Genomic DNA, 121,766 nt, shown 5'->3' on the forward strand with positions numbered 1-121,766 from the left:
GACGTTATAATAATTTGTACAGTTGACCTATCATGTGAAAATCATTTTCTGACTCAAATAGGATTCCCTCAAGATTTTGTGATATACAACTTCTATGCCTTTATTTTTCCATGTGTGTCAATTTAAGGATTGTTCCATAAGGTTGTGTTTCTAGGGAGTGATATTTTCTTCCATATTATTATAGTGTTCTTAACTATGAAATTGTTCATGTTCTTGTCTTTTTCCTTTGAAAATAGACACGTGTAAAGATTCTGGGGATGAACATGCTCATCTTCAATATGTACCCATTGCTTCTCTTTACTGCATTTAGCTACAGCGCATTCGGAAAGTATTCAGACCCCTTCATTTCCCCCACATTTTGTTATGTTACAGTCTTATTCTAAAGTGGAATAAATTGTTTTTTTTTCTCTCATCAATCTACACACAATACCCCATAATGACAAAGAAAAAAAATATTTTTAGAAATTTTAGCAAATTTATTTTAAAAAAAACTAAACTATCACATTTGCATAAGTATTCAGACCCTTAACTCAGTACTTTGTTGAAAAACCTTTGGCAGTGATTACAGTCTTGAGTCTTCTTGGGTATGACGCTACAAGCTTGTTACACCTGTATTTGGGGAGTTTCTCCCATTCTTCTCTGCAGATCGGTTGGATGGGGAGCATCGCTGCACAGCTATTTTCTGGTCTCTCTAGAGATGTTTGATCGGGTTCAAGTCCGGACTCTGGCTGGCCCACTCAAGAACATTCAAGAACACTCCTGTGTTGTCTTGGCTGTGTGCTTAGGTTCGTTGTCCTGTTGGAAGGTGAACCTTTGCCCCAGTCTGAGGTCCTGAGCACTCCGGAGGTTTTCATCAAGGATCTCTCTGTACATTGCTCCGCTCATATTTCCCTCGATCCTGACTAGTATCCCAGTCCCTGCCCCTGAAAAACATCCCCACAGCGCTGCCACCACCATGCTTCACCATAGGGATGGTATTGGCCAGGTGATGAGCGGTGCCTGGTTTCCTCCAGACGTGACGCTTGGCATTCAAGACAAAGAGTTCAATCTGTGGTAAATATGCAGTGCAAAAGGGGCATTGAGTTTTCAATATTGGTCAGGTATATCAGGATATCATCTGCAAATAAAACAGGTTTGGGTCCTGTCCAATTCTTTCTGCAAGCGTTTCAATTGCCAATGCAAACAGGAGGGGGAGAGGGAACATTCCTGTCTTGTACCCCTTTTATAAAGGAATTTCATCAGATAATGTATTATTTGTGTATATTTTTGCTTTTGGACATATAAACAATATTTTTATTAAATGTATGATTTCAGCTGGATTTATTATTCAGCACTTGTGAACTCCATTCTCTGTGTGCCACAGTACTGCCGGGAATTGGAGATGAGACTTGATAGTTTCACAGCTTAAATATTACTTTGCGAGGGTACTTAGCTGGCTTCACACCAATCCTCAGGCAATGCTCCAGCTCCTCAGGCAACACATCCACAACAAGCTCCTCCGATATCAGGTTGATCACGTAGCTGGAAAAGTCCCCTTTTTCCTTGTCCTCCGGTAAGGACAATATTCTCACATTATTTTTGTGACCCTTTTCAGGAAGCGTGGTGTATGTAGCATGTCACTACTTCACAAGAGAGGCATTTTAATGTTATTTTTTAGATGATCAAAATGTTTTTTTTTGCAGAAATGCCTTCTGGAACAAGTGAACTTTCATGTTCCTTTATAACAAACTTGTATACCATCTGTAAATACGAATACAATTGTTCATTTACAAGCCTAGTTGGTTTAGCCACAGAAACCTACAGGAACCTTCCCGCTAGCTATGATTGGCTGAGATAATGTATGGGCTCGACAAGCCGACAGATGAGTTGGTATTGGTCTGCCATGTAGCATGCTTCTGTCTATAACATTAGCTGCTCAGTATGTGTAGATCATCCTTGAAACCACAACTTTTTTGAAAGATATAACGTTGCCATGGAGAACTGCAAAAGTTTTGCTACTACTCTCATCAACATTGCTGCCCTGAATTTAGCAGCCGCTATCACCAAAGATCAGTGGGAGTTGTGATGGACTACTTTCTGCACACGTTCAGTGTGAACTGGAGTGACTTGACACAACGCGGCCAAAAAGTTTTATTTACATTTATTTATTCAACCTTTATTTAACCAGGAAGGGCTCATTAAGATTTGAAATCTCTTTTTCAAGAGCGTCCTGGCCAAGATAGGCAACACCAAGTCATCACACAATTACAGACAGACAAAATGAAAAACTACAAGTAATCTTGTAAAAACCATAGAAATCACAGGAGTGTAACGAAATCATAGATCAGCAAATTAAAAACATTGACAGGTCAAGGAATCAGCCTCAAAATCCTCTATCAATTATTTGAAAACACCAATCGGGACAAGTTCTTCCAGTTTAAAATTATTTTGTAAAGAGTTCCAAGCCGATGGCGCAGAGTACATAAAAGCACTTAAACCAAATTCAGTTGTGACATTTGGAAGAGTTAGCAGGATAAAGTCCTGTGAACGAAGAGAGTACCCAAAACATTTCTGAAGAATAAAAAATCAAATGGTAGTAAACCCAAAATGGCTTTGGGAATAAAAGTATACTGAGCCTACGAGTGACTAGAGAAGGCCAGCCAATACTGGTATATAAAGTGCAGTAAGGGTTTTGCAGTTCAAAGAAATCTCAATGCTCTATGATAAAGGTTGTCAATTGATCTCAAACACTGAGCGGAAGCATTCCTATATAAAATATCACCATAGTCTAGTATAGGTATAAATGTAGCTGATACTAGCCTCCTTCTGGCTTCAAAATAAAAACAGGCCTTATTACTAAAATAAAAACATTTAATTTTACAAACAAAACTTAAGTGGCTCAGGACGTCTTACTTAGTTAGCTAAAGGGGTTCCAGTCTGCTGTCAAGAGTTCATCCATGTAAATGCGTAAGAGTCTAGCTATGTTTTCAGATATGTTTCTAATTTAGTCAGAAAGTCGTTTTCATTGCAAGTTAAAGCATACTGTTCGCTAGCTAGTGAACATTAGCTTGCTGGCTCATTAGCTAACGTTACTTGTATGATCTGTGTAGTAATATTATTTGTATCTCAGACAACCATTTGCATTGCTAGTCATAGCCTAATGTTAGCTAGCTAGCTAAAAATGGACCTATACTGGACAAAAATATAAACACAAAATGTAAAGTGTTGGTCCCATGTATCAGCTGAAATAAAAGATCTCAAGAATTGAACATACGCACAAAAAGTGTATTTCTCTCAAATTGTGTGTACAAATTCCACCTGACAGGTGTGGCATATCAAGAAGCTGATTAAACAGCATGATCATTGCACAGGTGCACCTTGTGCTTGGGACAATTAAAGGCCGCTCTAAAATGTGCAGCTTTGTCACACAACACAATGCCACAGATGTCTCAAGTTTTGAGGGAGTGTGCAATTGGCATGCTGACTGAAAGAATGTCCACCTGAGGTGTTGCCAGAGAATATAATGTTCATTTCTCTACCAACATCACTATGCTCATACCTGGAGGCGAAGGGCCTGAAGTATGAAAAAAGAAGCTGTCACGTATACTCCCTCTACGGCCTCTAGGTCACCAGGCTGCTGATTATTATGCACACCTGTCACCATCGTCACGCGCACCAGCGCTTCATGACACTCTCTTGGACTCCATCACCTCCTTGATTACCTTCCCTATATCTGTCACTCCCCTTGGTTCTTTCCTCAGGTGTTATTGAAGCAAAGGTTTTCTGAAACCTTTTTTTATGTTCTTGTGGATGTATACTTGCCTTCCCATCAGTACTTGCTTTAACTTCTTTGGGACTGGGGGGCAGTATTGAGTAGCTTGGATAATAAGGTGCCCAGAGTAAACTGCCTGCTACTCAGGCCCAAATATAATATGCATATAATTAGTAGATTTGGATAGAAAACACTCTGAAGTTTCTAAAACTGTTTGAATGATGTCTGTGAGTATAACATAACTCATATGGCAGGCAAAAACCTGAGAAAGAATCCAACCAGGAAGTGGGAAATCTGAGGTTTGTAGTTTTTCAAGTCATTGCCTATCAAATATACAGTGTCTATGTGGTCATATTGCACTTCCTTTGGCTTCCACTAGATGTCAACAGTCTTTAGAACCTTGTTTCAGGCTTCTACTGTGAAGGGGGAGAGAATAAGAGCTGTTTGAGTCAGGTGTCTGGCAGAATGCCATGAGCTCAGTCAGGCGCTCGCTCGTGAGAGGTAGCTTTTCCTTTTCCTTTCTAAAGACAAAGCAATTGTCCAGTTGAAACATTATTGAAGATTTATGATAAAAACATCCTAAAGATTGATTCTATATATCGTTTGACATGTTTCTACGAACTGTAATATAACTTTTTTGACTTTTCGTCTGAACTAAGCGATCGCGCATTGAGCATTTGGATTACTGGGCTAAACGCGCGAACAAAAAGGAGGTATTTGGACATAAATTATGGACTTTATCGAACAAAACAAACATTTATTGTGGAACTGGGATTGTGCATTCCGATGAAGATCATCAAAGGTAAGTGAATATTTATAACGCTATTTCTGACTTTTGTGACACCTCTCCTTCTTTCCAAAATGGCTGTATGTTTTTCTGTGGCTAGGTGCTGACCTAACATAATCTTAGGTGTGCTTTCGCCGTAAAGCCTTTTTGAAATCTGACACAGCGGTTGCAGTGTCAGAAGTTTATCTATAATTCCATGCATAACACTTGTATCTTTTATCAATGTTTATTATGAGTATTTCTGTAATTTGATGTGGCTCTCTGCACTTTCACCGGATGTTTGTTTGAGACAATGCATTTCTGAACATAACACACCAATTTCAAATGAGGTTTTTGGACATAAAGATTAACTTTATCGAACAAAACACAGTCCTGTGAGTGCCATCTGATGAAGATCATCAAAGATTAGTGATTAATTTAATCGCTATTTCTGACTTTTGTGAGCCCTCTCCTTGGCTGGAAAATGGCTGTATGGTTTTCTGTGACTAGGTGCTGACCTAACATAATCGTTTGGTGTGCTTTCGCCGTAAAGCCTATTTGAAATCGGACACTGTGGCTCGATTTACAAGAAGTTTATCTTTAAAATGGTGTATAATACTTGTATGTTTGAGGAATTTTAATTATGGGATTTCTGTTGTTTTGAATTTGGTGCCCTGGAATTTCACTGGCTGTTGTCGAGGTGGGATGCTCCCAGAGAGATTTTAACCAGTTTGTGATAATGTTATATTTTGGTTCTTTCTTTTGGTTTTGAGAAGATTTTTGAGAATTTGGCAGTACATCCAACTGCCCTCACAACCGCACGCCACGTGTAACCACGCCATCCCATGACCGCCACATCCGGATTCTTCACCTGCGAGATCGTCTGAGACAAGCCAACCAGACAGCTGATGAAACTGAGGAGTATTTCTGTCTGTAATAAAGCCTTTTTGTGGGATTTTTTTTTGATTGGTAGGGCCTGGCTCCCCAGTGGGTGGGCCTGGCTCCAAAATGGGTGGGCCTAATGTTTCGGGCCTAATGATTCGGGCGTAATGGGCCAAATTAATTTATTTCAATTCACAAATTTCCTTATATGAACTGTAACTCAGAAAATCATTGAAATTGCTGCATGTTGCGTTTTATATTTTTGATCAGTATAGTTGGTCAAGTTTAGCTACCTGCAGATTCCTACTACAGCATTTCATGCGTGGTGGCTAGCTATGACACTCCGTTTGTGCTGCTAGTAGTTTAAGTTGGGATTATGGTTTGTTGTTTAGCTAGCTAGCTACATATCTAAACAAAAGATTACAGCCATCTATTGTATTTCATGAACATGTGTACATGTCTAGACAATAATGACCCATCCACTTAGCGAGATGTGGCTGGGGGGGTTATAGGATTTCTTTCACATGACCCATCAATTTAGATATGTGTGTCTGGGTAAGCATCATCTAATATTTTTTCTATATTTTTTCTGGACACTTTCCATTTTCGATATTGCTACTATGCAAGTAACCATTTCACTCTACCGTTTACACCTTCTGTATCCTGTGCATGTGACAATAAAACATACATTTGATTTGATACAGTGTGTGTTTACCAGAGATGATCATTTGAAGAAGAACATGATCTGCACTAAAGTAGGCTAAGGACTAGATAGTGTATTTTTTACCTGGAGTTTTTCCTGATTGTTGTACGCTTCAAGTTTCACCACTTTTAGTCTTGAAATATTTGGTTGTTTACTACACTACCTTACTCACTCTGTTTAGCACATGGTTAGCTATCTAGTAGATGTACCAAAACATTCAAGGGCCATTTACATGTTTATCAACTTCCAAAGCAGACATACTTTCCCATTGTTCCTCAACTGCAGTGTATTATATACCATTTTGAAATTTTGCAACACAAGACAGAATCGAGGTTGTAGGTCACATTTTGTCTCGATCTGTTTTCTAGCTGATTCAGTTCATCTTCTAAAGTTTGTTTCCAGAAGGCCAATTTTGTTGTCTTGTTCGTCTTCAAGCCAACCCTGTAAATGCACATCTTACTCGATAGACTTTACTTTTTTTAAACAGATTTTAACAGTTTTCTTTTTTTGGTGAGCATTGAGAGCATTTTATCTAGATTTACCTGGATATCCTTATCCTCTCTCCTGGTTACTTGGTGATACAATTCTCATTTACACTGCGACCCGGCCAAGATAAAGCACAGCAGTTCGACACATACAACAACAGAGTTACACATGGAATAAACAAACATAGGGTCAGTAGAAAAAAGAAAAGTCTATATACAGTGAGTGCAAATGAGGTAAGATAAGGGAGGTAAGGCAATAAATAGGCCATGGTGGCAAAGTAATTACAATATAGCAATTAAACACTGGAATGGTAGATGTGCAGAAGATGAATGTGCAAGTAGAGATACTGTGGTGCAAAGGAGCAAGATAAATAAATAAATACAGTATGGGGATGAGGTAGTTGGATGGGCTGTTTACAGATGGGCTATGTACAGGTGCAGCGATCTGTGAGCTGCTCTGACAGCTGGTGCTTAAAGCTAGTGAGGGAGATAAGAGTCTCCAGCTTCAGTGATTTTTGCAGTTCGTTCCAGTCATTGGCAGCATAGAACTGGAAGGAAAGGCGGCCAAAGGAGGAATTGGCTTTGGGGTGACCAGTGAGATATACCTGCTGGAGTGCGTGTTACGGGTGGGTGCTGCTATGGTGACCAGTGAGCTGAGATAAGGCGGGGCTTTACCTAGCAGAGACTTGTAGATGACCTGGAGTCAGTGGGTTTGGCGACGAGTATGAAGCGATGGCCAGCCAACGAAAGCGTACAGGTCGCAGTGGTGGGTAATATATGGGGCTTTGGTGACAAAACGGATGGCACTGTGATAGACTGCATCCTATCGGTACGCAAATGCTCCTCCTCCGCCATTCTCTTGTTGCTGATGCCATCATATGCTGACAGCCAGCGGTGAGACACAAACCTTTGTGTGTCTCACTGCTGGCTGTCTGTTTTTTTTGCCTATCTTAATCTTTTATTTTTATTGGCCAGTCTGAGATATGGCTTTTTCTTTTCAACTCGGCCTAGAAGGCCAGCATCCCGGAGTTCACTGTTGACGTTGAGACTGGTGTTTTGCAGGTACTATTTAATGAAGCTGCCAGTTGAGGACTTGTGAGGCGTCTGTTTCTCAAACTAGACACTCTAATGTACTTGTCCTCTTGCTTAGTTGTGCACCGGGGCCTCCCACTCCTCTTTCTATTCTGGTTAGAGACAGTTTGCTCTGTTCTGTGAAGGGAGTAGTACACAGCGTTGTACGAGATCTTCAGTTTCTTGGCAATTTCTCGCATGGAATACCCTTCATTTCTCAGAACAAGAATAGACTGATGAGTTTCAGAAGAAAGTACTTTGTTTCTGGTCATTTTGAGCCTGTAAACGAACCCACAAATGCTGATGCTCCAGATACTCAACTAGTCTAAAGAAGGACAGTTTTATTGCTTCTTTAATCAGAACAACAGTTTTCAGCTGTGCTACCATAATTGCAAAAGGGTTTTCTAATGATCAATTAGCCTTTTAAAATAACAAACTTGGATTAGTTAACACAACGTGCCATTGGAACACAGGAGCGATGGTTGCTGATAATGGGCCTCTGTACGCCTATGTAGATATTCCATTATAAAAAATCTGCCGTTTCCAGCTACAATAGTCATTTACAACATTAACAATGTCTACACTGTATTTCTGGTCAATTTGATGTTATTTTAGATGGACACAAAACGTGCTTTTGAACAGTAGTGTATATAGTTAATTAGATAGTTTTTGTGGGAGCCCTCTGCCCAGACAAACTCAGACTGGTTGGGGGCTGTGCACCTATGGCCAGGCGGGGGTCCTCCCTGACTCAGCCATTGACCCCTAGCCCACCCTCGTTAGCCTCAGTTCACTCCGCAGGACACTGTCTGTTGGCACTGGCATGCTGTCGGTCGACATTGGCTGGCTGTCCTTTAACAATAGCCATAGGAGGATCTCAGCCCCTGATGAAGAAGGGTGCCAGCACAAAATCTAATATTTGGAAATTCCAAGGACTGTAATAGCAGGAGTGGGAATGGGAGAACCCAATGCCCATTTTACTGCTGAACGCTTTACGTGTGTTTGTGTGTGTTTGTGTGTGTGTGTGTGTGTGTGTGTGTGTGTGTGTGTGTGTGTGTGTGTGTGTGTGTGTGTGTGTGTGTGTGTGTGTGTGTGTGTGTGTGTGTGTGTGTGTGTGTGTGTGTGTGTGTGTGTGTGTGTGTGTGTGTGTGTGTGTGTGTGTGTGTGTGTGTGTTGTGCATGCATGTATTTTAACCCTTCTGTTCTTGTTGTGTTACAAGGGATGAAACAAATAAAGTATAACATTGCAGGTAGAGAAAATCACTCAAATCCCATAGGTCCTGTGGAGGGAAGGGGGAGGGAGATAGTTACATCCCACTGGACTTCTCTCTCTTGTCCTAGATGTATTGCATATGAATGATCTTCTTAAAATGTACCTTCACCTATAAATGCCACCCAGAATATTTGTCACATTGTTATTTTTTTTTAAATGTTGAATATGTTTTTTATTAATATTATTTTTAAATAAATAAATCGTTAATTCACAGGTTTTTTTTCATAAAAAATACAAAAAGGAAAGAAATGAGCTTTTCTTTGGAGAACGTCTGCTTAAACAACCAGGCTTCGTATGGCATTCACATCCGCAAAGGTACAAAGTAACTATTGTACTTTGTTGTGTCTATTTAGTACACATTGATTTACTGTTTGAGCTGCCTGATTTGTCAGGGACAAAATTAAAGATTACACAATTGGTAATTATGCATTTGCAACTTTTATTTAAAAGGTGTTTATGTTGAGATAGTGTAAACACTGTCAGTACCGTCCTGTTCGCAGAGTAGAAGACTGGTTTGAAATGTTGGTGTGCTTGTGTTATGTTCCATATGAAAAGTCTTTAAAATAATATAAAAAACGAATATAATTTTTCTGACAGTCTGACCAAACATACATAAAGCATACAATAGCTGGCACAAAGATGTAGATTTCATCAGAATGAGTGAACTCTAAATAATATGCCATTAATATGATGACTTATAGTTAATGAAATATTAGACAAATTCAATAAAATAGGAATTATTTTCATAGGCAATATAGTAGCATATACACTCTGTTAAAAACATTTGGCAAAAAAAGGGGAAATTATCCTTTACAAATGTTCATATTGTCTTTATACAGAGTTCCCTTTATAGATCCATAGACAGTCAGGTTGTATAAACTCTCATTTAGCTAGTCTGGCTAAAATTCTATAATACAAATACAACACTTAACACTATTCAATCTGTGTCGCTGAAGCGCTAGAAATGTTAAAAGTAATTTCAGATTGAGCCGACATGCGCAGTGTCTACCATAAATGTAGTCTCCGCTAATGTGGGAGCATTATCTTTAAATTTCAATCACGCTGTAATGCTGAACTTCTGCGATACGGATTGAATAGAGCCCTTAAACTGACTATTATATTAAACAGAGTGAGTAAAAACACATCCCTTTAAGTATCGTATGTAAAAACCTTTCTTCCTTTATGATCTTTACTGGTCTGAGACCCAGGGCTACCTCTGGAAAGTTACGGGTAACTGCCAAAAGAAAGGAAACACCAACATAGTGTCTTAATAGGATGTTGGGCCACCACCAGCCGCCAGAACAGCTTCAATGCACCGTGGCACAGGTTCTACAAGTGTCTGGAACTCTACTGGAGGGATGCAACACCATTCTTCCACGAGAAATTCCATCATTTGGTGTTTTGTTGATGGTGGTGGAAAACGCTGTCTCAGGCGCCGCTCCAGAATCTCTCATAAGTGTTCAATTGGGTTGAGATCTGGTGACTGAGATATATATATACATTTACATTTTAGTCATTGAGCAGACGCTCTTATCCAGAGCGACTTACACACACACACACACACACACACACACACACACACACACACACACACACACACACACACACACACACACACACACACACACACACACACACACACACACACACACACACACACACACACACACACACACACACACACACACACACACACACACACACACACCCTCTAAACCCCATATGCTTCTTTAATTTAGGCAGTTACCTGTATATTGGATAACTTCCCATCCTATCCATGTGAGTCCTATCCATGTGAGTTACAGAGATCTATACGTCTGAAAGGTACAGGGGAGGCAGGTAGCCTAGTGGTTAGAGCGTTGGACTAGTAACCGAAAGGTTGCAAGATCAAATCCCCGAGCTGACAAGGTAAAAATCTGTCGTTCTGAACAAGGCAGTTAACCCACTGTTCCTAGGCCGTCATTGAAAATAGGAATTTGTTCTTAACTGACTTGCATAGTTAAATAAAGGTAAAATAAACAAGGACTCAAAGAACAGCAGTAGTGGAGTACAGAGCTGCAGACAGAAATCTGGGAGCAGCAAGCCCATGGTCTCTCTCTCTCTCCTGGGTCATGTTCATTAGGCACCAAACGGAAGAAGAAGGACTGAAACATAGAGGAACTACTTGGACTTGTCCAAAAATAAACAAACATTTTTATTTTCTGTTGTAAATGGTTTAAAAAGGTTTTTCCAATACATGCCCTAACAAACACAACCCTGTTGTAAGGTCTGTCACCCGGAGAGCTCAGTCCCTCAGGTCATGAACTGTGTGTATCCCTCCGCCCCGGTTACTATTACGTCCATCCAGATCCTCATGGCCTCTGGAGATGGGGCCACCATAAAGTAGAGCCGGTCGTGAGTCTTCACACAGAAGGTCAGCGACGGGTTGGGGCTCTGGAGAGAGAGAGAAGGAGAGGGGAAGGAAAATAAAATAAAGTATTATCAAGGTGAAAAATACTTTGTGGAAAAGAGTACATTGTGAGCACTCACAGTCACTCTGTAAAAATGTATTGCACTATCAATTCAACTTTATTTGACAGTGTGTTAATTATCACAAAATTAATAAGAATATAATTGGTAACTTGTCTTTGAATATTAATACATTTTGTTGACAAATAAGTTAATTACTGCAGCTCTCTCTTTGCCGAGTGCTCTTACACTCACTGTTCTGTGATTTGAAAATGCACATATATCTCCAGTAAATAACATCTAGTAAGAGCATTCTTTGCAAAAATTCTACATTCTTGCTAATTACCTTTAAAGTATTTAGAATCAATTTCAAACAAAATATTAATATTGGAATTAAAACAAAACAAAATCTGTACATTAACTAGTAAAAAAAAGTAATCACAGTAAATACATTTGAAATCAATTCAGAACTATCTCAGGAAGATGACTGAAGAATGTAATGACAATGTACTGAGTATTGAGCTGTAGAGGATAGAGTGAAGGGTTCTGTACCTTAGTTGCACTGCGTAGGTGATCGTAGTACACTTCCTCTATAGCCTGAAAGTAGATCAGTCCTTTCAGCTTGGACTCATGCTTATCTGATAGAATAAGAGAAAAAAAACAGTGTTTTAAGTTGTCTCAGATGAGAGAAAGGAGAATCACAGTATTTTATAGTCTTATACTGATGCAATAACAGGCCTTTCGGTTTCAGTATGAATTCGGACAAAATAACACTGAATTTAATTGTGTCAAGCAAGAAATGCTGCTTCAAGGAACAAACAAACGTAAGAAATCGTGAAATTAAGATATTGTAGTCCGTCTACTTTGTGAATCTACCCTATTTTTCATTGTACTGTATTGAACTGAATTGGAATTCAACAAGAATTTCTCTAAATGTTCTGTTTTTGATTTGCCTATATACTTAATGGTCAAATGCAGTCCAAAATATAAACTGCAAATTAATTACTAAATATACTTCAAATAAGTCTTAGGATGGATCTGGGACTGTCTAAAAATGCCCTTAATTAAGATAACTGAGTTGAATAGAGACAAACTGATATTGGAGTTAATAATTAATTCTCCCTCCTGTGTGGCAAAATAAGGATTTTTATGTACAGTACCAGTCAAACATTTTACACACACCTACTCTTTATTTTAACTATGTTCTACATTATAGAATAATAGTGAAGACATCAAAACTATGAAATAACATATATGGAATCATGTAGTAACCAAAAAAGTGTTAAACAAATCAAAATATAATTTAATATAATCAAAGTAGCCACCCTTTGCCTTGATGACAGCTTTGTACACTCTTGGCATTCACTCAACCAGCTTCACCTGGAATGCTTTTCCAGCAGTCTTGAAGGAGTTCCCACATATGCTGAGCACTTGTTGGCTGCGTTTCCTTCACTCTGCAGTCCAACTCATCCCAAACCATCTCAATTGGGTTGAGGCTGGGTGATTGTGGAGGCCAGGTCATCTGATGCAGCACTCCATCACTCTCCTTCTTGGTCAAATAGCCCCTACACAACCTGGAGGTGTGTTGGGTCATTGTCCTGTTGAAAAACAAATGATAGTCCCACTCAGCGCAAACAAGATGGGATGGCGTATCGCTGCAGAATGCTGTGGTAGCCATGCTGGTTAAGTGTGCCTTGAATTCTAAATAAATCACTGACAGTGTCACCAGCAAAGCACCCCACACCATCACACCTCCTCCTCCATGCTTCCCGGTCAGAACCACACATGCGGAGATCATCCGTTCACCTTCTCTGCCTCTCACAAAGACACAGAGGTTGGAACCAAAAATCTCACATTTGGACTCATCAGACCAAAGGACAGATTTCCACCGGTCTAATGTCCATTGCTCATGTTTCTTGGCCCAAGCAAGTCTCTTCTTCTTATTGGTGCCCTTTAGTAGTTGTTACTTTGCAGCAATTCGACCATGAAGGCCTGATTCACGCAGTCTCCTCTGAACAGTTGATGTTGAGATGTGTCTGTTACTTGAACTCTGTGAAGCAATTATTTGAGCTGCAATTTCTGAGGCTGGTAACTCTAATGAACTTATCCTCTGCAGCAGAGGTAACTCTGGGTCTTCCTTTCCTGTGGCGGTCCTCATGAGAGCCAGTTTCTTCATAACGCTTGATGGTTTTGCGACTGCACTTGAAGAAACTTTCAAAGTTCTTGAAATTTTCAGGATTAACTGACCTTCATGTCTTAAAGTAATGATGGACTGTTTGCTTATTTGAGCTGTTCTTGCCACAATATGGACTTGGTCTTTTACCAAATAGGGCTATCTTCTGTGTACCACTCCTACCTTGTCACAACACACCTGATTGGCTCAAATGCATTAAGAAGGAAAGAAATTCCACAAATTAACAAGGCACACCTCATGAAGCTGGTTGAGATAATTCTAAAAGTGTGCAAAGCTGTCCTCAAGGCAAAGGGTGGCTACTTTGAAGAATCTCAAATATAAACTGTATATATTTGTTTAACACTTTTTTGGTTAATACATGATTCCATGTGTGTTATTTCATAGTTTTGATGCCTTCACTATTATTCTACAATGTAAAAAATAGTAAAAATAAAGAAAAACCCTTGAATTAGTAGGTGTGTCCAAACTTTTGACTGATACTGTGTATATATATATATATATATATATATATATATATATATGTATCCTTATTCAGCCAGCGAGGCGCTTTAGTGTACATGGAAAACAAAGAAAGCAGACCAATAGCCGACAACAATTAAAAAGCAAACCCTTTGAAACCCATCCCACTTTTTCTCTTTCACCATCTCGCCTTTTTTGATTAGCCAAATCTGCTTAGTAATGAGATAAATGTTTTTGAAGATGTTGCGAGTTTGGTTTTGTTAGTCACGACCAAGCCAGCCAGGAGCTAGCCTAGCCTCTTTGCCTCCCTTAGAGACGCACAGCACCAGAAAGTATTGCAGCTTATTTCATCACCATCATCATCGTCAGGAGTGAGGGGGGTGAAAAGGCTAGGCGGAAGTGATCCGAGAGAGAGAGAGAGGAGTGGAGATTCGGAGAATAGGGCAGAAGTGGGCAAACCGCACCATAGGGAATAGGGTGCCCTATCTCATCTTCGGGGCCACAGAACAGAAATCTGTCATTAACCCACTAATAGAGTGGTTAGGCCATTGCCTTTTTCCTATGTGGTTCATAGAAATACATGTTTTGATTACGAATTAAGGAACGGCTTCCTTCCTCACCAGCATAGTAGGAGAAGTTCCTCTTGAGGCGGTCGAAGACAAACCAGCGTTTCTTCCATGACTTGATCTTGCCGCCCATCTTGACCAGGTGTCCCTTGCACATCTTCTCGGAGAGGACGACGTAGGGACAGGTGTCCACGCTGTGGCCCGACGACTCCACGTGGGAACGCAAGTCAAACTCCTCTTTCCTGATGGGTAGGTAGCGCGTCATGGGGCGGGCCTGGGAAGAGGACCGACAGGGAGGTGAAGAACATGACTTTATTGTCATAGAGACACTTAACATTTGTCTGTTTCCTTTATCCACCCCCCCCCCCCCCCCCCCTCCAGACACACTAACACACACCCCACAAAAAGGCTTCACCATAAAAATAGAATGACTAGTATGGATATCCCGTTCAAATAAATGGTTTGTGATGGGTGGACCGACAGCCATGTTGAGTGTGCCCATGAGTATTTCTGTTTCGACTGTAGTGGTCTGAGGCTTGGCTATGTCCCTTTTAGTAATTCTATTTTTATGACTATCACCGTGTGAATGAAAGTTTCATCCATATACTACACAAGCTGAGGCAGCAGTGTAGTGGGGAGACTTAATATGTGTGATAATATAAGTATTACTTAACTAGGCACGCCAGGTGCACCTTTATCATCCCAGAGGATGTTTGTTTAGTTTAATTGTTCATGGCAGAAAATATAGACAATTAAACCCAATCAACTGAGATAAACGCACTCGTGATATATATCATACTTTAGCGTGAACCCTCTCTCTCTCTCTTCTCTCCCTCTGTCTTTCTCTCTCTCTTCTTCCTTCAAACTCTCCATTCCCCTCCCTCTCTTTTTGTTTTCTCTCTTCACTCACCGTTTGATCTTCCCACCCTCACTCCCCATTTCTTGCCTTTCCTCCTCTCCACCCCCCTCTTTCTCCATCCTCCCTCCCTCCATCCTGTCCTCCTCTCCTGCTGCGTTGTTACACTAACCTGAGAGAAGTGCTTCTCTCTCATCTTCACCTCCTCCTCCACCAGTCTCTGCCTGTGGGTCGTCTCGTCCTGCAACCTCCTCTCGGCCTCCTCGCGCCTCCTCCGCTCCTCCTCCAACATCTGCCTCCGCGCCTGCACCTCCCTCTCCTGGGGAAGGGCGGGAGGAAAAGAGAGGAGAACAGATGGAGGAAGGGAGAGTGGAGGAGTAAAGATGAGAGAGACAGGAAGTATAGACATGTTAGTAGAGTGCAGGATGTAAACAATACCAAGGTGATTGGTAGGGTCAGGGGAAATAAGGGTTAATGATTGAGAGTGAGACACATAGAAGAGAATAAGGGTGTTGAGACAACTAAAACTCAGTTGCACTGTAGTAGAAGGAATCTCCATTTGCCATAATTATCGGTAGGTTATATGCTCCATTGGTGTTGGTGGGAGACATGTTGTTTGTACTCACTCTGCTCTCCACCAGCCTGGCTTTCTCCTGCTGAGCCTCCTTCAACATCTTCTCCATCTCCTCGATCCTCAGGGCCTCAAGCCCACTGCCACTACACGGAGAGAGAGAGAGATGTTATGTTACTACTACACAGGGAAGGGGGGGGGTGAATCTCAAATTAGATGTTTACTACAGTACTGCACTGGGAATGAAAAGTAAATAAAAACATGACTCCAAATCCAACAGTCTACAAACAACAAAGCTCCAAAGCAGAACCAGTTACCAGAGTAGCACTCCTCTGTGGATAACATTCAAGAAGCTTTTGTACAACACTATGGAGCTGCTATTATATCTGCCTCAGTTATATATGAAACAGTTTCTACTGTAGTATCTTCCCCGGGGGAACTCCATAAACAACTCAAACAGGTGAGGTTCTCCTCGCCTACCGCTTGAGTGGGTTGGCATAGCAACAAGCTAGAGTGAAACTTGTTGTCAAGGGAACAGACGTGTAACAAAACATGTTGTCAGGGGAACAAAAGTGAACACAGTGACCCCTCATCGTCAGGGACACAGAGAGGGCAGATTTGAGTGTTCCCATGGAAACAGACTGAGTTGCCGTGGTATCCCCGTCTCTCCCTTTCTCGTCTCTCACCTTTCTGGAGAACAGGCAGAGTTGTTGCCGGTGGAGACGGAGGTCTCGACGCTGTCAGAGCTCTCCAGGCTGAGGGTGTCGTACTGCGGGTCCCCTGAGGGGGGTGTCTGGTGGTGCAGGATAGAGTGGTGGACCATGGGAGGAGGGCCTGTGGGAGGAGGTGAAAACAGGACAGTGAAATGGTTATCTAATGTCTGCAGCGCAAGCACCACCCAGTGGTACTGAGATGTCATAGCAGGCCATTGTTTAGACCTGACAGAGGCCAGGTTATTTGTAAAAATGTCAACAGTGAAGAGGCGACTCTAGGATGCTGGCCTTCTAGGCAGAGTTCCTCTGTCCAGTGTTTGTGTTCTTTTGCCCATCTTAAACTTTTCTTTTTATTGGCCAGTCTTCTTTGCAAATCTGCCTAGAAGGCCAGCATCCTGGAGTTGCCTCTTCACTGTTGACGTTGAGACTGGTGTTTTGCGGGTTCTATTTAATGAAGCTGCCAGTTGAGAACTTGTGAGGTGTCTGTTTCTCAAACTAGACACTCTAATGTACTTGCCCTCTTGCTCAGTTGTGCACCGGGGCCTCCCACTCCTCTTTCTATTCTGGTTAGAGACAGTTTGCGCTGTTCTGTGAAGGGAGTAGTACACAGCGTTGTACGAGAGCTTCAGTTTCTTGGCAATTTCTCGCATGGTATAGCCTTCATTTCTCAGAACTAGAATAGACTGATGAGTTTCAGGAGAAAGTTCTTTATTTCTGGCCATTTTGAGCCTGTAATCGAACCCACAAATGCTGATGCTCCAGATACTCAACTAGTCTAAAGAAGGACAGTTTTATTGCTTCTTTAATCAGAACAACAGTTTTCAGCTCTGGTAACATAATTCCAAAAGGGTTTTCTAATGATCAATTAGCCTTTTAAAATTATAAACTTGGATTAGCTAACACAACGTGCCATTGAAACACAGGAGTGATGGTTGCTGATAATGGACCTCTGTACGCCTATGTAGATATTCCATAACAAATCTGCCGTTTCCAGCTACAGTAGTCATTTACAACATTAACAATGTCTACACTGTATTTCTGATCAATTTGATGTTATTTTAATGGACAAATAATTAGCTTTTCTTTCAAAAACAAGGACATTTCTAAGTGAACCCACACCTTTGAACGGTAGTGTATATAAAATAATAATTTTAAAACTTTAATAATATATACTAGTAAAAACATTACATTTCATTTCACAACACATTAAGTGTGTGCCCTCAGACCACTACTCGATTACCACAAATCTACAACACAAAATCCATGTGGACGTGTTTGTATAATGCATATGTTATCGTGTGTGCATGCGTGTGTCTGTGACTGTCTCTTCACAGTCCCCGTTGTTCCATAAGGTATATTTTTACTTGTTTAAAAAAAATCTTATTCTACTGCTTGCATCAGTTACCTGATGTGGAATAGAGTTCCATGTAGTCTTGGCTCTATGTAGTACTGTGCGCCTCCCTGTTCTGGACTTAGGGACTGTGAATAGACCTTTGGTGGCATGTCTTGTGGGGTATGCATGGGTGTCTGAGCTGTGTGCTAGTGGTTTAAACAGACAGCTTGGTGCATTCAACATGTCAATACTTCTCACAGATACAAGTAGTGATGAAGTCAATCTCTCCTCTACTTTGAGCCAAGAGAGATTGACAATTGTAATTTTCCTAAATCCCTCTTTGTGGCACCTGACCACATGACTGGACAGTCGTCCAGGTGCGACAAAACTACGGTGTGTAGGACCTGCCTTGTTGATAGCGTTGTTAAGAAGGCAGAGCAGTCCTTTATTATGGACAAACTTCTCCCCATCGTAGCTACAGTTGCATCAATATGTTTTGACCATGACAATTTACAATCCAGGGTTACACCAAGCAGTTTAGTCTCCTCAACGTGCAAAATTTCCACATTATTAATTACAAGATTTAGTTGAGGCTAAACCTTTAGTGAATGATTTGTCCCAAATACAATGATTTTCGTTTTTTTTTTATATTTAAGAATAACTTATTTCTAGCCACCCATTCTGAAACTGACTGCAGCTCTTTGTTAAGTGTTGCAGTGATTTCACATGCCGTGGTAGCTGACGTGTATTGTGTTGAGTCGTGTATTGCGTTGAGTCGTGTATTGTGTTGAGTCGTGTATTGCGTTGAGTCGTGTATTGCGTTGAGTCGTGTATTGTGTTGAGTCGTGTATTGCGTTGAGTCGTGTATTGTGTTGAGTCGTGTATTGCGTTGAGTCGTGTATTGCGTTGAGTCGTGTATTGCGTTGAGTCGTGTATTGCGTTGAGTCGTGTATTGCGTTGAGTCGTGTATTGTGTTGAATCAGATGGAGTACAATAAATAATCTCCTTCTTTTTCACATTTGCAACAGTGCATCAAGCTATTACTTTGCTTTATTTTAACTAAGGAAAAGTCTGGAACATTGTCAAGAGCACCTACACATGCAATAGGCCAAACATCTGGGCAACTCTGAAACAACTATCTGTAAAGGACACATTAACAGCAGCATCAGCTGAGAAAGCATGAAATACTCATAGACAAATATTTAGCAGAGGAAATATTTACATCTATATCATTCCTCTATCTACAGTGCATTGGACGCAGCAGTTAGCTAGAATGCTAACGCTCAATGATATACAGTGCATTCGGAATGTATTCAGACCCCTTGACTTTTTCTAAATTCTTATTCTAAAATTGATTAAATTGTTGTTTTTCCTCATCAATCGACACACAATACCACATAATGACAAAGCAAAATGTGCCTTTTACTGAGGAGTGGCTTCCGTCTGGCCACTCTACCATAAAGGCCTGATTGGTGGAGTGCTGCAGAGATGGGAGAACCTTCCAGAAGGACAATCATCTCCACAGAGGAACTCTGGAGCCCTGTCAGAGTGATCATCAGGTTCTTGGTCACCTCCCTGACCAAGGGTCTTCTCCCCCGATTGTTCAGTTTGACCGGGTGGCCAGCTCTAGGAAGAGTATTGGTGGTTCCAAACTTCTTCAATTTAAGAATGATGGAGGCCACTCTGTTCTTGGGGACCTTCAATGCTGCAGAAATGTTTTGGTACCCTTCCCCAGACCTGTGCCTGGATGCACAATCCTGTCTCGGAGCTCTACGGACAATTCCTTCGACCTCATGGCTTGGTTTTTGTTCTGACATGCACTGTCAACTGTGGGACCTTATAGAGACAGATGTGTGCCTTTCCAAATCATGTCCAATCAATTGAATTTCCCCACAGGTGGACTCCAATCCAGTTGTAGAAACATTGCAAGGATGATCAATGGAAACAGGATGCACCTGAGCTCAATTTCGAGTCTCATAGCAAAGGGTCTGAATACTTGTGTAAATAAGCTATTTCTGTTTTTTATTGTTAATACATTTGCAAGAATTTCTAAAATCCTGTTTTCGCTTTGTCATTATGTGGTATTGTGAGTAGATTAATGAGGGAAAATATGTATTTAATCGATTTTATAATAAGTCTGTAACGCAACAAAATGTAGAAAAAGTAAAGTGGTCTGAATACTTTCTGATATGGCTCTGTTGATGCCATATCATTGATGCAGACATTTTGGAGGGCAATATTTTCGCATCATAGTCATAGCTGGTCTGAATTGTGTGTTATAGGCTCGAATACAAAAGAACCATAACATTTTTCCTGAGCAAGAAAATACCCACTACCTGTTGGACTGTCTACAACTGGGGGATGTTCAGAGTTAGGTGGGAGGGACTCTGAACTAGATGGGAGGGACTCTTTGAAACCACAATGTAAGTGAAGAACAACGACACCCTTTTAAGTGCAGAATTCTACTATATGAGGCATTGTATCTGGTTTTGCATTTATTTTACTTAAACTTTATTTCAACAGGGAGTCATTTTGAGACCCAGGTCTCTTACAAATGAATCCTGCAAGTATACATGCAATTAATCAAACAATTTCCCAACAGTTTCCCCCTACAGTTGATCTTTTCTCCAACAACATCATCGTTTTGGTTCTAGTCTCAGAGGTGCAGCAACGTCCATGGTCTTTTGGCTATGAGGGAATTATACTGTAGAAGTGGGAGAAGCAGTGATGTGTACTAGTAAACTCAGCAAAAAATGAAACGTCCTTTCACTGTCAACTGCGTTTATTTTCAGCAAACTTAACATGTGTAAATATTTGTATGAACATAACAAGATTCAACAACTGAGACATAAACTGAACAAGTTCCACAGACATGTGACTAACAGAAATGGAATAATGTGTCCCTGAACAAAAGGGGGGTCAAAATCAAAAGTAACAGTCAGTATCTGGTGTGGCCACCAGCTGCATTAAGTACTGCAGTGCATCTCTTCCTCATGGACTGCACCAGATTTGCCAGTTCTTGCTGTGAGATGTTACCCCACTCTTCCACCAAGGCACCTGCAAGTTTCCAGATATTTCTGGGGGAATGGCCCTAGCCCTCAACCTCCGATCCAACAGGTCCCAGACGTGCTCAATGGGATTGAGATCCGGGCTCTTCGCTGGACATGGCTGAACATTGACATTCCTGTCTTGCAGGAAATCACGCACAGAACGAGCAGTATGGCTGGTGGCATTGTCATGCTGGAGGGTCATGTTAGGATGAGCCTGCAGGAAGGGTACCACATCACGTTGAGATTGCCTGCAATGACAACAAGCTCAGTCCGATTATGCTGTGACACACCGCCCCAGACCATGGCGGACCCTCCACCTCCAAATCGATCCCGCTCCAGAGTACAGGCCTCGGTGTAACGCTCATTCCTTTAATGATAAACGGGAATCCAACCATCACCCCTGGTGAGACAAAACCGCGACTCGTCAGTGAAGAGCACTTTTTGCCAGTCCTGTCTGGTCCAGCGACGGTGGGTTTGTGCCCATAGGCAACGTTGCTGCCGGTGATGTCTGGTGAGGACCTGCCTTACAACAGGCCTATAAGCCCTCAGTCCAGCCTCTCTCAGCCTATTGCGGACAGTCTGAGCACTGATGGAGGGATTGTGCATTCCTGGTGAAACTAGGGCAGTTGTTGTTGCCATCCTGTACCTGTCCCGCAGGTGTGATGTTCGGATGTACCGATCTTGTGCAGGTATTGTTACACGTGGTCTGCCACTGCGAGGACGATCAGCTGTCCGTCCTGTCTCCCTATAGCACTGTCTTAGGCGTCTCACAGTACGGACATTGCAATTTATTAGCCTGACCACATCTGCAGTCCTCATGCCTCCTTGCAGCATGCCTAAGGCACGTTCACGCAAATGAGCAGGAACCCTGGGCATCTTTCTTTTGGTGTTTAATGAGTCAGTAGAAAGGCCTCTTCAGTGTCCTACGTTTTCACAACTGTGACCTTAATTGCCTACCGTCTGTAAGCTGTTAGTGTCTTAACGACCGTTCCACAGGTGCATGTTCATTAATTGTTTATGGTTCATTGAACAAGCATGGGAAACAGTGTTTAAACCCTTTACAATGAAGATCTGTGAAGTTATTTGGATTTTTACGAATTATCTTTAAAAGACAGGGTCCTGGAAAAAGGGACGCTTCTTTTTTTTGCTGAGTTTAGATGGAACCAGACAGGGGAAAGGGAGGGGAGGGGCTCTGTTACCTTTGCTCTGCAGTGACAGCTGTCTCCTGGTGTCCATCACCATGTCTGGAGGGCCTGATGCTGACAGCTCCCTGGACACCAGCTGGAGACCCTGGGAGGGGACAGAGAGAGTTGGGAGTTATGAAGAGGTATTGCGTATACATGTAGAATACAATAGAGAATATCAGAATATAATATGGAATAGAATATAATAAAGGGAAGGGAAGAGCATAGAGTAGAATAAAATAGTTCCTACCACCATGATCTATGGGTAGAGGATGTATAAGAGAGTCCCTTACCTTGGTGGGTGTGCTTCGGCCCAGTGTAACCCCATTGGACTGTGGAGGGCTGGCAGTACCACTGACACTACTAGAGCGTGATGCTGTCTGACCTACATCACCATCTGGTTTTGACCGGTACACCTGAAGACAAGATCAGAGGAGTCAAACAAGTCAGTCAGACAGGTGACCAGAAGAGGTCTCCATGACACATCCGGAGACCAAGATGACTGATGCCAACAATCACCGCCACTGGCCAGCAACCCAACCCTGATCAAAATGCCAAACATAATATCAGGAAGTGAAATAAAGAATAGAACAAATAGAAGAGCGTAGTAGATTAAAGCAAAGAGAGGCGAGAGGTTTACCTGGCTAGGTCTGCGTGAGGAGTGAGACTTAGCAGGGAGAGGGGGAGGGCATGACTGGTGGTGGGGCTCCCCTGCTGACATTATGTCCTGGTACCAGCGCTCTAAGTTAAGGGCCGGGTTGTGAGGTCTAATCCACTCAGGCTGGCTCTGAGGGGGGTGGTGGTGCAGAGAGTCCAGGCAGAGGAGAGCAAAGAAGGAGAGCAACAGAGACAGGATGAGAAGCATAAAAGAGGTAGGAGGCAGGACAAATAAGAAGTAATAGAATAGAAATTCCTTGATATGAGTAATATGAAGCTGATGTCGAATACTTTCTTTTACCCAGACAGTAATAGAAACCATTCATAACATAGTCCGAAAATCATTCATAATGGATAAAGTAATTCCAGAACATTCTATGCGCAGAAAGGTTGTTCCATTCACCAAAAACGAAATTCTAACCACACTATATGAAAAAGGAGAAAGTTCAGTTTATCCTTACCAAAGCCCAAGATAACTTTATCCACAATACATTTGATTCCATATCTCCATAAACCCATATAAACGTGGTCTACGTGTGACAGTCTGAAAGGTAAGAGGGGTCTAAAGCCAGGAGGGAGGCACCCACCTCAACTGAGATAGCGGGGGAGGTGTCACATGGAGTTGTGCGGCAGGAGAAGGCAGGGTCAGCAAGGGCAAGCTGGAATGACTGGATAGAAAGCGCGGGGGAGGGGCCAAGTTTCTGCATCCCCAACATCTGGCTCAACTGACTAACTGTGACGTATTCCTTCACAGAGATAATCAACACACAAATGCGCACGGACGCACACACACATACAAACACACACGGCACAGGTTGGAGATATTGGGAGAGAGCAGAGAGAGGGAGGAACGTTAACCGAAGGTATATGTCCAAGAAAGCCAACAGAAACCGAGGGAATAATAGAAAGTAGGGTGGTTTATTCTACCTCGCCGGGCAGAGCTGCTGGAGCGACAGTGAGAGAGAGGCAGTGAGGAGCAGGGGAGGTAGAGTAGGTCGGGAGAGGACCACCGCTCCCATACATCTTATAGACATCAGCGAGCCTGAGGTACTCCTGCATCAACACCAAACACCCACAAGTTGAAATAAGGGATAGATTGTATACCTAAAGACAAAATACCCCTACATTCCCATATATTTATTTTTTTACATTTTAGTTATTCAGCAGACGCTCTTATCCAGAGCGACTCACAGTAGGGAGTGCATACATGTTTGTAATTTTTCGTACACACACTTTTGTATTGCTATCCTTGTGGGGACCAAATAATTGATTCCCCCCAAAAATCCTATTTCCCTAACCCATAACCCTGAATCTAACCTTAACCTTAACCCAAACTGTAACCCCTAACCTTAATTCTAACCCTAACCCTAATTGTAACCCTAACCCCTAAGCCTAAAATTGCATTTTTCCCTTTGTGGGACTGGCAAAATGTCCACCCCGAATATTCCTTGTTTTACTATCCTTGTGAGGACTTCTGGTACCCACAAGGATAGTTAAACAAACACACACACACACAGATTCCCACACACATGCACTAAGTTCCTAAAATGTATTTTGTATTTGATCAATATCACACAAAAAAATTACTCACCTCAAACTACAGTACAGGTACTCATCACAAAGGGTAAAGGTAAGCCAACCAAGTCACAAAAAAAACAGACAGACACTTGGTCCAAACACACTGGATCCAACGTCACAAATTGAGACAACCCCAACACAAACGATACAAATGTAGATGCAGAAACATTCAGGCACAGGCCACCTTGTCATAAGACACACCTACAGACTAACACAAACAAGGGATTCTTTTTCAAGCTTCTCAAAAACACATATTGGGGCGGCAGGTAGCCTAGTGGTTAGAGCGTTGGACTAGTAACCGAAAGGTTGCAAGATCGAATCCCCAGGCTGACAAGGTAAACATCTGTCGTTCTGCCCCTGAACAAGGCAGTTAACCCACTGTTCCTAGGCCGTCATTGAAAATAAGAATTTGTTCTTAACTGACTTGCCTAGTTAAATAAAGGTAAAATATAAAAATAAAAAATAAAAATATTCCTCTCATGTCCATTTCTATTAGTGGACACAACACAAATGCAGAGCAAGCCAGGTAGGATACGTCCCCCAAAGGAAGGGGGATTGTGGGTAGTGAGGTCAGGCTACATTATGGGTAGTTTAGTCAGTCCACATGCGTCAGTGTGTTTACCTCCTGTGGCCTGGTGGGACAGAGGTCAGGGGAGGGGGTGTAGGAGGAGGAAGAAGAGAAGGAGGCAGGAGGAGGGCAGGGAGGATGTGGAGGAGGGACAACCTCCCCCTGTACCAGGTCAGGTTCGCTGATATGCAGCACTGGTACTTCCTGTTTTCAGTAAAAGTTTTCAGTCAAACGTGTACTCAAAAGTCTATGGTTTAACCTGTTACCCTACTATTGTAAATACACTGTAAACAACACATACTAACCCTAATGACTATCCTCTATTCATTACAGCAACACAGCAGTACAAAAGCCTTCACCTATATCATTTAGACTAGAGGCCAGCTTGACAAACATAGCTGATCTCCTCTCAGTAAGAGGCCAGCTCAGTGATGTCAGCAAGAGGACAATTTACCCTAACAAGAGTCCTCAGCATCTCTGAGGTACTGCGGCATCACTTGTTAGTTGTCAGGCTTGTAGGTTTTTTTTTTTATAGATCCCATGACTCTAGGAAACAGTGACAGTTGCTGCTGAGTGGACTATTTATTTATGTATTTATTTATTTGCACACAAGAAAATGCAAATCAATATAAAGAGAGCTTTAAAGGCAAACAAAAAGAGCATGTGCCGAAGAGGTAAAAAAAAAAACTGAGGCTTGTATGGCACCTCCCCCTTTCAAATGATTCTAAAACAAAAACAAACAAAAAAGTATCCAGATTTTCAAGCCTAAGAAACAAATAATAAAATAATTGAAATACTATCTGAATAATAATAAATCAATAATAAATCAATAATAAATCAAGATGAATTCAATGGATTGTGTTCCTCCTTCTCACCTCTTTCATGGTGCTGCAGGGCTTGGGGAAGCTACGTCCTCCCGTCAGAGTGTGGTATCTCTTCTCCAGAGTAGACAGCCTGTCCTTCTCTTTATGAAGCAGTTGTAGGGCCAGGGTCCTGTCTTTAGCCATCCTCTCACAGTCCTGAGCTGCCTGCACCCCTAACTGGTTGGCCTGCACCTCCAGAGCAGCCATCTTCTCCTAAAGAACAATGGGCACTTCGCTTTACATCCCATCTTACAATGCAAGCTCGAAGTATTTTTTCAATTCCATACTGTTTCCATGATGATATGACTATTGTCGCTCTCACACTATTGTCCCAACCTGAACCATACTGAACTAGTTCTGATATTTTATTTTCACATTGTCCTTTTCAGTACGGTATTAGCAACTATGGTGGATGCTTAAAAACCTCTTAAGGATCGTACCCTTTTTTTCAATTTTTGCCTAAAATGACATACCCAAATCTAACTGCCTGTAGCTCAGGACCTGAAGCAAGGATATGCATATTCTTGGTACCATTTGAAAGGAAACACTTTGAAGTTTGTGGAAATGTGAAATTAATGTAGGAGAATATAACACATTAGATTAAGCGTTCTGCCCATACTGTATAAGACATGTCTATGTCCTGGAAAGTTTGTTGTTACTTACAATGTCATGCTAATCACATTAGCTCAACTATCCCAGTATAGGGACACCAATCCCGTAGAGGCTAACAACTAACCAGGCCAGCGTATTACAGTTCAGCTCAGTAGTGTGAAAAGGGTTCATAATGACCAATATGGTGTAGACTACTGTGTAGCAGTGTGTCCTGTTCTACCTTTCTCTTGGCCACGCTGCGGTGGTACTCGGCCCTTTCCAGGAGCAGCTGTCTGCTGAGCGTCTCCTTCTCTTCCTCCAGACCGCTCTCTCTCTCCAGCTGACGGAACTCCAAGTCCTCAAACTGCTTGGTCCCCACCTCAAGCGCCTCTGCCTCCTACAGATAGACAGACAGATGGACCAACAGACAGATCAAATCAAATTTTATTGGTCACATACCCATGTTTAGCAGATGTTATTGCGGGTGTAGCGAAATGCTTGTGTTTCTAGCTCCAACAGCGCAGTAACTAATAAAAAGAAACAAAAAGAAATTACACAAATTACACAAAAATATTTTTTTTTTTTTTTTTTTAATACTGCAAAGTTGCTTAGGAGCTAGAAGCAGAGCTGCCATGTCTGTCGGTGCCATCTTGCATCTTGCCATAGACACACAGACACAAACAGACGGACAGGTAAGAGGCAAGACAGACACACAGACAGGTCACACCAATTCAAAATGGGGAGGTCTTATTCACTGACAAACAGAAGTAATAACAGCATGAAAACATGTTCTTGGATTTAAAAAAAAATCCTATAGCATGCAGCTAGTTATTTCATTAGTAAAGTACATTTTGATATGGTATTGCAACATACACAGCAGAAAGGGCACAGTATACTTCTAGGCTACTTCACAATAAAAAAAAATAAAAAATACAACAAGCACATGCAAAGCGATAAAACTTCCAAAGTCCTGAATGAAGTCCCGTGTCCAAATGTCATTTCATTCACAGCTTTGACATGCTTGCTCTTTTCCAAGGCAATACATTTAAGCAGTTGCTGGGTGCTTTTTGGGTCCTTTTGATATTTTAAGTAGCAATTGAGCACCAATATTGCATTTAAAAGCCTGTTATGTTAAATGAAGTGCCCTTTAATATAGAACACATGTAAAATTCTATAAACTTGTTCCAAGATTCAACATTTTGCCATGTCCCTCTGTGATTTCTAGGAAACACACTTAACCTCAAAATCTTTAGTTTTCATTATCATTGTAAAGCCCTACTTATTTTGTAGCTTTGACAGTCATTTCTGGAGATTATTATTTGCTTATGTGATAAGTGATTCATTTTAAGGTATAAAAACAAACTCTGTTACGTGAATTGAATTAATGTTTCAATATGGTGAAATATTAATTTTAAAAAAATCGAAAGAAGCATTTAAACATCTAATAGTAAAATCATAGTGGTTCTGGTTCTGCTCTTTTTGGCCATTTTCTGGTGTTTTGTGGTGGAAAACTGAATGGGTCAACGCAAAAACTTGTTTTTTATTAAGTTGAACACATGCCCTTTCTGACAGAATGTTAAAATTATGTGAATTAAAACGCCTTCTTTTCATGAAGTTACACTACCCAAAATGGACTCATTTCGTGGAAAAACCCAGCTCTATTTGTTGTGGATGGGTGATGTTTTGTAAGGGGTTCTGACAGTAATGTAAATTGTATGACTGTATGATGTGTTATGATTGTATCTGCTGTACTTCAGGTGTTTCTGTCTGATTGTAGCCCATGGTTTGTTATGACTCTGGAGTCTGTTCTGTTTTGGGGCAGCTAGTTCTAGTATTCAAGTTCTAGTGTTCTACAGTTTTCTAGTTCTAGTATTCTAATTCTAGTGGTCAAGTTCTAGTGTTAAAGTTCTAGTGTTCTTGTTCTAGGGCTCTATTTTAACAAACCTATCGCTATGGTAAATCTTAGCGCTAGTGGTAGTGTTATATGTTCGGGGGACTGTCAGAAATATTTTAGATATTTTCAGAACCGGAATTATGGGCGTAGTAGCTGGCAGTGGCGTGAAAGGGCTGGGTTTTGATGAATAAACAAGTTGTGGGTGTGTCGAGGCTTGGCCCCTCAACGGCCAATCAAAACGTACTCCATGGCTAAATATGTAGCTGCTTCAAGTTGTGTATTTACTGTATTTTATGTATTGCGTTGTCATCAACTCCAATTCAAATGTTAGTCCATTATAGCCTAGTTCGTTAATTAGCCTGCCCATATTTGCAAAATATGTTGAACATGTTTGCAGTCCACATTGTTCTAATTGCATTGCTTCAATATGGAAATGCATTGTTAAACATAGACTATAAAATTTGCACTGATATAGTGGCTAGGTCTACTGTACATTGCAGTCTGACATGCCAAACATACTCAATAAGCAAGATTAAATTCACTAGGCTATTGATAAAGCCTAAAAAGACAGTGTATAATAAAAAATACAAAATAAAAAACTTGTTTTAAATAGGCTATGACTAAATACAGTTACAGGCACCATAAATGCTCCCCATGGGCGAATAATACAGACAAGGCAACTGGATAAAGAGAAAGGCAAATCTAGTGTTTTATAGCCATCATGGAACCATCTTACAGATCATATTTGCTCTTCTCCAGAAATAGCAGATGAAATTGCATTGCATTCGAGCCATAAACCAATAGACAGTGAATCTTTGTAATAAGTTTGGTTTTTAAAACCTCATAGAGCGGAGATCCCGCTAGCGGGATCAAATTCGACAACATCCGGTGAAGTCGGAGTGCGCCAAATTCAAAATACAAAATCGTAATATTAAACATTCATGAAAATACAAGTGTCATACATGATTCTTCAGCTTAGAATCTTGGTAATCGAACTGCGTTGTCAGATTTCAAAAAGGCTTTACGGTGAAAGCATAGCATTCGATTGTCTGAGGACAGCGTCCCACAACATCCTTTTCACACCAGCACAGGCAACACAAAATCTCAAAATAGCGATAAAATAAATCACTTACTTTTGAAGATCTTCCTCTGTTTGCAATCCCAAGGGTCCCAGCTACACAATGAATGGTCATTTTGTTCGATAAAGTCCTTCTTTATATCCCAAAAACGCTGTTTAGTTGGCGCCATTGAATTCAATAATCCAGTCCTTCAACATGCATACCAAAGATTCCAAAAAGATACCAGCAAAGTTCGTCCAAACGAGTCAAACAATGTTTTTTATTATTCCTCAGGTTGTCTAGTAACTAAATTAACGATAATATTTCAGACGGAGATTATTATGTTCAATAGCAAAGGAAAAGAACGAAGAGCGTGCGCATGTTCACACTAGCGAAAAGACTACATTTGCCCTGGCACTCAACTTGGAACGACTACAAATACTTCTTCATTTTTCAAAAAAACAAGCTTAAAACCTTGTATAAAGACTGACTGTTGACATCTAGTGGAAGCCATAGTAACTGCAATCTGGGAGGTGGAAATTAGATCTTTCAATAGCATTGCATTGGAAGTCATTGTGAGCTCAAAAAAAAATTCTGGATCAATTTTCCTCGGGTTTTTGCCCGCTATATCAGTATTGTTATACTCACTGACATTATTGTAACATTTTTAGAAACATCAGAGTGTTTTCTATCCAATTCTACCAATTATATGCATATCCTAGCTTCTGGGCCTGAGTAACAGGCAGTTTACTTTGGGCACGTCAGGCAGGCGGAAATTCAGGAAACTAGCCTTACTCGCAGAGAGGTTAATGAAATTTACATTTACATTTAAGTCATTTAGCAGACGCTCTTATCCAGAGCGACTTACAAGTTGGGAAATGAAACAAAAAACAATCTGTTTTTAAAACCAACAACAATATTTCTAAATAGGATAGGGTCAGAAGCATGGTATCATATATTGATTCTCTCGTTACATGGCACTGCGTGCACACGTAGGCCTAATGTCTTTATGCATTCATTCGCACGTCTATACAAAATACTAGTCAGTTGTATCCTTGCCCATATGCAAGGCAGATTTTCACAGAAAACTGTCATTGATATAACATTATAGGATGACTGCATAGGGGCGTGTCTTTGGTAATCGGACGAGGGGCACTCTTTGAAAACACTAATTTGGTGTGTGCTTACATTTGTCCTATTTCACACATGTACACGTGTGTATGTACAGTATACGCATGTGTAAGTTGGAAATGTGTTGTTTGCGTATCCCATGTTCCCTGAGATACCCTCGGAGAATGGGGTCACGGCAAGAGTCTGCCATTATCAACGGCTGCCCTTGAACAATAAGGGTTAAGTGACTTACTCAAGGGCACAGCGGCAAATTTTCCACAATGTCGGCTCTGGGATTCAAACTAGCAACTTTTCTGTTACTGGCCCAACGCTCTAACCGCTAGGCTACCTGCTGCCCTAAATGGGGATGGATAGCCTACTTGAACAAGCAGGTATGTGAATTGTGAATAATGAGGGCAAAAACCTTTCAAAGCACTCTAAGTACAGTCGTGGCCAAAAGTTTTGAGAATGACACAAATATTAATTTTCACAAAGTCTGCTGCCTCAGTTTGTATGATGGCAATTTGCATATACTCCAGAACGTTATGAAGAGTGATCAGATGAATTGCAATTAATTGCAATTAATTGAATCCCCCAAAAAAACATTTCCACTGCATTTCAGCCCTGCCACAAAAGGACCAGCTGACATCATGTCAGTGATTCTCTCGTTAATACAGGTGTGAGTGTTGACGAGGACACGGCTGGAGATCACTCTGTCATGCTGATTGAGTTTGAATAAGAGACTAGAAGCTTCAAAATTCCTCTGTCAACCATGGTTATCTGCAAGGAAACATGTGCCGTCATCATTGCTTTGCACAAAAAGGGCTTCACAGGCAAGGATATTGCTGCCAGTAAGATTGCACCTAAATCAACCATTTATCGGATCATCAAGAACTTCAAGGAGAGCGGTTCAATTTTTGCGAAGAAGGCTTCAGGGCGCCCAAGAAAGTCCAACAAGCGCCAGGACCGTCTCCTAAAGTTGATTCAGCTGCGGGATTGGGGCACCACCAGTACAGAGCTTGCTCAGGAATGGCAGCAGGCAGGTGTGAGTGCATCTGCACGCACAGTGAGGCGAAGACTTTTGGAGGATGGCCTGGTGTCAAGAAGGGCAGCAAAGAAGCCACTTCTCTCCATGAAAAACATCAGGGACAGACTGATATTCTGCAAAAGGTACAGGGATTGGACTGCTGAGGACTGGGGTAAAGTCATTTTCTCTGATGAATCCCCTTTCCGATTGTTTGGGGCATCTGGAAAAAAGCTTGTCCGAGAAGACAAGGTGAGTGCTACCATCAGTCCTGTGTCATGCCAACAGTAAAGCATCCTGAGACCATTCATGTGTGGGGTTTCTTCTCAGCCAAGGGAGTGGGCTCACTCACAAATTTGCCTAAGAACACAGCCATGAATAAAGAATGGTACCAACACATCCTCCGAGAGCAACTTCTCCCAACCATCCAGGAACAGTTTGGTGACAAACAATGCCTTTTCCAGCATGATGGAGCACCTTGCCATAAGGCAAAAGTGATAACTAAGTGGCTCGGGGAACAAAACATCGATATTTTGGGTCCATGGCTGTCACGTTCCTGACCTGTTTTCTGTTAGTTTTTATGTGTTAGCTGGTCAGGACGTGAGTTTGGGTGGGCAGTCTATGTTTTCTGTTTCTATGTTGGTTAATGGGTACCTAATATGGTTCTCAATTAGAGGCAGGTGGTTTTCATCTCCTCTGATTGAGAATCATATTAAGGTAGGTGTTTTCACTTTGTTTGTCGTTGGTGGTTGTCTCCTGTGTCTGTGTCTATGTTGAACGTTTGTAGCCTGTGTGTGTGTGCACAACGTTTATAGCTTCACGGTCGGTCGTTTGTTTAGTTTGTGTATAGTGTTCGTTTCATGTTTTCTCTCTTTTGAATAAAAGAAGATGTTCTTTTCACGCGCTGCGCCTTGGTCCTCTCTCTCTTCAGTAGACGATCGTGACAGAATTACCCACCAATCCAGAACCAAGCAGCGCAAGTTCGAGCAGCGGCCAAGGGATCAGGACTCATGGACTTGGGAGGAAGTATTAGAGGGAAAAGGACACTGGGCGCACATTGGGGAATATCGCCGCGCTCGTGAGGAGATGGAGGCAGCGAGAGCCCAACACCGGTGGTATGAGGAGGCAGCAAGGAGACGTGGCTGGAAGCCCGAGAAGAAACCCCAAAAATTTCTTGGGGGGGGGCTAAGAGGTAGTGGGCCAAGGGCAGGTAGGAGACCTGCGCCCACTTCCCAGGCTAACCGTGGAGAGCGGGAGTACGGGCAGACACCATGTTACGCAGTAGAGCGCACGGTGTCTCCTGTACGTGTGCATAGCCCGGTGCGGGTTATTCCACCTCCCCGCACTGGTAGGGCTAGATTGGGCATTGAGCCAGGTGTCATGAGGCCGGCTCAACGCGTCTGGTCTCCAGTGCGTCTTCTCGGGCCGGCATTCATGGCACCAGCCTTACGCATGGTGTCCCCGGTTCGCCTACATAGCCCGGTGCGGGTTATTCCACCTCCCCGCACTGGTCGGGCGACGGGGAGTATTCAGCCAGGTAAGGTTGGGCAGGCTCAATGCTCAAGGGAGCCAGTACGCCTGCACGGTCCGGTATTTCCGGCGCCACCTCCCCGCCCCAGCCCAGTACCACCAGTGCCTACACCACGCACCAGGCTTCCAGTGCGTTTCCAGAGCCCTGTTCCTCCTCCACGCACTCTCCCTATGGTGCGTGTCTCCAGCCCAGTGCCTCCAGTTCCGGCACCACGCACTAAGCCACCTGTGCGTCTCCAGAGCCCTGTACACACTGTTCCTTCTCCCCGTACTCGTCCTGAGGTGCGTGCCCTCAGCCCGGTGCCACCAGTGCCGGTACCACGCACCAGGCAAATAGTACGCTTTGAGAGTCCAGTGTGCCCTGTCCCTGCTCCCCGCACTAGCATGAAGGTGCGTGTCCTTAGCCCGGTGCCTCCAGTTCCGGCACCACGCACCAGGTCTACAGTGCGCCTTATCCGGCCAGAGCAATCCGTCTCCCCAGCGCCATCTGAGCCATCCGTCTCCTCAGCGCCATCTGAGCCATCCGTCTCCCTAGCGCCATCTGAGCCATCCGTCTCCCCAGCGCCATCTGAGCCATCCGTCTCCCCAGCGCCATCTGAGCCATCCGTCTCCCCAGCGCCATCTGAGCCATCCGTCTCCCCAGCGCCATCTGAGCCATCCGTCTCCCCAGCGCCATCTGAGCCATCCGTCTGCCCAGTGCCGTCTGAGCCATCCGTCTGTCCCGAGCCATTAGAGCCGCCCGTCTGTCCCGAGCCGTCAGAGCCGGTAGTCAGTCAGGAGCCGCTAGAGCCATTCGTCAGACAGGATCTGCCAGAGCCGCCAACCAGACAGGATCTGCCAGAGCCGCCAACCAGACAGGATCTGCCAGAGCCGCCAACCAGACAGGATCTGCCAGAGCCGCCAACCAGACAGGATCTGCCAGAGCCGCCAACCAGACAGGATCTGCCAGAGCCGCCAACCAGACAGGATCTGCCAGAGCCGCCAACCAGACAGGATCTGCCAGAGCCGCCAACCAGACAGGATCTTCCAGAGCCACCAACCAGACAGGATCTGCCAGAGCCGCCAGTGAGCCATGAGCGTCCAGAACCGCCAGTGAGCCATGAGCGTCCAGAACCGCCAGCGAGCCATGAGCGTCCAGAGCCGTCAGCCAGCCATGAGCGTCCAGAGCCGTCAGCCAGCCATGAGCGTCCAGAGCCGTCAGCCAGCCATGAGCGTCCAGAGCCGTCAGCCAGCCATGAGCGTCCAGAGCCGTCAGCCAGCCATGAGCGTCCAGAGCCGTCAGCCAGCCATGAGCGTCCAGAGCCGTCAGCCAGCCATGAGCGTCCAGAGCCGTCAGCCAGCCATGAGCGTCCAGAGCCGTCAGCCAGCCATGAGCGTCCAGAGCCGTCAGCCAGCCATGAGCGTCCAGAGCCGTCAGCCAGCCCAGAGCTGCTATGTATCCAGAACTGCCCCTCAGTCCAGAGCTGTCTCTCTGTCCGGAGCTGCCCTTCAGTCCGGAGTTGCCCCTCTAGCCTGAGCTACCTCTCTATCCTGAGCTACCTCTCTATCGTGAGCTACCTCTCTATCGTGAGCTACCTCTCTATCCTGACCTACCTCTCTGTCCTGACCTACCTCTCTGTCCTGAGCTACCTTGTCCCGGAGCTGTCCCTTATCTTGGTGTTGCCCCTTATATTAGGTGGGTGGAGAAAGAGGGTGGTCATTCTAAGGGGGAGACGTAAGCTGGGATTGACTATGGTGGGGTGGGGACCTCGCCCAGAGCCTGAGCCACCACCGTGGTCAGATGCCCACCCAGACCCTCCCCTAGACTTTTGGTGGTGCGTTCGGAGTACGCACCTTGAGGGGGGGGTTATGTCACGTTCCTGACCTTTTTCTGTTAGTTTTTATGTGTTAGCTGGTCAGGACGTGAGTTTGGGTGGGCAGTCTATGTTTTCTGTTTCTATGTTGGTTAATGGGTACCTAATATGGTTCTCAATTAGAGGCAGGTGGTTTTCATCTCCTCTGATTGAGAATCATATTAAGGTAGGTGTTTTCACTTTGTTTGTCGTGGGTGGTTGTCTCCTGTGTCTGTGTCTATGTTGAACGTTTGTAGCCTGTGTGTGTGTGCACAACGTTTATAGCTTCACGGTCGGTCGTTTGTTTAGTTTGTGTATAGTGTTCGTTTCATGTTTTCTCTCTTTTGAATAAAAGAAGATGTTATTTTCACGCGCTGCGCCTTGGTCCTCTCTCTCTTCAGTAGACGATCGTGACAATGGCCAGGAAACTCCCCAGACCTTAATCCCATTGAGAACTTGTGGTCAATCCTCAAGAGGCGGGTGGACAAACAAAAACCCACAAATTCTGACCAACTCCAAGCATTGATTATGCAAGAATGGGCAGCCATCAGTCAGGTGTGGACCAGAAGTTAATTGACAGCATGCCAGGGCGGATTGCAGAGGTCTTGAAAAAGAAGGGTCAACACTGCAAATATTGACTCTTTGCATCAACTTCATGTAATTGTCAATAAAAGCCTTTGACACGTATGAAATGCTTGTAATTATACTTCAGTATTCCATAGTAACATCTGACAAAAATATCTAAAGACACTGAAGCAGCAAACTTTGTGGAAATTAATATTTGTGTCATTCTCAAAAATTTTGGCCACGACTGTAGACCATTTAACACCCCTTTATTCATAAGCTACTTTTGGCTAATGGCAAGGATAAAAAGACGCACCTATGTGATGCTGCTAAACCAGCCTTGATTAAGGGGAGGCTTGGCTTTTAATCAAATAAAATAAAAAAATAAAAAATATGTTTCTAAATACGAGATTCACCGGCACAAAAGGTACATCTCACCTTCCATGGGCACTGTGCGTCATGGCTGAATGGCTGCGCTTCCGCTCTCAAAATCCATGCCATTATACACTGCGCAACCGTTAAGACCTGGTCTTAAAACTTACCATTAGCACTGCATGAACTTTACACTGTTGTGCTTGGACACACCTCAAAGGACACACCTCAAATAATGCCACCCCTCCCACCTCAAGTGCAAGTGAGCTTATGTTAGACAGATAAATTGCCGAACCTGGCATTGGGCTGGAAAATGCCAGTGCGCCAATTTTTATATGCCGAAATTGCAAACTAACGTGCGTTTGACACAGCCAAAAATAGAGCCCCTCGTCTTCCAGTTCTAGCGTTCAATTTCTAGTGTTCAAGTTCCAGTGTTCAAGTTCCAGTGTTCAAGTTCCAGTGTTCAAGTTCCAGTGTTCAAGTTCCAGTGTTCAAGTTCCAGTGTTTCTAGTTCCAGTGTTCAAGTTCCAGTGTTCAAGTTCCAGTGTTCAAGTTCCAGTGTTCAAGTTCCAGTGTTCAAGTTCCAGTGTTCAAGTTCCAGTGTTCAAGTTCCAGTGTTCAAGTTCCAGTGTTTCTAGTTCCAGTGTTTCTAGTTCCAGTGTTTCTAGTTCCAGTGTTTCTAGCTCTAGGGTTTCTAGCTCTAGTGTTTCTAGCTCTAGTGTTCTAGTTCTAGTGTTCTAGTTCTAGTGATCTAGTTCCAGTGATCTAGTTCCAGTAATCTAGTTCCAGTAATCTAGTTCCAGTAATCTAGTTCCAGTAATCTAGTTCCAGTAATCTAGTTCCAGTAATCTAGTTCCAGTAATCTAGTTCCAGTAATCTAGTTCCAGTAATCTAGTTCCAGTGTTCAAGTTCTAGTGTTCTAGTTCTAGTGTTCTAGTTCTAGTGATCTAGTTCTAGTGATCTAGTTCCAGTGATCTAGTTCCAGTGATCTAGTTCCAGTGTTCAAGTTCTAGTGATCTAGTTCTAGTGTTCTAGTTCTAGTGATCTAGTTCCAGTGATCTAGTTCCAGTGATCTAGTTCCAGTGATCTAGTTCTAGTGATCTAGTTCTAGTGATCTAGTTCTAGTGATCTAGTTCTAGTGTTCTAGTTCTAGTGATCTAGTTCTAGTGTTCTAGTTCTAGTGTTCTAGTTCTAGTGTTCTAGTTCTAGTGATCTAGTTCTAGTGATCTAGTTCTAGTGTTCTAGTTCTAGTGTTCTAGTTCTAGTGATCTAGTTCTAGTGATCTAGTTCTAGTGATCTAGTTCTAGTGATCTAGTTCTAGTGTTCTAGTTCTAGTGATCTAGTTCTAGTGTTCTAGTTCTAGTGATCTAGTTCTAGTGGACTAGGGTGTGTGAAGAGCACTGACCCTCCGTAGCTGCTCCTGTAACTGTTCCCTCAGAGATTCAGGACAGTTATGAACCTGGCTCTTCAGCTCACTGTACCCCTCATGAAGTCTCTCCAGCAGCTGCCGCTCAGCAGACACATTAGCCCTCCCCTAGAACACAAACCACATACACACACCGTACACACACCGTACACCCACCGTACACAAACCACATACACACACCATACACACACCGTACACACACCGTACACCCACCGTACACACACACCGTACACCCACCGTACACACACACCGTACACACACACCGTACACACACGCACACACACACACACATCATCCCAGGGAGAAACAAAACACACGGCTCAAAACCACGCCATGCAGCCAAGCAGCTTTAAAGAGAGGTCAAAGGCAGTAGGTGAGTGACGGGGTAGGAATATTAGTGTGTCGGGGGTTAAGGTTGCAAGGCTTCAAGCATCTTTTTGAGTCAAAAGGGAAAAAATAAGCTGAAAAGTGTGTAGCTATCAGTACTCAACCCACTTGGCCATATAAATTAAGGTTGATCATTGATACAGAGCTTTGATGTACAACTACTAGAACAAGTTCTATGCACACTTGCATGCGTGCACGTGTAGGTAGCTGTGTGATCTGTTACTAGACGGTCCTACCTTGTCTTTCTCCCTCTGGGTGGCCCTGTCCAGCTGGCTGAGTTTAGACTGGAGCTGAGAGATGATCTCTGTCTCTGCCTCGACCTGCTCCTGCTCAGCCTGCCTCTCCCCCTGCAGCAGAGCCCTCTCCATCTCCGCCTAGGAGGGACAGACAGGCAAACAAGACAACAGTGCTTAGTTTACAGTAACTCGGCCTAGTCTCCCAAAGAGCAAGTAGAAGCACAGCGACAAGAAACCTGGAGAGGAACCAGACTCTAAAGTCCATCCTTAGCTGGCTGTATCAGGTAGAAGTTACTGTTTATCCTATAATAATATAATTTGGGGGGTGCTTATATTTTTCCTGTTACACACAAGTGACTTTCCTAATTAAATAAAGTTAAATATATACAGTATATATATAAAGTTTGTAATAGAAAAGTGTTTTTTTATCATATCCCAACTCCCTCTGAGACACCCGCAGGAAATGGGGTCACGGCCAGGGTCACCATTGTATAGCGCCCCTGGAGCAATTAAGGTTAAGCGCCTTGCTCAAAGGGCACAGCGACATAATTTTTTTATTTTTTATTGTTGGCTCCGGAATTTTTAATTGTTTGGTTACCGACTCACAACGCTCTAACCTCAAGGCTACCTGCCGCAAAGTTAACATGTAGTTTTGATTAAGTTGGTGGCAGCTCAGTTGCCACGAGTTTAAGTGTTACAAAGCACTTTATTTTAACAGTGCACTTACAACTGAAGAGTAGTGCAGTGCTTATGGGAAATGGACAAGGGTTGCTGTTTGTTAACCTACCTCCTGTCTGGACTCCTGTAGCTGCTGCTCCAGCTCTGTGACTCTGTGTTTCAGCTTATCCACCCTGGACAGAACCCTGGTCCTCTCCTCCTCCAGGTACTGCTGCTCCTGACGCCCAGACACACCTGATCCTGATCCTAACCCTGACACACCCACACCTAACCCTGAGTCTTCCTGCTGGATAAAGCACACATGCACCAATGTGAGTACTTACATAATAAAAGAGAACATTCAGAGAACACTGAGCCGCCGACATGGGCCCACGCCGCTCACGGGGACTGTGTGCTCCTGATCGCCGTGGCCGACGTGAGTAAGAATTTTAAGTGTGTTAACCACTCGCAAGACTGCATCCCAAGCCGCACCCTTAGAGCATGTGCCAACCAGCTGGCTGGATTGTTTACGGACATGTTCAATCTCTCCCTATCCCAGTCTGTTGTCCCCACTTACTTCAAAATGTCCACCATTGTTCCTGCACCCAAGTTAACTGAGCTAAGTGACTATCGCCTCGTAGCAGTCACTTATGTCATCACAAAGTGCTTTGATAGGCTAGTTAAGGATAATATCACCTCCACCTTACCCGACACCCTAAACCCACTACAATTTCCATACCGCCCCAACAGATAAACAGATGACGTAATCGCCATTGCACTGCACACTGCAATATCCCACCTGGAAGAAGGATTACCAATGTAAGAATGCTGTTCATTGACTACAGCTCACCCTTCAACACCATAGTGCCCTCCAAGCTCATCACCAAGCCTTGGGCCCTGGGTCTGAAACCCTTCCTGTGCAACTGGGTCTTAGACTTTCTGATGGGCCAACCCCAGGTGGTGAAGTTAGGCAACAACACCTCTGCCACACTGATCCTCAACACGGGGGGTCCCACACGGGTGTGTGCTCAGCCCCCTCCTGTACTCCCTGTTCACCCATGACTGTGTGGCCACGCACGTCTTCAACTCAATCATTAAGTTTGCTGACGACACAAAGTGGTAGGCCTTACAACAACGACAAGACAGCCTACAGGAAGGAGGTGAGAGTCCTGGCGGCGTGGTACCAGGAATATGACCTCTCCCTCAACGTCAACAAAATGAAGGTGCTGATCGTGGACTACAGGACACAGTAGAGAGAGCACGTTGGTGTGAAGGGATCCACAACGACAGAGCCGCAGTGGAGAGGGTCAAAAGCTTCAAGTCCATCGGCGTGCACATCACTGAGGGCCTGAAATGGTCCCTTCACACCGACAGTGTGGCGAAGAAGGTGCAACAACGCCTCTTCAACTTCAGGAGGCTGAAGAAATTCTACTTGGCCCCTAAGACCCTCACAAACTTCTACAGATGCACCGTCGAGAGCATCCTGTAGGGCTGTATTACCACATGGTACGGCAATTGGCAATTGCACCGTCCGAGAATGAGTGTGTGCGTGTGTTTGACTGCTTGAGCATGCATGTGTGCTTGTGTGTGCGAGTGCCTGCGTCGCGTGTGCGTGTTTGTTTGTGCGTGCGTGTGTTTTTTCTCACCTCCTGGTGAGTGCTCTCTGTGCTGCTGGACTCCTCTCTCTGGTTCTCCTCGTCACTCTCTCTCTGCCTCTGAGTCATTCCTCCTCGCTGAGTCGCCCCACCACCTGTCTCTGTACAGGGTCTCTCTCTAGCGCCCCCCTCCCCTGGTCCAGGGAAGTGCCCTGTTGTACTCCCTGTCTCACCACCCAGACACTGGGGCGAGTTGGTGTACTCCGCACACAGGCTAAGGATGGTCTCCAATCTCTGTCGCTCCTACACACACATCCACACGCACACACAGAGCAAAGGGTTAAGAAGGCCTACACACCACACAATGACACAGCTCAGATTTCCCCTAAAATTGTCCTTGTTTGACATTGTCCCGTCCAGGCAGCTGTCTCCGAGCCATCGGCTGTTCCTATTGGCTGACTGTAACCAGACACCAGAAGTGACGGAGCAGGCATGAGCATAACTGTCCCTCTACAGGGGTCCTCTAGCCATCATGCCAGACTCATACTGTATAGGCTAGGTCTGTATTTTTGCTATAGAACAGGGAAAGTGTTCAACTTTCTCTCAGGCCCCACCCAGGCTAGAGCTTTCTTCTTCTAATACACATATATTTTAGACTTCCATAGAGCACCATTTCTAGCTGCTTGACCACCTCTTAGGAAACAGATATGTTGAGAGCCCCTAAGCCAAACCTAACTAATGTTAACTCACATATACACCAACCAAATAAAGGTGTAAACCAATGCACCTACTTCCAGTACAAATATACAGATACGCACACACTCAATATACACACACACACACACACACACACACACACACACACACACACACACACACACACACACACACACACACACACACACACACACACACACACACACACACACACACACACACACACACACACACACACACAGACCAAACGATGCTGCCATCATTCCCTGCTGCTACCCATTTTGTGACCCCCATCAGTGTCTTCAGCCGACCTTTCACCTCTGACCTCACCATCTGCTGCAGTCATTTACCCTCCCATGTATCTCCACTCTGCCCCACTCCACTGTGTCACCACACACAGTACATATAGTCTGTATAGTTAAACAAACATCACTTTGTTAGGGGGTGCGCTGAGCTCGCTGAAGAAAACGTGGATTAAAATGTTGTGCGTTTACTAGACTGATTAAAGGTATCTAGTCAAGTAATCGTGTGTGCAGGTCCTATTTCATTTCTACCATATACTATATGGCCTCTAGTCTGCCTGTAGAGCAGCCAGGTTGGCAGTACCATTGGAAGGACATGCCGCCCATTACTTCACACCATGCAGGCCAGAGAAGCTAGGCTAAATGGTAATAGTGGCATGAGATGACAGACACCGCAGCTCGCCATGACCTGCAAACAGGTTGATGGAGTCAATGCAATGTATTCACAGACATGTATTGTCACTCTGCATATAACAAATTGAATCATACTGCACCTACAAAGTACAACTCGGTATAGGTACATTTGTAGATGTTACGACAGTGTTACGGTACATTGTTTCGTCAAAACTCTTGGCAAACAGCTAAAATCATATGAACTCATGACCACTGTCGCCCAGACTGAAAAGGGATTTCAAATCAATACAGGCATATTGGAAACGCCAACTCTTGTGAAACGAGGTGTCAGAATCCGCATTTAGAGCCATATACAAAGCTGTGTCTTAAGTCTACAACATGAGCCTCAGCAGAGGGTCAGAACAGGGTACTTAACTGTCTGTCTGTATGTCTGCCTGCCTGCCTGCCCTGCCTGCCTGCCTGCCTGCCTGCCTGCCTGCCTGTCTGCCTGCCTGCCTGCCTGCCTGTCTGTGTAAACAACACTGTGACTGAAACTAAAGAACAAATGTCTCATGCCACCCACCCACTACTGACCCGTGTAGCGTTTGTGAAACCACCAGGGAGGAAATGCACAAGAGAGTGAAGAGAGAAAAGCTTGTGAATGCCCAACTCCAATATACTTAATCTACTCTGTAAGCATCTTCAGACATTCCTTATGGCTTAGCGTGAACACTCAGCCTTTTTGTCAGGATATTACATATTTTGATTGCGTTGCATGGGGTCCGAAAGTCAAATTCCTTACAGCCCACATTCACAACTCCAGATTGCTACTTCTATACGGGTGGATTCAGAGTTTAACAACAGCAACAAGGCTCCCAAATGTTGTTCAGTGGAACAGTGAGAAAGGTAACTGCCAGTTTGTTCTTTGTGTCATTCATTCCAGTCTTGGAAGAAGGAACTGTTAATCCCAAAGTGAATATGATCAAATTAAAAAAGGAGATGTCGGCAGTCAGTCTACCACAGCATGACACAAAGAGAGCAGGCTGAACTGACATCACTATATCTAGTAACAGGTTCAATTAATAACCTACCTAGCACCAGTTAATCCTACTCTAAAAATTCCTCCACGTTTGTCGGTTCAAGGATATGGTACTTGGTTGCCCCCTGATGGTGAGTAACCTAAACTACAAAACAGAAGGAGTTCCAAAGGCAACAACAGTCAAACAGCCAGGGTAGGCCGGGGTAAACCAGGTACAGACACAGCACAAAGGTATGGGCCTCTGATAATGACCTAAATCTACAACGGAAACCAATCTCTATCTATGGCTCTGCTGGAAACGGGATATCTTTGAGTTAGTTAAAACTGTTGAGTGAGCGGACTTGTCTTTCAGACTGGCTCTATTTTCGGCTGTCAAACGCACGTGAGTTTGCCATTTCGCCATGTAAAAACTACCACACGCATTTTCCACCCCTTAAGCCAGTTTCGGCAATTGACCTGTCTAACATCAGCCTGCTTGCGCTGCGAGGGGTGGAAATATTTGAGGAGTGTTTTTTAAATTTATTTAACCCTTTATTTAACTAGGCAAGTCAGTTAAGAACAAACTCTTATTTACAATGACTGCCAGGGAACTCTGGGTTAACTGCCCAGTTAACAGTTTCTTTTTACCTTGTCAGCTCGGGATTTCAATCCAGCAACCTTTCGGTTACCGGCCCAATGCTCTAACCACTAGGCTACCTGCCGCCCCCATTTGTGTCAATGCCGCCCCCATTACAGTCAATGCCGCCCCCATTACAACCTGCCGCCCCCATTACAGTCAAATTGCTGTGGTCTGAGGGTCTTTTTCCATTTTAGCAATTCAATTTCTATGGGCTGCTCTGCCCCTACTCTTTCTGGGAATTAGACCACAGATACACCATGACCCACATTACCTCACTGACAGCACAGGACAGGAGAGAGGACAACATAAAAGCTCTCTCTCTCTCGCTCTGATCCTTTTAGCTTTATTATCTTATCCTTCTCCCTGCGTTTCTCTTTATCTCTCTTACTCATAAAATAACATTAGGAGGATAAGTGTAATCTTGTGTAAAGAATTGGGATATCTGAAGCATGCTAGCAGAAACCTGTAAACTTCCAGTCATTGCGCTAACACTAGTTAGCAATTGCGCTAGTGCTAGTTAGCAACTCCCTTCACACTGAACGTAGAGACATAAAAATGGTATTCCCGAGTTTCTGACTCATTGTCAAAATCCCGAAGTATTCCTTTAAGATCTACTGTAGCCAATTTTTTAAATCATGCTCCGGATCGCATAGAGCAAAACATTTGAAATAGCTTATCTATTTACTACTGTGAAGTAGTTCCAATTAAATGAGAGACGGGACGAATAGTATCCTTGTTGTATCAAATCAAACTTTATTTGTCACATGTGCCGAATACAACGGGTGTAGTAGACCTTACAGTGCCCTTAACCAACACTGCAACCAACACTGTTTTAAGAAAATATACATAAGAAAATATTTACTAAATAAAGTAAAGTAAAAAATAAAATAAAAAAAATTACAAAATAGAATAACAATGATGAAGCTAAACTCAAAAAACTTAAAAAAAGAAATGTCCTCTCACTGTCAAATGCGTTTATTTTCAGCAAACCTGTGTAAATATTTGTATGAACATAACAAGATTCAACAACTGAGACATAAACTGAACAAGTTCCACATACATGTGACTAACAAAAATGGAATAATGTGTCCCTGAACAAAGGGGGGGTCAAAATCAAAAGTAACAGTCAGTACCGGGTGTGGCCACCGGCTGCATTATGTACTGCAGTGCATCTCCTCATGGACTGCACCAGATTTGCCAGTTCTTGCTGTGAGATGTTACCCCACTCTTCCACCAAGGCACCTGCAAGTTTCCAGACATTTCTGGGGGAATGGCCCTAGCCCTCACCCTCTGATCCAACAGGTCCCAGATGTGCTCAATGGGATTGAGATCCGGGCTTTTCGCTGGCCATGGCTGAACACTGACATTCCTGTCTTGCAGGAAATCACGAACAGAACGAGCAGTATGGCTGGTGGCATTGTCATGCTGGAGGGTCATGTTAGGATGAGCCTGCAGGAAGGGTACCACATGAGGAAGGAGGATGTCTTCCCTGTAACGCACAGCATTGAGATTGCTTGCAATAACAACAAGCTCAGTCCAATGATGCGGTGACACACCGCCCCAGACCATGACGGACCCTCCACCTCCAAATCGATCCTGCTCCAGAGTACAGGCCTCATTATAACGCTCATTCCTTCGACGATAAACGCGAATCCGACCATCACCCCTGGTGAGACAAAACCGTGACTCGTCAGGGAAGAGCACTTTTTGCCAGTCCTGTCTGGTCCAGCGACTGTGGGTTTGTGCCCATAGGCGACGTTGTTGCCGGTGATGTCTGGTGAGGACCTGCCTTACAACAAGCCCTCAGTCCTGCCTCGCTCAGCCTATTGCGGACAGTCTGAGCACTGATGGAGGGATTGTGCGTTCCTGGTGTACCTCGGGCAGTTGTTGTTGCCATTCTGTACCTGTCCCGTAGGTGTGATGTTCGGATGTACCGATCCTGTGTAGGTATTGTTACACGTGGTCTGCCACTGCGAGGACGATCAGCTGTCCGTCCAGTCTCCCTGTAACGCTGTCTTAGGCGTCTCACAGTACGGACATTGCAATTTATTGCCCTGGCCACATCTGCAGTCCTCATGCCTCCTTGCAGCATGCCTAAGGCACGTTCACACAGATGAGCAGGAACCCTGGGCATCTTTCTTTTTGGTGTTTTTCAGAGTCAGTAGAAAGGCCTTTTTAGTGTCCTATGTTTTCATAATTGTGACCTTAATTGCCTACCGTCTGTAAGCTGTTAGTGTCTTATCGACCGTTCCATAGGTGTATGTTCATTAATTGTTTATGGTTCATTGAACAAGCATGGGAAACAGTGTGTAAACCCTTTACAATGAAGATCTGTGAAGTTATTTGGATTTTTTGAATTATCTTTGAAAGACAGGGCCGTTTATTTTTCTGCTGAGTTTATATACATGGGGTACCGTTACCGAGTCAATGTGTGGGGGTACAGGTTAGTCGAGGTAATTTGTACATGTAGGTAGGGGTAAAGTGACTATGCATAAATAGTAAACAGCTTGTAAAGCTGAAAAAGCTGGCATTAACATTTCAGCCACAATATATTCAAATCAATAGCTGTCCTATTTTATATTTAATGTTTAATATAATTTATTTATATATTTTTTCTGCTCCTGGGAATGAATAAACAAGGGGGAGAAAATACGCTATTATGCCATTAAATCAAATGATTATTTTTTATAATTTTTTATTTAATGTTTAATATAATTTATTTATATTTTTTTCCGCTCCTGGGAATGAATAAACAAGGGGGAAAAATTACACAATTATGCCCTTAAATCAAATGCTTATTTTTTTATTCTTTCTCTCAGTGTAAAAAAATGTGGGGGGTGTCAGTGCAAATAGTCTGGGTGGCCATTTGATTAATTGTTCAGCAGTCTTATGGCTTGTGGTTAGAAGCTGTTAAGGAGCCGTTTGAACATAGACTTGGCGCTCCAGTACCGCTTGCCGTGCGGTAGCAGAGAACAGTCTATGACTTGGGTGACTGGAGTCTTTGACAATTTTTAGTGCCTTCCTCTGACAACGCCTAATATATGCAGGAGGTCCTGGATAGCAGGAAGCTTGGCCCCAGTGATGTACTAGGCTGTACGCACTACCCTCTGTAGCGTCTTAAGGTCGGATGCCGAACAGTTGCTCTCGATGGTGCAGCTGTATAACTTTTTGAGGATCTGGGGACCCATGCCAAATCTTTTCTGTCTCCTGAGGGGGAAAAGGCAACCCGCTCCACTACAACCCCGTCAATGTGAATCGGGTGTGTTCGGCCCTCCTTTTTCCTGTAGTCCAAGATCATCTCCTTTGTCTTACTCACGTTGAGGGAGAGGTTGTTGTCCTGGCACCACACTGCCAGGTCTCTGACCTAATACCTATAGGCTATCTCATCGTTGTCGGTAATCAGGCTTACCACCTTTGTGTCTTCAGCAACTTAATGATGGTGTTGAAGTCGTGCTTGGCCACACAGTCGTGGGTGAACAGGGAGTACAGGAGGGGACTAAGCACGCACCCCGGAGTGGACCCCGTGTTGAGGATCACACTTCCCTCTGCAACTGGATCATGGACTTCCTGACAAGCTGGCAGCAGGTGGTGAGGATAGGCAACAACACCTCCGCCACGCTGACCCTCAACACGGGGGTCCCTCAGGGGCGTGTGCTTAATCCCCTCGAACTCCCTGTTTACCCACGACTGTGGCCACGCACGACTCCAACACCATCTTCAAGTTTGCTGACAACACAATAGTGGTAGGACTGATAACCAATGGCAATGAGACAGCCTACAGGATTTAGGAACAGATTTTTTACAGATTTATTGAAGTCTCTAACACCATTTTTACAACATTGTATGATGCAAAGATGCCACATTACAAAATAAAATGCATTACTATCGTTTTTTACCATAGAGAATCAGACAAAGATGTGTATACACATTTTGCATATCTAAAAATACAACACGGCTCTTTTAAGGCTCTCCTGGAGGATGGTTGGCCACCCTTAGTAGCCTATAAAATATTGCAATATAACAATTAAAACCAAATACTTTTTATGTCTTTATAAAATAATTCCCTCCAGAGCTTGAAATTAAGGGTGTCCTATCTCCCTGGGAAGATGAAAAATATGTCTACGGTACAAAACAGACTCGAACAGATCTGGGATGGCAGATCCAAAATTCATACAACCACTGCACATAACCCTTTTTTTTATGAGGCTGACCATTTAGCTTGCAATGTTGATAAAGTTGTATTTCTTTATATTATAAGCTCAACAATACGCACATGGCTGTATGCTATCCATGAATGTTCCCAAATGCAATTGTTATGCTTGTTTCAATGGCATGTTTATAAAAACATTTCCATGGTCATATTTTGGCTAAGCTAGGCTATTTTGAAACAAAGTAAGACATGCTTCATAAAATGACATAAAATGTCATAAAAATATTTTCTAATTTCACTAACGGTAAATGATTGCATCTTGTTACTATATTTTCCTTTTTTATGCATAAGGGTGTCATCATATAACCTATTTTCACAAAATACATGCTTGTAATGCAAAGCTTCAACCATCCGATATTGTGTGTACGCATTGTCTAAAGTTTGTGGTAAGTTAAACACTTTCTCATGTCAAGTTCCGTTTTCTTATAAATGCCAACTTTTGCGTGAAAACTGACGCACGCAAGTTTTGGGGTATATTTTGTACGTACGCAAAGTTTATAAATGAGGCCCCTGACACATTCCCTCCCAACTCACAGCTCTGACCTTTCTTCCATACATGCTAACACTCTGCCCCCTCTCTGGCTCTCTCCCATGCTTATTGCAAAATGCTGTCAATAACTGTCCTGTTTGTTCCCAGAGACTTCTTGGCTCCTGAAATAGCGTTCCCCCCCAATCCCCCCCGTGGTCTCATCAGCTGCCATCTGCCAGGAGCATGAACCCAGATCCCTGAGCTACTGGAGTGGTGTGTGTGTGTGTGTTTGCATGGTGACTGAGCCACCCTGCCCCTGGGCTCAGTCAGAGGTGTGTGTCCCAAATGGCACCCTATTCCCAAAAAGTGAGCTACTTTTGACCAGGGCCCATAGAGCTCTGGTCCAAAGTAGTGCACTATATACAGTGGGCTTCAAAATTACTGGCACCCCTGACTGGCAATGCACAAACAATACTTAAAAAAATATAAACAATATAATTATAGAGATAAACTCAAAATACCAACATGTGAGAAATACTGTACTTTACTGTACTTTATACATTTTTCAATGGAACCAACCAAAATCAAACAATTATTTAATACAAAATACATTTCACCAAAATCAAGGTTTCATAATTATTGGCACTCCTCATTTAGTACTTAGTGCAACCATCTCTGGCAAGGATAACAGTCTTTTCCTGTAATATTTGACAAGGTTAAGGACCACATTTGGAGGGATTTTGGACCATTTCTCTATTCAGATCCTTTCAAGATCCTTCACATTTTTGGGTTTGCGCTTATCAACTGCCCTCTTCAACTCAGCCCACAGGTTTTCGATTGGATTGAAGTCCGGCGACTGAGATGGCCATGGCAGAACATTGATTTTGTTGACACAGAACCATTTCTGTGTGGATCTTCAGGTATGTTTGGGGTCATTGTCTTGTTGGAAAGTCCACCTATGGCCAAGTCCCAGCCTTCTGGCAGAGGCAACCTGATTGTCAGCCAAAATTGCATGATACTTGGTGGAATTCATTATGCCATTAATCTTAACCAGTGCCCCTGGACCTCTGGAATTAAAACAGCCCCAAAACATCACTGACCCAACACCATATTTCACTGTGGGTATGAGATGCCTCTCCTTGTAGGCATCTCTGTTTCAACGACAAACATTCCATTGCTGTATCTGACCAAAACGTTCAATTTTGGAGAGCACCTTCTTCTAGTCATAATTGAAATGACGTTTAGGAAACTCCAAGCGCTTGCGTCTGTGTCTTGGGGTCAGAAAGGGCTTTCTTCTGGCAACCCTTCCTAAGCGCCTGTGGTTGTGGAGGTGGCGTCTGATGGTGCTTTTTGAAACCTGGTGACCCCAAGACGCCACCAAGGCCTGCAATTCTTTCACAGTGATTCTTGGGGATTTTGTTGCTTCTCTCACCACCCTCCTCCCTATTCTGGGGGGGAAATGCATTTGCGTCCTCTACCCGTGAGGTTCTCAACTGTTCCATGTCTTTTAATTTTTTTAAATAATTACCCTGACAGTGCTCAGTGGTATATTCAATCGTTTGTGGATCTTCTTGTAGCCATTACCAGATTTATGAAGGTCTACAGCCATCGGTCTCTTTTGAACTGCCAGTTCTTTTGTTTTCATCATGGTGTTGGATGTTGAATGGATATTACATGCATGTTACCTCATTTGTATACCCTAGTGAAACAGGAAGTGATGTAATGGCTCAATATAGTTCCTTAAGACTTAGATAAACTTAAATAAGTGGAATTTAATTCCTGGTTTAATTTTGGTAGATATTTACAATAATGTTGAAAGATGTTTACAATAATCTTTAAGAGTGACATTAATTGTGAAACCTTGATTTGGAGGACATAGATTTTTAATTAAATCAATAAATTATTTTGGTGGATTCCATTGAAACATCAATAAAGTACAGTATTTCTCACATGTTGGTATTTTGAGTTTCTCTCTGTAATTATATTGTTTATATTTTTTTAAGTATTGTTTGTGCATTGCCAGTCAGGGGTGCCAGTCATTTTGGAACCCACTGTAGGGAATAGGGTGTCATTTGGGATGCAATCAGAGTGACATGCTTGTGTAAATTCCTTAGGGAGTCTGAAAGTCCATGTGCTGAGGGCGTGGGTGTCTCACTGACTGCTATATATACCCAACACAGGAGCGGGGGAGCAGCAGTCAATTGCAAGGCAAGCTTCCTCTGGACTGGAACACCCACCCAGCACATATAGACACCACCCCCTCTTTATAGAACTCCACTCCTCTGAGCACATATAGCCGCCCACCTCCACACACACACCTGAATACTCACCAGCTTCTCCATCTCCTGCTCGCGGAGTCTCTCCTCTCTCTGCCAGCGGTGGTACTCCAGCAGCTCATCCTCGTTGTCGCTGATCTCTGAGATGCTGTTCTTGCGTTCTCGGGTCCGGGGCCGTACAGGCCCCTTGGGGTCCCTAGATGCTCCAGCTGGGTCCCTGGTGGACCCAGCACTACCAGACTTCTTCCTCTGTCCCTGGGGGCTCGTGAGAGGAGAGGGCCCAGCTCCTGCCCCAGACCCAGACAGAGAGCCCATGGCTGGGGTGATGGCGATACCTGGGCTGCCCTTCTGCTGCCTGCCTCCCCCGGAGGTGGGAGAGGGACTCCTGGCTCGCAGCCCCCTATCCTGGAGGGAGCCCTGTGCTGGAGAAGCCCCTCTACGAGACATGGAGGGGCTGGGAGGGGGTAGCTCCCTCAGGCTGGAGGGTCCAGAGGGCTCTGGGGTCCTACGTGTCTGCTGAGGGCTATCTGTGTGGGACTGGACCTGGAAGAGGTGCTGGGGGCTGGGAGGACGAGAGCCTAAGCCGCCCACCCTCACCCTAGGGCTGGAGGGGGTCGTGGATGCCTGACATCCAGAGAACTTAGAGTTTAGTCTGGCGCTGGAGACTGGGATGTGGGATGGTCCATGTACTGCTCTGGGAGTCTCTGAACTGCCTACTGGGCTGTCCTGATCCACACCTCTACGGGAAGCAGTGGGGCTTGGCAAGGCCTCCGCTAGGGCCCTCCTCAGAGGCCTGGGGCTCTCTGGGACCCTCTGCACATCAGCAGATCCACTGTAGCCCCCAGGAGGGCTGGTCCATGGCTGGGTGACAGGGGTCTGGGTGGTGAGGGTGTAGCTGGAGGAGCGGGCAGGCACTGGAGGAGTACCAGGCCCCGGGAAAGCATCACTACTGGCAGCCGACAGAGGAGAGGAGAGCGGGGAGAAGGGGCCGGGCGGGGAGGCGTTCTCATAGCTGGAGCCCATGGACATGGCCCCAGGGCTGGTGGGAGGGTAGAGCAGGTAGCGTACTCCCCCATTCAGCATGGGGGAGAGAGGGGACTGAGGGATGGGGTGGTGGGCCAGCTTCCCGGAGGACTGGGGGTCATCCATCACCAGAGAGTCCATGATGTCCTGGAGGTCCCTCTCTATGGTGCTGGTCAGGGGGCCTGGGTGTGGGCCAGAGCCGGAACGGGTCCTCTCACGGGGGGCAGGCTGGTGGTTCCCATTCAGCATCGTGTGGGAGTCTATAGTAAGACAGGAAAAGGAACCAGTCAGTGTTTTAAAGGTATATACTGTATGTTTCTAATGTAGTCTACACCAATCAACAATGACAGACAGACAGACAGACAGACAGACAGACAGACAGACAGACAGACAGACAGACAGACAGACAGACAGACAGACAGACAGACAGACAGACAGACAGACAGACAGACAGACAGACAGACAGACAGACAGACAGACAGACAGACAGACAGACAGACAGACAGACAGACAGACAGACAGACAGACAGACAGACAGACAGACAGACAGACAGACAGACAGACAGACAGACAGACAGACAGACAGACAGACAGACAGACAGACAGACAGACAGACAGACAGACAGACAGACAGACAGACAGACACACACACACACAGACAGACAGACAGACAGACAGACAGACAGACAGACAGACAGACAGACAGACAGACAGACAGACAGACAGACAGACAGACAGACAGACAGACAGACAGACAGACAGACAGACAGACAGACAGACAGACAGACAGACAGACAGACAGACAGACAGACAGACAGACAGACAGACAGACAGACAGACAGACAGACAGACAGACAGACAGACAGACAGACAGACAGACAGACAGACAGACAGACAGACAGACAGACAGACAGACAGACAGACAGACAGACAGACAGACAGACAGACAGACAGACAGACAGGACACACCCACAAGTATTTTATATCCTACTAAAACATCCAGTACTGTATATAGGCTACTGTGACCACACCCTGTGTGTGTTGTAAGTTTTGTTTCTCAGCTGTGTGTGCTGTAATCCTATAGGGATCTGGGGCTGCTAAATTTAAACACTCTCTACTTCAATAACAGGCTCACTGGGCCCAGTGCAATCTCACTGGGCCCAGACAGGAAAGTGTGGTTCACACACACACACACACACGACCGGGTGCGGCTCTCAGACCAGCTGCAGCACTAAGGTCAGAGGAGAATGGACTCTCAGTCAGCACCACCCACAGCACAGGCCAAGAGACATCATCAGCACAGGCAGTGGGCCAGAATTAAGACACAATAAAGGGTATAGAGGCTACAAGAAGGCCCCATAGTATAAGTAAGGCATAAACGCCGACATTCTGTACATTACCTTAGAAATAATGGACAACGCAGTGGGACGATTCGGATTGGAGTCCCTCCGCAGAGTTAATTATTTCCAAGGTAATGTACAGTGTGGAGGGATTTATCCCGCTTATACGATTGCAAGGTGGCGCCGACAGAGATGGTCGCCTCGCTTCAGGTCCTTAGGAAACTATGCAGTGATTGTTTTTTTATACGTTATTTCTTACATTGTTAGCCCAGGAAATCGCAAGTGTTATTATATACAGCCAGGAAGAACTATCGGATATAAAAGCAATGACAACTTACCATCATTACGACCAAGAATATGTCTTTCCCGAAATGGATCCTTTGTTCGGACCTCCACCCTGGACATGGGATCTCATCCCAGAGGCCGACCCAAAACAACTCGGTCGCCGCAGGAGAGGCAGACGGGTCAGACTCAGAAGGAGAGCACACCATCCACCGCTCCCGAGCATATTACTCACCAATGTCCAATCTCTAGATAACAAGGCGGACGAAATTAGGGCACGAGTTGCCTTCCAGAGAGACATGGCTCACTCGGGATATGTTGTCAGAGTCGGTACAGGCACCTGGTTTCTTCATGTATCACGCCGACAGAAACAAACATCTCTCTGGTAAGAAGAAGGGAAGTGGGTGTATGCCTTATGATTAACGACTCATGGTGTAATCACAACAACATTCAGGAACTTAAGTCCTTTTGTTCACCTGACCTAGAACTCCTTACAATCAAATGCCGACCGCATTATCTTCCAAGAGAATTCTCTTCGATTATAGTCACAGCCGTGTATATCCCCCCTCAAGCAGATACCTCGTCGGCCCTGAAAGAACTTCACTGGACTCTATGTAAACTGGAAACCATACATCCTGAGGCTGCATTTATTGTAGCTGGGGATTTTAACAAAGCTAACCTGAGAACGAGACTTCCTAAATTCTATCAGCATATCGAATGCGTGACACGGGCTGCTAGCATTCTGGATCATTGCTACTCTAACTTCCGCGATGCATACAAAGCCCTGCCCTGCCTTCGGCAAATCTGACCATGACTCCATTTTGTTCCTCCCAGCCTATAGACAGAAACTAAAACAGGAAACGCCCATGCTCAGGTCTGTCCAACGCTGGTCTGACCAATCGGATTCCACGTTTCAGGATTGCTTCGATCACGTGGACTGGGATATGTTCCAGATAGCCTCAGACAAAAACATTGATGTATACGCTGACTCGGTGTCCGAGTTTAATAGCAAGTGCATCGGAGATGTCGTACCCACTGTGACTTTTAAAACATTTCCTAACCAGAAACCGTGGATTGATGGCAGCATTCACGCAAAACTGAAAGCGCAAACCACCGCTTTTAAACATGGCCGAATACAAACAGTGCAGCTATTCCTTCCGCACGGCAATCAAACAAGCAAAGCGTTAGCATAGAGACAAAGTAGAGTTGCAATTCAACGGCTCAAAGACGAGACGTATGTGGCAGGGTCTACAGTCAATCACGGATTACAAAAAGAAAACCAGCCCCGTCACAGACATCGACGTCTTGCTTCCAGACAAATTAAACAACTTCTTTGCTCGCTTGGAGGACAATACAGTGCCACTGCCCGCTACCAAAGCCTGTGGGCTCTCCTTCTCCGTGGCCAACGTGAGTAAAACATTTAAATGTGTCAACCCTCGCAAGGCTGCCGGCCCAGACGGCATCCCTAGCCGCGTCCTCAGAGCATGTGCAGACCAGCTGGCTGGTGTGTTTACGGACATATTCAATCAATCCCTATCCAAGTCTGTTGTCCCCACATGCTTCAAGATGGCCACCATTGTTCCTGTTCCCAAGAAAGCTAAGGTAACTGAACTAAATGACTACCGCCCCGTTGCACTCACTTCTGTCATCATGAAGTGCTTTGAGAGACTAGTCATGGAGCGTATCACCTCCACCCTACCTGATACCCTAGATGCACTCCAATTTGCTTACCGCCCCAATAGGTCCACTGACGATGCAATCGCCATCACACTGCACACTGCCCTATCACATCTGGACAAGAGGAACACCTATGTAAGAATGCTGTTCATTGACCCTGGGTCTCGACCCCGCCCTGTGCAACTGGGTCCTGGACTTTGACGGGCCGCCCCAGGTGGTGAAGGTAGGAAACAACATCTCCACCCCACTGATCCTCAACACTGGGGCCCCACAAGGGTGCGTTCTCAGCCCTCTCCTGTACTCCCTGTTCACCCATGACTGCGTGGCCATGCACGCTTCCAACTCAATCATTAAGTTTGCAGACGACACTACAGTGGTAGGCTTGATTACCAACAACAACGAGACGGCCTACAGTGAGCAGGTGAAGGTTCTCAGAGTGTGGTGTCAGGAAAATAACCTCTCACTCAACGTCAACAAAACAAAGGAGATGATCGTGGACTTCAGGAAACAGCACAGGACAGTAGTGGAGAAGGTGGAAAGTTTTAAGTTCCTCTGCGTACACATCACGGACCAACTGAAATGGTCCACCCACACAGACAGTGTGGTGAAGAAGGCGCAACAGCGTCTCTTCAACCTCAGGAGGCTGAAGAAATGTGGCTTGTCACCTAAAACACTCACAAACTTTTACAGATGCACAATCGAGAGCATCCTGTCGAGCTGTATCACCGCCTGGTACGGCAACTGCACCGCCCACAACCGTAAGGCTCTCCAGAGGGTAGTGCAGTCTGCATAACGCATCACCTGGGGCAAACTACCTGCCCTCCAGGACACCTACAGCACCCGATGTCACAGGAAGCCGCCGAACGACTCACTCTCTTGTGATGATGGGCCTGGCACTATTTCCATCCTTTTGTTATTGTTAGTTGTTGTTACTGCTGTTGCTACTGCTTGCGGCGGGAGCACTCCGTTCTGCCACCTCTAGTCTCTTGGCCCCCCCAACCCTACAGAAGGGCAGCTCCCCTCAGCCCAGTCCAAGCTCTTCTCTGTCCTGGCATCCCAATGGTTGAACCAGCTTCCCCTAAAGCTAGGACAGCAGAGTCCCCCCCCCACACACTTTCCTGAACCAACACTTGCACTTGACTCCCCCCTTCCCCCTTTTCCTACTCTGACTTTGCTGGTAGCTACTTTATGGAGGAAAAGTGTACTTACTATGCCTGTGATATGTGGTTGTCCCACCTAGCTGTGCATTCATTTTAATTCATCTTAAGATGAATGCACAAACTAAGTTGCTCTGGATAAGAGTGTCTGCAAAATTTTGGGAATTTCTTTCCTTCTTAATGCGTTTCAGCCAATCAGTTGTGTTGTGACAAGGTAATGGGTGGTATACAGAAGATAGCCCTATTTGGTAAAAGACCAAGTCCGTATTATGGCAAGAACAGCTCAAATAAGCAAAGAGAAATGACAGTCTATCATTACTTTAAGACATGAAGGTCAGTCAATGCAAAAAATGTCTAGAGCTTTAAAAGTTTCTTCAAGTACAGTCGCAAAAACCATCAAACGCTGTGATGAAACTGGCTCATGAGGACCGCCACAGGAAAGGAAGACCCAGAGCTACCTCTGCTCCAGAGGATAAGTTCATTAAAGTTAGCAGCCTCAGAAATTGCAGCCCAAATAAATGCTTCACAGAGTTCAAGTAACAGACACATCTCAACATCAACTGTTCAGAGGAGGCTGCATGAATCAGGCCTTTGTGGTCGAATTGCTGCAAAGAAACCACTACTAAAGGACACCAATAAGAAGAAGAGACTTGCTTGGGCCAAGAAACATGAGCAATGGACATTAGACCGGTGGAAATCTGTCCTTTGGTCTGATCAGTCCAAATATGAGATTTTTGGTTCCAACTGCCTTGTCTTTGTGAGACGCAGAGTAGGTGAACGGATGATCTTCCCATGTGTGGTTCCTACCGTGAAGCATGGAGGAAGAGGTGTGATGGTGTGGGGTGCTTTGCTGGTGACACTGTCTGTGATTTATTTACAATTCAAGGCACACTTAACCAGCATGGTTCCCAAAGTTTGGGATGAGTTGGACTGCAGAGTGAAGAAAACGCTGCCAAGAATGTGCAAAGCGGGCATCAAGGCAAAGGGTGGCTCTTTGAAGAATATCAAATATAAAATATATTTTGATTTGTTTAACACTTTTTTGGTTACTACATGATTCCATATGTGTTATTTCATAGTTTGATGTCTTCACTATTATTCTATAATGTAGTAAATAGTAAAAATAAAGAAAAACCCTTGAATGAGTAGGTATTCTAAAACTTTTAACCGGTAGGGTATATATATATATATATATATATATATATATATATATATATATACCACCACCCAAAAGGGCACTTGGCGAGTGGGAGGGCAAAGGGCCATGTGCTCAGTGTAACCGATGTGAAATGGCTAGCTAGTTAGCGGTGGTGCGCGCTAATAGCGTTTCAATCAGTGACGTCACTCGCTCTGAGACCTGAAGTAGTTGTTCCCCTTGCTCTGCAAGGGCCGCGGCTTTTGTGGCGCGATGGGTAACGATGCTTCGCGGGTAACTGTTGTTGATGTGTGCAGAGGGTCTCTGGTTTGAGCCCAGGTTGGGGCGAGGAGAGGGACGGAAGCTATACTGTTACATCAGCACCGGTAGACTCCTATCTAACGTGCATGACGCTGTGATATAAAGGCTAATACTCTACAGTCATTTCTTCTATTAGGAGATTGTCTTGTTGTCCATAAAATTACAACTTTGACCCCTACACAATGAAGGATACACCCACCACCCACCACATATTGCAACCATATGTTTTGTCACACGTCGAGCCAAGAGAACTGACAGAGAGACAGTGTCATAACTAGGGTACAGACCTTAAGGGGCAGTCTTTCACAATAGGCTCAAAATGGTGCCATACGAGAGGGGGGGGGGGGGCGCCATCTATCTTCCTTCTTTCGTCTGTCCCTTCAGTTATCTAGAAACCCTGACCACCTCATTAATTACAATCAATTCATATCGGGTCAGTGTTTGAAGGTACAGTAGCTTGATGTATTGGTTTGTTTAGCTAGTGCATATTTCTGTAGTATCAACTGAATGTCACCAGACAGGGTGGAACTGTACTGTCTACTACTCTCTGTCATTGATTACGATGAGTTTGAAACACTAAATCTGACATAAATTGCGGGTTTCCTATTGGGTCTATTATGATGGCTTGATGCTGATCTTTACCTGTATGAATCCTACAGTGTGGAGCTATGATGTCATGTCATGTGATATGATGCGATGGTTGATGCTGGTCTTTACTTGTGTGATGTCATTGCCTTGCAGCATGTTCTATCACAGCCATACTCAACTGGCGGACTGCTATCCGGACCCAGAAATCATTTATTAATTTATTTAATTTTTGAGGGAACTCAGTCTGGTTTTCAACTTACCGCTGTTGAGAGATATAATAATAGAATGCCCCAAAGTGTCATTTTGAAATTTGGTAGCGCTAGTTTTCCTCTTGTTATATCATTCACTGACAGACCTTAGAGAGCTATTTATAACCTGTCAGAAATGTCCAGTTGATCAACTACTAGGTCATGTTAGCTAGATTATTATTATACCTGTATTTCAACAAGGAACACAGACTGAGACCAAGGTCTCTTCTACAGCTGGGCCCTGCATATACATGTTTACACATACAGTTTAGGTACAATGATAAAAAAACTAAACAAGACAAACAAAACGATCAAAGATAATATAAAAAAATACAGCAACAGATTTCATTTACACACAGGTTATTCTACTAACGGCACAAGAACTTGCATTACCCGAAACAGTTACACGCAATAGAAGAAAAAAAAATGCTCCAATAAATATTTAAAATGAGCAACAGGGGGACAAGAGTCTCAAGTTTAAGTTTAGTCTGCAGGCTATTCCATAGGCAAGGAGCGTAACAGGAAAAGGCAGCCATACCCAACTCTGTGGAAATCGCATGGGCCTCAAGTGTAATCCATGTTGAGACCTGGTTTTAGGAATTCTAATTCTAATATTGATGAGTGGTGATAAATAAGAAGGTAGTTTATTCAGAAGTGCTTTATAGACAAACACGAGAGCATGTTGTTCTCATCTCACGGACAGCGAAGTCCAACCCACATTATGATATAAAACACAGTGGTGAGTTCTGTAGCTAGCACCCGTAATACACCTAAGTGCGCAATGATAAGTAGCATCCAGCGATTTAAGTGTTGCTGCCGTAGCATGCATGTAAATAATATCCCCATAATCTATAACAGACATAAAAGTAGCTTGCACAATTTGTCTTCTATTTGTAGAGGACAAGCATGCCCTGTTTCTATAGAGGAAGCTTGATTTTTAGCCGTTTACAAAGTTCGTCAATATGCATTTTAAAAGACAGTTTATCATCCAACCATATCCCTAAGTATTTATATGCAGAGACCTGATTAATTCGAGAACCATCTAAGCTAGTAAGTGTAGGTTTATTTTCAACCAACTTTTTGAACCTATTAAAAATCCTAAAATGTGTTTTCTTTGCATTTAAAACAAGTTTCAGCTGTATAAAAGACCCTTGTAATATCTTAAAATCTGTCTCCAATAGTGATAATGCTAGGTCAGCCGTTGAAGCGATAGAGCGCATGACAGTGTCATCAGCATATAAATGAATTTGACACTTTCTTATCTCATCACCGATATTGTTTATGTAGAGAGTGAACAGTAATGGGACCAAGTATAGAACCTTGTGGGACCCCTTTAACCAACTCCAATGGCTCTGACTGGATGCTGTCGACTCTAACAGCCTGACTTCTATCGTTTAGATAGTCATGAAACCAACGACAGGCATCCAGTCCCAGTCCTATTGACGACAGCTTACCCAAAAGTATCGCATGGTCTACAGTGTCAAAGCTTTAGATAAATCTATGAACAAGGCGGCACAGTACTTTCTATTATCTAGGGCATTAGTAATATAATTTACAACACGTACATTGGCCGTAATAGTACTGTGTTTAGGTCTAAAGACAGATTGATTACTAGAAAGAGTATTGTTAACAGTTAAAAAAGATTGTAGTTGCCTCTCACCAGTGACTCTAGAATTTTAGCCAAACGGGAGAGCTTAGAGATGGGCTGATAATTATCCAATTCACTACCATCACCTCCCTTGAGGAGTGGTAAAACAAAAGCTGTTTTCCAAGCTTTAGGAATCTTTCCTACGACAAATGTTTGATTAAAAATATGCGTCACTACACCAGCAATAATAGGTGCCGCACACTTGAGTAAATATGGATCCAGATTGTCAGCGCCTAATGATTTCTTAGAATCTATAGCAGAACGGGACGTGTTTATTAGCCATGAAGTTAAAAATGTATGAAAAGAAAGAGAATGCTAAAACTGGGTCCATTATGCAGTTTACGGATAAAAGCTCTGAATAATAAAGGTCATGGATAAAGGCTTGCTCTGAGAAGTGTTTATAGTTTATCTATAGAATTATACGTGGGTCAGGGTTCTTTAGCCTTGTGTCTCTGATACATGCAATAGGGCAGTGGTCATTGATGTCATTAGCAAATAAACCACTAGCTATATATTTGTGAGGTGTATTTGTTAAGATAAGGTCTATTAATGTAGATTTATGGGGGTCTTTTGGATTAGGACGGGTAGGTATAGTTATTAGTTGAGTAAGATTTAGTTCGTTACAAATATCTTTTCATTTAAACGATGCTGGCATCAACCAGTCCAGATTGAGATCTTCGATAATCAATAATTCAGAGTTTACATAATTAGACATCAACTCAAACAATTTGCTTTAGTGCAGATACCGGAGCTGAGGGTGGGCGATAAACTCCCGCTAGCGTTAATAGTGCATTATGACCAAGGAACACATTTAGAACTAAGCATTCATACTGTTTTGGAACTAAAAGCACAAGCATTTCGCTACACTCGCATTAACATCTGCTAACCATGTGTATGCGACAAATACAATTTGATTTGATTTGATTTGTTTAGGAACAGAAGCTGAAATGGACACAGTGACATCGAGGTTGCATTTAACATATCCTCTACCTCCTCTACCCACTCTGTCTGCTCTGTAGATATTGTAACCAGCTAACAGAACATCTGAGTCTGGAACAGAGACACTTGTTAGATAGCTTGTTAGCTTAACTTACCGATCTAAATCTTGTAGTTATCATGGCCAGAATACGTGCCCAGGGGCCTCAACCCTCAGGGGACCACCATTGATGTTGTTGAGTCACCCAGGTATCATATGAACACACATAAGTCATTGCATAATGTGTAGAATTGCAGCAAATTAGCTTAGAAAACTGAACAAAACTGTTCTTTCCGCTCCATGGCAAAATGTGTAGAAATGCAGGAACTGAGCTTTCAAATGTCCAACGAGAGGGGTGTGAGCAGTTTGAACAGTTTGGGGTTGCATGGCTTGCGAGACATTTTTTGCTACTATGCCGATAAATGAAAAAATCCATCCGGATCTTTGCCACCTACTAAATGTGTTTTACCGGACCTTCTCAAATAACAGTTGAGTACACCTGCTCGATCATTACCTGTGTGGTTCCTATAGTGTTGAGATGTGATGGTTACCTGTGTGGTGGGTCTTGTAGGTACTGGGCCCCTGGCTCCCCTCCAGGCAGCATGCTGTGTAGTGTAGTGTGACGCGAGTTGGTGTGATGGTTACCTGTGTGATGGCTCTTGTAGGCACTGGGCCCCTGGCTTCCTCCAGGCAGCATGCTCTTCATTCTGAGGGCCTCTTCTGGGTGGTTGAAGCGGAAAAAGGCTGACTGACCAAAACACAGCATGCACCCTGGAGGAACAAGAGAAGGAGTACTGTAGGAGATGGAAGGTTAGGCTTCCAAGACTGTCTTAACATGCATCCCAACGGTGGTGGAACCATAGAATTAGGAATTGGAGTAATTTAATAGGATTTCTATGGGTGAAATGGAAAATTTGCCACCTGTGAAACGCGTTGGCCAAAACGACAATGATCCGATCTATGCTTGCTTGCTAGGTATGTAAGCTTGATAGGGTCGCCCTACATAAAACATAGACCCGACACCACAGTGGGTCAGGAGCTCTCTGGAAATGAAGACTGCTGAAGGCAGATGAGAACATAAGATTGGGGAGAAAAGAATCAATCATTTTACATGAAAACTTGAAGACAGTGAGAATAGAACAGTGGTGTTGTGAAAACAGCTTAAGCACCATATTGCGTCCCTTTGTTCACCTCTGCAGTCACTGGCCAGAGTGCCTGATACGTTCCCTGTAACCACAAACAGGAGCCTATCCTATACATTTACATTTACATTTAAGTCATTTAGCAGACGCTCTTATCCAGAGCGACTTACTATACCACCTCTATTACATGTACTGTAAACAAAGAAACACCATGTTCTTCAGGGCAGGAGGGCATATTTCAGTGCTGTGCTTTTCCAACCGCTTAGCACTGGATAAACCCCACAGCACCCAACATCCCCGTTGTAGCTTGATTGATATTTAAAGGCAAATGTTTCCGCAACTGCGGAGACTTAATTCACGGTAAACGCTGCGTACGGTACGTCGGCTCAATCGAAAATGACTTTCACATTTCAACAGCGCAACAACGCTGATCTTCAGCGCCAACGGATTGAATCCAGTCCTTAGTCTACTACTTCTCCTGGCATTATACATCTGAGAGTCAAGCTAGTACTTCCAGGTGTGGTTCACATCCATCATGATAGATATAGATAGCCAGCGCTGCATTCTGAAGCTTTCCACACACCTCACACACAAACCTATATCAAAACAGAATGATGTAGCTTAGTCCTTGTTTTTATTCATACTCTCCTCGTCATCTCCGACTCCTTCATACACAGTCATTGTCTCTGACTCACACCACTCAGACCTCGGGGCTGGCTGGTGACATTGTAGTGGGTAAAGAGCTGATTAATCAATCTCAGCCAGGTGTGTTTCAGTGGAGGATAGACACCTCATGGTGAGTTATGACTTCTAAAAGGCCATTTAATTATGAAAATGTCCCTGGCAGTGTGAGCAGAACAATCAGTGAAAGAGAGAGTGAGAAAGAGAGAGAGAGAGAGAAACAGAGAGCGAGAGAGTCGTAAATCTATAGACTGTCTATGAGGTAACATGTTAGGAGATGCTGTGTAGGACAAGTATCAGCCAACACAAAATCACAGAGAGAGAAATAACATAATGTCCTGTAGACCTAAGGGACTGTGCGTTATTTATAATAAGTGGTACATGGAGAAAATTGTACCACTAAGAAATGAAAATGGATGACCCCCTCTAAGCAAAATATATTTCAGACCATAGCCTTAGATATGCCGTTTGAGAAACTCTTCCTCGTCTCAAAAGCATTACATGCTACATAGCAATTTTGATGTTAATAGCCTATCATATTTAGGAAATTGTCTTATAAATATAACTTTATCATGTGCTTCTCCACTCATGCACTTCGTATAGCCTATGGCTCATTTGATTGAGACCACAGTAAATTATTAGGCGCACACACACTTGATATTGCGCACCCAGCAAAGGATCAGAAATGAGGGGAGGCATCGAGATATTGAGATATAATAAGCAATTAATTCAGAAACACTGAGGAATAAATACAATACTATAAAAAAAATACTAAACCCTTCCCGGACTGAAATTGAAAAAGTATAACTCTCCCACAAATTCATCTTAGTACTCCGTCCCGTAAATTCTGAAAGGTCCCTAATCAATGTATTGGTTGAATGGTTAGGATTCCCTGTTACACTGCTCTTAGATTTACAAATGAACTGAAAATAAAGACAAATAACTGAAAATACAATATGGCACAATAAATATTTGTTAGACAACATTTGGTTGATCAGAGGATCCCGGTCAAAATGTTCCTTTAGCGCCAGTGACAATCTACTGTATTGACACAACAACAGTGGAATGTGAACCACGTTCCACGATAGGACAGGTGTGAAGGGAGGGAGCTAGGGTGACAGCACGTGGTGGTCCAGATCCAGGGTGAAAGGGTCAAGGGGAGATGTTTTAACGGTAACAAGAACAGCACATCAATTCTAGGAACAAGACAGATGAAAAGCAGGCAGAGAGAGAGAGATGAACAACAGGTGAGTAGCCTAAAGTATATTGTTAAATTTCACCCTTAAAATAGTTCACTCCCACGCACATGCACAGATAGAGTCTACCTCTGCAGAGCACATGTCCCTTTGCCTTCCCAAGTGCCTTTTTAGGTGGTGGTATACAGTATATATACATTTTTTGTTATACAGTTCTTATGTTGTTTTTCTGAACCCACTGCCCGCAAGTTGTCGGTGTGTCGTCAAGTTGTGGTGAAATGGCAAAACGGCAGCACCCCCTGCAGAAGAGGTGTCAGAATTTGTGTTGATGCACCAAAAAAAAAATACAAAAATGTCCATTGCATTATTGATATAAATAATAATGGGATTGGGGTAGGGGAGAGATTTTTTTTTTTAAATAAAATCTTTATACTGTAAGCTACAACCAATCATTGACAATGCACTACCGTGATGTTGAAGTTTTCCGGTTCATTCTTTCCTGTAGGCTAGCAGTTAGCATTTACAAGATCAAGGTCAATCAAAATATCTCAGAAATCATTTCAGATTTCTTCAATCCTGGTACTAGCCAACCAAAAAAAACTGCCATCACAGCAGCCCTAACAGATGAAATCCTTGGGTCTGCTGCATCTAGTACCTGCAGCAGTAAGCCACCAGTAACGTGACTGGCGCCTTAAACCATAGCCTCCATGGAGCAAGATGTTTACTCCACCAACTGCAACAGCTCCACGTTAGCCCGGCCCCAGGCAGAGGAGCATGCTAGGCCTACTGCATTCCGGCAGCCAAGGCTAAGCTAGCTAATCAGCCATAACAGCTGAAGGATGACTACCTTCCCCAGGGAGGCAATTTGGAACAGAAAACTTCTCCTGTGCTTTTAAGACAGGTTGATTGGCAAAATGTCAGTGGCTGCATTATGTTTAGGAAGATGAATGAGTGCTTTGCTTCACATGCATTAAAAAAGTGAAGAAAAATGTTATCAATGAGGAAAATGTTTGAGCGGATTACAGTTTCAGATATGGCTGTTACAGAACAGTCCATTGCCAGGAACGAAGCTGTTGTTCCTTTCAGGGGTGACAAAACTCGTGACGGTGTGCTTCACAAGTTGATGACAGAACCCATTTACAATCTACCAAAGGAACAGGAATGGGTTCTCAGGAGAGACAACTGGATGTGGGACACGATACAGAATGAGATTATTCAACAACTGGCTCACGCCGTACAGAGGGTGATTGTGTCTCGCGTATCAGTGACTCTTCTATGGCCTGACTGATGACGGCACCACTGACGTGTGCACTATGGAACAATCTCCAGTGCGTCAACCAGAACCTGGTGTCAAACTGAGTTTTGGGGGTTTTACAACGCCCCCGCCTCTACGGCTGAAAATCTGTTCTTATGTGTGAAGGGCATCTTTTTGCGTTGTTAAACAGTCCCATGGAACGGCTCCAGGGATATTGCTTTGATGGAGCAAGCATGTCAAACCTTTTTTCCAGGTGTGCAGACTCAACTGAAAGAGGCATGTCCAGGCTCCCTTTGAACCATCAGATCCTACCCCTCTCAGAGATGGGCATCTCTTACCAGGTGACGTGGCGAGGATCTGTGTCTTCACTACGTACTCTCACTACTGGTGTCCCCCAGGGCTTGGTTCTAGGCCCTCTCCTCTTCTCTCTACACACCAAGTCACTCGGCTCTGTCATATCTTTACATGGTCTCTCCTATCATTGCTATGCAGGTGACACCTAACTACTTTTCTCATTCCTCCCTTCTGACACCCAGGTGGTGACACACATCTCTGCGTGCCTGGCAGATATCGTAGATGTCTGCCAACCACATCAAACTCGACAAGACAGAGCTGCTCTTACTCACAGGGAAGGCCTGCCCGCTCCAAGACCTCTCCATCATGGTTGACAACTCCACGGTGTCCCCCTCCCAGAGTGCAAAGAACCTTGGTGTCGACAACACCCTGTCGTTCTCTGCAAACATCAAAGCAGTTACTCGCTTCTGCAGGTTCATGCACTACAACATCCGTAGAGTACGGCCCTACCGAACAAAGGAAGCAGCGCAGGTCATAATGCAGGCACTTGTCATCCCCACTCGTCTGGAATACTGCAACTCGCTATTGGCTGGGCTCCCCGCTTGTGCCATCATACCCCTGCAAATTATCCAGAACGCTGCAGCCTGCCTGGTGTTCAACCTTCCCAAGTTCTCTCATGTCATTCCGTTCCTCCGCACTGGCTTCCAGTCAAAGTCCGCATCCACTACAAGACCATGGTTCTTGCCTGTGGAGCAGCAAGAGGAACTGCCCCTCCCTACCTTCAAACTACGCTCAAACCCTACACCCCATCCGGAGCACCCCGTTCTGCCACCTCTGGTCTATTGGCCAGTCCAAACTATTCTCTGTCCTGGCACCCCAATGGCCGGACCAGCTTCCCCTTGAAGCTAGGACAGCAGAGTCCCTGCCCATCTTCCAAAAACATCTGAAACGCTACCTCTTCGAAGAGTATTTTAAATAATCCCTGTCACTACAATACCAGCTCATAAACTGTTTGCAAACAGTGTCTGTGTAATAAAGCATTGGTATTTTTTCCATCAACAAAGCAATGACCGCACACCCCGACATATCCAATCTTGGTGCTCAGCATACCTTATGAAAATGACTCTCACACAATTAGGAATCTGACATACAATTTGAAAAATAATGAGTAACAGGCAATAGGGCAAATCCACCACTTTTCAACTCAATTTTAATTATCTCCAGCACAATACCAGTGTCTACATATGTGAAAACTGTGCATTTCTACGTTGCTTAGAAAAAATATGTTAAAAAGTTAAAACATTTTAAAAACACTATGAGAATCATTGTTTTTATTACTTTTAATCCTACAATGTGATGTCACAGAGAAGCATTTTTTTTAGGACCTTTCATATCTTTTTAACCACAGATCATATAAACGCGTCTTTTTCATATATGGAGATAATTAATATGAGGTTGAAAAGTGGCGGAATTGCGCTCTAACAATCAAATAGGTATATGCACTTACGTGTATCTGCAATTAATTTGATACATTCACTGGCATAATTGTCATTTAAAAGCAAGAGCTCCCTTTCCTTTGAAATTGAATTATAACGTGCATGTAGCGCGTGCGTCTGCAGCGTAAGAATAAATACAATTCCGTGCGCTTCTTGACGTCCTGGTTCTTCAACACAAAAAGCGCTAATGTCCAGCGTCCGATTAAAGTGAATTAGAAGACCATTTAGGCTAAGCAGGCTTTAGTGATATGCTTCATCAATAGCATTTTGCTGGCCAATGATCCAAGTTCCCAAAATAACGCAGATAGAGGGCAACAACAACAATTGTAGAACTCAGCCACACTCTTCTACATACAGACTACTGATCTTTCCCGTCGTTTCTTTATCCAACAACGCTGAATCCGGAGTACTACTGCCTTATTGTCGGTGTCGTCCTAAGAGCTGTCTGTTGGCTCCGTGTCCCACACACCGGCTGTCCAGTCCACAAATGATATTATTGTCAAACTGCCTGCCCAACCCTGTCTGCATAACACCGGAGGGGGGCGTGGGGTTTAGTTTATTATGCCACCATGTCCCAGTGAGCTGCGAGTTTTACAAATGGAACGCATAACCCAGGGCAGGATTAGAGATTGGTTTAGTTTTCTATTGTATTATAACCTGATTGTTCGTCTACGTTGCCTTACTCTTTCTCACCACTTCTCTCATCAATGCTGCAGCCCACCCAATTCCTAGCACTTTACATTACAACAAATAATTAAGTGTTAAGGCTATAACATGCTAATAGTGTTGGGAAAAGTAGACTAGAGTTAGGCCTATGTAGATATTTGGTGGTTAGATTACATTCAAAGATACATCCCTACTCCCCTTAGCTATTTTATATGAAAATATATTCATGATTCATGAATAGCCAGTCCTTAAACGTTTTCAGATTTAAAAAAAATCCAAGTCAAATTGGGGTCATTTTAACCATTTACATGGCATCTCCTTTGGTTGGAATGAAAGTCCACACATTACATTACTGAAGAGAGTATATAGATTTTCTGTCTTACTCGTTTAGAGAAATCAGAAGTAATATGCAGCACACCTAACTAAATCAATTGTGGAACTGCAGGACACAGAGAGAGAGAGCGAGAGAGAGAGAGAGGCAGAGAGAGAGGATAGAGATACAGAGAGAGATACAGAGAGAGAGGATAGAGATACAGAGAGAGAGGGAAAGAGAGAGATAATAGATGCAGAGAGAGAGGATAGAGATACAGAGAGAGGGGGAAAGAGAGAGATACAGAGAGAGAGGATAGAAATACAGAGAGAGAGGGAAAGAGAAAGATAATAGATGCAGAGAGAGAGAGGATAGAGATACAGAGAGAGAGGATAGAAATACAGAGAGAGAGGGAAAGAGAGAGATAATAGATGCAGAGAGAGAGGATAGAGATACAGAGAGAGAGGGAAAGAGAGAGATACAGAGAGAGAGGATAGAAATACAGAGAGAGAGGGAAAGAGAGAGATAATAGATGCAGAGAGAGAGGATAGAGATACAGAGAGAGAGGGAAAGAGAGAGATACAGAGAGAGAGGATAGAAATACAGAGAGAGAGGGAAAGAGAGAGATAATAGATGCAGAGAGAGAGGATAGAGATACAGAGAGAGAGGGAAAGAGAGAGATACAGAGAGAGAGGATAGAAATACAGAGAGAGAGGGAAAGAGAGAGATAATAGATGCAGAGAGAGAGGATAGAGATACAGAGAGAGAGGGAAAGAGAGAGATACAGAGAGAGAGGATAGAAATACAGAGAGAGAGGGAAAGAGAGAGATAATAGATGCAGAGAGAGAGGATAGAGATACAGAGAGAGAGGGAAAGAGAGAGATACAGAGAGAGAGGATAGAAATACAGAGAGAGAGGGAAAGAGAGAGATAATAGATGCAGAGAGAGAGGATAGAGATACAGAGAGAGAGGGAAAGAGAGAGATACAGAGAGAGAGGATAGAAATACAGAGAGAGAGGGAAAGAGAGAGATAATAGATGCAGAGAGAGAGGATAGAGATACAGAGAGAAGCCATCAAAGAATTTGTAAACAAATAAAAGGTTGATAAACTCCCATATCTATTGGGTGAAATACCACACTGTGCAATCACAGCAGCAAGATTTGTGACCTGTTGCCACAACAAAAGGGCAACCAGTGAAGAACAAACACCATTGTAAATACAACCTATATTTATGTGTATTTATTTTCCCTTTTGTATATAGACATAATATGACATTTGAAATGTCTTTATTCTTTTGGAACTTTTGTGAGTGCAATGTTTACTGTACATTTTTTATTGTTTATTTCACTTTTGTTTATTATCTATTTCACTGGCTTTGGCAATGTAAACATATGTTTCCCATGCCAATAAAGTCCTTTAAATTGACATTGAAATGTAATTGACAATTGAGAGAGAGAGAGGCTGACTGTGTGAAGCAATTATTACAGCCTGTTTAATCAAGTTTCCCTTCCATCTAGGTCAAGGTCATGCATGAGCCATAAAGCACGGGCGGTTCTCTATGTCTGGCCTGTGTATCTTATTAAAGGAAAGAAAGCTAGCTAGGTATTCAATTAATGACAATGGTGATTTAGTGAAAAGGAAACCTGGTTTCATTTTGAGATGACCAACTGGAGATATTAGGCTACAGACAGGTACAGATATACGAAGACACTATGACATGAAATGTCAGATAATAATCAAAATCACTCTTATAACATTGTAAAAATGTGTTCTTAAACAGTTTAGTACCTTGTGAAAGGCGTACAGGCTTGGAGACGGGGAGACCATCCATGGAGCAATGGTTCCCACAGGGGTTGAGGGTGATACTGCCGGCCCTATTGTCGATAAAGCAGTGTTGATCAGCGATGCCTGGACCCTGCAGAGGGATGTCTGTGTTCCCACTGCCCAGGGTCGTCCTCCCTGCAACAACACAGTGATGAGTTACACATACATGTCAACATGAATCCTTTAAACACATCATCAGACATCATCAGAAAGAATATCCCATTGGGATATTAAACTATTCTATTCAATTGTATTATCTTCTGTTCTATTATATCAAGCCCACGTTTGGTAGTAAAAAAAAAATTACGAGAAGGACCCGACTGTAGTTCAAAGCCACAGTCAGTCAGTGGAACGCTGATCACTCTGATGTCACAGTGAAGGAATAGAGCCTAGGGTCAAGGCCATCACGGGTCCAAGCCACTTGTAGAGTGTAGATTCAAGCTCACAGCAGGTGCTAGCCCTGAGAGAGACAGACCACTGGCAGATGGCAGACGAATGGTAGTTAGAGGGGAATGTATTAGAATAACCACCATCTTCCTATTTTGAATACTTCCAGGACCTTGATTTTCAAATAGATCAATCACATTACTGCCTGCCTGCCTGCCTGCCTGCCTGCCTGCCTGCCTGCCTGCCTGCCTGCCTGCCTGCCTGCCTGCCTGCCTGTCTGCCTGTCTGTCAGGCTGTCAGGCTGTCTGTCTGGCTGTCTGGCTGTCTGTCTGAAGGGATGAGAGACAAGACAAGAAACAAGGAGTGGAGCACATTACTCCACCAGCCCAAGAGGGGTGAAAGACTTTACCCCAAAAGCCCCCTCCCTCTCTTCATCTAACAAGCCCCTTGCCTTTCCCCTGGCCTCACCACACTGTTAAAATAGCCCTGGAACATTGGGGAGAGACACCACTGAGAATAACCCAGCAGGCTGCCTTAGATTCCTATTCACTATCTCCGTGTCCAGTGGGCTATTCCACTTCACCTCCTTCCAGCCTCCCAGCACTGCTCCTTTTGTTTTGGCGTCTGGGCCCTCCAGACGGACAGATGTGGATAAAGGAATAACAAGACATTGGAGGAACTAACACAGTGGCACTGGCAGAGTTACAATGCTGAGGGTGAGAGGGCAGAGGGGGAGTGTGTGCAGAGAGAGAGAGAGAGAGAGAGAGAAAGAGAGCGAGTGTGCTTCAACTGGGTTTTTTTAAGGGGGTGAAGACAAGGTCAGGCTATGGTCCTATTTTTCCCTCTCAGTGTATCTCAAACCTTTAGAATGAATCCCTGTTTTCAGTTTCAGCTTCTCCATCCCCTCCATATCACAAAGTCCTCTAGTTGTCATTCTTAGGATGATTAGATATGTCAGGGCTCTGAATACACTGGCTCCACTGTTCAGCTACAGCACGGCACTTTCATTTCATCCCTCCCTCCTCTTCCTCCCTCCTCTTCCTCCTCCCTGATGCCTATGATATCATCCACCAGCTGGCTCTATGCCAGGAATTAAGTGAGTGCATGGATGGATGGATATTGCCATAAATAAATCAGTTAGGGATTTTTCTCTTCAGAAGTACCAGCTTTGGTCATTACTGTGTAAGAATGTCCGGTATCATTCTCAATCAGCATCTTATGGAAGGACTTGAATGCTTCTAGGAAACCAGTCTGGGATGATGTGTGTAATAGTTTTAATGGACATATTGTCAGCTCATTTCCTGTAATGGACCTTTTGTCACTTGTGGTCATAATATTTCTTGGTGTAACTGGAAACCATTTCTCTCTATTAATCAATCTTTTTTTCAAGGTTTCAGCACAAGGTATTTTTTCAAGACCAGTCTGCATGAACAAAGCATTGGATAGAAGACTCCTTTTAATGTGTCTGAGATGCAGAAGTGCTTACCTTCCTGCAGTGGTAACAGGGTGATGGCTGTGCTGAGACGGCCACTACCCAGACTGACCAGGTGGGGGTGCTCTGTTTGGAACCTCAGTGACTTGCCCATCTCGATCAGGTCCAATGGAGTACTCTGGTAATGACAAAAACAAGACATAGGAAAACTGGCATGAGACCTGAGACTTATTTCAGAGGATACATAACTTATGACTGCTCAGTCCTAGCACTCCCTTATCTTTGCATTTCAGTGATCCGCATACCCATGTCCACATTGCTATCTTCCTGAGAGCAGAGTCCCAGTGATTCCCCTTCTCCTTTACTCCTTGAAAGCGTTACTGGGACAATAGGGCAGACTGGTCTGTGTGTATCTGCCCAATCTAAGCTGTGTTGTGTCTGCCCACTCCCCACTGCTCCCTTTACAGGATTAATAAGAGGCTTTAGCTAGACAGGATAAGAGGGTTCACCCCCCCCCCCCCCCCCCCCCCCCCCACCACCAACCAGGCAAGCGGGGAGAGACCAATCTGTTTAGCTTTGAAGACAAAAGCACAAGACTGTTCATGTGTGTCAGTCAAATAAGGACTGGTCTTACAATACACTATCGGGGCACTAAATCATGACACATGAAAGCAGATTTAATAACTGATATTCAAATGTAGGCCTATTTGACATGTTTTCTTGCATTTGATCCAAGTCTATGTGCTCCATATGTAGCCTATGATGCATAAAAAGAAAACAGAGCAGCTTTATGGCATCTAGATGACTCACCTTTGAGCTGCTTACATTAAATTAAGGTCTTGGCATCGTGCCTTTGGAGTCTGTCTTTAAATAGTTACAATTTTCCCTGCTCTTTGAAGAAGGTATGAAGATAAAACTAGTGTTGCCCAGATCAAGCAGCCAATATGCCAGGAGGCACTGTTTCAGCCTTTCACCTGCAGTTTAACAAGCTAGGTAAGTATTTCCTGTGCGTGTGTGAGTGTGAGTGTGAGTGTGAGTGTGAGTGTGGGTGTGGGTGTGTGTGTGTGTGTGTGTGTGTGTGTGTGTGTGTGTGTGTGTGTGTGTGTGTGTAAATTACACAGACGCTACTACTTTTCTTGTAAGTACTTGATAAAGCAATTTTAGAAGCTTTACGTGTTGCATTTTACATGACGAAATGCTTTTGCTATACCATCATCTGCTCCCCCTGGATTTATTCAGTAACCACTGATGTCCACCTCTTGAGCCCAGACCTTTCGGGTTCTCCCGTCTGTCTAAAGTTAACCAACATTTCTCTCCTAGAATTCATAATGTCACAGACGTTTATTTAAGCCCCTTTCTCCTCCCTGGCCATCACCTGACCTTCGCCGTAAGCGCTGGTGTTATTGTTTGCTGACCTTTACTACGCTTTACCACACTGAACTACACTTTACTGTGCCTTACACATTGTTCCTTACGGGTCAGTCACTCTTCAATCTTTTTCTCTTGATTTCTCATGACAGCTAAGTTGAATAGATCTGCACTGCTTTCTGCATGTGAAGAATGGCACCTGACTCACACCCATGGCACCCGAGTCACCTGTAAGGCACGTGCACACACACACACACACACACACATACAGGACTCACCTGTAAGACCTGGTGTTGGTGAGTCTGTCGTCCATTATGTTCCAATACGTTCCTTTTCAGGCTGTCCATGTTGTCTGGATTGTCAATTACACCTACTGGCACATGAAGATCCTGTCGGAACACACACAGAGGAGAGGACATGCATGAATACATCCTGTAGTAACACACATACATACACATGCACATCCTCATCCTCATCCACATACACGCACGCACGCACGCCCACACACGCACACGACATACTCATTATAGAAACACCGCTCTCCTTAGAGATCCCCGCTGTCCCAGATAACAGCTCAACTAGAGAAATGAAGATCCTAAAATATATAGTAATCTCATTGATTTGTAACTTTTGTAGGCAGTCTATTAAGTGATATGAATGGATCCTATAGGCTCTATCGCCATCTCCTGACCGCGAGACAGAAGCTGTATATATTTGTCCAGCTGATCATTTGTTAACATAGGAAATATGCCGTCAGCTTTTTTTGATGTTCAATATTAATGAGCGTTGCCTACATGGACAACAGTAGAAGATTACGCCATCCTAAATGACACCCTATTCCCTTCATAGTGCTCTGGTCAAAAGTAGTGCACTATAAAGGGAACAGGGTGCCGTATGGCACACACACACGATAACATACGTACTATACATACACCTGGATTTAGCACTGTAGATATGTGGTAGTGGTGAAGTAGGGGCCTGAGGACACACATTGTGTTGTGACATCTGTGAATGTATTGTAATGTTTAAAAAGATTGTATAAACTGCCTTAATTTTGCTGGATCCCAGGAAGAGTAGCTGCTGCAAATACAAATATGGGATACACATACTGTCTATCAGGCATATGGCGAAAGGTCATTTCAGCAGGACAGGAAAATTGTCAAACTCACACATTTATCAAGAGAACACGTGGTCATGCCTACTGCCTCTGGCCTGGCGGAGTCACTAAACACACATGCATCTTTCGTAAATGTCTGAGTGTTGGAGTGTGCCCTGGCTATCCGTACATTTTTAAAACAAGAAAATGCTCTGCTTAAAATAAGGAACAATAAATTACTTATACTTTTACTTTTGATACTTAAGTATATGTAAAATCAAATACTTTTAGACTCTTACTCATGTAGTATTTACTGTATGATTTTCACTTTTACTTGAGTAACTTTCTATTAAGGTATCTTTTACTCAAGTATGATAATTGGGTGCTTTTTCCACCGCTGGTAATTTCAACTCAGCCACACAATGAAGATGTGTGTATCTTAGGTAAGAAAGAAGATGTTGGCTGGGCTCCCCGCTTGTGCCATGCAGGAGCCCGCCTGGTTCACAACCTCCCCAAGATCTCTCATGTCACCCCGCTTCTCCGCACACTCCGCTGGCTTCCAGTCTAAGCTCGCATCCACTACAAGACCATCGTGCTTACCTAAGGAACCGCAAGAGGAGCTGCCCCTACCTACCTTCGGGCTATGCTCAAACCCTACACCCCAACCCGAGCACTCCGTTCTGCCACCTCTGGTTTCTTGGCCCTCCCACCCCAACGGGAGGGTAGCTCTCGCTCAGCCCCGTCCAAGTCCTTCTCTGTCCTGGCACCCCAGCACATGACCCCCGCCCCCCTCCTAGCTCGGACTACTGACATCTAAGTTATTGAGGAAAATTTTACTTTGTGATGCCTGTGATATGTGGTTGTCCAACCTAGCTATCTTAAGATGAATGCACTAACTGTAAGTCTCTCTGGATAAGAGCGTCTGCTAAATGACTAAAATGTAAATGTAAAAAATGATATATTTACCCTGGCTGCTTCCCATCACCATGAATCACTGTCTTTGACTCAGCCTTGCACAACACACACACACACAGACACAGACACACACACACAGATACTGTAGATAAGGCCCAGCTGTGGACACGTTCTCACCTCAGTGAAGAGGGAAAAGCCTCTGAGGATCAGACATGTCTACTGCAGTATACACAAACCAGAGACGTTGTAGACACACAAATACAAACAATAGATAACTCTGAAGAGTCATGTCTGTCTGGTCTGCTCTAGCTCAAGAATCATCCAACCATTCACTGACTCACTTTTAGTCTCACCAACATTCCATACCTCTGAGTTGATCTGAGCCCAAACAAAACGTAAATAGTCATAAATATTGTTCCCTGAAGGAGGGAAACAAGGTACAACACAACTATGGGAGTTGCACTGTCACTCACTTTGACTGAAAAACTGAAGAAAAACTAAAGAGGGCGCCCTGCCGCAAGCTGGATAAGCAAAACAGTCAAAAAGCTGGTCACATAAGCGAATATCTTGGGTCTGCTCAATGTACTTATGCAAAGCTCATATTGGATTACAGGGCCTGCAGCCTATGTTGCTCTTCAGAAGCAAAAGGAGAAGGCTCAAAGGGAATAGCTCAATGCTAAATACTTTTCGGGGCGAAGGCTGCATTCGGAAGCAACGTCACCTTAAGAGTCGCCAGAGACGGACTGAATAGTAGCAATAATGTTCAGAGGGAAACCTCTAGCCATCAGACTGGCCTTCTCAGGGGCCAGATCAACAGGAACCAAATCTCTGGCTTTGCATGCCAGAACTGCCCGTGCTCTGGGACAACAGGTCCCTGCGCAACAGGAGTTGCCACGGGACACAGCCCAACAGGCTTGGGCCAACGGGGAGCCACATAAATCAACTATAAGTTGCTTAGCTGATCCACCACCGAGTTGAGGCAACCGGGGACATGCGCCGCCTGAAGCGAGAGCATGTGTGCACTGCTCCCCAGCAATAGGGAGCGAGCTAAGGTAAGGAGGGAGAGAGACCTAGTCTCTTCCTGTTGGTTGATGTACGCCACCACTGACATACTGTCGGTTCTGACATCGTACTGCTGGCCCGACAAAAGCACGAGGAAGCGCCTGAGCTCCATATACACCATTAGGAGCTCCAGGTTATTGACATGCAGTGCGTTCCGCACCGCAGTCCATACCCCCCCAAATCAAGTTGCTTTCATACCGCACACCCCACACTCTGGGGGATGTGTTTGTCGTGATCACCTTGCAGGATACAGCGAAGCCCATGGGAGCCCCCTAACAATAGCAGAGGGTCCCACCACTGGGCCAACAGGGCCATAGGCCTGACAGGTACACCTGAAGCGACCAGTTAAAGTTGTGAGATGCGTCCAGGTGAGTGGCTAGCCCTCAGTGCTGGAAAGGGTGCATCAACAATATCCCCAGGGGAACAACTTCTATCACAGAAGCCTTCATCCCCAGTAGGCGCAGGAAACTGGCAAAAACGCACCGTGTGACGCAGGCGAAATCAGTCTAAGCAGAGCCCGGACACCCTATGTGAGGATAGAAAAGAGTGATACGCAAGTGAGTCTAGCTCAAGACTCAGAAGCAGAATGCGCTGAGATTGAGTCAGACAGCTCTTTTTCTGTTTTCTTCTAAAGCCTAGAGACTGAATACGGGACATTAGCATGGATGTAGCAATCGACTGTATTAGCTGGTGGCTTGTGAGCATTCTGAATTTGTCGACTCTGAGGTGCCTGTTGAAGGCACGTAGGTCTAGAATGGGACACAAAGTCCCTTTTCAGAACCAGACAATACAGACTATACCAGCCGTCATGGATCTCCGACATAGGAACCACTCGGATTGCCTGCTTCTGGAGAAGAGATATTTCCTCCCCCAAAACGGGCGCTGAGGACTTGGAAACAGTCAAAGTGATGGCGCACAACAAATTGTAGCCGGACCCCGACGTCCCCGTTCCATGATCCAGTACGACACCATGCATGCGCGCCATCGGTCGTGGCAGACAGTGAGCCTCGCGTGAAGTGCCATCTGAAGGGGCAAGATGCCACCTTGTGGACAGGGAGAGACTGATTGTTTTTTTCAATTTCCACCACTCTTGACAACCGTCTGTCTGAATGTGGAGAAGGGTTCAGTTTCATTGAACTCACAACCCGTTTTGACACCCGTGAACACTGTGGAACTTGGGGTTGAAAATGTTTTGTTGATGTGCCAAGGTTTGCCTAAAGCCCCGGCCCACTCTGGGTACAAGGGCTCCGACGATCAGTGACGTACCCCGATTGGCAGTGCCCAGCTCTGACCCGCACAAATGCAATTCCATTATCATGGAGGTTACCCTACTGGCCAGTCATAGGTACTGGCGACAAAGCGCCTAGTAACCTAGCTGGGAATGGGACAGACAGCTTCTGTGGTAACAGATAGGGGAGATTTTTTATTTAATCTAATTCCCAGCAATTAAAAGTATTGAGCTGGAGACAGACAGCTCATTACGGAGTTCATATGAACTACAGAGACTGTGTGTGGTATAATAGCATGGTCATGTCCAACCTGCACGTTCCCTCGACTCCGCTACCAACAGCCAATTGCCTATAGAGCCCATTACATGTATCATTAAAGGACTAATGAGCCACAGGCACGAATCAGCAATGAATCCCAGTAATGACCCAACTATTGGGGAAGAGTACCTCCTTGTGGATAGAGAACGATTTGCCCAACTTATTACTCTCAACCTGGGGAGATTGATATACCCCTTGGACCCTGTAAACACCATGGAACACGGGGTAACAAAAGGGGGGCATTCAACTTGGACAGGCTTCCAACATACAGTGCGTTGTGATTCCATGAGACTGTATAGCTTGCATAAAGCCCGTCCCCCTTACAAGCATACAGGGCTCCAGTAATGGCTGACGTAGTACCCTGTTTGGCCATAACCACATGTGGGGGCACTGTTGTCACAGTAATGTTTTTGTGGAGGGGCGCACCGGTCGCTCAGACCCGTGCTCAGGCCCGTGCCCCTTGCTCAGGCCCGTGCCCCTTGCTCCGGAGGTTCACTCGGTGGCTGCTTCCTCACCTGAGATGCACGCAAGCACCGCTTCCTCCACTCCCTCCAACTCCAGGATTTGGAAATAGGAACGGGGCTGCCATAACATCGGGGGAAAGTTAGTAAGTCATGCATGCTAGCCGACATAAGCCAGTAGACTTTTTCGTCTAAGATAGGCTACCTCGTCTCGTTGACCGCAGTCTCAAAGAGCATAACAGTGCTTGCTTAGCTAACCTGGTCTCGAAAGTCTACGTAGGACTGGATCATGAATGTGGGACCGGACCCTTCATCAACAAGTCTGGGGAGAGAGGAAAGCGGTGCTTGACCAAGGCAGACACAGGTTGCGGGTGGGTACCCACTGAACCTGGCCGCCCTCTCTCTTCGAGTAGTCTCCCGCAACCGGAGACAGAATGCACAGGAGCTGGGTTGAGCGAGGGGACATACCGCATAGCCCTCTCAAGAATGTTACACGGTTGTCAAGAGAACCTGAGCTGTGGACTAGGGGAACAGTGCCAGCTGCGGACAAGCCACTGTTACTGGCACCATCTCCTAGTCTCTCACACAAACTGATTCAAGCGAGATCAGCCAGAGCAGGCACCGAGCCGAGACATACAAGACAACACACTTGACTGTCTTTTTATTCATTTGGGCATGGTCGCTAACCCGAACCCGGCTTGTTAGCCTTCATCGTTTCAGTCGCGTTAGCCATCTCACTCATTGCTACAGCCAGGCCGAACAATTACAAAATAACAATACATTGGTTTGTGGTTAGGAATCTAAGAGAACAAATACAAACTCCAGCACGCAATGTCCGGGGGGCGAGCACGCGCTTCCACAAAGGGACAGTTTAGTTGGTGCAAAGTCAGAGAGTCTCACAAAATGTTTGTTTTTAGGAGCGCGAATCATTCCTGCTCGTATCGAGGCGAAGCGCGGAAGAATTGATGGAGTTAATCCAAATCTCGGGCTTATCACCTGTGGAAGGCGGGACTTTCCGTTTAAGTCGGTAGAGTACAACTCCCCATAGTTACCGAGAGTACTGACTGAAAGGGAACTACTGTATCTACAGAAAGACAGTTGATATGATCAGTTGATAGCTGATGTTGCACACTCTTTTCTTAACTCTGAACATTTTATGGCTACCAGTCTACCATACACATAAAATGCTCTATGGTCACAGCAGTGACTGTGTGGACTGCTATGTAGACTCCACCTGCTCATCTGTCTCTCTAGTCCACTCTAGTCTCTACACTTGAATTTAAGTAATTGTCTCCCATTACAAACATATCCAGTGAGCTGTCTCAACCACAAACGGAAGCAGACAAACATTTAGCATAACCCTCCATTACCACCTACTTCATCCATCTAGGATGTTGTTTTAGAAACCTAAACCATATCCTATGGTAAAGTTAAACAAGGCAACAGTAAACATGTCGTCCCACACGAAGGATGCAGCGCCCTTGGGCCAATCAGTATAATTTCGTAAATGACAGATCTCTATGGCAAGATGCACCCATGTTTCATCAAAATTGGTTTAATGGTGTCTGAGATATCACCTGGGTTAGCTAGATTCATATCCCTGAGCATGTGTGCCAAATTTCATCACTCAATCGAACAGATCAAGAGATATAAACATGTGCCTGTTATAGCACGACCGTGTGATCAATATGAATGTTCTTGAAAATATTGAGGCTTGGAGGTTTTCGCAAGATGTGTACCAAATTTTGTTACAATACCAGTATCATTGACTGATTTATATGCAATTATGTGCCAGACCTTGCCCACGTAAATGTTTATTGGTCAATAGCATGCCATGTTTTAGATTCTAGGCTGTAAAATAGGCAAATTTGTTCCGTGTGAGGAATTGCATGACTTCAGGTTAAATGGGGTGAGGGGTGTGACCTTTCAAATGTAGCATTTTCAATCATGTTATATAGCGCCACCACCGAGCCAATCAGTCAGTGTCATTTTGGAGATGCGGATCTCTATCCGAGATGCATCATTCACCGAAGTTGAATCAAAATCGAGCCAGTGCTGTCTGAGATATCGCGTGAGACTAACGTACGAACGCAGTAAAGTACTAACAGACAGAGACAAAGACAGTTCCACATTGTGGGGAACAACTCCTGAAGCCAACAATAAGTGACGATTACTTTGTTCTGGTTATCTGGCAGTTTTATGGTTTCTATGGCTAAAGAGTAGATAAGGAACACGCCTCCTCTCCTTCCCCCTCAAAAACGCTATCTGAGGACAACAACTTTTCTAAAGCCTCTGTCTCTTTCTCTCCCTCTCTCATGCATGTTCTGCATTTTGTCAGGGAGATTGCTTGAATGCGAAGCTTTGCTCGCTCAAGCAAGCAAAGACAGAGCTAGTGTGAATTTCAGGAATTATTTCCGGAATCATTTCTCACAATACGATAGTTATTGGAGATCGTATGACTGGGAATCCTTGGTTATGCTCAGTTGATGAAAATAGTTGTTTTATCTTTACTTCATTCTTTTTAAAAATCTATATTTAACTAGGCAACTCAGTTAAGAACAAATTCTTATTTACAATGACGGCCTAGGAACAGTGGGTTAAACTGCCTTGTTCAGGGGCAGAACGACAGTTTTTTCCTTGGCAGCTCAGGGATTCGATCTAGCAACCTTTCGGTTACTGGCCCAACGCTCTAACCACTAGGCTACCTGCCACCCCAGTGGTATTACTGTAGTAATACAGTGGTATTACCTCCTTATAATCTTGTCCATAGAACTTTAGAGTAATTAAGCAAAATAGGCTAAAAGCATTTTTTTCCCACTGTGTCTCCCTCAGTCTCTCTGTGATGTCATATCAGCCCAGGCAGCTGGGTAGTGCCACATGGGCATCTCTGACAATCCTCTCCAGTGTTGGATTCTCAGAGAGCCAATGGCATGGAGAACAGAGTATCCTCCTGTCCTGTTCACCACTGGCTCCTTAACCCTGTCTTACCCTGTCTTACCACCCAGCACACAACAGAGCAACAGTAGTCAACAGACTCATCCACACAGAGGAATGGACTGAAGAACTCAGACACAGAGGGACAGGGAGCACTGGACAGTGTAATGTGTCACACACATAGTCTCATACACACAGACACAGAAACACACACACTCCTACACAGCACAGGCCACTCTGATCTCATACAGTGCACACACCCATGTGGGAGAGATGTCTCATGCTTGTAAATGCTGGGCCTTCCTCTGTAACGTGTGATTACGGGGGCAATTATGCCCTGTAGGTTTGCCATGGGCTGCTAGAAATAGACCTAGCCAGCCACACAGTCTGGGCTCTGCTCTGGGCTGATCCCTGCTCCCCTTTCACAGTAAAGAGAAATTAAATTAAGAAAGAGAGAGACAAGGGGACATTGGAAAACTGAGAAAAACTTGGATACTGTACATCTAAAAAGCACATGTATAGAGTGGTACTGTAATAGAACATGTACAGGATTTAAATGAATTGACTTCTGAGTTATATCAATGATCCCCTGATGTATAAAAGGTCAATACTGTTAACATGTCAAAAACTTCAGCGGGTATAGCAGACAATCACTCACCATCTCCACTCATAGGGAATCCAAGTTGCAGTATAGTTCTTGTAATTTCTGTAATATATTCCACAGAGCAGTTGCAGCAGCGAAGCGGACACATGGTTGTTTACGTCTAACCTCTCGTTCACTTCAGTCACTCACTAAGCTGAGCTCTAGGGGTCCCCAGGGTGCAACGTTACACCCTCGTCATGAATGACTGGGGGGGCAACAACATCAGAGGTGTCCTCCGAAGTAGATATGCCATCAGGTCAAAGGTTGTACCTCCCAGGACTTCCCTGAACTTCCTACTCAGACACCCTGAGCAACCCTCGGGTGTAATTTAAAGTTCAGCGCCAACGTCTGTGGTCTCAACACACACAGAACAAATAGCCACGAGGTCAAGTCTAAGGGAGAGAGAGAGAGAGTGAACTTGACCTAACCCAATCTGTTCCTCATCCACAGACAGTCCTACCATTGATCGGGGGGAGTTGAGGCAGGACAGATGAGCCCAGCTGGACAGCCCAACAGCCCAACTCTGCTTTGCTATGGATACGAACCACTAATAACACTGAACACTCAGTGTTTCCAGTGTTTTATAAAAGCAGACATTGATAGTCACAGGAGGTCGGGGACCCACAGTGGAAATACGTGGAGATGTAGCGTAGGCGCAGGAAGAGGAGGAGAAAGAAAAGAGGGAAAAGACCTTGAGTCATAAGTGGAATTCCACCAGGCAGCTTCCTGCTGTTGGTCTCTGTATTGTTGGCAAAACAAAGGGGGGGGGGGTTCCAAACTGGAAATTTGGGAATATTTGGGAATTTTCAGGGCCATTTGGGAATTGTTTTATATTACATTGATGATCATTGTAGCGTTGATAATGACAGATAGAGATACAACTATCTTTCCATAGGATGTGAGAGAATTTATGAGCCTGTTGTTGTGATGTCCCTCAGGAACTATCTGGCTGAGAGAGAGAGAGAGAGCGAGAGAGAGAGTCCACTATCTCTGATCCCTCATGTCTGTTCCCATGGTCAAGCCCAGAGGAGTGATGTAACAAATGGAGAGCAGATGATGGATCACTTAAAAACAAATAAAAACATAAACAAATAAAGGCAGACAACCAAGTAACCAGATGGAATGGATTCCTCCAGGATCCAGCCCGGAGAGCAGGGCTGTTTCCTGTGAGCCAACCCAGGGACGTGGAGGTCTCTTGGGGATGGTGAAGTGGTTGCTCCAGCTGGACCTCGAGAAGCCTTTCACTAAACATCCACCATCAGTCTGCAAGGAACATCTATGGGGATTTTAATAGATATGTCTAGTATGTCAAATAGTGAGAGTTCAGCTTAGCAATTAAAGAGATGGACCTTAGAGATAGAGACGGATATCAGTACTGTAGTAGGATTACTATGTTCATTTGATACAGAACTTTCATAAGAGGTTCAAAGTCCCAAAAGAGGAATTCAAATGCATGTTATCAGGGCCAGATTACCGAACGGGCATGCAGGGCATGTGACCCGGGCCCTCAGATTAGGGCTAGCACAATTATTGTAAAATAACTTTGTATTTTTATTAAATCTTTTTGTTGTTGTTGTACTTTTAAACCCTTTTTCTCCCCAATTTCATGATATCCAAATTGGTAGTTACAGTCTTGTCCCATCGCTGCAACTCCCGTACGGACTCGGGAGAGGTAAAGGTCGGGAGCCATGCATCCTCTGGAACACAACTCCGCCAAGCCACACTACTTCTTGACACACTGCTTGCTTAAACCGAAAACCAGCCGCACCAATGTGTCAATGGAAACACCGTACAGCTGGTGACCGAAGTCAGCGTGCATGCGCCCGGTCGCCACAAGGAGTCGCTAGAGAGCGAAGGGACAAGGGCATCCCAGCCTGCCAAATCCTCCCTTAACCCGGACGACACTGGGCCAATTGTGCGCCTCCTCATGGGTCTCCCGGTCGCGGCCGGCTGCGATACGGAATCGAATCCGAATCTGTAGTGACGCCTCTAGCACTATGATGCAGTGCCTTAGACCGCTGCGCCACTCGGGAGATCGTAAAATAATTTAACCAGCAATTGTGGACAATAACCGTGAACGCCCCAAAAATCTACATAATCATCTTAATACATTAATTTTAGGAGAAGGGAGATTCAATGTTATATTCAAGTAGATATACAGTAGTTTACCCATTAGCCAGGAAGTGGGTAAGAGCAGAACGGCACGGTCGGGAAGAAAGGTTTAATTTCCAAAAGTTCCAAGTGTTCAAAACCATTTGTTTTGGAGACAAGGGTGTCACCAAAGCAGTGTTGTATTCATTAGGTATGTCATAGCTAATTTTCAAAAGATGCATTATGATGCATTACAATCTTAAAATGTTTTTCAACAAAAATTTAAAATATGACAATAACCGTGGCCATTTGCATGACAATTAATCGTTACCCAAAATTCCATAATCATCACAGCCCTACCCCAGACAGCATATGATTGTCTTGGTCACCACAAGACGACCGTTACAATGATAGCAAAATGTGATGAATTGCAGGAAATTAGCCTTGAAACTGCAAATTTTTCTCTCAGCCTCATGGTATGTGTAGAATAGTAGGATATTATCTTTTAAACTGCAAAATCTTCTTTTAGCCTCTTGACAAAATAGGATAAAACTGCACATTTTCCCCCTCTGCACCGTTGCAAAATTTGTTGAAATGCAGTAAATTAGCTGAGTCCCAAATGCGGTAGTCCAGCCCAATATTTTATAGTTCAAAGTTACCAATCAAAAATTCCAATCTATTATTACTGACTCCTTGGAGACCTCTGGATCTTAATTCAAAGTGTTGGGTATAAGATCAGTTTCTGAGATTCCAGCTTTTCCCACCACAAATGCTCACTATAAAGTCTGGGTCTGGGGCACATTATCAGTAGAGAATAGCATGTCCTCGCGTGACCACACTTCTCCTCCTTTCAGACCTGGGTTCAAACACCATTTGAAACCATTTCCAATACTTGTTCGAGCTTGCCTGACTTAGTTTACCAATACAAGAGATCTAAAACTGTAAACCCAGACCGTCTGCAGGCACTCCAGACCCGCTAGAGCAAATGCTCAAAGTATTTGAACGATTTCAAATAGTATTTGAACGCAGGTCTGCTTCAGTGAAAAAGTATGGTTGGCCCACTGCATGGTGTGCCAGTGTGTCTGAATACCATAGCATCATAGCCTCAGGTCTGGAAGCTACACTTATACTGGGGATGAGTCAGTCTTTCTCTGGCAACACAACATGTTCTTCTCGGCCAGTGTGTGTGTGTGTGTGTGTGGGTGTGTGTGTGTGTGTGTGTGTGTGTGTGTCCATGTTTATGTGTAAGTATGTGAGAAGGCCGGTTGCCTCCCTGGCAATGGAGCATGATGGAATGTGTGTTTGTTCAAAGGAAGGCTTGGACAGGGGGAAATGGGGTGGTAGAACATTGGGAACACATTATTCTACTGTTGCGCACATTTCTGGGTTCCAAATGTTCCGTTGTGTATTATGTTGTCACGCTTCGCTGTTCCTCTCCGCCGATTCAGAGGGCTCCACATGTTCCAGTCACTTTCCTTTGGCAGTGAGAGCTCTTTTCACTGTGGAGATTATGATTCTCCATTCAGACATACTGTGAATAGAGTCTGCATTAAAGCACTTAAGCCTGTGCACTTGCACTAAGTCTGGAAGGTAGGGGTCCGGGGAACACAAGGTGGGATGGGAGTTGTGGTTGGAACAAGCGTAAACAGGGAACACATTCATGAACATTAACTCAGCTGTCTTCAGATAGCCATTGAGAAACAATGACAAGAATACCATTTAGAATCAATAAAATATATGCCGTACACTGAGCATACCAAACATGAGGAACACCTTCCTAATAATGACTTGCCCATTCACCCTCTGAATGACACACATACGTTTCTCAATTGTCTCAAGACTTAAAATGTTTCTTTAATTTGTCTCCTCCCCTTCATCTACACTGTTTGAAGTGGATTTAACAAGTGACATTAATAAGGGATCATTCACCTGGATTCACCGGATCAGTCTGTCATGGAAAGCGCATGTGTTCTTCATGTTTTGTATACTCAGTGTATTTTATATTCCCAACCCAACACGTGCGGCATGGCAGCTACCATAAGGAGTGCACACCTTGTTATATTTCTAGACAGCGGTGAGCAGTGACTGATTTAGTGAGTACTAAATGGAGACAGACTTGGCCTAGAGGATAAGTTATTTCCACCTAAACTGGAGCACATTCAGATGACCACAGTTCTCCTGCTTCGCCACTGAAACCCATAATCCAGCTGCTTCAATTCAATTAGCTTCAGACTGAGCCTCCAGGCAAGTTTCTATTCAGTGGATAAACAGGAAGTTGTGAGAAGTGGAAAAAATGTGCGAAAATGTATTTTTAAATTTCACCGTCGTAACCACTGTACCGTCACTGAATAGGCAACATCATCTTACGAACTCCCTAGATGTCTTGACACTCCACCAATTTATACCCAAGTTCGACGATCTACTACTACATGCAAAATAGCTCTCTCAGCACGCCAGCAAAGTGAGTGGCTACTCAAAGTCTCTCATGCACACATGCACGAGCACATACACCAGGAGAAACAGATTCAATATAAATTGTTCCACCTGAACGTGCACTGAAAATAAATACCTACCAGGCTTCAACGCAGGTGTGAGCACAAAACAAGACTCATCACATTCACCCGGTTAAAGTAGGTGTAATGTTTCCAACAGCGACTCCAGCCCTCATCTCTCCTTCTCTTACTCTCTGATGGAATTCATGAACACACACACACACGCAAAGAAACGAACAAACACACATTTCAACTTTTTACAATACATACGGCTTCTAATCCACAAATAGTGATTCTGTCCCAGTGGTGGGAGCACAGCAGTTCAGAAAGACAATTACTTATTTTTCAGCATTTTACTAAGATAAACATGACACTCATATATTCTACTGCAGTCTGAGAAACAATTGATTCAAGAATGCAAAGCTGCAGCAAATTACCAAAGTGCCAATGAAGCAGCTTGATCTCCCACACATGAAAGCCTCCATTCACTGAGCCTGCTGGGTTTGGCCCAGAATCGCATTGGCTTACTTACACATCCACGCAGGCACGCACACACACACACACCTGTGCTCTCTAGTCCTCCCCCAATATCCGGCCATGGGAGTTCAACAGCTGTGTTTCTTGGCTATGATAGTGCACATGTGTACCTTTAACTAGCACAAACATGGCACTCATACTATAATCGCACCGTACATCTGATCTGAGCATTCAGAGTTTCAGAAATGTCAATGCCACCAGACATTCCTGGTTGATCTTCCACAATTATGAATATGAGAGCTCAATTGGTGGAGCTCCGTGGTCTACTCCTACTGTGATGGTCAGCGCACACGCACAGCGCAGGAATAAGTGAGCCATGTGAGACTAGGACCCCTGACACACACTTAGTACAATAGATCCATTATCCTTCTGCTTGAGGTAAGACAAAGCCACCACTCTATCCCAGCTCTGCTCCCTCTGCATTACACACTGCAATATTAGTATGGTGCGCTGTCTAGTATCTCCATTTCTACCTCTTATTCTGTGTGTGACTGTGACCAAAAGTATGCATGATCATGGATAGGCTACGACTTGTATCCAGTGATGAGTAAATATGACATTTCTCTCCGACGTTTTTATCCATTTCCCCTGACACTTTCCCTCTTTACATTTTTTCCCTCAATCTCACTCCGAGAGAAATGAAATGCAGTGTGCGGTCTTTCATAAGCTCATTCTGCTGTAGGACAGCAAACCAAGGGGAAAAATACCCTTTTGATGCTTCCGAGCACTGAAAGACAGGTTGCACTGTGTGTCACATGTACGTTGAGTGTACGTCACATGTACGTTGAGTGTACGTCACATGTACGTTGAGTGTACGTCACATGTACGTTGAGTGTACGTCACATGTACGTTGAGTGTACGTCACATGTACGTTGAGTGTACGTCACATGTACGTTGAGTGTACAAAACATTAGGACACCTGTTCTTTCCATTACATAGACTGACCGGGTGAAAGCTATGATCCCTTATTGGTGTCACCTGTTGAATCCACAATCAGTGTAGATGAAGGGGAGGTGACAGGTTAAATAAGGATTGAGACAATTGAGATATGGATTGTGTGTGTGCCATTCAGAGGGTGAATGGGCAAGACAAAGGATGCAAGTGCCTTTGAACGGGGTATGGTAGTAGGTGCAGGCGCATCAGTTTGAGTGTGTCAAGAACTGCAACGCTGCTGGGTTTTTCACGCTTGACAGTTTCCCGTGTCTAACAAGAATGGTCCACCACGCAAAGGACATCCAGCCAACTTGACACAACTGTGGGAAGCATTGGAGTCAACATGGGCCAGCATCCCTGTGGAATGCTTTCGACACCTTGAAAAGTCCATGCCCTAACAAATAGAGGCTGTCCTGAGGGCAAAAGTGCAACTCATTATTAGAAAGGTGTTCCTAATGTTCTGTACATTCAGTGTACATTTAATACCTCCTTACACAAACACAGCAAATAGAATAAAAATATAATTACCTGGTCTCAGAAGAGTTTTTAGTCACAGAAACGGTCAAATCCAATACTTTTCAGAGACAAGGCATGATTCCAACATTGCATGAGAGAGAGAGAAGAGAAATGTCCTAGCTGGTGATATCCTTAGGAAGACGTATCCTGATTGTTTTTGTTATGCTGTCTCTCCAGTGAAGAATTCACTTTAGTTTACACATTCTAAAAGTGGTTAGAAATTAACACGTTGTACAGACTGACAGACGGAGGATGGGAAAGAGACAGCCAGCCTCTTTTACATATCTCTCCCTCCCTGCTCCCACCCTCTATCCCTCCCTTTTCTTACAACCACTCTTTCCCTCCCTGTCCCTCTTTCCTTTTTTACCATTTGCATCCACCCACCCTTTCTTTCTACTCCTTTTCTTGCTCTCTCCCACCACCTCTCTCTCTCCCTCTCTGAGCTAACACAAGGCTGTTATTTATTCTCTAGCTGAGCGGTAGCCCACTTGTTTGGACCCCTGGACCAGAGAGAGAGAGAGAGAGAGAGAGACATTTAACTGAGGATGAGATCATTTGTGCCGTCACAGGGTTCGAGAGTCATATAGTCATGGGTTTCTCCCAATGACTATAACAATATAGCAATGTGCACCTCGTTTGCCACAATCAGGGTTAATTTGAGCTGTTTGACAGATTCTCTCTCCTTCTGTCAGGAGAGTTCTCCATCCCTCTTTGTAATATCCAATTTAGGAAGGAAGGTATATGGTAATATCGGGAAAGGAAACATAATTTACAAACGCACCAACCATAACTAGCCTCACGAGCCGTGAGCTTACATTAATGGTTGGATGTCCGTGTTGCGAACCATTAATGTAAGGTCGCGAGACCCGGCGGCTCCTGAGACTAAACCATAACCACAACACAACCAGAATAACCCCAAAAGATTATGAAAACAATTTTGGAAAGGCTAACAAAATAACTTTGTGACATATGTGAATGAGAAACGGTGTGCTCTTAAATTTAGACAGCCTTGGAGAGAACGACAGTACGGAAATAATAGTTAACGCAGCCAGTGGATATTTTCACATTTTTCCCTAGTAGATGGAAATTGCAGACTCCTGTTTCTCTTGGACACGTTGTCTAGGACGCCGTAATTGGTTCCTGCTGTCCTGGGCTTGGTTCAGTTCTTTGGTGCGTCATGCTGGTTTTGCCACAAATAAAACAAAAACATTCCCACCCTCTACCCCTTCTACTGGGTTATGGGCCTTCCGCCCTCCTATGTCTGTAATGTGCGTGGAGTATACTACATTACTAAATCTGGGGGTGAATTGTAAATAAATTAACTTTATAAACATCTTCCACTCACAGACAGCAATTAATTACCCAGAATTGTTGTTATTGGTGGCAGGGAAATGTACAGTGCATTCGGAAAGTATTCAGACCCCTTCCCTTTTTCCACATTTTATTACGTTAGAGCCTTATTCTGAAATGGGTTAAATAAAAAATGTCCCTCATTAATCTAAACACAATACCCCATACTAAGAAAGTGAAAACAGTTTTATACATTTTTGCAAATTTATTAAATATAAAAAAACAGAAATACCTTATTTACATAAGTATTCAGACCCTTTGCTATGAGACTCGAAATTGAGCTCAGGTGCATCCTGTGTCCATTGATCATCCGTGAGATGTTTCTACAACTTGATTGGAGTGCACCTGTGGAAAATTCTATTGATTGGACATGATTTGGAAAGGCACACACGTCTTTATATGGTCCCACAGTCAATAGTGCATGTCAGAGAAAAAGTTAAGCCATGAGGTCGAAGGAATTGTCAGTAGAGCTCCGAGACAGGATTGTGTCGAGGCACAGATCTGGGGAAGGGTACCAAAACATTTCTGCAGTATTGAAGGTCCCCAAGAACACAGTGGCCTCCATCATTCTTAAATGGAAGAAGTTTGGAACCACCAAGACTCTTCCTAGAGCTGGCTGCCCGGCCAAACTGAGCAATCGGAGGAGAAGGGCCTTGGTCAGGGAGGTGACCAAGAACCTGATGGTCACTGACAGAGCTCCAGAGTTCCTCTGTGGAGATGGGAGAACCTTCCAGTAGGACAACCATCTCTGCAGCACCAAATCAGGCATTTATGATATTGGCCAGATGGAAGCCACTCCTCAGAAAAAGGCACGACAGCCCGCTTGGAGTTTGCCAAAAGTCACCTAAAGGACTCTGACCATGAGAAACAAGATTCTCTGGTCTGATGAAAACAAGATTGAACTTTTGGCTTGAATGCCAAACGTCATGTCTGGAGGAAACTTTGCACCATCCCTACGGTGAAGCATGGTTGAGGCAGCATCATGCTGTGGGGATATTTTTCAGCGGCAGGGACTGGGAGGCGAGTCAGGATCGAGGGAAAGATGAACGGCGCAAAGTACAGAGAGATCCTTAATGAAAACCTGCTCCAGACCACTCAGGACCTCAGACTGGGGCGAAGATTAGCCTTCCAACAGGACAACGACCCTAAGCACACAGCCAAGACAACGCAGAAGTGGCTTCGGGACAAGTGTCTGAATGTCCTTCAGTGGCCCAGCCAGAGCCTGGACTTGATCCCGATAAAGCATCTCTGGAGAGACCTGAAAATAGCTGTGCAGCAACGCTCCCCATCCAACCTGACAGAGCTTGAGAGGATCTGCAGAGAAGAATGGGAGAAACTCCCTGAATACAGGTGTGCCAAGCTTTTAGCGTCATACCCAAGAAGACTCGGGGCTGTAATCGCTGCCGAAGGTGCTTCAACAAAGTACTAAGTAAAGGGTCTGAATACTTATGTAAATGTGATATTTCATTTTTCTTTAAAAAAAATAATAAATAAATATAGGTTTTTGCTTTGTCATTATGTGTAGATTGATGAGGGGGAAAAAAACATTTGATCAATTTTATAATAAGGCTGTAACGTAACAAAATGTGGAAAAAGTCAAGGGGTCTGAATATTTTTACGAATGCACTGTAGCTGACAATCAACACCTATGTGGTTTATAACCCAGACAGACATGAGAGAAGTGCAACTTTGGATGTGTTACAACAAGTGTCCCAGCATGTAGTCTGAAGGTTTTTTGAAATTGTCTGCATATTTTATGTGAACGAGCTGTAGACAGTAGCAGTTACTCTAGTAGCCAGTAGTTCTAACAATACGTAGTCACTACCGCGTACCCAGCATGACACCCTGCATCATAAATGGATACATAGCACACCGGTTAACATCCAAAAACAAGGAATGGGAGAAAGTGTCTCAAAATGCACCGTAGGAACTTCATTGTCTGATACCAAAACAATCACCATAACTAGCCACACATCACAATACTGCATTTCCCAGGAAACACTGCAGTCTCACCATCTTAATGGATGGGGTAAGGTCACAAATGGACAATAAAGTTTGACTGTATTATAAGAGCAGGAAGCCCATTACTTCCTTTCCCATGCAGTCGAAGTTCAGCTCCCAAACTTCCAATGTGCGGCCACAGGGAAGAATTAGATGAAAGCTCTCATTAAGAACATGAAAGGCAGGCAGGCTAATGGAGGGGGGAGCTGTTCTAAGGTGATTGGATTTTTTTATCAATTCACAAAGAGAGCTAATTAGCACTACATTGGGGAGGGGGGGGGGGGGGGGGGGTGAGGGATGGAGGAGGTCCAGTCCGTCCACAGAGGAGTGGAATTTACCAACAGCATATGACCGGTGGGAACCAACAGACAAGGATGTATCAAAGATGTTACCCGTGGCGCCACTGTTCAGTGACTGAAGGAGCACACTCTTCAATTAATCGATTTTAAGGCATAGGACTGATAAAAACCATCAATGCATCACAATATTTGTGTGACTGACATCTGACTGATTTCTTGATGGCCTTCAGAACCACACACAGGAAGGAGCGAGGGTATGCCTCGGAGGAATGTTATACTAGTGCCCCCTTGCGGCTAAAACAATGAAGTGCCAATCCTGCTTCAAGCGGAGAACAGGTTCAAGTTCACCAAGGATACATTTACACAGGCAGCCCAATTCTGATCTATTGTTGAATTATTGGCAAAGTATCTGATCTATCAATCAATCAAATGTATTTATAAAGCCCTTTTAACATCAGCTGATGTCACAAAGTTCTGTACAGAAACCCAGCCTAAAATCCCAAACAGCAAGCAAGCAATGCAGATGTAGAAGCACGGTGGCTAGGAAAAACTCAGAAAGGCCAGAACCTAGGAAGAAACCTAGAGAGGAACCAGGCTCTGAGGGGTGGCCAGTCCTCTTCTGGCTGTGCCGGGTGGAGATTATAACAGAACATGGCCAAGATGTTCAAATTCTCAGAGATGACCAGCAGGGTCAAATAATAATCACAGTGGTTGTAGAGGGTGCAACAGGTCAGGATCTAATTGGTCAAAAGACCAAATAGTAGCAGAAGATTAGAATTGGGCTGCCTGTGAAAACGCACCCTAATATCCAAACTGCTCAAAATATATTCTCCCCCTTGCAGGGGGAGTAGCTATGCCTTGTATATTGTATACTTATTTCTCATCCCTGTGCCAATCTGCCAGAGTCTGTTATGTAAACTAGAGGGAATGAGGGATGAACCCAGAGCCAGTGAAGGGGAAGCAAATACTATATAAATGGGCTCTTTATGGACCTCTTGAACTTAATGGACTTTGCTGGCTCAAGAAGAGAACGTCTCATCCGTGCCAGGAAAAATCTCTCTCCTGTAAACTCATTCATTCCTTATGGCTGGCTAAGCTTTCTAAGAAAGGCATTGTACATACCTGAGCTGAGAGGACTTGATACATGCTGGAAAGTACACCGTACAGGGCAGTGAAGGCAATGACGGCAAAGACCTGTTATGGAGGGGACCCAGCTGATGCTGAACAGACTTTCTTATAATGCAACTCCTCATCATTACGGATGAAGACCAAGAGACTCAGACAATGACGTTTGTAGCGGAACTTCAAGTTCTTCTGCCGCATCATTGGCACTCCCTACAACTCACTCCCATCTCTGTAGAGCAGACCACACAAGTGCACTGCACAAGTTTCCAACCCTTACACAGAGACAGTATGATCTGAGGAGTTCAAGGCAATCATCTATTGTAACAAGCCACATCACACCAGAGGTCTTTCTGGCTAGGGCTGTCAAACTACGCAAATTACACTCTCTATGACCTAAGACATTTGATATGCATGTTTAGGGGAAGGGGGATACGTAGTCAGTTGTTCAACAATGTGTTCCACTGAAATGTGTCTTCCGCATTTCACTCAACCTATTGATTTACTGGTATGCTGATTTGTTGTTTATGACTTGTGACCTACTGATGATGCACTGCCCTTAAAGTTAACCTGAACATATCTTTTTACTTGTGTTTTATATTTTATTGACATTGCATTTTATGTACAGGGCCATCAGAAAGTATTCATACCGCTTGACTTATTCGACATGTTTTACAGCTTGAATTCAAAACTGATTAAAAAAAAATAACCATAATGAATAAGTGAAAACATGATCAGAGAAATGTTTGAAAATGTATTGGAAATTAAATACAGAAATATATCATTTATATAAATACACCCTTGAGTCAATACTTTGTAGAATAACTTTTGGCAGCAATTACAGCTGTGTGTCTCTCTCGGTAAGTCTCTAAGCGCTTAACACACGTGGATTGTGCAATATTTGCCAATTCTTTTTAAAATTCTTCAAGCTCTGTCAAATTTGTTGTTTATCATTGCTAGACAACTATTTCCAGGTCTTGCCATAGTTTTTCCAAGTAGATTTAAGTCAAAACTATAACTCGGCCACTCAGGAACAGTTAGTGTCTTCTTGGTAAGCAACTCCAGTGTAGATTTGGCTTTGTGTTTTAGGTTATTGTCCTGCTGAAAGGTGAATTCATTTCCCAGTGTCTGGTGGAAAGCAGACTGATCCAGATATTCCCATAGGATTTTGCCTGTGCTTAGCTCCATTCTGTTTCTTTCTTATCCTGAAAAACTCCCAGGTCCTTAACTATTACAAGCATACCCATAACATGATGCAGCCACCACTATGCTTGAAAATATGGAGAGTGGTACTCAGTAATGTGTCGTATTGGATTTGCCCCAAACATAACACTTCATATTCAGGACAAAAAGTTACATTTTTTGGAGCAGTATTACTTTAGTGCCTTGAGCCAACAGAATGCATGTTTTGGAATATTTTAATTCTGTAGAAGCTTCCTGCTTTTCACTCTGTCAATTAGGTTAGTATTGTGGAGTATTGTGGACAACTCAAATGTTGTTCATCCATCCTCAGTTTTCCATCACAGCCATTAAACTCTATAACTGTTTTAAAGTCACCGTTGGCCTCATGGTGAAATCACTGTATCTTTATAGTGACTGGGTGTAGTAATACAACATCCACCATGCTCAAAGGATATTCAATGTCTGCTTATTTATTTTTACCCCTGTACCAATAGGTGGCCTTCTTTGCAAGGTATTGGAAAACCTCCCTGGTCTTTGTGGATGAATCTGTTTGAAATTCACTGTTCGACTGAGGGACCTTACAGATAATGAATTGTATGTTTGGGGTACAAAGATTAGGTAGTCATTCAAAAATCACAAACACTATTATTGCACACAGAGCGAGTCCATCCAACTTTATTGTGACTTGTGAAGCACATTTTTACTATTGAACTTATTTAGGCTTGCCATAACAAAGGGGTTGAATAATTATTGATACAGGACATGAGCGTTACATTTTTAAAATGTGTACAAAATTTGGAAAAACATAATTCCACTTTGACATCATGGGGTATTATGTGTAGGCCAATGACCAACAAATTATCCAATATAATCCATATGTTTTAAATTCAGTCTGTACTAAAAAAAAGGTGAAAAAAGTCAACGGTGGTGAATACTGTTAATGGCACTGTGTGTTTCTGCAAATGTACCAAGATGTTGAAATAAACCTAAGCTAAATTAATAAAAATATATCAGGGAGAAATTATCAATGTGCTTTTCATTTGACAGTATGCCTACTAGTACAGCCAGATCTACACATCAGTGTGTCTTGCATACAGATGATCATATCTAAATTAAACATTTGACTGTATATACCCAATAAAACACAATGTTTGTGTGATCAGTAACATAAAAAAAACAGGCATTGCGTACGGATGCCAAATAAAACCGATTAACTTACCTTGAATCTGACCCTCTTGAGCTTTAGTCTGGGTGCTGGGTGTGAGGAGAAAGCCTCTCCTCTGTCACTGCAGTATCCTGGGATACTCACCATCCCCGTCTTTGTGCCATCATCCAACTGAGAATCACAATACATCCCCAGGTGTCTCCCCTTAATGTTTACCTTATAGGTTCACTCCACGACGGTCACACCCCAGCCGCAATAAGAAATACAGAGGAAGAAAGCCAATAGTCCAAAAGAAACAGCTTCTTCCTCAGAACTAATAACAGATAACTTTATTCCAGGAGAGCCCTCTCAGGTTGTGGCTACCATCCGACACACCAAACTGTACGTCCATTCATTTCCAAAATGCGACACACCCGCTCTCTCGTCCCACGCACTCTACCCCAAAGAAGGAAGTTGCTGCCTCTCTAACCTTCTCCAGATACGAATTCCATGCATTAGTGTGTGTGTGTGTGAGAGGCACATGGAAAACACTCCCTAGCTATAATAAGTCTGCCTTTCTCTCAGAGTTGTAATATCCTGCTTTGATTTAGCTATATGCGTTCAACTCAACTCACCCTCCAATCCTCCTGTTTTCAACTCTCTACGAATTCCTGATCGTATGTCTCCATCACACACGCTACGAAAGCTGGTCAAGGAAGCCAAATCATTAATCCCCTACTTTCTCACACACACACACACACACACACTCTCTCTCAAGTACAGAGCAGTAAACAGATCATTTCGACGTGCATTCTCTGCCACTGAAATCCCTTTATAAAATGTACTTACGACAGAAAAGGGATGGAATAAAAGCAAAATAATGTATTTTCCCCCAGATTCAATCAGAACTTGCCCTGTCCCTGTGGAGGGACCATCCTGTTGCTCGAGTGACATGGCCCGAATATCCTCTGTGGAGGCGGGTTGAGCTCATGGAATGAGCAGTGTTCAGTAGGGCGAAAACGTTTAGAAATTGAGTGAAACCGGGAGGTACTACCTGAACTTGCCCAATACAATCGCTTTGTTTTTCTTTTTGCAAAGCGTTCCGCTACGGTGTTGCCCTACTGAACAGTAGACAGGGACAGGACAGTTCCCTCAAAGCTTCACCTCAAAAACGTTCAACACATACACCATGACTGGGATTATTTGAATCATTGTGTGTACTACCTCAATTGGGCCGACCAACCAGCGCCCCCGCACATTGGCTAACCGGGCTATCTGCATTGTGTCCCGCCACCCACCACTCTTTTACACTGCTGCTACTCTCTGTTTATCATATATGCATAGTCACTTTAACCATATCTACATACTACCACAATCGGCCTGACTAACAGGTGCTTGTATGTAGCCTGCCTACTGTTCATTTTCACTGTCTTATTACTGTTGGTTTTAGTTCTTTACTTACCCATTGTTCGCGTAATACCTTTTTTTGCACTTTTGGTTAGAGCCTGTAAGTAAGCATTTCACTGTAAGGTGAACCTGTTGTATTCGGCGCACGTGACAAACTTTGATTTGAACGGAAGGAATCAGAACATCAGACATTTGGATCAAACCAACAGGTTACATTCAACTCTGGTCTTGTAGTTCACTTGTGACTTGTGCATCCATTCCATATCAAATCATGTAAAACTTATTTTCACGTGCTGTCACCACTCTAGTCATCACAGAACATAGTTCCACATCTATCCCTACTCAAACATACTTTGATTGTGGAAACCATTTTTTGTATGCAGTCTCTAGATAAGACTGATTATTGAAATGACGACAACTAAACTTTGTAAAGCACAACATTCTGAAAATACTTCATTATAAAAGATCTGAGTTTATAATACACTTTAATCTTTTTCATGTTTACATTGGAATGTTAATTACCCATGATCATTATTCTATAGGGTTACAAAAGTCTGATTCACTTATTTACCTCCAATCTGAATCCCACACAATTCAGAATAACAAAGAAAAAAAAAATGAAACAAAAAGACAAATATGATTTAACTTCTCCCTCTCGCAATTGTATTTCATAAGCAAAGTCAAGGTGAATATGGCCATCTATATAGATACACTCTGAAACAAGAAGAGCCCTGACATTCATTCATACATACATAACCATGGGGGCTTATTGTAACGGGGCTGGTTTGAGGTTGGACCGTGGGTGGTGTTGATGGACAGGGTTCTCCTGTGGCACAGTTGATAACCCGTTGGGGTTAGGTATTTAATAATATGTAAGCACTCACTGTACTGTAAGACGCTTCGGATAAAAGCATCTGATAATTGGCATATAAAGTTTTGATGTTTGGAGTGTTAGAGGGTCATGGTTCTTGGATAGATCATTTCCAAGTAGACTCATAACAGTTGAAATCTCAGAGAGAACTTTTTCTTTGAATGACCTCCCTCCATTGCAAAAAGTGCATACAACTACTGTGCTGGAGTTGTACTGGTCTGGTACAAAAACTTATTTCAGCATTGAATCACTCCATGCATCTGATTTGATAGCATATCACAAACAAAATATGCCATTATACATTAACTAGCCTGTAGACAGATCAGTGTAATGAAAAATAAATTATTTAATAATGAGGTCTTTCAAACTCGAGCGAAGCTAAACTATAAAACATGCAATCTTAATAATTTTAGCTAAGATTTAGCCTTGCGGGAGACAGGCAGTTCAGGTCAGTACCAATCACAAAATGTGGTTCTTCTGGCCAAAGCAAAGAGTGGTTGTAGTGTTATACCATGGACCGCAAGCCTGTTTTGTATTGGAGTACGTGTATCAAAGAGTATTTCCGTACATGATTACGACATATCTGTAAAACTATTAGCCAATAGGTTCACAGAATCTGTCTGTCAATGGATTTGATACAAACTGGACCGACGAGAGGGTCATTCACAAAGCCCAACCCAGATGTCATCACCCCCCAGGTCCACCCAACCTAACCCGGATACAGTTACCTAACGTTGTCCTGTTTGACTTTACCATTCCTGCTTGCAGGTGCATCGAGCGGTTCTTTATACATACAGCTATAGGCCGATCAGTTGATAGATTTCTGGTAAAAATGTACAAAGACACTAAATGCTGGCAAGCCAAGCCATGGTGGGAAGGGTTTTTCTTTTTGAAAAGGGTTTCAAGTCCACTTCTCACTTTCATCTTGTTTCATTTTTTTCATATGTCAACCCACTGATCTTGATGTTTGCTGGTAGTACTGCATGTGAATATATTACAGTATTTCATACTTGTCGACCAGGAACGACGTCTCTGAGGAGAACCTCACTGGAACTTCTCCATCTACCTGGGACACTTTGGCCACCTGGAGGGGGGAACAGGAGTCATGACACACCGTCACAATGGAAGTATAATCCAAATACCATTAGGTTAATACAATAGATGGAGATCTAAATGGTCTCACAAACTGCTAAAGAGACTTACAGGCCGTCATTGTAAATAATAATTTGTTTTTAAACCGACTCGCCTTGTGAAATAAAAGTGAAATATAATACAAAGAAATAAATGAAACACTGACCGTTATGTCGCAGTAGTTTCCTTTGGAGACGAAGGAGACGTTGACAGGGAAGAAATCATTGTGCTGGCCTGCCACGCTGAACTCCAGACTTCCTGTCTTGTTGTTGACGTCCACCACGGGTAAACACCACTCTAGAACGTTCCGCCGGCTGTCGTGGCGATACTCTCCGTCCAGGTCGCCAATCACAGGCGCACCCACACCTGACCTGCAGGGACAGATAAAAATACGAAATTAAACTCCGATGACAGACTGCAACAGTGTCTAAGGCCCTAGTACTGGAAATGAATATGGAATCCATTGTGTAGAATGGAAAAGATAAAAGGAGAAATGGGATCTCAGAGGTGCTTCAGAGAGGTTTACTTACGGGATGGGAATAGAGATGACTACATCATTCAGTTCAAGTGCGTCTTCCTGAAGCTCGTACTCTATGTTGACATCACAGCCAGTGGCACTCTCAGAGGGCCAGCAGTTTACTGGGGAGAAATAGAAGAACACAACAGATAGAATGTTTAAAGCGGAACTGACAGCATTTTAGCAACATTCAATCTTATTAAAATCTATTCATATACACCCCTAGGAAGATATATTTATTGTTTTACTTTTTCTGACAAGCGAGCACTTAGAAATAGTCATTTTCACAAATTCATTGAATGTTTGGGAATGACATATAGTAAGGCATTTTGGACATCAGTCAGGAAGTTAAAGCTTGGTCGCAAATGGGTCTTCCAAATGGACAATGACCCCAAGCATACTTCCAAAGTTGTGGCAAAATGGCTTGAGGACAACAAAGTCAAGGTATTGGAGAGGCCATCACAAAGCCCTGACCTAGAACATTTGTGGGCAGAACTGAAAAAGCGTGTGCGAGCAAGGAGGCCTACAAAACCTGACTCAGTTACACCATTTGCGCTCTGTCAGGAGGAATGGGCCAAAATTCACCAAAATTATTTTGGGAAGCTTGTGGAAGGCTACCCGAAACGTTTGACCCAAGTTAAACAATTTAAAGACAATGCTACCAAATATTAATTGAGTCTATGTAAACTTCTGACCCACTGGGAATGTGACGAAAGAAATAAAAGCTGAAATAAATCACTCTACTATTATTCTGACATTTCACATTCTTAAAATAAAGTGTTGATCCTAACTGACATAAGACAGGGATTTTTTCCCCAGGATTAAGTGTCAGGAATTGTGAAAAACTAGGTTTAAATGTATTTGGCTAAGGTGTATGTAAACTTCCGACTTCAACTGTACATGCATACATAATAAAAAAAAAAATATATATATATAAAAATAAAAAATAAAAACACAGGCCAGACATAGCCTATTTGATTTACAAAAAATAAAACATGCAACTGCGACCCAAACTGGCCATTGTTTTATTAGAAAAAATCTGGCCTTTTATAATGTCCACTTATGTACATAGGATGTAGCATTTTAACATATTAAAACAAGAGATAAATAATATTTGTCCAGCCTTTGCTGCTATGCTTGCAGATGTGCATTATATGCTGCGATCCTAATCAAAAAGTAGTTAACTTCAGATAACAAAAACATAGCTGTAGGTTGTTGTAACATTTAAAATAGAGGTCGACCGATTAATCGGAATGGCCGATTAATTAGGGCCGATTTCAAGTTTTCATAACAATTGGTAATCGTCATTTTTGGACACCGATCATGGCCGATTACATTGCACCCCACGAGGAGACCGCGTGGCAGGCTGACTACCTGTTATGCGAGTGCAGCAAGGAGCCACGGTAAGGTGCTAGCTAGCATTAAACGTATCTTATAAAAAAACAATCAATCTTAACATAATCACTAGTTAACTACACATGGATGATGATATTACTAGTTTATCTAGCTTGTCCTGCGTTGCATATAATCGATGCGGTGCCTGTTAATATCATTGAATCATAGCCTACTTCGCCAAACGGGTGATTTAACAAGCGCATTCGCGAAAAAGCACTGTCGTTGCACCAATGTGTACCTAACCATAAACATCAACGCCTTTCTTAAAATCAATACACAAGTATACATTTTTAAACCTGCATATTTAGTTAATATTGCCTGCTAACATTAATTTATTTTAACTAGGGAAATTGTGTCACTTCTCTTGCGTTCTGTGCAACAGAGTCAGGGTATATGCAGCAGTTTGGGCCGCCTGGCTCGTTGCGAACAGTGTGAAGACTATTTCTTCCTAAAAAAGACAGCCAACTTCGCCAAACTGGGGATGATTCAACAAAAGCGCATTTGCGAAAAAAATCACAATCGTTGCACAAATGTACCTAACCATCAATGCCTTTCTTAAAATCAATACACACAAGTCTATATTTTTAAGCCTGCATATTTAGTTAAAAGAAATCCAGGTTAGCAGGCAATATTAAACTAGGGAAATTGTGTCACTTCTCTTGCGTTCATTGCACGCAGAATCTGGGTATATGCAACAGTTTGGGCCGCCTGGCTCGTTGCGAACTAATTTGCCAGAATCTTACGTAATTATGACATAACATTGAAGGTTGTGCAATGTAACAGGAATATTTCGACTTATGGATGCCACCCGTTAGATAAAATACGGAACGGTTCCGTATTTCACTGAAAGAATAAACGTTTTGTTTTCGAAATTATAGTTTCCGGATTTGACCATATTAATGACCTAAGGCTCGTATTTCTGTGTGTTATTATGTTATAATTAAGTCTATGATTTGATAGAGCAGTCTGACTGAGCGGTGGAAGGCAGCAGCAGGCTCGTAAGCATTCATTCAAACAGCACTTTCGTGCGTTTGCCAGCAGCTCTTCGCTGTGCTTCAAGCATTGAGCTGTTTATGACTTCAAGCCTATCAACTCCCGAGATTAGGCTGGTGTAACTGATGTGAAATGGCTAGCTAGTTAGCGGGGTGCGCGCGAATAGCGGTTCAATCGGGGACATCACTCGCTCAGACCGTGAAGTAGTTGTTCCCCATGCTCTGCAAGGGCCGCGGCTTTTGTGGCGCGATGGGTAACAATGCTTCGAGGTTGGCTGTTGTCGACGTGTTCCTGGTTCGAGCCCAGGTAGGGGCAAGGAGAGGGACAGAAGCTATACTGTTACATTAGCAATACTAAAGTGCCTATAAGAACATCCAATAGTATAAGTGCCTATAAGAACATCCAATAAGGTATATGAAATACAAATGGAAGAGAGAAATAGCCCTATAACTCCCATAACTACAACCTAAAACTTCTTACCTGGGAATATTGAAGACTCATGTTAAAAGGAACCACCAGCTTTCATATGTTCTCATGTTCTGAGCAAGGAACTTAATTGTTAGCTTTTTTACATGGCACATATTGCACTTTTACTTTCTTCTCCAACACTTTGTTTTTGCATTATTTAAACCAAATTGAACATGTTTCATTATTTATTTGAGGCTAAATTGATTTCATTGATGTATTACATTAAGTTAAAATAAAAAAGTGTTCATTCAGTATTGTTGTAACTGTCATTATTACAAATAAAAATATATAAAATGTTTTGTTTTTGTAAACGTTCGATTAAATCGGTATCGGCTTTTTTTGGTCCTCCAATAGGTCGGTATCGTTGTTGAAAAATCATAATCGGTCGACCTCTAATTTAAACTTTAAATATTTTTTTTCCTTTTTTGCACTGCATGGATCACCAGTGCAGCTGAATGCAGCATTGCTGTACGGTGCACTCAAAATGTATCCAGACTGCAACATTTTAGTAGCCTAGCTAGGACAGTGGCATGTGGCTGTACACTTTCCCTCAGGGGGGGGGCGCTTTAAACGGAACACAGGAAAGCAGAACAAGTGAAGCTGAATTCACATTCAAACTCAACTGTTGACTGATTAATACTCATTTGTGTGTCCCATTTGGACCGCGGTCCTTGAGTTTGACACGCGTGCTAGCCTATTAGCCACGTTATGACTGACTTGTGATCATTGCCCTTGCTAGTTTGATTGTATTGACATGCCCATACTTAGTTAGAGTTGTCCGTCTTTGTTCAAAATAGTGAGTCATTGAAACTGAAACAGTGCATCCCGAATGGGTGGCAGCAGCAAACAATTTACCAGGCCAGCTGTGATTTACAACCTGACAGCAGTATTTGACTACCAAGAAATGTATTGATGAATTGTATAAAACTGTATCCATCTATTCTGCCAGCAATGCCTTTCTGTACATCATGGAATTTTGACTCAAAATAAAAAATAAATAAAAGGTTCTATTAAGTTGGTTTTGAAGCATAAACTTGGAATTTCATATTTTTGACTGAAATGATTGTCTGTTTGTTTCATATCTGCAAAGTAGTTAAAATGCTGTCAGTTCTACTTTAAAAACACACCAGATAGAATGCTGACAATGCCTAGAACATAAGATTTAGAATGTTTCGAACACAAGAGGCCGTTATCAATAAACCGTCACAATACGGTGCAGACCCCCAGCTCCGCTAAAACCATTGACAACTACGTGCAGTTTTCACAAGATTGTGACATCTTGGCCATGTTCTGTTTTAATCTCCACCCGGCACAGCCAGAAGAGGACTGGCCACCCCTCATAGCCTGGTTCCTCTCTAGGTTTCTTCCTAGGTTTGGCCTTTCTAGGGAGTTTTTCCTAGCCACCGTGCTTCTACACCTGCATTGCTTGCTGTTTGGGGTTTTAGGCTGGGTTTCTGTACAGCACTTCGAGATATTAGCTGATGTACGAAGGGCTATATAAAATAAACTTGAAACTTGAACAGTACATCGGCAAATGCGCCCTTCTGCTGCTTGACAGGCAGAGCCCACAAAGGATTGGAAATGAACCGACACCATTCATACTTGTCAAGTACAGTTCTTTTTAAAATGTTCTATCACTCAAATATCCAGTTAAATGGTGGAGAGATGTCATGAGTATACCCTCACGTATCTGAAATTACATTATCAATTTGTATTTATTATGGATCCCCATTATCTGCTGCCAAGGCAGGAAGCTACTGTTCCTGGGGTCCCGCAAAATTAAGGCAGTTCATATAATTTAAAAAACATCACAATACATTCACAACACAATGTGTGCCCTCAGGCCCCTACTCCACCACTAAATCCATGTGTATGTATAGTGGGTATATTATTGTGTGTGTGTGTGTATGCGCACGTGTCCATAAGGTGTTTTTTTAATCTGTTTTTTTTTTTTAAATCGAATTTTATTGCTTGTGTCAGTTACTTGATGTGGAATAGAGTTCCATGTAGTCATGGCTCTTTGTTGTACTGTGTGCCTCCCATAGTCTGTTCTGGCATGTCTTATGGCATGTCTTGTGGGGTATGCATGGGTGTCCGAGCTGTGTGCCAGTAGTTTAAGACAGACAGCTCGGTGCATTCAACTTGTCAATACCTCTCATAAATAAAAGTAGTGATGAAGTCAATCTATCCTCCACTTTCAGCCAGGAGAGATTGATATGCATATTATTAATATTAGCTCTCTGTGTACATCCAAGGGCCAGCCGTGCTGCCCTGTTCTGAGCCAATTGCAGTCCTTTTTTGTTGCACCTGACCACACGACTGAACAGTAGTCAAGGTGCGACAAAACTAGGGCCTGTAGGACCTGCCTTGTTGATAGTGTTGTTAAGGCAGAGCATCACTTTACTATAGACAGACTTCTGCCCATCTTAGCTACTACTGCATCAATATGTTTAGACAGTTTAAAATCTAGTGTTACTCCAAGCAGTTCAGTCATCTCAACTTGCTCAATTTATACATTATTGCAGAAATATTTAGGGCTAACTTATTCCTTGCCACCCACTCTGAAACTAACTGCAGCTCTTTGTTGAGTGCTGGAGTCATTTCAGTCGCTGTAGTAGCTGACGTGTATAGTGTTGAGTCATCCGCATACATAGAAACTCTGGCTTTACTCAAAGTCAGTGGCATGTCGTTAGTAAACATTTTTAAAACAAGGGGCCTAAACAGCTACCCTGGGGAATTCCTGATTCTTACTGGATTATATTTGATAGGCTTCCATTAAAGAACACCCTCTGTGTTCGGTTAGACAAGTAACTCTTTATCCACATTACAGCAGGGGGTGTAAAGCCAAAACACATACGTTGTTCCAGCAGCAGACTATGATCAATAATGTCAAAAGCTGCACTGAAGTCTAATTGATGTTTACTGATCATGAAAAGCATGCAGTTACTTGCTGTATAACTCTGATGACAGAGCTAAATCTGTAGTTGTGACTATGCTCTTCAAGAGGTGATGTTACAACCAAATAGATAATATTTATTTAACAATCCCTCAAATGACACGCAGTTGTCAATGTTTTTAGCGGAGCTGAGGGTCTCCTTGCCCCCTAGCAGGCAAATTTAACGCTCTACACCTTGTGATGCTATATTGATAACAACCTATTAGAATGCTTGGAACACAATAGTTGGAATGCTTGGAACATAGTGTTTCTCTCTCTGGAGAGCTGGAATACCTTAAGGAAAAACAGTATACACTAGTATAGAAATACTTAATACTCTAGTAAAGTGTACTGACTCGTTAGTGGTATGAGGGTCTCGTCTGTGGTCTGTAGCCTCCACTTGAGCACGCCCACGTCATTGTTCAGAGGGAAGGACTTGTCTGGGTTCTTCAGGCCCAGCACGGAGTCTGTGGTGAACAGCTTCTTATCCACGTTGGGGTGGGTCTGAACAGAGCAGGGAGGAAAAAGATAAAATAAAAAAATCGATAAAAACACATTGTTAAAATTCCCATGGCATCATGCTCATGCTGCACCAAAAGCAAATACAACGAACTGTGGTTGTGTGCCATTTTGAATCTTGATTTACACAGGCCAAATCCATGAATGCCTTGACATGTATATCTGCTGTGTTGAGGTGGTGAACCTTTCCCCCCTTTGGAACCAATGATGTATTTGTTTGGAACCTACCTGCAGCTGGACTCCCTTCTTGTCTCCGTTGTTGATGGTGAGGCGAATGCGTCCATTCTTGTCGTCGGCCACTCGGAGGGTGATCATACCCAGGACCTCCAGGTTCTGTAGCCCTCCGTCTCTCCCACAGGTCAGGCTGATTTTCTCCTCACAACGCAGGTGCACGCTGGTGAACCAGGGGGCAGAGGTTAGATGCAGTTGAACATACCAACCTGCAGGTGTTTGAGTCCAACTACATTGCAGTCTGGACTGTGTAGAATCACTGATCTACAATCACTTTGCATCCCAAATAACGCTGCATTATGGGATCAAGATGAGCGATTCTGTGCCTTGCCTTGTGCAAACTGATTCCTCAAACACACTGCCTGTAATCGGTGGGATATAATATAAAACCTGGTAAACCCACCTCTCTGTGTTAACTGGTGGAGGCAGGGCTTTGGATGCCTCGGAGGGCCTCTTCCCTGAGCTGGGCATGATGACTTGTCCCTCAGACTTGAGCTTGTCCACAAAGTCATCTACCTCCTTCCCCCTGGCACTCAGCTTCAGGGCCTTACTGGGACCACTAGCCCTACGGAGGAACACATAACTCATGAGGCATAGGCCTAACTTTCTGCAGTATTAAAAATGCATGATGACAAAACAAGTTTCACAACTTCCATTGAGCATAACCAGCCAAGAAATATACTAAGAAATACATCTTACACATAGAACACAGGATACATTCATCCTAACAATCAAAACATCTCAAAATCCTAATATACCGAGGGTAGTACCTGGCAGGGACAGGTGAGGCCTTGGGTTTCTCTGGCTCCATGAGGGTGTCTGTGATGATGGTAGCGTTGCTGCTGCTGGACATGCTGCCGAACCCTCCGGAGAACCCTGGGGACTTCTTCCCTGAACGGTCCGCGTCCCGCCTGGCCTGTTGCAGCTCCTTAGCCTTTCTCCTCATCTCGGCCTTAGCCTCTCGCTCCTGGGTCTGAGATGGAGAGAGAACACAAGGAGAAAAGAGAAGACTTTAGAGATAAAACATGAATGTCTTTTGGACCAAAACCCCTTCATTCAGACTAGTGTTGGATTTAGCAATTCAGCTACATTACAACAATAATGTAATGATGTTCAGTTCTGCCGCTCCCCGTTCATTCAGACTGTTGATAGCCTCAGTAATAACGTAATGTAAATCTGTTCATTAGTTCTGCTGCTGCTCTCCTTTCACCTCTCGGACGGCGCGGAACACCTTCTCCTCATGAGAGTCCATCTCTGTGAATGTTCTGATCTGGGCCAGGTTGACGTTCTCCCTGTAGCCCAGCGCCACGATCTCGTCAAAGGCAAAGATCAGGTCAAAACAGTGGTCCGAGACCTCCCCTTCCTCCAGCACCCGACAGTACTCTGGGATCTAAGGAAGAAATATATTTGGTCATTTAGTCATCCATGCTCTTTTCATCACAAATTCCTACTGATAATTTTACTCAGTGGCAAACTTTGTTTAGGCTCTGCCAAACTGAAAAACACTGTTTAGGCTACTTTAAACTTAGAAACACTTTGTTTGGGCTACGCTTAACAAACACCGTTTACATAACGTGTGTCCTCTGCCACTTCTAGAAGTATGAGAGACCATGTGTGAGTCTGTGGGTTGGCGACTGAGGATATTTCTGAAGGTGTGTGCGTGTGAACAGGGCATCTGTGAGAGTGTGTGTCATACCACGCGTGAGAAGAGGCGTAGTGTCTCCAGGTCCTCTAGGATGTTGCTGTTCTTGGTGGTGACCAGCACCATGTAGAGCTTCTCCAGGGGCTGGTAAACGTAGCGCACGCTCTCAGTCTCCACAAACGTGTGCTGCTTGCCTGTGTTCATCAGCTTGGGGAAGGCGGCCAGCAGGCCCTCCACGCGCGTCCGGGTCATCTCCACAAACTGCCGCGACACGATGGCCTTGCCCGCCTTGGTGCACACCGCTGCTGCCAACAGCACCTGGGACAAGAGGAACAGGAGGCCATAGTTACAGAATAGCAATGATTGAGTCCATGCATGGTTAAGATTCAAGACGTGTAGACAAAATATTCAAGTGTTGCTCCTATTCAGCTAATATTACAATATCCACCGAGTGTACAAAACATTAGGAACACCGTATTGAGTTGTACCCCCTTTTGCGCGAGAACAGCCTCAATTCATCAGAGCATGACTACAAGTTTCACAAGTGTCCCACAGGGATGCTGGCCCATGTTGACTCCAATGCTTTCCACAGTTGTGTCAAGTTGGCTGGATGTCCTTTGGGTGGTGGACCATTCTTGATACACACGGGAAACTGTTGAGTGTGAAAAACCCAGCAGCGTTGCAGTTCTTGACACAAACCGGTGCGCCTGGCACCTACTACCAAATCCCGTTCAAAGGCACTTAAATATTTTCTTGCCCATTCACCCTCTGAATGGCACACATACATAATCCTCAATGTCACAAGTCTTTAAAATCCTTCTTTAACCTGTCTCCTTCCCTTAATCTACACTGATTGAAGTAGATTTCACAGGTGACATCAATAAGAGATCATAGCTTTCACCTCGTCCGTGTCATATTCCTAATGTTTAGTACACTCGGTGTGCGGCTTTTGAAGTCAGCTATCACAGTGGTCACTTCTAACAAGACACATGAGATTAATGAACATCCAACACCATAAGGGGCGAAAATATCCTGGTTCGGTAACACAGCAGCAGCTGTTCTTTAGGTCCTGAGAGAAAAACAATGTGATTTTCATTCAACCTCAAAAGATTCAGCTAAAAAGAGCACTGTGTTACCTTGGTTTTACGTTTTCAATCATCTTTTTCAGAGGTAGGCTTATACTAACACTAATACACACGCAAATACTGTTGACCACATCGTCTCAGTTTCCTTTTGTGTGACTGGAAACAGAACACCAAGAAGTTGACTTCAGGTTTTTGTTATTTGTAAAATAGCCTAAATTAATTCTGACAGTGTTTGTTTGATTTAATGTATTTAAATACATTTGGGAAAGTTCAGCCACACTACCAATGACTAGGCCTAATCTAAAAATCAACCTACCTGTCTCTCTCTTGTTATATAAGGACGTCTGTGACTCCATAACTGTTTGATCATGGAAAAGGTGTCAATGAGTGTCCACTCAAGTCTATTGCTAAATTCCAAACTGCCCCTACCAACACTAGACACTTCAGTTGGCCTGAAATGTTTGGATGTACAGTGCCTTCAGGAGGTATTCACAGCCCTTGACTTTTTCCACATTTTATTGTGTTACAACGTGAACTTAAAAAATTGATAACATTGAGATTTTTTGGTCACTAGCCCACACACAATACACCCCATAATGTCAAAGTGGAATTCCGTTTTTCAATTTTTTTTGAGTCAATAAGTATTCAACCCTTTTGTAATAGCAAGCCTAACTAAGGAGTACAAATGTGCTTAACAAGTCACATAAGTTGCATGGACCTTGTGCAATATTCGTGTTTAACATGATTTTTTATGACTACCTCATCTCTGTACCCCACACATTCAATTATCTATAAAAATGGTCCCTCAGTCGAGCAGTGAATTTCAAAACAGAGATTCAACCACAAAGACCAGGGAGGTTTTCCTTTGCCTCACAAATGTAGATGGCTACACATTTAAAAAAGCAGACATTGAAGTTATTAATTACACTTTGGATGGTGAATCAATACATCCAATCACTACAAAGATACAGGCGTCCTTCCTAATTCGGTTGCCGGAGAGAAAAAAAATAAAAACACTCAATGATTTCCCCATGAGGCTAATGGGGACTTTAAAAACAGTTACAGGAGAAAACTCAAATCAAATTAAGAAAAGAAAATAGAGTTAAGAAAATATTTACATTAGTTAAAAAAATTACGAGGCTATATACAGGGGGTACCAGTACCGAGTCAATGTGCGGGGGTACAGGTTAGTTGAAGTAAATTGTACATGTAGGTTGGGGTAAAATGACAGGGGGGGGGGGGCTGACGTTACTTCCAGGGGCAGTTTGGAACTCGGTAGTGAGTGTTGGGAGAGCAGGCTTTAGAACAAGCTCTGCTCAAACACGTCAGAGACAGTTTATCAAGGTCTGGGTGAGCAGCTCATTTCTAAAATGTGGTTTGTTAGAAGGGGACTAGAATGAAAGTCTGCACACCCACTAGTTATCCTGGAGGATGGTTGACCACCCTTGATGCATAACATTGCAACATTAAAACCAAAACACGTTTTATGCCTTTTGAAATAATTCACCAATTTAAAATATCAAAAGGCAAATGGATGGCTACAAATATTTTTATTCAGCTGAAGTAAGCCCACAAATTTAGAGTTAGTTTACCTTTAAAAGTTTAGTCATATTTATCTTAGAGAAGTGTTGGCTGACTAGTAGGGGTGGACTGGCTGGTCCATTTTTAGCCAAGTGGGTCTGTCATTTTTTTTATATAAATTTTTTAGCAAAATAATCATTATCTGATTAATAATTGGGGGCCTCAAGGAAGAAGAAAACAGGGCGCTGTGTTACAAATGTCAGGGCCGATTTCTGGTCCCAGTCCGCCCCTGCTGACTAGCATCTATTGAGTTGCAATGTCCCATACATTGGATGCCCAAATCAACTGGAAGTACAATGCATTCGGAAAGTATTCAGACCCTTTGACTTTTTCCAAAAAACTGAAAAATCCCACTTAACTTTAGGTACTCAGACCCTTTACACAGTACTTTGTTGAAGAGCCTTTGGCAGCAATTACAGCCTTGAGTCTTCTTGGGTATGATGCTACAAGCTTGACACACCTGTATTTGGGGAGTTTCTCCCATTCTTCTCTACAGATCCTCTCAAGCTCTGTCAGGATGGATGGGGAGCGTTGAAGCACAGCTATTTTCAAGTCTCTCCAGAGCTGATCTATCGGGTTCAAGTCTGGGCCAATCAGGGACATTCAGAGACTTGTCCCAAAACCACTTCTGTGTTGCCTTGGCTATGTGCTTAGGGTCATAGTCCTGTTGGAAGGTTCACCCCAGTCTGAGGTCCTGAGCAGGTTTTCATCAAGGATCTGTCCTTCTTGCTGTTGCAGGCAGGTAGCAACAGGCTGTCACAGCTGGCCGCGACCAGGAGACCCATGGGGCGGCGCACAATTGGCCCAGCGTCGTCAAGGTTAGGGGAGGGTTTGGCCGGCAGGGATATCCTTATCCCATCGCTCTCTAACTATTCCTGGGGTGGGCCGGGCGCATGTACGCTGACACGGTCGCCAGCTGTATGGTGCTTCCTCCAACACATTGGTGTGGCTGTCTTCCGGGTTAAGCGGGCATTGTGTTAAGAAGCAGTGCGGCTTGGCAGGGTCGTGTTTCGGAGGATGCATGGCTCTCGACCTTAGCCTCTCCCGAGTCCATACGGGAGTTGCAGCGATGAGGCAAGACTAACTACCAATTGGATACCGCGAAATTGGGGAGAAGGGGTAAAAAAAAAAAAAAAACATTAAGGATCTCTGTCTTTCGCTCATCTTCCCCCTAATCCTGATGCTGCCACCACCATGCTTCACCGTAGCGATGGTATTGGCCAGGTGATGAGACAGTGCCTGGTTTCCTCCAGACTGGCATTCAGGCCAAAAAGTTCAATCTTGGTTTCATCAGACCAGAGAATCTTGTTTCTCATGGCCTGAGAGTCCTTTAGGTTCCTTTTGGCACACTCCAAGCGAGCTGTCGTGTGCCTTTTACTGAGGAGTGACTTCTGTCTGGTCACTCTACCATAAAGGCCTGATTGGTGGAGTGCTGCAGAGATGGTTGTCCTTCTGGAAGGTTCTCCCAGCTCCAGAGGAACTCTGGAGCTCTGTCAGAGTGACCATCGGGTTCATGGTCAGCTCTCAGACCAAGGCCCTTCACCGATTGCTCAGTTTGTCCAGGCGGCCAGCACTAGGAAGAGTCCTGGTGGTTCCAAAATTCTTCCATCTAAGAATGACGGAGGCCACTGTGTTCTTGGGGACCTTCAATGCTGCAGAAATCTTTTGGTACCCTTCCCCAGATCTGTGCCAACACAATTCTGTCTCAAAGCTCTATAGACAATTCCCTTGACCTCATGGCTTGGTTTTTGCATCGACATGCACTGTCAACTGTGGACCTTATATAGACATGTGTGTGCCTTTCAAAATCATGTCCAATCAATTGAATTTACCACAGGTGGACTCAAGGATGATCAACGGAAAGAAGATGCACTTGAGCATTTAAAAAAAAAAAAATTGCAAACATGTTTTCACTTTGTCAATATTGTGTGTAGATTGATGTGTAGATTTTATTTAATCAATTTTACAATAAGGCTGCAACGTAACAAAATGTAGAAAAAGTGAAGGAGTCTGAATACTTTCCAAATGCCCAAAGTGTAGAAAGCTTTCATCAAGGCAAAGGGTTGCTGCTGTACTTCTATTCGTAATCAGGCGCGCATCCTTACTCAACATTGACAAGAGCGCTCCAAACAAAAGACAATGACTAAATTGAATTTACAAAACTCGGAAATGGAATGTAATAAACCATAACTTGTTTCTCACAAGTGTAGCATAGGTTGTGCGCTCTGCAAACAATGTGTCCACTCCTACAATGAGAATGGTAAGACTGGAATAATATATTGAATGCATTAACAGAACAAACATTGTAGATTAGAAATTATAGGAATTAACTGTAAAATGTACTACGTAATAGGGAAGTGATACACACTAAATATCAAATGCAAACAATTCATTCACACAATGAAGTTATGAAACAATGAATGTGCACTAATTGTCAGGTGAGAGCGCATTCTGGATAGAGAAGTGCATTGTGTATCTGGGCGCTGCATGGTCAATTCAATGTCTGCATTGGCCATGCAGCATTTATGGTGATAGGTCCTCTGCAGAAGTCAGGGCATTCTTCTTCCGTTTTGCAGAGCAGTGCTGTTGTGAAGGAAGTTGTCAATTAAGTGATTTTGTGGTCATACAGGATGTACCGCCCCCACCTACCATCAACCAATCATGTCAATGCGGAGCTATACAGCGCCTTCCGCATTATTACAACATTTGGGATGAGCATGGTGATGCAGTACGGAGCTCGATTTGGCCTCTGCATTCTAACAGGATGACTACACCGCTCACATCGCATGTGAGAGCATTGCAAAATAAAGTTAGAAAACTATATTATTCAATAATTGCACCCACACTGGTCGTGTGCGCCAACGAGCGTCTGCTTTGCCAAGGGTGAAAATAGAATTCACTTCTATTTCTGACCTAGATCGCGCTGCAAGTCCTGCCTCTCCCATCTCCTCATTGGTTTATAGAAGCAGGTACCCACGTGCCATCTCATTGGTTATACCCACGTGGGTGACTGAAGACCAACGAGGTCAATGGCGGTAATGCACTTAATTTATGAAAGTTGCCAATCGCAAAGTCAAGAGAAGAAAAAGCCTGGAAGGACGAGAGATGACTGGAAACGATTCAGTTGACCGTTTTATGTGTGGATTAATTGGTGGACTAGAGGACCTTGTGCATTTCAGGCAAAATAACAACTCAATGTTTATATACCATGACAAATTAGCTAGCAAGTGCAAGCTAGCTAGCTAAATTGCCATAAATGTTTTATGCATTTCGACCTGTACCCAAATTAATATAATTGGTTCAGAGTTTGTTTTGATATTTTAACATGCGTGTCGTGATCGCCTTTAGTGTGGGGGGACAAAATACATTTATGCAAAATACATGGCGCACGCGCGCAGCCGGTTTGGGTTCTGTGTAAGGAGGCTCCACAATTGCGTCACACCCTCCATAAGGAGCCCCCGACCACATTTTTGGATCAAGCTTAAATTGATTTTAGTCTAGGCCTCCACAATGGATAAGTTCACTGAGAAAGGCGCATATTACACACACACAATATATATATATATATATACACACATATACATATACACACACCAAAAAAGAAAACGTCCCCTTTTCATGACCCTGTCTTTCAAAGATAATTCCAGCATGACAATGCCACCAGCAATACTGCTCATTCTGTGCGTGATTTCCTGCAAGACAGGAATGTCAGTGTTCTGCCATGGCCAGCGAAGAGCCCGGATCTCAATCCCATTGACAACGTCTGGGACCTGTTGGATCGGAGGGTGAGGGCTAGGGCCATTCCCCCCAGAAATGTCCGGGAACTTGCAGGTGCCTTGGTGGAAGAGTGGGGTAACATCTCACCGCAAGAACTGGCAAATCTGGTGCAGTCCCTGAGGAGGAGATGCACTGCAGTTCTTAATGCAGCTGGTGGCCATTCCTGATACTGTTACTTTTGACCCACCCCTTTGTTCAGGGACACATTATTCAATTTCTGTAAGTCACATGCCTGTGGAACTTGTTCAGTTTATGTCTCAGTTGTTGAACCTTATGTTCATACAAATATTTACACAAGTTTGCTGAAAATAAACAGTTGACAGTGAAAGGACATTTCTTTTTTTGCTGACAGTACCAGTCAAAAGTTTGGACACACCTACTCATTCCAGGGGTCCTATATTTTTACTATTTTCTACATTGTAGAATAATAGTTAAGACATCAAAACTATGAAATAACACTTATGGAATAATGTAGTAAAAAAATATTTTTGAAGTGTTCAACAAAACAAAATAAATGTTATATTTGAGATTCTTCAAAGTAGCCACCCTTTGCCTTGACAGAAGTTCCCACATATGCTGAGCACGTGTTGGTTGCTTTTCCTTCACTCTGCAGTCCAACTCATCCCAAACCATCTCAATTGGGTTAAGGTCGGGTGATTGTGGAGGCCAGGTCATCTGATGCAGCACTCCATCACTCTCCTTCTTGGTCAAATAGCCCTTACACAGCCTGGAGGTGTGCTGGGTCTTTGTCCTGTTATAAAACAAATGATAGTGGGACTAAGCCCAAACCAGCTGGGATGGCATATCATTGCATAATGCAATGCTGTGGTAGCCATGCTGGTTAAGTGTGCCTAGAATTCTAAGAACATCACAGACAGTGTAATCAGAAAAGCACCCCCACACCACACCTCCTCCTCCATGCTTCACAGTAGGAACCACACAGGCGGATATCATCCGTTCACCGACTCTGCGTCTCACAAAGACAAGGCGATTGGAACCAAAAATCTCAAATTTGGACTGGTCGAATGTCCATTGCTCGTGTTTCTTGGACCAAGCAAGTCTCTTCTTATTTGTGCCCTTTAGTAGTGTTTTTCTTGGTAGCAATTCGACCATGAAGGCCTGATTCACACAGTCTCCTCTGAACAGTTGATGTTGAGATGTGTCTTACTTGAACTCTGAAGCATTTATTTGGGCTAAAATTTCTGCCGCTGGTAACTCTAATGAACTTATCCTCTGCAGCAGAGGTTACTCTGGGTCTTCCTTTCCTGTGGCGGTCCTCATGAGAGCCCGTTTCATCACAGTTCTTGACGGTTTTTGCGACTGCACTTGAAGAAACTTTCTTCAAGTTCTTGCAATTTTCCAGATTGAGTGACCTTCATGTCTTAAAGTGATGATGACTGTCGTTTCTCTTTGCTTATTTGAGCTGTTCTTGCCATAATATGGACTTGGTCTTTTTCCAAATATGATTATCTTCTGTATACAACCCCTACCTTGTTACAACACAACTGATTGTCTAAAAGCATTAAGAAATTCCACAAATGAACTTTTAACAAGGCACTCCTGTTAATTGAAATGCATTCCAAGTGAGTACCTCATGAAGCTGGTTGAGAGAATGCCAAGAGTGTGCAAAGCTGTCATCAAGGCAAAAGGTGGCTACTTTGTTGAATCGCAAATATATTTTGTTTAACATGTTTTTGGTTACTACATGATTCCATATGTGTTATTTCATATGTGTTATTTCAATTTAGGTTACCTGAAATAGCTCTTAACCAAGTGCGCATGCGCCAAATCCACCTTCGGCGTAGTACAGTATCCCGAAAGATCATTGATTTTTATTTAGACTTTTTTTTTGTACATACCGTGCATAACGACAGTAATTCGGGGCGGCGGGTAGCTTAGTGGTTAGCGCGTTGGACCAGGTTGCTACATCGAATCCCCGAGCCGACAAGGTAAAAATCTGTCGTTCTGCCCCTGCACAACGCAGCTAACCTACTGTTCCCAGGCCGTCATTGTAAATAAGAATTTGTTCTTAACTGACTTGTCTAGTTAAATAAAGGTTAAATGAAAAATATATAGTGACAGTTTCTCTGCGTAACTCATTTTAGTAAATACCGAACGTTTTTTGACATAACGTTTGCAGAGCTGGCTAATGTTGGGGCGGACTTTGAATTTAAGGATCCTGAGCGTCAGAGATCGTCATATTCATCGTCTCCTCAAGCTCAGGTACTGGTTCAACCTAACCCGTACCATTTTAACATGTCAACTTTAACGGGGTAGGCGTCCCAAGGATCCCGGATAGCATGGACTATTCCAATATTGTGGCTAGCTTCACACAGCTATCAACTTGGCAAGCTTGGTATAGAAGCTGGGATCCTCAATTTTAATTCGAGTCATACTAGGGAATCGAGACATTTCACCAGTCATTTACAGAGTGGCTATGTTGTAAACTCTGCCATCTAACCAATACCAGTTAAATGACTCACAATTAACTAGCAGCCAATATAACATTAGCTACCTCGGCCTGCTGATACAAAACAGACGCAAAGGCTAACTAGCTGACGTTGGCTAACTAGCTGACGTTAGCTGAGCTGGCATTTAGCGATGAGATGGCGCTTGGAACTATTGATAGTTCTTGATAGCTAGCTAATGATATAAAGCCCAATATATACTAAAGGGGAGTATATTTGCCTGCATACGCAGCAAAATTAGCAATGTTAACTTGCTAGCTACTGTAGCTAGATTGTTAGCTATCTGCAAATGCAATGTTCACAGTCAAGCGTAACAAGACAGATAGCTAGAAGCTAAATACAGTAGATCAATTACATTTCATAGCTCACCATTTTGTTGTTATCCCTTGTGCTACAAATCCTTGTGCAGTTTCCGTAATGTAATACCACGTATTAGTGTCTAAAATATAATATTTATGCGGAGTGAAACTTGCGTCTGTTTAATTTACTGTCTCAATATGGAAGGACCTCTAGCCACGTCTCCACCGGAAAGAGCTCGTCAGCAAGGTAAAAGGGTTATCACTTAGTTACCAGAGCCACAAAGACCAAATTGGCTATGTCGTAAAGATTCATGAAAACACAAAATCGCTTTTTGGTCTTACTTTAATGTTAGACAAATTTAGCAGTGTGATTATGATCAAAGTTAGGTTTAAAATCAGATTTTAAGAAGAGAAAGTGTATAAATGGGCCGGGTTTATGACTTTGTGGCTGTGGTAACTAGTGACAACCAGAAAAGGCAGCGACGAAAAAAGGAACATGTGGAAGATAGGGTCAATGATGGTGGATAAATGAAGATAGTCCTCTCAAGACGTTTACCATTGAAAAATGATCAGTTCCGGTCTACTTAACGGGGAGGGTCTCCCATAGACACCAATGCAGCTGGGTCTGGTCCACTAATGTATAACAGAGCTCGCCAGCATGTAGTCATAAAACCCGGAAATTAGTTATCTCTCTTCGTTTAGCCATGGCAATGGGGAATAATAGGGTTTGGGGATTAACGCCGAAAATAAGATCTGAGGTTAATGTAGAGATCTAATACGTTTTTTTCAATGATTTATCAGTCAGTTAACATGACCTTCATGAATTATACGCTTTTTCTAATTACACAAATGCTTTAATATTCACCAAAAGTGATGTTAGCTGATGTAGGTTATTTCATAGAACAAAATGTATAAGAACTCAACTTTCCCATAAACTTTGTCTAACGAACCATTGCGGAGTTAGAGCCTACAAAAAGACGCCATTGCTATCGCTCTTTTTAATAGGAATTGGAGACTGTGTCCAAGATGTCCGACCGTTGTTTTCAAGGTTATCTTTTTATTTTTTATTAACAACAAATCAATACAGAAAGTACATGAGGGAACACAAGTATATATAGATTATATACAATGGACAATTGAGCTAGGGGGTACAATATCACAAGGACCTTAAGGGACTTACATACACTTATAATTCTAACAGCTTTTTTGTTAGTAGAGTATTTAATTGTCTTAAAATACAGTTCAATTTATTTTTGTAGGGTAAGAAAATGTGTTTTTTTGTTTGTAAATTTACATTTGTGAATATGAAATTTGGCCAAAAGAATAATGAAATTAATTACATAAAAATGTTTCAGCTTATTCCTATCGTAGGTAAAGAATCCAAGCAGTACATCTCTCCACAATAGTGTAAGACCTTCATAAAAGTGTTCAATTATAAATCTACTGATGTCTTGCCACAGTTTACTTACATGAATACAATGCCAAAAAAGATGCAACACTGTTTCTGGGTGGTCATTACAAAAGGAGCAATTTGAGTTGATGTTTTCCTTAAACTTCTTCATATAGTGGTTGGCAGGATAATATTTATGAATCATTTTTAAGGAAACTTCCTTAATTTTGTTAACAAGTAGGTATGTGTGTGGCAACATCCAAACTTTTTTCCAACAGATATTATCAATAAATCCATTCCAATAAGGCATGACATAAGGTGTAGATAGATACAACATCCTGCTGAAACAAGGTTCGTATCGCTCTGTTGTTGAATGGACCAAAAGAGAAACAAATCTTTCCTACTGATGAGTCAACAGGGTCAATAGAAGGTAGGCTCTGAGGGTCAGGTCTTGACACGTTCCTGAATAATAGAGCAACACCTGAGGGAATGGCATCTAAAACAATTGCAAAATCTTTAGGTGTTACAGGGACCTTGTAAAGTGATAAGAATTCCTTATAACTGAGTAAAAGACCCTATGCATTTACCAGTTGGCTCACCAACAGGATATTATTTCGGAACCAATATTCTAAAAACAAAGAAGTATTTTTATACAATATTTCCCGATTATTCCATATATAATATCTGTGTGGAGAAAAATTATGTTTATAAATTAAGGACCATGACAAGAAAACCTGCCGATGAAAAGCAGAAAGTTTCACTGGAACTTCAATATTATAATTGCAAAACAACATGAAGTTAACAGCTTAAGGCCACCAGAAGTAGAGAAGACATGATGAGGAATAAAATTCCAGATTTTAAAGATAAGTCCCTCTGTAGCCATTGATTTAGCTTCTTCTGGGGTTTTTTAATAAGAGGGTTCAAATTTAGTAAGCCTCTATACTTCTGATCCTTTGTAATGGTTATGCATAAATATGTAAGTTCTTCTTTTACTGGAATACCATAATATGAAGGTGTCACACAATCTTTGACAGCTATGAGTTCACATTTATTAATGTTAAGATATAGACCAGACGCTTTGGAAAAGGATTGTATCACATTGATCGATAGGGGAATTTGGTTAGCGTCTTTCAGAAAAAGTGTAGTATCGTCAGCCAGTTGGCTTATAACCATTTCTTTACCAGCTATGGAAATACCTTTTACAGGACTAATATTTAAAGAATTTGCAAGAAGTTAGGTGATTAATAAAAACAGGTACAACCTTGCCTAATTCCTCTCTTTAACTCAAATCTAGGTGAGGTGCCATATTTCAATTTGATAGAGCTGTTACCATTTGCATAGAGAGTCTTAATAGCCTTACAGAAAAAAAATCCCCAAAGCCAAGTCTCTCAAGGTGCTGCCCATGCTAATACAGCCTTTTGGCCACTAGAAGCCTCTCATTCTCCATGATCTGGTTTACTTACTGTAGTTCATTGGGCTCGTTTGAGTGGTAAGGCTGAAGCAACCGTCTGCAGACGAAAGTCGGAGTGAAGTAGTGGGAGGTGCATCTACAACAACCGAAAGTCAGACCGTAACCACATTTCCCTCCACAGTTTTTATGCGAGTAAAGTCATACCGTATTTAAAAAATCACGACAGCTGTGATGGAAAATAGGTAGTGTCAGTACAATTTTATAATTGCAGACAGATAATTTGTTCGTTTGACATGGTGGGATCTTTTTGTCAGTAAAATGAATTAGGCTATGTGAGAAATGGTGGTGGAGATGCCTTTATGCGTAAATATTGATATAAAGACCATCATATCGAAGTCAACTTTGTGAGTCGCGATGGTATGGTGTGTGGCCCTCCCACTACGACTCGGTAAAGCATGCAGTTTATTAGGCTACAGATGAAATAAGTTATGATGACCTTCACAGGGTGGTGAAAGTGCACAGTGATTTTGATGCCTTTTTCCAATAAATATTGAGGGTCTTATTCTGGGGATGATGATCGATGCTTGACTGCCGTTTGACCCAGTCTTTTTGACGTCATGAAAAATGCGGTTTTTGGTTGAAATCTGATTAAACTGCTGACCAGTTATCTAAATGCTACTCAATTAATAGACACCAATTTATATAAACATGTGCATAGTCATTGTGGGCACTAGAACCATTACAATTATTACAATTGGGTAATGTTCTTTTTCGGCAGGGTTTGTATGCATGGTTCAGCTTAGCACATTTGGCAAACAGCTGGCCAGGGCCAGCGTTATGTGCGGGCCTTAGGGGGCCTGGCCCGCCCTACCATACCTCCTTGCCCATCCAAATAAAATATAAAAATATTGATCATTTATTTGACCGAGACGCACACCGACAGAAAGACGCATCAATATAAGATAAAACATCCGATCGAGCGAAACAGCCCGCTTGGAGTTTGCTCAAATCAAATGTTATTTGTCACATGCGCCGAATATAACAGGTAAGTAAATGCTTACTTACAAGCACCTAACTAACAATGGGGTTTAAATATGAATAAGAATAAGAAATAAAGTATCAAGTAGTTAAAGAGCAGCAGTGAAATAACAAAAGTGAAAATCCACTTCCTCGTTGGAGCCCTATTCACCATCAGCAGCAAGCAACACTCATTCAAAAGAATGCATTGAATCAAAGATATTTACAACTAAGCCAAGATGGTTCATCTGTGTCGTTTACAGTGGGAGCAAATGAAACATAGTGGGCAGAACAAGCAAGGAGGTGGTTAAATCACGAGCTAGCGAGATCCTATTGGCTCATTGTAGTTTGTATTTGCATATTTCCGTTAGGGAACGTCTCCTCTGTGAAGTCTGTGTGTGCACAAACTCAATTCGACCTTGCACTCCTTTTAATTAAACAACTTTTTTTTTTTACTTTGGCAAAGTGTCAAGTCTATAAGGCTTAGTGCAGTGTGTTTGTAACAGATTCTAGTTTTGGGAACAGATTTTTTTTTTGGAGATCAGATGTTTAAATGCTGACAAAATCTCCCACTACCTACGACTGGACTGGACTTCCTGTCACTACCATATTTGGTGATAAGAAAACGTTATTCTTCTGCAGTGGGCTTTAATGGCAGTGGGCATCCAATATGGTGCATTATCGTCCCCAACTGGACAATAGTATAAATCCGTTACACTTTGTTATACAAAATGGAAGAAAACAAATGTATAGAAAAAATATATACACCCTTCCAGCTAACCCTACAGTCATTAAAAAAAACACTACCCCATCCCACTACTTTGACCCTATCTGCTCCTCCACCACGCCAAAGGCCTGGGTGGATGGGACACCACCTCTCAACACACTCTGTAACTCTTCTGAAGTCAAATCTCGTACACCCAAGTATAGGTTGGCCTATCCCTCTGTGCTGGCACAGATCTACTACTCACAGGGATCCTCTCAGGATCTCACCCTTGAGCCATCCTCCTCTACTTTCTTGACTGCCTCAGCATAAAACACCTTCTTCACTTCTGAACATGGCCACTTCAACCTGCCTCTCTCCTACCAGACACTTCCGATCCCTAGCAACATGGTTACCCCTACAGATGACACAACTTTTCCCACAGAAACTATGCAATCCTCTGTCCAATGCCCTCCTGCACACTTCCCACATTTTGGAATCTCCCTCCTACACACAATCGTGGCACCTAAAACACCGCAGTGGGAATTTGGCACAAAAGCTCCAACAGCATAACTTATATATCCTAACATGACTTTGTTAGGTAAAGAATCAAAACTCAAAAGGACAGACTGACACCTCTGTTTCACCACGCTCCCAACGAGTCTGTGTCGCACCAAATGATGGGCATTACAAATACCAGGAATCTTCAACTTCAGTTGCTCCACCTTCCCACTTTACACTACCCCAGAAATCACTCCTTTCAATGACCTTTAGTCAAGTTGCGTGGCACAGAGCGCACCATCTCCCTTCTTTGACACACCGTCTCCCAAATTCAGATTCAACCGCTGCTTTCCTCATTCTCTTCTACCTCTTCTTCCTCTTTTTCCTCCTCCGAAATCAACCTTTCCGTGTCCCTGTTCCAATATTCCTCTTCTCCGGGCTTTG

General features: G+C 43.4%; 2 protein-coding genes across 10 annotated transcripts; both read right to left on the minus strand.

The window, feature by feature from the left end:
* Nucleotides 1-9,347: 9,347 nt before the first annotated feature.
* Nucleotides 9,348-88,169, minus strand: phldb1a (pleckstrin homology-like domain, family B, member 1a). 9 transcript variants are annotated; one of them, XM_071337358.1, is made up of 24 exons: nucleotides 87,896-88,169; nucleotides 72,935-73,045; nucleotides 71,343-71,466; nucleotides 69,434-69,604; nucleotides 61,250-61,375; nucleotides 50,264-51,492; nucleotides 40,296-40,547; nucleotides 38,780-38,956; nucleotides 37,993-38,130; nucleotides 37,349-37,477; nucleotides 26,801-26,956; nucleotides 25,981-26,181; nucleotides 25,160-25,309; nucleotides 23,887-24,012; nucleotides 23,547-23,705; nucleotides 22,943-23,089; nucleotides 22,596-22,718; nucleotides 22,318-22,408; nucleotides 16,709-16,856; nucleotides 16,078-16,168; nucleotides 15,624-15,770; nucleotides 14,650-14,869; nucleotides 11,929-12,014; nucleotides 9,348-11,361 (listed from the first exon to the last, which is right to left on the minus strand). In XM_071337358.1, the coding sequence occupies exons 2-24, from the start codon at nucleotides 73,001-73,003 to the stop codon at nucleotides 11,221-11,223; spliced, it is 4,401 nt and encodes a 1,466-aa protein (XP_071193459.1). In that variant the 5' UTR covers nucleotides 73,004-73,045; nucleotides 87,896-88,169; the 3' UTR covers nucleotides 9,348-11,220. The 9 variants fall into 9 exon arrangements, with proteins under 9 accessions (XP_071193459.1, XP_071193458.1, XP_071193457.1 ...); XM_071337357.1 differs by lacking the exon at nucleotides 87,896-88,169 and adding an exon at nucleotides 81,330-81,682 and having other exon boundaries at nucleotides 38,780-38,953; XM_071337356.1 differs by lacking the exon at nucleotides 87,896-88,169 and adding an exon at nucleotides 81,330-81,682.
* Nucleotides 88,170-96,856: 8,687 nt separating this feature from the next.
* On the minus strand, nucleotides 96,857-116,574 carry arcn1a (archain 1a). Its single transcript, XM_071337366.1, has 10 exons — nucleotides 116,371-116,574; nucleotides 107,145-107,408; nucleotides 106,659-106,838; nucleotides 106,219-106,421; nucleotides 105,852-106,013; nucleotides 105,446-105,611; nucleotides 105,055-105,202; nucleotides 98,921-99,029; nucleotides 98,557-98,761; nucleotides 96,857-98,343 (listed from the first exon to the last, which is right to left on the minus strand). The coding sequence occupies exons 1-10, from the start codon at nucleotides 116,371-116,373 to the stop codon at nucleotides 98,254-98,256; spliced, it is 1,530 nt and encodes a 509-aa protein (XP_071193467.1). The 5' UTR covers nucleotides 116,374-116,574; the 3' UTR covers nucleotides 96,857-98,253.
* Nucleotides 116,575-121,766: the final 5,192 nt, after the last annotated feature.

The sequence above is a fragment of the Salvelinus alpinus genome, chromosome 13 (genome assembly GCF_045679555.1).
Source record: "Salvelinus alpinus chromosome 13, SLU_Salpinus.1, whole genome shotgun sequence".
NCBI classification, from domain to species: domain Eukaryota; kingdom Metazoa; phylum Chordata; class Actinopteri; order Salmoniformes; family Salmonidae; genus Salvelinus; species Salvelinus alpinus.

Bases quoted from the DNA above. Each gene is read 5' to 3' on its own strand.
- phldb1a (XM_071337356.1), bottom strand. The intron at 22,409-22,595 runs GTAAGGGACTCT...GTCCCCTCCCAG, and splicing joins GCCGAAGCACACCCACCAAG to GGTCTCCAGCTGGTGTCCAG. The intron at 15,771-16,077 runs GTGAGTACAAAC...GCCCTTCCCCAG, and splicing joins CCAGGCTGGTGGAGAGCAGA to GAGAGGGAGGTGCAGGCGCG.
- arcn1a (XM_071337366.1), bottom strand. The intron at 106,422-106,658 runs GTGAAAGGAGAG...TCTCCATCTCAG, and splicing joins TGTTCCGCGCCGTCCGAGAG to ACCCAGGAGCGAGAGGCTAA. The intron at 98,762-98,920 runs GTAAGTAAACCT...CTGTCCCTGCAG, and splicing joins GTCATCTCTATTCCCATCCC to GTCAGGTGTGGGTGCGCCTG.